Raw genomic sequence first — 144179 nt, forward strand, 5'->3', positions numbered from 1 at the left:
GCCATTTCGCCAACTGCAAATTGTTTCGCTATTTATGCCGGAAGCAGCGACTTCTCCGTCTTCGAAGTGAGTCAGCTGTGAAGCAGAAAAGTAGTTAATGGATACGGCTTAGTCTGTTATTGGTGACTGAGTTTGTTATTGGTTCTGGTCAAAGATGATAGATAGACCAGGTAGTTTGCTCTTTCACTGTGGTGGAAAAGAAAATTGTGAGAGGAACTTCGGCTGCCACGTCATTTCATGCATATTCGTACAATCATACAATCAGTCTTTCCTCAGATAGAAACGAAGTGTCATTGGCTGATTGTATTGAAGTGAAACTTCTTAGGCGTCCATGGACGAGCGAGAATAGATAGTAAAATTTCAAGGCCATGCAACGTTTTGGGTATTTTCGTTCTGCGAGAGAGAAAAAATATGTAACTTAGAGGAAAAGGAGAGAGAGAGCTATACCTGAGCTTATGCTTGTGGTTGCTAATTTCTAGTGAGAAATAACACCGCCTACTTTTTGGCACATGTTTGTTGGTGCAAACTTGAAGGAAATTTATTCTGATGCCTACTTTTTGGCGTTATGTTTCCTTGGTGCCTACTGTTTGGGGCGTATTTTGGTCTCAATTTTTTTGGCGTTTCTTTTTGGCGCCTATTTTTTGGCGCTTATTTCCGTTTCCTGGCTAGAGCTTGTGCGTACTATGACGTGCTATCCATTCTGACGTCGGATTTATTGGTATTGCCTTGCGGTAATTTTTGCCGTTGCTGCGGTCCTGGAATCGCTGCGTTTTCGCGGGTGATAAACGCTCGGAGTAGTGCACATTGTTGTCACGGCTTGTGTCCAGCGATTACCTACATCGGTCGACCCTTCTCCGTTTTTTGTAAATTTTGTCTATTTGTATTCTCTATAAATGTTGTGAATTTATTTAGATATATATTCTTTCTCTCCCTCTCTCTCTCTCATTCTCTCTCGGGTCTCTCCCGCTTTCTTTGTCTGCCTTGCAAGTTTCACTTCTGTTATGTGTACAACGCTAAACGCACTTTTTTTTTCGTATGTCGCTAACACAATCTCAGTTTTTTAGTAAACACACTTTAAGCAACGTCAGTCCATCAGCTGACTTTGTAAAATTCGCTCCGAATCGAACCATCTTACGATACTAGTACAATAGCGTCTACAATTCGACCAATAACAATTCTCACTGCTAGTAGCTGATTTTATCCAATTTCAGTTGGGCCATGTATACAAATTCTTGAGATAAAGTGCCATTTTTTTCAAACTCTGGGAGCGATCCACAAAGATTGTTTTAAGTTTTTGAAATTTTCGTTATTCCATTTATTTGGTCCACGCAATGAGAGATTAAAGTGTTATGGTAGGTGCCATGCCCACTTTTCTAATACCCACTACTTTTCACAAAAATACAGGTATTGGCAATTTATGTAATATAACTGTACGAAATTTCAGTGCCTTAGCATAAGCGGATAAGGCTTTATAATAAACAATATGAATACTTTTGTATAAATACTTTTGGCCTTGGGCGTATATATATGTTCCCGTAGTTTCTTGGTGGAACATAGGGCCTCAACAAACAGACAATTTTATTTATTTGAAGCTAGAAATTTTATTTCTCTCCACGAATAGCCTGTTTTCTCTTCTGCGTTCACCTGTCGCCTCCTGGTGATGGCTGGTCTTCCTCGACTGCTCCACTGGGGATGCCAAACCAACGCAACTCTTGTGATGCCATTCAGGGGCTTACGCACTGTATGGCCTATCCACTTCCTGCGACCTCGTACTTCGAGAGGGATGAGTATTTGTTTAGTAATAGCCCACGAGTCAGTGCTACTTATGGTTTTAGACCAGAATATCCACAGTACTTTGCGTATTGAAAAAGGTTTACAACGTTTGCTAGTCGCACATGTTCAGGTTCTACATCTCACACTCACATAGGGCCACCAATTTTACATTAGCGTCGAAAATCTTTTTATTACTTTAATTAGTCTGTAGTTCAGTTAGGGTAGGTTAGTCAGTTCAGTTAGGGTAGGTTAGTCAGGTTGCTTGTTTAACACAAGACACTCGGTGACCTTAAGGCCCATTTTATTAGCTGCATTAGATTTGCACTGTGCTTAAAGCACTTTTATCATTTTAAGAAGGCCCCTACAGTCCCTCCAGTGAGATATTTTGCACATTTCCCAGCTCTTCAAAGAAATAATCACCAAAATATTTGGTACGGCTGCTTTGAAGTGCAGGACATTCGCAGAGGAGGTGTTGCGCCGATTAAATTTCTTCTTCATCTCCACAGCTCCTGCAGAAGTCATTGTGAGGTACACCCATTTTACTGACTAGAGTGCCATTAGTGCAGTGACTCGTTATAACACCTGTGAGGGGGCCGATTGTTAATCTGTTGAATTCAAGCAAACATTCTGTCCTTTTAAGATTCAGTTTAGGCAAAGAGTAGTTAGGGACAGCAGTGTATAGCTCGTTTAGAGGAATACTTATGTCATCTACCATTCGCTGAAGGTCCAGCTCAGAGCCTATCCACTCTTTCGCTTCCCTCCACTCCAGAATGGCCGGAAACTTAACAAAGTGTGTTGTTGTGTGGTTGGAGGAGAGAGAGCGACCTCCTGCATTCTTTAACAGTCAGCTCAGTTGACAATAATAAATATTTCTTAGCCATTACCTTCGCCAAATTTTGTACGTTGGTCTGTAAGAGTGTAATATCATAGACTGAGTAAATAAATAAACTATGCAACTTATAAATTTTAAGAGTCATTCTCTCAACTATCGTCCAACGAAGTTCATGCTCCAATTTTTTGTATGGAAAAAAGCTTAGCGCCGTCAACAAAACAAATTCTCAAAAATCAACGGAATTTTGCAATCGCTTAAAAGCTGAATTTCGTTATACTAAAATTAAATGGGCTATAAAACTGCATACGCGAAAGAGGTTCTAGAGCTTCTGGTTAAAAAGTAGAAAGCTTTTAAAAAAATTATGTACCAATTTAAAACTTTACATTTTATGGTTTTCGTTGTAGAGTAAACTATGTTTTTTATAAAAAAATAGTGGTGTGTTTATAATTTTACGACGTGGTGTATATGAATCGAAGTCGTGGAGATACGAATTAATACAAGTTAGAGCGAGTACAAGGTGGCGCAAAATTAATCACCCCATTGGTTTTCGCATAACTTTCTTAAAAAATAAATAATTGGCGCGTACACTTCTGTTAGGTGTTTGGCCGAGGTGCTCCTCCTATTTGCGGCGTGCGTCTTAACGTTGCTCCACAAATGGAGCGATCCACAGTTTTAAGCTGAGTCCGAATGGCAAACGATTTTTTATGAGGAGCTTTTTAATGGCAGAGATACACTCGGAAGTTTGTCATTGTCTGCCGAGGGGCGAGCGCTAATAGACTTTTTTTTCTATTATTTGCACAGAGATTCGCACCTGCGCTCTCTCGAATAGTAGTCACGCACCCACTCATCCGGCTGCGGCAACCGCCAACTTTCTTACTAAATAAAAAATAAAATGACTTTGAATGATGGAAATTTAATTTGAGCTTTACGCTCTGCATTGCTCGCCTGTTTGTGTACTGCAGCTGTCTAATTCCCAAGTGTCAAATTTGATTGACGTACGAAGGACATTTGCAAAAATTAAAAAAAATCTTCCGATAGGGTGATTAATTTTGCGCCAACTTTACGGCTTTAAAAAAATTAGACTCTTTGTTTGAAGAATAGAAGAATTTGAAGAGGTCGAGCCAAGGAGCACCATGAGATTTGGTGGCTCCTAAAACACTCAGGCTAAAAAGCCCATTGTATTTAAAGCTCTGGAAAGGGGGTAGATAGTTAAGGAGGGAGGGAGAAAAGTATCAGAGAAAGAGATAGGAAAGAATAGAGACAGAGATAGAGATAGTTAGTCCTGTGAGAATTTTCCAGATTCTTTGGCGAATCTGTAAATATCCTCCAGTTTTAGAGAACGAATATTACTCATTCCCATGACATCGGAACCCAATACCCGTAGTCGCGCTCTAGCAAAGGCAGGACACTCACAGAGAAAGTGCTCAGTGCTATCCGCCTCCTCCAAGCAGGACAGGCATACCGGGTCCTCGATGATTCCAATGGTGGTCATATGCTGACCCCATGGGTTGTGTCCTGTAATGATGCCGACCATCAACCGAATGTCTTTCCTTCTAAGTTTTAGTAGAAAGTTTGACAGTTTTCTGTTCGGACTTGTCACAAAACACTTTGCAGTTCTGCAGCGTTCTAGACCGGACCATCGCTCTTTATGTAGATTGCCTACATAATCGTTGATCCAATTCTTGATTCCTGCGGGACTGATTCCGATTATTGGCTCTGGCCCCTGTGGGGGCACCGCTGATCCACGGTTGGCCAATTCGTCGGCAATTTCGTTTCCTTGAACACCGGAGTGTCCCGGAACCCATATAAGTACAAGCCTGTTTTGTCTTGCGACAGAATTAAGCTTCTTCTTACATTCTTGAACAATCTTCGAGGTTTGCTTCGCGTTCTCCAGGGCCTTCAATGCAGCCTGACTGTCACTGAAGACTCCAATCTGTTTCCCGCTCCATCTCCTCTCGATTATCCATTCGGCTACTTTTAGGATGGCAAAAACTTCTGTTTGAAAAACAGTTGCCATTCCCCCCATAGCATAGTGATACTTATTACTATCGTTTAAGTACCATCCGGCTCCAGACCCTATTTCAGTCTTGGACCCATCGGTAAAGAAAATATCCGTCAAACCTCCCTGCATGCATTCTGGATTGCTCCATTGCTCACGCAATGGAAATCTGACATCAAATTTCCTTCCGAACGAAACTGTGGGTATCAGGTCATCTTTAGGTGCCAAAAACAGTGGATACTGCTCCGACAGCAACTTAAAGATTTCTCTGTGTCCCGAAGTTCCATCTTCGTGCCAGAAACCATATTTATGGAGTCTACACATTGCTCTTATTGCTTCCTGTTGTATCTTAAGATCCAGGGGGAGCAAATTAAGCATAGCATTTAGGGCATCACCAGAGGTTGTACTCATGGCACCCGTGATGCATAAACATACACTTCTTTGCAGCCTGTATAGTTCCCGGATTGTGGACTTAACCATGCTCCGTCGCCACCAGACCACAGAAGCGTAAGTGATGATTGGTCTGATAAGTGCCGTGTATATCCATAGGACCACAGCAGGTTTCAGACCCCAAGTTTTGCCAAAGGCTCTACGGCATTGCTGAAAAATCTTCAATGCACGATTCACCTTCAGTGAAACGTGTGTCTCCCAGGTCAGCTTCTTATCCAAGATTACTCCTAGATATTTAACTTCGTTGGAAAGACCAAGTGTCACACCTTTCAGTGTTGGAAGACTGAGTCCATCCAATTTCCGTTTTCTCGTAAACAAGACTATGGTTGTTTTGTTCGGATTAACGGAAAGACCTTGTCTCATGCACCAATCATCGATTTTGTCAAGGATACTCTGCACTTTCGTGCAAAGCCTCCTTAAGGATTTATCCGATGTTAGCGCACAGACGTCGTCCGCATATGCTTGGACGTGAAAGCCGAGTTCCTGCATCTCCGCTAATAGGGAGTCTACGACGAAGCACCACAGCAGCGGAGAAAGAACACCCCCTTGGGGACATCCTTGCTTGGCCCTGACTGTGATTTGCTCGTCGTCGCTCCCACCAGCGGTTAACAGCCTCTCAGAGAGCATGGAGTATATCCATTTTATAATGGCTTGATTAACTCCGTGTCGTTCGGCAGAAGAACATATCGAGCCGAAAGTGGCATTATCAAAAGCCCCCTCAATGTCCACGAACACGCCCATTGTGTATTCGTCAGCTTCCAGCCCAGCTTCAATCTTGCTAACAAGATCGTGTAAGGCTGATTCACATGATTTTCCACTCTGGTAAGCGTGTTGATTTCTACTAAGTGGACTTCTCGGCAATACCCCCACTCGAATATGTTTCTCCACCACTCGTTCCAGACTTTTCAACATGAACGATGTCAAACTGATTGGTCTGAAACTTTTTGCTAGGGAATAGTCATCTTTTCCTGGTTTTGGAATAAATACTACTCTTACGCGTCGCCATTGGGATGGTATATAACCAAATGCAAGACAGGCTGTGAAGATCCTTTTCAGGGCCTCAATCAGCCTGTCTCCTCCTTTTTTAAGCATTACTGGATATATTCCGTCAGGTCCAGGGGACTTAAAGTTGTCAAAGGAAGATAAGGAAAACCTTATCGATTCCCTTGTCACTATCCGACTAGCAATATACCAGCTGTACCTAGAGGTTCCACCGTTGCCACCGTCATTGTTCATGCCACTCTCAGCTTCAGAGAGAGTTCTACTACCCGGAAAATGGGTTTCGAGTAGAGCATTAAACGTTTCCGATTTGGAAATGGTGTATGAACCATCAGGTTTTCGAATGGAATCCAGCCTTACTGAGCGGTCTAAATGAAGGACCTTACAAAGTCTCGCTGTTTCCCTCATTTCTTCGACGTTACTGCAGAAATTTCTATAGGATTCAAGTTTGGCTTGCCGTACTTTTTTCTTATATTCTCTCTGTGAAAGTCGATGATTGGCCCAGTCCTCTTCTGTTTTGGTCTTCAAGGCCTTATTAAGAAGTTTCCTGGACCGTACACGAAGCTTCGACAGTTCAGGGTACCACCAAGGAACCGCTTTCCCCTGTCTGCTTTGCCTGAGTGGACACAGTTCCTCAAAGCAGTTGATTAAAGTACCTTCTAATTTCTTAGTAGCATCTTCAATCATTTCTGCTGATTTGAGTTTTTTCAGGTTTGGTAATCGCTCTGTTACAAGCTCACCATACCTGTCCCAGTCCACATTTCGAGGATTCCTACCGGAAGGTATTGATATTGTGTCAATTCCCAGTCGGAATTCGATAAGACGATGATCAGAAAGAGAGTCCTCTTCCAAAACTCGCCATCGGTTGATTTGATTTCCAACTGACCTATTGGTAAGTGTTAAATCAATCACCTCTTGTCTCCTTCTGGTCACAAAAGTTGGTTTGTTTACTCAAAACTCCAAAACGGCAGCAGATTCTCAGTCACGAATTTCTTATTGTTTTAATTCGTTATAAGTTTTACATATTTTTATAGAATAAACTTCAGTTCGAAATAATAATTTTGTTCATTGTTTAAGCTGTAGCTTACATACCGTTAGTTTCCTACAAAAATAATAATATTCTACAACTCAAAGCATACATAAGTCAAATATTTTTATTGGATAATCGTGATTCGAGTTATAGGAGTTTGATTGTACTGGCAATCGCTAGTCACTAAAATTATTACCACTTTTCTTTTGCTTGTATGCACTTAATTTCATAGTTACTATCACAAAACCCCGGAATTTTCTTCTAGGCCGCATTTTCTCACGGAGCTGTTGGCGTAAAGTGAAATTCAGTCGACTTGCCGATTGGTCAGTGTAGCGATTAGCGATTAGATGTGACCGAATGCGTGACTATTGAAGCCCGGGGTTATCACTGCATTTGCGTATAACTTTCTAGTAGTTTTCAGTATCTAATCAAGCGCAATTCGAAATTTTTTAGCTTAAGCACGAAATCTGATTTCCTCACTTTGATATACATATCTTCATATACACACTTGTAAATAGCTACAATAACTACACATACAGCTGAAGAGTAATAATAGCACTTTTAAAAATGGGATCGTAAAGTTATCAGTAGCGTTGCTGCTGCTGCTGCTGATCTCTCACGCTTAGGTTAGCAAACAGTAGAAGCAGCAATCTTTACAAGCGCTTGCCGCCGTTGTGCGTGTAGCAAAAAATGAATATGAATCTGTATGAATTTATATATTAGGGAGGGTCGATTTGTAGGGAACGATTTTTTTCGACATCGTGCGACTATAAGCTCGTAAAAAATGTAAGTAATTTGGTGCCATCGATAACTCGGAATTTTCCTCCAATCGAGTGACTTCGTTAATTTGTTTGTAAAATGTTCTACAACTCGTATTAATTATTCCTATTGCTTGGTTTTGTAAAAGTGTGCTGTAACTCATAATATCCGTCTCACAACTCTTAGTCTTCGAGTCAATAATCGGTAGAATGGCGCTCCTCCTTCTATCTTATGTTTATCGATTTCCAAAAAGCATTCTATGTCAGTAGCATTCATCATCAGTCAATTTGGGATGCTTTGGCTTGTACAGGTGTCCCATCCTTACTGAGCTTCCAGCAGCATTGCTGTGCTGCCGCATTTTGCACAAAAAAGAACTGAGTGGACGTATAAAAGCCAGGACGGACGAAGGGCGAGGAGGGGTTGAGTATTTGTGGATTATGAACGGTGACTAATTTGCGGTAATGTTAGCCGCTTTAGGCTACTGTGCAGCAAAGAAGTGAGAACCAAGATGCTTAAATCTTAGTCCCGCGAGAGCTGGGTGACTAAAGAGAAGATGCTGAGATAATTTTACCTCATCCTCCAGACGGAACTCTAAGTAGTTTGAAGCCTCACGGCATGCACACTTTGTGGATAGTGCCCCGTGAGGCACCCACAAAGTTTGACAGCTGAAATTTTATCATCCTCAGAATATCCATCGAATGCCTTGGATCTACACAAGTGACCAGAAGGATTTCGCTATCTTCGAAGTTTGTGTACTTCTCCAGCCCTCGCTGAGTTGACGAGAAGCCCAGGTGGTCAAAGGGATCCCGATTCTCTCCTTTTGCGGGAAAACTACCTCACAGTTCCCTTGTCTGGCCAGCTCATCCGCTGCGCAGTTTCCCGCTATGTCTCTATGACCGGTTACTCAGACCGGTCTGATGCAATCGAAAGTGAAACCAGGCATTCCCTGACCAGTTTCCCTGACCAGTTACACCATGATTGCCGCGTGGCTATCGGAGTAAATATTTGACAGTTATTACGCAAGTGAGAAGGTAATTAGCTGCTTCTTTGATTGTAGATCTGCTTGGTGCATACTACAGTGATCCGGTAACCTGAATTTGAGTCTGAGTCCGTCCAACTTCGAGACATCCCTGAACAGGTTCACCAAGCCCAGCGTTCAAATGATGCGCCCAGTTCACTCTTCTCTTAATGGAATATGGCTAGAGAAAGTTTCGCTTGTACTAAGCAAGGATATACACTGATCTGTTGTCAGGCGCATGAACCCAACGTTTTTAAGGATACTTGAGTATTCGTAGGTGAGGTCGAGCCTGAAGCCCGAACCTCTCAGCCTGATTACGATACGTGCAGCGGCAGTTTTGCTCGCATTGTCTACGGGTACCACATTTAACATTACATTAAGTGTTAGAGTAGGAGTGGTGCGAAGCACCCCACTAACTCCAGACCTTTGGACACTCTCCATATTCTTAATTGATGTTGTCCTTTCCAGCGAGTTCCACCAGACAATGACTCCATATAACAAAATTGGCTTTTAAATGGAAGCATCACGAAAATGGCACTGGACTGGAACCCGCAAGGGAGCAGAAGTCGTGGTCGACCAAAAACAGTTGAAGAAGGTCGATGTTGCGCGTACTACCAGATACCGACATCTCATGGGACGTTGCAAAAACAACAGCACAGAACCGTGTACGATGGAAGAGTCTTGTCGAAGACCTATGCCCGCGAGACGAGTGAACAAGGAAAACAAATGGTAGTATTGAGCCAAAATACAACTCCAGGAGAGTGGTTCTATCTTTTCCCAATAGCGTCCTTGCATTCATACTTGGCTATAGTTGCCTTTCTTACTGCTCAATGTTGGGCTTCCACGTTAGCTTACTGCCAAGGATTAAGTGTTAGTAATTCACCTTGTCAGAAAGCACCCATGGAGTGCCCCCTAAAGAGGAGAGTTGAGCTCTGGGTATTTTATAGTTCCTCGTGAATAGGACGAGCTCCGTTTTAAGAGGATTCACCGACAAGCCGCAGCCCGTTGCTCATAGAAAACAAATCATATTACTCTTGGCGCAATCGATTGGAATTCGCAAGAACGCAGGAGAAGAAGCAGATCTGCGCAAACCAGCAGAATGAGCCTGGAATCAGACATGACTTGATCAGGCATAGCTGCGGCGAAATCAAGATGTTGGCGCTTGACAGAAACAAATGCGGGAAAATTGTTGTGGCCAAACTCCGCCCCCGCGCAACAATAGGAATATATACTCGTAAATTTAACTCTTAATTCCGAAAAAAAGAAAAAAAAGCTTTCCCGCCCTAGTATATATGTATATACATATGTTTGTTTGCTTACAAACGATAGTAATGAGGCCAAACAGAAGAATATTATAAAAAACTGTATATTAAATAAATATATATGTACATATATATATATAATATACAATATGTAAGCACTTACATATATACAGCAAAAAATATTTCATTACAAGGGCACTACTTGCACACAGAACAAAACTGAAACACTTAGTGCTTTACAAATTTTAATATTTACGGAAATGCAAATACATAAGTAGATACGTGCGTCTGTATGTATGCACGTATTCAAGTATGCAATCAAAGTGTGGAAAACGCTATAGATAAGTAAATATTAATGAGAAGACCCAATTACACATAAACTCCATCACGCCGCCACAACTCGTCAACAAACCGACGCTCCAATTGAAATGAAAGTAAAAGTGCTCGGCACATAAGTGGTGATGTTATTGGTGTTGTTAGCACAAAGGAAGTGGTATGTAGTAGTTGTTGATGCAGAGGGGAAGATGGATGTATTCACCATAGTTATTGTGATGCTCAGTGCTCCAACTTGAAATTGTAACTCTTAGAAGAGGAAACAGCCGGCATAACTGGTTACATTGAAACATGAAAGAGTTGCTATGCCACTCGCTTGCTATGCACGTACATATGTATGTATGTGTGTATATGTGTATATGTATATTGTAGTTGCTGATTACAGCCACAATAAGAAGAGCAACAATAGCAACAAACTTAAGCATGTAATAATAGCAACAGCAAAGTTTTTTGGGTGATGTAAAGTAAAGTGAAGTAAATGGCAAAAGCCATGGCGACCATGGAGCGGCGCACTAGAGCAGACGCCGCACTACAAATGAAGAATAAATGCAGGAGGAGGAAATGAAGAGACAAACTGAGCAAAATGAGCGTTCGTATTTAAGACAGCACAAACAATAGTAATCAACAGCAGCAACAACGAATAAACATTTTATAAGTACGTTGGGAATGCAAATAAAAAAAATAAAAAACGCTTGTAACGATAAAGTAAAGGAATGCAAAAATAGTGTTGCCAGTTTTTAATACTAACTGTGAACATATTTTTTAAATATGATAATTAAGTAATTAGGGGCGCACATTAGATCAATCTGGTCGCAGTGTATAAAGGCCTTAGCCTAACCCGTACAACCATTACCATTGCAAGTAATGAAAATGCAATCTCTCAACCGGTGATACATTTTTGTTGCCTTCTTGTAAACCTTAGTTGAAATTTCCGTCGGAGAAATATTATAAATCTCTAGGCAAAATTAAATATTTTACTTACAACCCTTGGTAGAAGGCGTCTTCTAGCTAGCCAAATTGAAGGCTTCAGTATCAATAGCGATGAAAATACTACATAACACTGAAGGATACGCATGTCGCAATACTGATTAGATTAGATTCTCTACGAGATTATCACAGTAGCTCATACAGACCCTGTTCCTTTATTAAACTCAAGTTAGAGCTGGGTTGGATTAAGCGTATGTGCCTTTATTCTGGGTGCAGTTGGCCAAGATGTCTCAACCTTCTCCGCGCTACAGTCAAGAAGAAAGTGCATTGGAGTCTCCTAGGATTGGCCTCAGAAACGACAAGAGTCCGTAGACCAAATCCCAATCATGTTCAGGTTACTAAGTAGTTTGCAGTGGTCTGTGCGAATGTCCGTGGGCATTCTTAGTTTATGCTTGGGGAGGTTATGAGTTTTTGGAATCTCATTTGGTTGTATCCACCCAATAAGGATTTCGCCTGGCGTAGTTTGGAGCAAACAAAACTTCCAAGCTCTTCACTCCTGAGCTTCTCCTCGTTGGTGTGTTATCCCAAAGCGAAAAATACTCTTATTAGTCGCGAGGCCACAGCCACTCTCGCCAATGCGGCCGCTATTTCGTACCCAGTTATACCTCTATGTCCTGGAAGCTAAATTAGACGGATGCGATTGTGCATTTCTATTAGATTCAGCTTCTCTATACGCTCAAGAACCAGTGAGAAACGGAAATTTCTGCTTACTGATATTCGGAACTTAATAAATTGGTCAGAATCTAGTATTGAAATATAAACTTTGTTATTTTTTTTTTTTTTTTGCGTAAGCGATTACTTTATTCCCTCCATGTTTTCATTAACCCAGTCTATAGTTTCATTGTTTGTTTATTAATTTACTAACACCTGCCACATAACGGTAATTTTTAAAACAACAAAAAATCCTGATATATTATATCTATTGTAAACGAAGTATAATTACTAAAATCTGCTACAAATTATAAACCCATGAAAATAAATACATCGCAAGTGGAATTTTGAGAATTGCGACCACCTTTATATAATTGTGTCTATAATTCAACAACAGCTTATCAAACTCACTCAAAAATCACCCCAATTTTTTATGTTAAGACTAATGCCCTCCGAAGCTCTGTTTAGTTTCTCTCTTGCCAACAAATGCTACTTTGGACTAAGTAGGAAATTCTCGGCGAACTAAACTAACACTCTACAAGGCTCTCCTCATGCCCATCCTAACGTATGATGCAGAAGCTTGGATGATGATAGCGCAACAAAGGCCTCCTGTGCGGTGGAAGGATAAGGCGGAGAAGACCTTAGCTTCCCTTGGTGTACCCAACTGACGCCGGTTAGCACGAAAAAGAAACGACTGCCGCGCTTTTTTAAACCCGGCCAAAATCGCGTAATCGGTTTTCACGTCAAGAAGAAGAAGAAGATATTAAAAGTCAGTCCATTCCTCTGATATTGGTAGAGGTGTGTTGTCTGAGCGACACAGCCCAGTTCCAATTAGCACAAGATATTCCATTTAGATGCACCGCTCGAAGAGCCACTGGTTTTCATTAGTCGAACCAGCTTTATTTGACTATGAATCTGCCCATCTTGTCTATTTTCTTCTCTGCAATTTCATTAGCCATCGAGAATTCCCTCAACGTTTTACGACGTAGCGCACCCACATTTGGGCACTCACACAGATAGTGAAAGACTGTTGCCTTAGAGTCTTCTCGATTGCAGCTTCTACATCTATCTATACATGACCAGCCCATTTTCCTGGGAAGGTCTGCTAAAGGTTAGTGGTCGGTTATTGTCGACGTGATTCGCTGATGTTGAAAGCTATAACTCTCATTACGTTTGAGTTTATTTGCTGTCAAAAATGAACAGCCAGCCAAATTAAATTTCTCTAAAATGTGCGCTGGTATATAAAGTTCGGCCCGTAACGAATTTAGCCTCTTGCCTACTTATTCTTTTAATATTATTTTTGTGAAAATTAATTGTTATGAAACGATGAATTCTTGAATTGAAGTCAAACCAAAAGATGAAGTTTCCACCATGGGATCTCTTTTTGGTATCGAAGAAGAAAAATTAACATTAGTGTTTCCTAAACTGGTATCAATAATCCGTACTAAATTTTCTAATTTTTAAATAGATTTTATGAATGCCAAGAAAATTTGAATAACTTTTTGGGTCAAACAAAAATGTTAGCTCCGGCAACACTAGACAAGAATGCAGAATACAAAGCGAAAGTGTGAAATAAATTAACAAAAAAACCATATTAAAATATAAATACATACCAGTTTTAGTTAAAAAGAAAAATAATGCATAAAAGGCAACACATAAAGATATTCACAAAAAATAATGTTTAACTGCAAACCAGAAGCAGCATCAGCAACTCTAACGAAGAGTAATGATGGCAAAGAAGAACGCAACGGCAATCAGCCTGTCATTTAGTCGTCAGTCAGTTAGACATGTATACATACATACATACATACATACATACACATATATATGTATATATGTAGTTGGTCAGATGAGCACTGGTATGCATGCAGTTGCGTCTGATGTCCACTGTTCATGGCAACTACCGACTAGAAGTGGCTAGAAATGATGACGATTCATAGATAAAAAATACTGGTTAGCAGAAAATACATAAAAGCAAACGAAGAATACATAGCTAGCAGATAATTGTAGTATAAAAAGTAAAAGTTCCTACACATATTTGTTGTCTTCAAACAAGTAGCATAAAAAACTAGTTTACAAAGAGACGTCTGAGTTATGTTCGATCTTTGTGCCAGGCGTAATTTAAATGTCATCGTTAAATGTTAAAGTTAGTATCAACTTCGGTTATATGCGGTTGTAGGGAAAATTTACTGAATATAAAACTCGAAGAACCAAACATTAAAATAATATCTAAAGTGAAAAATATTAATTTTTTTTGCAGCCAAACTTAGCTTAAGGATTTAATAAATAAAATAAAAAGAAATATTTCTTTAACTGTTAATATTTTTTTTTATCTAAAGTATACTTTTTATCTAAAGTACACGTTTTACCTAAAAAGCTTCGAGTTTGACTTTCAGCGAGTGGTAGAGGCCATAAGCATTCCTCTAAACGAACTATAGACTGCGATTCACTTGGGCGTAACCGCGGAAACCAATGGAAGGTGGTATCTGACTACTAACTGCAGGGTCTGCAAAGCGCTCGGGCCAAAACTGATAACTTGACGATGAAAAAATTGTCATGTGTGGACAACAGGCGGATACGGCTTTTAACTTCAAAGCAATGCTTAGGCAATTCAAGCGAGATTCTAGCGAATTTTTGTGCCGAGTTGTCACCGTTGATGAAACCTGCATTCATCATTACATACCAGAAACTAAGCAACAATCGAAAAAATGGATTTCTCCCGGTGCATCTGTTCCAAAGAAGACGAAGACAGTATTATCTGCTACTTCTTTTGCAATTTAATTTGCCTTTTACTTAATCGGTATACTACCAGAATGGCCCGGAGACCACACGACATGAACATTTGAGAATACAAACTTCGCGAGATCTTCACGGAAAACAGAGCGACACAGCGAATGCTAGAATAATTGCGTTTTAAGGGGTACCGGTGGACTAGAATTTTCAGAAAATCCATTTAATTTTTATTTTACATTTCGAAAGTACAGGCTTTTAAGCATATACTGTCAAATTTCCGGAAGGATATTCAAAGTATTTTCGATTTTACAGCCGTTTTAGCAGGTAGAGTCATATTTTTCATGTGTGCACTCTCAAACCTTTAAACTCAATTATCTCAAAACTACTTTTTTCGACCTCGTGTTGTTATATTAAAAAAACAACTTTTCAACCGAATCGTCTGAAATTAAATATGTTGTTCACAACATCAATGGCTATAGCTCGTACTAGAATCCTATTATTATTTAAATTATTTCGTTTTTTTTGATTAAAAAACTGAAAGCAAAACCCGATTTTTAGATCATATTTTTTTTTTAATAATTTTTTTGGTTTTTGTGTTTCATTGAAATGAAAGACCACAATGCACAACACCGTCCAGGTCCAATTCTTCAGGAGGTCAACATCAGCGACATTTTTTAAATTGGTAAAAATGGTTTCTCATTTTTGTATGTCAAAGAAGTTAAATAAAAAACATAAAAAATTTAAATATTATTATATATATAATTATATTTAAATATTTTTATTGTAAAAAAAAATCCTGAAGATACCCTAAATTTATGAGCTCTAGACTACCGGGACCCCTTAAGCACTTTCAGGCTGACCGAGAACCTAATAACTTTTTCCTCATACGTCTAATGAACAAAATTTTAAGTCTTTAACAATGCTCTCTTTAACAATGCGGTCTTTAACTCTCCAAAGGTGGAGGCTGTGCGGCATTCTATTTTAAAACCAAAACTTTCTTTTTTGCTCGGTTGCCAGCCTCTGCAGCCAACCGAGTTGGCCAAGACCAAAACATCAGCAGTAAAAACATCAAAGCCATCAACTAAACATTCATGTAATTTTGGTGCAAAGTCGGCTCTAATTTCAGCTGTGGTCACTTTGCTCTCAACGGGTAGGCGTGGCAATGCATAAGCTTTCCACAGCCACTAAAGGATCACCAATTTTGGTGTTGTTGAAAACGTATGAAATTTTTTTAAATACAAAGTTTGAACTGGATTTCGTGCCAGTATTATTGGCAGTTGTGTCATACATTTTAACGTTGAATTATTTCAGCTTCATGTCGTGTCAATTTGTAGACATTTTATTATTTTGCTCTTATTATTTTTACTTTGAATTTTTTTTTTATAAATAAATAAAAAGTTTTAATCGTGTTTCATCACTTTGCAGTTCCATGGAATTGTTTACAAGTCTGCTTTTTATTTCTTTCCCGCAATTTTAATCAGAATTGAATGACCGCACTTTGGGTAGAAAACATTTTTGCTTGCATATTCATTTGATTATGATTAAAACAGTATTTATGGTAATCGCAATCAATTTCAGAATTGAGATTCTCGGTTCAAGTGTAATTAATTAACTTACGGTAAACATATACGAGTAAAATATTTTCATATTTCAAGCAGATTAAAATGCTATTTTACAAAAAAGAAAAAATAGAGCTGTGAAAAAAAACACTTTAGTATCAGTAAATTGCATGCGGTTGTCAATATCGTATAGAAAAAATAAAAATCTTCATCGTGCCGAGAATAGCAGCAAAAATCTGTAGAAGGCGGCGTCCAGTAATGCAATATTTGCACAGTCAGAAGTCATTTTTAAAGATCTTTCTAATTTTTATTTTATTCAGAGTGGAGGAAATCCAAAAAAAGACACACAAAAACCAGCCAAGTTATTATAAAAACCGCCAACCTCAATTGGTTGCTTATTGATGTTGTTCCATAAATGGAGGGACTTACTGTTCTATGCCACCTCCGAACAACAGATGGCTTTTTGTGAGCGACTTTCTCGTTGTAGAAATACACAAATACACTCGGAGGTCTGCCATTGCCCATTGCCTGCCATTTCAGATAAAATCTTATTCTTCATTTTTCATGTTTGATGCACGAAGATTCGAATCTACATACTCCGAAAAGTAGTCACGCAGCAACCCATACGCCGACCGGGTTGGAAATAATAGATTGGGGAAAGGAAGTATATTATTTTTGCTTACAATTTTTGCACAAATGATTAAAAACTGTTTTATGATCGATCTTTAGCTGCTCGGCGATGCTACAGTAACTAAAATGCCGGTCAATTTCAGTTATTTATGAGTTGTTATCGACATTTTCGACATAGCCGACATTTTCTTTAACATCAAAAATGCCTGAACAGAATCAACGAAACCAAAATTGTGCGTAAACGAAGGTTTGTTAGTGCTTGCCGAGGAGTGGCAACTTTAGAAAAAATTTTACCATCATCTGGTATTTCATGCACATAGTGGGTCTCCAACCCGGGGCTTTAGAGAAATGTAAATTTGTAACGAAACTGTACACCTGCAACAGCCGGTGTTCAACAGTTCAACATTTTTTTTTCTTTCGGAACAGACTAGCAAATACATCATTCAAACAACATTAAGAGACTCGGATTCCCTTTTAATTTTCTTTAAGCCAATCTCCGAAGAAATCGAAGTAGATCTTGTGGTGCCAAGGAGCCAAAGGTAATCGCTTCTCAACACATCGTTGCTACAGACCTCAAGCCTGATTCGAGCGAAGACTGGGCATAAGCACAGAAAGTGGTCCGTCGTCTCATCCTCCTATTCATAAGCTGGGCAGGGTACATTGTCTGAGACGCCCACCCTTTCCATGTGCTTCGCCCCCACAGAAAGTGGCCCGTCATCAGTTCAACCAGCCGTCTGCACTCCCCTCTGCTTAATGACAGAGGGTTTGCGACAGTCGGTCGGTCGTGACAGTTAACATCAGTTTAGTCCATCTGCAGCCTCTTTCAGCCTGCCAAGCTCGTTTGGGGTCATTTGGGTAGTCACCCATTTGCTAACCGTGGCTTTGATGGCTGGAGAAGGGAAGACTGGCAGAACGGGCTTCGGGCCAAGAAAAGTGTTAGAGGTCTCGATACCCAGGACACCTACGTGTTCCGTGGAACCCATGTGAGCATCAGTCTATTATATTATGACAACCGACATAGTTCAGCATGACGTTACAGGATCGTTAGTTCAACATTAATCGTTATATTATTTTTCTGCCAAAGGAGCTGCTTCTTTTACCACAGTCAGACGTTGCTTGCCAAGCTAAAAACTTACTAAGGATTTTAAACTTCGTTTGGACATTTCCTCTACGACATTTCTTCAATCTGTAACATAAAAATTCACACTTGGAAGTTGAAAAAGTTTTGGCAGCCACATCGCACATAGGAACAGCGATGCCACTTAGATCACGAAATGGATCGGTTGTGAACGTTGAGAAAAGTCCCAATACTAATAATAGATCATTATCTATAATTCAGCAGTTAAAATTCCTAAAAATTTCACTCCAAGTGAATTGGTTGATTCAATCTTTTGCCATGTTGTTTTTTTTTTTTAATTTTTACCTGTAACTGTCTAAACTTTGTATAATTTAAGCCCTTTCTTTTAGAGCATTTAAAATTTTCAGCTATCGTTCCACTCAATAAATCAGAATTTTTCCTAAAAAGCGTTTTGACTTTCTGTTTGCCATTTCATCGCTTTCCCTATTGACAGTCAGACGTTTGCTACGCCTTTAAACAACACGCGAGATGGTATTCTAGTAAATCTTTGCATTTGCATTGATTATTTTGAAATTCGAATTTAGATTTTCAGCATTCAATCGAATCTTGTTTCCACGCACTTCTTTTCACTGTTCAACTTGACGACAAAACGTCTCAAATTCTATTGAAATTTTACATGAGTGTATTTAGCAAATGCAATATGCAAATATTTAGCAAAGCCGTGAAAGAAAATTCAATTTTGAATATGAAAAAAATTGACAAACGTAATTTCAGCTCGAGCAAAACTTAACGGCTGGCGAGCAAAAAAACAAAAAAACAAAGATATTGCAATACTTTCATGAGTAGGAACTTTAGAGTTGGTTGGTTCGTTGGTTTAAGTGGTGATTCGTCCAGAATCCAACTAGCGCTTCCGCACCATTTTGTTGCCACATCCTCGTTACTTTAGGGTTAGTGGAGGAAAAAAAACAATTTGTAAGAGGCGGTAAACTGCGCTTTTTCGAAGTTTTTACCTTTAAACTTAGGCAAATATTCACATCTCCTCTATATTTGCATGCACAAAAATGCATTTATTTCATTAGAAAATACAACGCATAAGCTTTCTCAAGCGGCGTCATTGATTGCTGAATGGTTCAGCTGTAAATTCACAGCAAATTCAGAGCTAACTAACCTATTGACTGCCCTACGAGCGCTGGATGCATTCCAAACAACATCAAGGAGTGTCTTACGTTGTCGCCAATCTCTAAATGAGATGGCCAAACAATATCGTATAATCTTATGCTGGGTTCCAGGCCACAGAGATATCCCAGGGAACTGTAGGGCAAACCAACTTGCAAGAGAAGGTACCTGTATGCCAGACATAAGTAATTTTATGGAGATACCTCTCGCAACTTGTAAGTTTCTTATTAAGGACGCACTAATCACTTCTACAAATCAAAGATGGATTAGCGCTAACACCTGTGAAGTCGCCAGGCAAACATGGCCAAGGCTAAACTTATGTATGTCCAAGAGTATTATAAAATTGAGTAGACTTCAAATCAGGGCTTTAGTAGGGGCCCTCACAGGACATTGTCTCATAGGAAATCATGCAAGGAGATTAGGTGTTTACACGCATGATTTCTGTCGTAGCTGCAGAAATGAGGAGGAGTTGGGAACAACTCAACACCTTTTTTGCACATGCCCAACTCTAGCCAGAAGCAGGAACCGATATTTAAAATTATACTTCTTAACGAATATATATAATCTATACACTTTGGGTATCAACAGCCTTTTACACTTTGTCAAAAGCTCAGGATGGTTCAATGTGAAGAGGGAACCCAGCCCCCACGGCTCACAACGGACGCATTTCGTGGTCTAAGTGGCATCGTTGTCTCTATGTGCGATGCGGCTGCCAAACCTAACCTAACCTAACCTAACCTATTGACTAACCCACAGTCATAAATCGTAGTTGCAAAAATCCGCTAACTCCAAAAAATCCCACAGTGTAGATAAATTGGAGAGCCAACATAAACAAAAAGAAGAGGAGAATAATTATTTCGAAATATATTTTTTATAGTTTAACAATAAATTTGTAATAAATTTTGTTAGATGAAAAGAAAACTTCGAATCCGAAATTCATTCGTTGCGGCTCGCTGAGCTCTTGCCCATGTGCACATACTTACATACATACATAGGTATTCCTGTCTGTATGTATGTACTTATATTTAATTTAATTGGTTTGGTTAAAAAATTACGCAAGTATTGAGCTCTGTGGCGTTGATTATTTCTACGTTTGCTTCTTTTGCTAACATTTTTCGTGGGTCGCTTGTTGGGTCAACACAAAGCTGCTTTTTTTCGTTAGAAACCCAAGCAAAGTTTGGTGGCTTACTGCAGAATTTGCACTTCAATTCGGTATACATATTTATGATATTTTCGCTATAAATAACACACCAACAAATTTTTGTTTGAATACATAATTTTTTTTTTTGCTTTCGCTATTAGTTTTTATATACATATTTTTAATTCTCCTTTCGCATTTGCTTTTTGCTCCATTTTTCGCACAAACTCAACTTAATCGAAAGTTATGATGCGAGGGACAGACATAAAGCGGCGCAGTGTTGCGACTCAAATTGATGTTAAAATGTGGTTACTTGTATTGGGTTACTTAATTTCTGGTTTCACGTAAATTCCACGATTTTAATGACGATAACTTTGTTGTTTAATACATACATACATACATGTGGGCACATATAACATGGAATATATAGAAAAATTTCCTGCGAAAAAAAGCTGATTCGTCAATTTCTATCTGCGTGTAACCTTGCAAGGGGGAGCATCATCCAGTCGCTGGTAAATACTTAAATGTTTAAGCTGACTTTCGCTGGTGTTGGGATAGGTAGTAAAGTGGGTAGGGTGGCCGGTGGTTTGTTAATACTGAATATACATATAATTAAATTCTTTTTAAAGCATATACCAGGTTTCTTATACACTTTGGTAACTGTAATACATACACAAACACAATTATTGGCACGCACTAGCACACGAAAAAAATTGGGCAGAAACGAAAACGACAGCGTTCAAGTGACGAAATGACGATACGACCAAATGACGATGCCGATGCAATCAGAGTAGACGGATACGAGAAATTTGCAAACTACTACGCTCGGTTTGGCGAATGATGGCTTACAAATGGATTTGCGTTGACTGTGGACCGCCACGAAATGTGCAACAAAAAAAAAAAAAATATAGAAACAAAAACTTTTCGTTACGTTAAAAGACGAAGTCACCAAAAATCCGACTGCTCTGCACCGATTAAGGTTTCAAATGGCGAAATAAACGCGCACTAAGTATTTAACTTTTACACACTTTTTTCCACAAATTACTTATTTTGCAAACACTTTTTTATTTTTTATTTTTAATTACTAGCAAATATTTGTAATTTTCGTAACTCTGTACGTAACGAATACCACCGAACACACCGAAGGCGAGGTTAGCGTGCGACTTGCGAATGCGTATGGACGACAACACGGACTACACGCGAAATCGTCAACAAACGAACCGTTCGTAAACACGCTCCAACTGAAACTGAACAGACCAACGAATGACTCCAATAACTTGGGTAGCGAGCGCTCCATCAACTATCAACTGCTCCAATAGCTACGATACGACGATACGGCACATTTTCACCAACACACAATCAACGATGCTCACGCGAATGGTTGCAGAGTGAGTGGTGAGTAGTAACAACGCGAGACGCCGAAGTCAAAGTCGGTAACAGCAATCAACGCAGCGCTAACGGCGCGACGACGAAGATTTGTGTATTAGCAAAGTCACGACGACCTCGCCGGCTCCAACGTTGTTGAAATGGTAGTGCACAAACACACCGACCGACACATCTGTGCAGCGACTAACATTCGTGACTTTGTCGGTAATGTTATGTGTGTGGCCGGTGTTGTACGAGATTTGTGAAGTAAAAAAGCAACAATGAGCAGCGAAATATGAAATACATACTATACAAGGCAGAGATGATGAGTGCACGACGATTGCTGTCGTACGCTATGCATGCATGCAGGCCGTTGGTTCTGCATATGCATATCGACATACATATGTATGTAAAAATGTAGGTGCTAATAAGTTTGGTTGAGATTTGAGTTGTAATATTGATGAGCCCAGCAAATATTGTGAGAGCTAGAAGACGTTAGTAATAGCTTTTCAGGCACAAAATTTGCAAAAAAATTCAAATTGAGATTTCATACTTCGTTTTGCATTGAAAGTAGCTTTGCAAGGCAATTTAAATTGAGATTTCATACTTCGCTTTGTATTGAAAATAGCTTTTCAGGCACAAAATTGCAAGGAAATTTAAATTGAGATTTCATACTTCGCTTTGCATTGGAAATTTCCAACTACCACAGAATATGCACATAATTGAATAAAAACACTAAAAAGAAGAAAACAAATTGTAAAATCACCAACAAATGACTCTCATCTCGCTGTTCCGCTGTCGCCGAATATAACAGTATTAAATATGCTATAGTTTGCATTAGTAAACAACAATTTCTTACAGTGATGACTGCTCTCACCAACCGAAAGCTAACAGTAACAATTTCGCTTTTAGTTACAATATAGTGAAAAATCGAGCCCTCGAATTTACCGCCGATGTATTGACGACATTTAACAGCATTCAACAGTGTTAACAGCAGAGTGTTTGAAGTTAAGTGCAAAACACACCTCTGTTATCACTACCACAGGTCTGCTAATGTACTCACTATTGACGTACACTGTTAAGCACCCGAGAAGTTTTAGCCGCTGTGTTCATGCACTTCACAAAATTATAGCAACATTTTAGCAATAACGGAGCGCATCTGCCTCCATAACTTAACTCTTAACTAACGTCTTCGTCGCGTTAGAGCCGAATTTTTAACAGCATTTCATTCGCATGCAAACTCGCTGTTAACCTGTAACACTCACACCATTTTTACTTCCGCTGTTACATTGCTGATGCTCACGCTGCAACAAATGTTGCTAAACACGTTTTGATGCCGGAAAGAAAAGTTAACACTTCCGGCTTTATGTTTTCATATATTGCAGCGGCTAACTTTTATGAACTATGGCACTAGGTTGTTGTTATTGTTGTGTGAATGTGATATCAATGTGAAACTGGAATAATTGGTAAACGAAATGTTCGCACTCTCGACTCTCTTTTGTTAAGCGAAGAGGAGGTGACTAAGCAATAGAGAGGTGCATGAAATAATTTTGAATTGAAAAAAAAAGTTTGTTGAATAGATGCAACAAGCATTTATGCTGCAGAAAAAACAACAACACTCTTTTTTCGCTGTACGTGATGGAAAATGTTAAGAAAGGTTAAGTAATTTGCCTTCAAAGAGATTGAGTCATTTGACGAGGTGAAATTGAATGGTGGAAAATATTTGTTTGAAAAAAAGTTATCGAGTTTTTGAAGTATAAATAAAATCGATTGTTTTATTTGAATATACCTATGTATGTTAGTATGAGTACATCCAAATGTATTCTGTTAATGAAACTTTGTTTTAATAAAACGAAGGTCGAGGGCCCTAGTAGTCAGCGCTTAACTTTAGTGGATTAATTATTTATAATTAAATAATAAAAAATAAAACGCAGGCCGATAGTCTTAGTAGCTAGTGCCTCTTTTTTGTAATATAGTTATTTATAATTATATTTCATCATTAATAAATAAATAAATAAAAAATGAAAAGAAAATATTTAAATATTTAAGAAAAGAGTCTCTAGCGTGGAAAACTAAGTAGTTTCAAGCTACAAATAAGCTGAGAGTTACTCGCCTTGTCATGTCGGTCTCCTTTCCGCGGGGATGAGGCTTAAGTGTTGATTTAACCCCACGCTATGGAGATTAACTTACCACGAACTAAGAGGACAGCTCCATATACGAATTAGGTATCCACCCATTCGAGGAACGGCGGTATTGGTGGCCACCCAAGTACTATGTGGAGAGTACCGTACCGACCACCTGGCAGGAGGTATAAAATGCATTTTTCTACAATGTGGAGGTCAACGATGGATGTTTTTGCACGAGTTAACCCAATTTCGGGAAATCCTCCCGTCGAGCAATCGACGGCTCGGGCATCGGATGTGCAGGCCCGAATCCCAGACCTCCCTATGACCGGAGGAAGCGAACAGCAGACATGAAAACATTTTTTATTTATTTTTCTAATAGCAGCCACTCCTGCGTACGCAGTAGTGTTTAGTACTGCTTAAAAAAAGCTGTCCATATATTTACAGTTAGAAAGAAAGTCACTCTTTAAAATCAAGGTATGTTCCAGTGGGCAGTAAATTTAAGCATAAAATTGAACTAACAAATAAATAACCGAAATAACTTGAAAAACGTGAAGAAGTTCAGATTAAAGTTAAAGATTTAATGAAGCATTTGTTTTTTCATTTCAGTACATTCTAACCCTCCACCTTCTATCTAAGTGGGCATTTTTGACCCTTTCTCAGAACAGTTATGGTGCAAGTTAAAAAAAAACACATTACAGATACCTATGAAATGAAACTTTCAGCTTTAGTCCATAGATGTCGCTAGGAGTACTTTTAAACCTTCCCAAATGTCTTGTTTTTTTCGTCTGCTATCTGTCAACAATATTCAGTTCATTGTTTGTTACGTTTCATACAACAATGCATTTTTGTCGCTCTTAAAAATGTCGAACTTCGTGCCTTCAAACTACGATTTGCCGACATCGTTGATTTTCTGTTATCAATTGAAGAAAAACGCTTCTCAAGCTCATCAAATGCTTATAGAACTTATGGTGGACATGCTTTGAGTAGAACACAGAGCTTCAGGTGGTTTGAAAAATTCCGAAGCCGTGATTTTAGTGTGGAGAACGAGGACCGTGGCCGGCCACCGAAAAAGTTTGAGGACGCCGAATTGCAAGCATTTTTGGATGAAGATGATGGGCAAACGACCATCCAAAAAAATGATGGCACAGCAGTTGGGAGTGACCCAAAAAACCATTTCCAAATGTTTGAAAGACATGGGCATGATTTTAAAGTTCTGAAGATAGGTGCCGCTTGAACTGACTGAAAGGCAGCAAGAGAACCGAAAAAACACTTGAGAAATGCTGCTCTCCCGGTTCAAAAGGAAGTCTTTTTTGCATCGAATTGGTACGGATGATGAAAAATGGGTGTATTTCTCCAATCCCAAGCGTAAACGATCGTATGGTCCGCCCGGCCACAAGCCAAAAACAATGGCCAAACCAAAACGCTTCGGCCGCAAGGCAATGCTGTGTGTTACGAGTTATTAAAACCAGTTGAAACAGTTTACGGTGCACGCTACCAACGACAATTGGCCGATTTGAACAGCGCTATACACCGAAACGCCCAGAATATGCCGATCGGCGTCACAAAGTAAGTTTTCTTGATGATTTTTTTGATGACAATACACCGCCACATCGAACAAGAGCGACCCGGGAATTGGTGGAGACGTACGATTGGGAACTGCTGGTGCATGCGGCTTATTCTCCAGACTTGGAGCCTTCCGATTATCATTTGTTTGCATCGATGGGTCACGCACTTTCCAAACAACGCTTCAATTCTAACGAAGAAGTCAAAACATGGCTCGATGATTGGTTTGCGGCTAAAGACGGCCAATTTTTTTGGCGTGGCTTCCACAAATTGCCTGAGAGATGGGAAAAATGTGTCGCTAGCGATGGCTACTATTTTGAAGATTAAACTAGTAACCATTTTTTGTTTATAGACGTTTGAAATTGAAAAAAACGTCTCATTTTATAGGTATCTGGTGCTGAGTAAAATTGTACTACATAGTGGCCACCGAAGGCGAAAAACGTAAAGTCTCTAAGCAAATATTTGCACATTGGGTATATTTACATAGATGCGGGAAAAAACACGTTTCTAAGTTTTAGTAGAAAGTTTGACAGTTTTCTGTTCGAGCTTGTCACAAAACACTTTGCATTTCTGCAGCGTTCTAGACGGGACCATCGCTCTTAGTGTAGATTGCATACATAATCGCTGATCCAATTCATGATTCCTGCGGAACTGATTTCGATTATTGGCTCTGACCCTTGTGGGAACACCACTGATCCACGGTTGGCCAATTCGTCGGCAATATCGTTTCCTTGAACACCGGAGTGTCCCGGAACCCATATGAGTACAAGCCTGTTTTATCTTGAGACATAATTAAGCTTCTTCTCACATTCTTGAACAATCTTTGGAGTTTGCTTTGCATTCTCCAGGGCCCTCAGTGTAGCCTGACTGTCACTGAAAGCTCCAATCTGTTTCCCGCTTCATCTCCTCTGGATTATCCATGCAGCTACTTTCAGAATGGCAAAAACTTCTGTTTGGAAAACAGTTGTCATTTCCCCCATAGCATTGTGACACTTATTACTATCGTTTAAGTACCATCTGGCTCCAGACCCTATTTCATTCTTGGACCTATCGGTAAAGAAAATATCCGTCAAACCTTCCTGCATGCATTCTGGATTGCTCCGTTACTCACGCAATGAAAATCTGACATCAAATTTCCTTCCAAATGAAACTGTGGGTATCAGGTCGTCTTTAGGTGCCAAATACAGTGGATACTGCTGCGTTTATAGAGTCTACACATTCCTTTTATTTCTTCCTGTTGTATCTTAAGATCATGTTTCATTACTTGATTGTGATAATAATTAATAATCATATAATTTGTTTATTTTTTTATAGTTTTCTTTTATAGTTTTTTTATTATCTTTAATAGATTCACAAAAAAGTTGAAAAAAATTTTTTTTTTGGTTATTTCCATAATTTTTCAATAACTAAATTATTATTTTTTAATATATTATGATAACGACTAATAATCATACCATTTATTAATTAATTTTTGATTTTTTTGGTTTTTGAGGATCTTTAATAATTTTATATACAAAAGTAGAAAAAAATAAATAAATAGCCAAAAAATTGGGACCAAAAACCGTCTCAAGTAGTAGACACCAAGGAAATATAACGCGAAAAAGTCGCCATCAAAAATATATTTCCTACAAGTTTAAACCAAAAAACAAGCGCCAAAGAGTAGGCAGTGTTATTTCTCACTAGAAATTAGCAACCACAAGGAAAAACACAGGAAAAATTGCCTAAAGTGTATCTAAGATATAAATAAGGTATAGTTCTCTCTCTCCTTTCCCTCTACGTTACATCTTTTTTCTCTCTCGCGGAACGAAAATGCCCAAAACGTTGCATGGCCTTCAAATTTTACTCTCCATTCTCGCTCGTCCATTAACGCCTAAGAAGTTTCACTTTAAAAAATAAATAATCGTTTGATTATTTACATAATAAATTTTTCAATAATTAAATTATTATTTTTTCATTATCTTTCATTAATATACTTTCTTACGATAATAATTACTAATCATATAGTTTATTTATGAGTTTTCGATTTTTTTATAGTTTTTGATTAAAATTGTAAAGTTTTTCATTTAAAATAAAATTGGACCGAATTTGAATTGAGAAGTAGCTATTCACTTTTTTAATTAAAAAAATAAGTACATTTATATGCATAATCATTGCGATTAATAAAATAATTTTATGAAATATTTACAGCTACAACAGCATCGGTTTGAATATTCTGCAAAGAAACGTAGTCAATAAATTTGTTTGCACTTAAAGGAAACATTGTTTTAAAGCTGTTAAGAAGTGGACGCAACATACCTTAAAGTCGAATTGCAAACTTTGCCCCCTTTTCATTTCAAAGCTCCTAAGTATAGCCACAACCTTGAATGAATTCACGGGGCTTTGAAATCTTTCAAATAAAGGGTGGTTAAATTTCAAGGGCCGATGTTGAATGTGAACCACACCTAAACGTCAACGATACCGTTGGACTTCTTTCTTTGGGGTTATTTGAAAGAAAAGGTGTACGTCGATAAGTCAGCAACAATTCAAGAGCTAAAGGATGAGATAATTCGGCACATTAACGGCATAGAAGCTCAATTATGCCTCAGCATCATCGAAAATTTGGATCATCGGATAGAGGTGTGCCGCTGAGGCCGCGGCGACCATTTGGCCGATATTTTGTTTCGTACATAATTGAGCCATACCAATATTATCATAATAAAGAGAAATAACAGTAATCTCCTAAAAAAATTATATTTTATTCAAAATCAACACCGGCCCTTAAAACTTAACCACCCTTTATTTCAGCTGCTGCATTCCATTTTACTAAATCTGATTTTAAATGCAAGCCTGTAGGAAAATTTGTGACTTCTGGATCACAACAAATAAATAAATTCTTATGCCAACTGCATTCCTAGCTCAGCGATGAGCCTTTTGAAAGGAAATTGATTTAGACCCAAGGCGAAGACAGCCAGTGCTTTATTGAGCCACCATTGCACACTGGGCCAGAAGACCCGAGTGAGTGGCCAAAACTCTTTTTTCTTAGGAAAAGGCCATAAAACCGATTAAAACCACGTTTATTATGGTTTTTTAACTCTATGAATGCGAATCTGAAGTCAAAATTAAAAAATTCAAAATGGCGGATCCAAAATGGCGGACATGAATTTTAAAAAATCCCTATTTTCGTTTCAAACTCAGAATCTAGGGGTTTAGAACAATGCACATTAAGAATATAATGAGAAATTCAAAATGGCGGATCCAAAATGGCGGACATAAAATTTAAAAAATCAGTATTTTTGTTTCAAACTCAGAATCTAGGGGTTTAGAACAAAGAAAATACGTCTAGAATTAGCTGTACTCATACACCCAGGATACACCGCGAGGAGGATTCTAGTACGATTTAGTATCCCAATTTTTTTTTTGTAATTTTTGTAATTTAAAATTTTTTTTTTTTTTGTAATTTTTGTAATTTTTAATTTTTTTTGTAATTTTTGCAATTTTTAATTTTTTGTTGTTGTAATATAATTTTAAATTTTTTTTTAATTTGACTTAATTTTTGAATCTGCATTTAAGCTCAATTTATTCAGAATCAGAAGTTTCTTCTTCTGATAGTTCAAGTTCATCTAGAAGTTTGTGAACGTCATTAGACGCAATCATTTCATGATCGCGTTCGGCCTCTGTTTCATCTTCCGATTCATATTCGTCTTCATTTGCACTGGCACTGCTTTGATCATTTTCCATATTTTGAGTATCTAACAAAAGTAACCGTTTAACTTCTGCTGAAAGTGGTAAACGTCTTCTGTTATTAGCTCTAGACAACCTGTTCATACTAGACAGTAATGGATCAGAAGTATCTAGTAATCGATTAAAGATATCCTCTAAGTTTGTTTTCCTATCACATTGTCTACTGTGCCTGAGTCTGAAGTTTCTGTAATCTTTGTTTCTCGATTCAGATGCCTCTTCTCCATATACACCAACTGGTAAAGTACAATGTCTTTTTATTTCTCCAGCATGAATCAAGATTTTATGAAGAGTTGCTGGCATTGGATACCAAGGATACAAGGTAACATACAAGCTTGCAGTGGTAAAGCAGAATTCTTAAAATTTTTCTGTGTTGATTGGTAGCTGACAAGAAAGGCAAACTAAAATAATTTTCAAATTATTTACGAACTGGCAATCAATCTTTAAGCATTCAGCAAAAATCTCTGCATTTTGAAATGCCTTACGTGCGGAATGTCCGTCGTTAGTTGTACCAGAACCACCTGCTTTTGGTATATCAACTAATAGTCCCAACTTTTCACGTAGAATTTTTTGAATTTCAGCTTTCCGATCTGCAACAAGTTTTTATCCTGAGGCGTACTTACCCTCCATTTCTTAATATTAATTCTGTAAGCTATATGCAAACAACATTCATAAAATCGAATCCACGCATGTAATGGGCTAATACCATATTGAAGTGCATTTTTATCTGGAAGGAATACGCTTGTTTTTTTACTAATATTTTTTAGATCATTGAATTGTTTTGGAGTTGCCTTACAGATTGGACAGCATTTTGATGATTTTGTTCCTGTTAAAATATTCAAAATCTTCCCATCAACTAAAGTCAAATGTAAAGAGAAGTGAACAGTAATTTTGTGACTCATATTAATAATGTTTAAGACCTGCAGGCTGTTAATCTGGCCATCCATTTCAGTTTTTTGTGACAAAACAATGTCTGCTGATTCTTTAACAAATTCCAATTTAATAGGTCGACGAAACCGTGAAAATTGTGAATCATGATTGTACCAAACAATGTGTCCATTTGAGATGTTAATTGTAAAGGGATGAGAGTAGTAGCAAAGATTCTTTCATCGTCAAAATTGTCGGCTTCTGAGCTATTTTCAAAAGATTGCTTGTATCTAGAGTGTCCTGTACTTCCGTCAAAGCCCCAAGAGCAAGTTAAGATTAATTCTATTTCTGTTAAAGAATTTGTATCCATGATTTTCAATAAAATTTGTACTGGACAGTTCTGGATCTTTCTGGGCAAAGTTCAATCTCTGTTTTTGGTCTACTGCGCATTTTATTTTAGTGACTATGAACTCCTGTGTAAAACTACGACGCAATTATTTTTCTACTATGACTCTGACTGTTGCGCAGTTAGAGTCATAGCTTGGAGTCCTAGTTTGACTTGTGCGCTATCAGCTCTACTCTGTAGCTGACAATGTTTAACTATATAGTTAGAGCAGAGCATTATTTGGGGTACTACTGCTGCTCTGAAGTAGTAAATGCAAACACTGAACTAAACTCGATTTTCCCTCGGTAATGGGTCAGAATTATTTGAGATTTCTCTCATACTAATATCGATATTTCAGACATGTTTATGAAAAGGCGCAAAAAGGTGCATATATACCTTATTTAATAATAGGTCTATTTATAAGTTCGTGCGGTTTTACAACAGATGGCGTAACTTGATTATTATTCCATCGATCCACATTTCCAAACATTCATTGGAGAGCTACTGTCGTAAGGCACAAACGTCAGTATAAGTTTTTTATTTGAAGCGTAAACAACAATATTTTTACCACACTTGAAAATGTCGAATTTCGTGCCAAATAATGTGTTTTTGCGGGGAATTCTTCTTCATTATTTTAATATGAAGAAAAAAGCAGCCGAAAGTCATCGTATCTTGGTGGAAGTTTATGGTGAGCATGCTCTATCTGAGCGAACGTGCCAGAAGTGGTTTGCACGCTTTAAAAGTGGTGATTTTGGCTTGGAAGACGAAGAACGCGAGGGTGCGCCGCCAAAGTTCATGGATACCGAATTGGAGGAATTGCTCGATCAAGATCCGGCTCAAACGCAAGAAGAGGTTGCAAAAACTTTGGGAGTTGATCAATCAACCATTTCCAAACGTTTAAAAGCCATGGGAATGATCCGAAAGGTAGGCCATTGGGTGCCGTATGAATTGAAGCCAAGAGACGTTGAACGCCGTTTTATGGCATGCGAACAACTGCTTCAACGGCACAAAAGAAAGGGTTTTTTGCATCGAATTGTGACTGGCGATGAAAAGTGGGTCCATTACGACAATCCAAAACGTCGGGCAACGTATGGATACCCTGGCCATGCTTCAACATCGACGTCGGCGCAGAATATTCATGGCCTGAAGGTTATGCTGTGTATCTGGTGGGACCAGCTGGGTGTTGTGTATTATGAGCTACTGAAACCGAATGAAACGATTACGGGGGATGTCTACCGACGACAATTGATGCGTTTGAGCCGAGCACTGCGAGAAAAACGGCCGCAATACGCCGATAGACACGACAAAGTTATTTTGCAACATGACAATGCTCGGCCACATGTTGCACAAGTGGTCAAAACATACTTAGAAACGCTCAAATGGGATGTCCTACCCCACCCGCTGTATAGTCCAGACCTTGCGCCATCCGATTACTATCTCTTCCGATCGATGCAACATGGCCTGGCTGACCAGCACTTCCGTAATTACGATGAAGTCAAAAAATGGATCGATTCGTGGATTGCGGCAAAACCGACCGAATTTTTCACAAAGGGAATCCGTGAATTGCCAGAAAGATGGGAAAAAGTAGTAGTAAGCGATGGACAATATTTTGAATATTAAATTTGTAACCATTTTACGTCAATAAAGTTTCAAATTTCGAAAAAAAACCGCACGAACTTATTCATAGTCCATTACTTCTTTACGAACAATTTGGCATACAATTTAACTCATGTGATAGGGGAACTTCGGGGAACTTTGTTTTCAAAGTAAGTCGTGTAAGAATAAACAACAGATTTTGTTGATTAAATGTTAAAAAAAAAAAACTTATTCAACATAAATACACATGGTTTCAATTATAAATTATTTTTTGATATCCATAAAGAAAAGTTATGGACGATAATAACATCTTGAGTAGTATTTTTCACAACAACTTATTGATAAACATTGTTTGAAAGTGTTAAAAATCGAACTAAAACTTTGACTTTGAACTGTTACATAAAAAAAACTAATTGATAAAAACGAATGAAACTTCATAATTTGGTGTAAAAAATTACTCAAAATAAGATGATGTTATAAATTTCCTGTTTAAATTAAGTCGAAAATTTTTATTTTTGGCCACTCACTCGGGTCTTCTGGTCCAGTGTACATTGCCAAGAAAGGTCAGCAAATTAGCCGAAATAACTAAAGACACCCAATAATAACATTTTGCATCGCATACCAAAACAAAATATTAGCTAATAGAAAACCCTTTCGATGAAATTTGTCTGAAACTCTACATAAATTATGCCCGCATTCTTTCACTCACACAAACGCGTACTTTTTTAGCACGCCTTTTTATTATTATTTTTCCTGAAACATTTATGAGCGCATGTATGTGTGTGTGAATATATATATTAATGCGTGTGTGTAACTAGTAGAAATATGCGCCTGCAGCACACCACACATACACATGCAAAAAAAAATAGTCCCAAATATTTCTCTAATGTCTCGACATAAATAAATGGCAGCAGTAAGTTTTCCTCTTTTGTGCATCGCTCAGTGGCTATTTTTCTTTTTCATAATTTTCTTCATTCCTGCCAAATGCTTATCAACAACCTTTTGATAGCTTTAAAAATTTAGAACAATTTGTGAAAGTGTGCAAAATTCCAAAAGCATCGAAAGCTCAAAAACCAACACACAAGCTGGCTATAAATACACGCACAGACACGCACATACATACGTATACATGTACATGTACACACACAAACACACACTTTCGTGTTTGCCTATGCGACAATGACCCAATTTATTGTAAAAAGCGTCAGTTGGCGACGCTCTAACAAATCCTTTGCGCTAATAGATTACAAACGCCCGGCTGTCACTGACGATGCTTCCTACCCTGCCGTACCCCGACTCCCGCCACAGAAAACTGTGCTTGTAGAAGTGCTAGCTGATGTTGCTATTCCGATTGGCGATGCTGCTTAGGCAGCTGTTGCAACATAGTGGTACATAAATGCAGCAAATGAAGGAGAATGAAAAATAGTGTATCGAAGGAGAAGAGGAGAGAAGGACCCGAAAGGAGAGAGGACTTGAAAGGAGGTTACGTTGTGCAAAAAAGCGGCGTTAAAAGTGTAAGTATTACAAGTATCTAATATGAGCTGCACTTATGTGTGTGTGTAAGAGTGTGTTTTCATGCATATCCGCATGTGTGCGTATGTGTAATTGCAAGTAGTTTTGCACAGCTGATGAATGCTTCAGCAACTCGCTAGCAATCAGCTCATAAATGATGTTATACACCGACTGGACGCAAACGCAAGAATGATGGGATGTGTGGCTGCTGCAGCGAGCAGGAAGATGTTCGATAATAACTATGTAAGTATGTGTGCATATGTGTACATTTTTATAAGTGCATGTTTGAGTGAGAAGTTGTTTTTGCTGATTTAATCCACGATTAGTGCTTGGGACGAGGAAGCAGCAGGAATGCACTGTAATCAATGTTAATAGGATTTGGTGAAATTTTTATTTTTGTGCATATGTATGTATGAATATATGTTTTTTTTCGGGATGACGCCCGTGCAGAGGAAACTCTCATGAGCACTGCTATACGGCATAGCAGTACGCCCGACTTGTAGCGTCACAGCTACACCTACGTACTAAACACCTCTCCACTATCTACCACTCTCTCCGCGCAACTGTCCAAGAAGGAATTACTTCACGGGGCTGGTTAGCTCAAAGGCTGCTAGTTATTTCGTCTACTAACGTCGTCTACTTCGTAGATCATTGTGGATATATTTTGCATACGCGCAGATTCGCTTTCAGTTATCGCTCGAGTTTAGCATAAAATCTATAATATTTTCTCCATTTAATGTACCACAAGTTTCGGGAGCATAGCGTGAGCATTAGAACCAGACGTGATCAGCGCCTTCTTCCCTGTCCGTGCAGATTGGGCAGTTTGGGGAACTGTCATGGCCGAATCTATGGAGGTATTTTCGAAATACTCCGTGCCCTGAAAGAAATTGGGTGAGATGTAAGTTTTTTCCGCCATAGTTCCTTTCTAACCACGTCGTAAGAATCGGTATTAGCCCACGCGTCCATCTATCTTTCGGTGATCTGTTCCACCGGTCTTGCCAGTGGGCGATCGAACGATGCCTTTCTTCTTCTGCAATAGCTTTACGACTTGTTCTACCGTCGTGTTCAAATAGCCTTATATACCCTCTCTGCATTTCTTTCGCTAAAATGTCTGCGGTTTCTAGTCCTGCTATAACGAAGGAAGCATCGTTCGAAATTGTACGGAAGTCACAGATAGTCCGCAAAGCGCTTAGCCGATAGACGGCTGTCAGTTTTTTTGTGAAGCTATTTAAGTTCAGTGCATCAGCCTAGATCGGTGCGGCATACAAAAGAGCCGAGCCCACTACGCTGCTGTATAGTGTTCTTTTGCTCTAGCTAAGTCCGCCATTGTTTGGCATTATTCGCGACAGACAGCACTGCACACTCGATGCCTTCTTCAAAGCTTATTCCAAGTGCGTTTTGAAGTTTAAACGACTGTCAACCTTCACTCCTAGGTATTTAATAGCGGGTCTTGAACTAATAGTTACAGTCCTAACATTTATATGTATATTTTTTACTATCTTTCTGCTACTTGTTAGGACCACATCGGTCGTATGCGCAGCTAATTCCAGCTTCATAGACCTTAGCCAAGTCTTGATCCTGCTTACTGATTCGCTGGCGATCCTCTCAATTTCGTGGATATGTTTTGCCACCATTAACACCGCGAATTCATCTGCGAGTCCAATAATTTTAGTTCTAGGGGGCATATTCAGTTTCAGAACTCCGTCATACATTAGGTTCCATAGCAGTGGGCCCAGAACTGATCCTTGAAGAACCTCTGCTGACACGATATACTCCTTAACGCCTTTGTCACTTCTAAACCTCAGTTTACGGTCCCTGAAATAGCTCTCAACTATTTTGATTATATAACTAGGCGACCCTATTTTTGCGAGGGTTTCTAGGATACGCTGCCAGTTAGCTGTGTTAAAAGCATTTGTAACGTCCAGAGTTACCACAGTGCAGTATTCTTTTTTGCCGCCGCGCCATCTCTTGCCTTCAATGGCTTCTGAACCACTAAGTTATACATCCAAAGTACGACACGTGGCTTGAGACCCCACTTTTTGCCGAACATACAATAGAATTCCAGGCGTAGACGGCCTTCTTTACTCGATTTTCTATGTGCAGCTTCCAGTGGAGCTTGGGGTCAAGATACTTGAATTCCGATGAGAGTGTAAGACACCGGTTGTTTAATCTTGCAAGCTTAAAAGGTAGAAGCTTGTATTTCCTTGTGAATAGCATCAACTCCGTTTTGTCAGAGTTGACTCTGAGACCGCAACTGAGCGATCTACTGAGTATAGCCAATGCACCTTCCAAAATTTCTGATTTCTGATGCGAAGGGTCCTGAAACGTTGGATGGTGTCGTAATACATTTTTAGTACTTGAACTTTTTGTGAACCACCCTAGCTGAGGTTCGGTTAAGTTAGTAGTCTAGGAAAGTGGACGGGTCAGCTAAGAAGAAGGTGCTGAGATCATTCCACCTCATCCTCCATATAGGGCTCTAAGTAATTTCAAGTCTCATAGGAAGTTTGAGAGTTGAGGTTTTGTCATCCTCAGAATCTCCCTCGAACGCCTCGAATCTACACGCGACCAGAAAGATTTCGCGACCTTACAAGTTTGTGTACTACCCCAGTGCTGAGTTTAGACGAGGCTTATTATTCCAAGATTAGAGCGCATGTTTTCAAGGGAATCCCTATCGTCTCCTTTCGTAGGGGAACTACCGAACAAGTCCTTTGTCTGGCCAGCTCGTCCGCTTCGCAGTTTCCTGCAATGTCGCTATGACCAGTTCCGCACAGGATGACAAATCTTTGAGTGTTTCCTCACTGTTTCTCAGAATGGCATTTCATTTATTCCGAATATTCCTGCCAAGTTAATCTCTGCTCCTTCAAACTCCTGGTTCTGTACTTAAACCATCTATGTACCAGTATAGGATACACTCCGGGAGTTTACTTTCAAATGCAGGTATACTCCAATTTACATTGACGTACAGTTCAATTCTGAAATTCTTTTCAAATTTGATGCCTTTAGTGATATCAGGTTACTGAGCAGCAGAGGTAACTGAACCTCTTTTTGCCTGCGTCGCTCAGTTTTTGAGTTGTTCGGCTGTATCTGTGCCGATGGTGTGCAGTTTTAGGGGTTTCAGCTATCGAGGTCACACTTAAGCTGTTTGCCTGATATATTTCTACCTCTGAGGTCCCGTCTTCGGGGTCTTGAGTGACTGCCCTTTGGCTCGCTCTACTTGAGGGCTGCTCCTCCTTCCTTAATTGAGGTACTCGGTCCTCTGATGGTGAGCTATTATGGCTGCTCTCGCCATTTTTGTTTTTGTTTTCATTGTGTTCATTTTGGTTCCAGGAAAAGGTTGGGCCAGTGCCCTGGTAGCGCAGTAAGGCACTTTTTGAAATGGAGCCTTGCCTGGGCGCTCATCCATCGGCATATGATGTTCCACCTTGGATTGGGGATTTGTGTAGAGTTTACACTTCCTAGATTTTTGTCACCTTTTAGGGCAGGCATACCTCATCTCGGGCAAATTCTAACCCCTGACCCGTTGGGGGGAAGGGTAGGCTGAAAACCTGCTAATCTTAAGCCCTAAACTGCTAATCTGTAACCGCAACAAATAAGTCGTGGACTGTGGCCCTTTGCTCGCACGCGGAACCATAGGAAATTATATGCAGCGCCGGAGCTAATGAAATACAGTCTCAGCCATTCAATTTGGGAGGAGAGTAGTATTCTTTCTAGTATCGTCACCCAAACAAAATTAGGTCACATATATACATAGGTTCCGTACCTTGATCCGTGGCAAATGGCAGTATGGCTTCCGAGACGCCAGATTAAAGAGATCATACGCTGCGAGCCCGAGCTGCTCCAACCGAATTCTCGGCTTCGGTGTGTGACTTGGTATTGTAAAGTGTTTCATTGAAAAGTAATGAGCCTTCCCGCGCGGAGCGTCTGCCAAGCGATCAACCGAATCGGCTGGTGGGGGAAAATGATCGTTGGACCTTCCCCTCCACTAGAAACCGGTCCCAGTTCGTTGGCAACAGCGGTGCAGTAACATCGCTCCGCGCGTGAAAGCTGTTTTAAAAGCAAAACCATGCTGATCATCTTTTTCAACTCTCGAGGCATCGTCCACAAGGAGTTTGTACCTCCAGGAAGCACTGTAAATGCGGAATTCTACAAAGAAGTGCTCCTTCGGCTGAAAAACCGCGTCGCCCGGGTTCGGCCCGACCTCGTCAACAATTGGACCATTCATCACGACAATGCGTCGGCGCACACCGCCTTCCTCTGCACCTCTACATTGGCCAAGATGGGGGTTCCGGTGCTTCCCCACCCTCCCTACAGCCCAGACCTGTCCCCTCCGGACTTCTTTTTGTTTCCGCGCCTGAAAAGAAAGCTGAAGGGGAGGCGTTTCGACTCCATCGAGGCGATCCAAAAAACTCTGACAGCCGAATTGAACGCGATTCCGGCGGATGAGTTTCAAAAATGTTTCCTGCAGTGAAAGGACCGCTACCAGCGGTGTATTGACGCTCAAGGGTCCTATTTTGAAGAATATTAGTTGCATAAGCCAAAAGGTTTAATAAAACTGCTTAAAAAAAATAAGGCTCATTACTTTTCAATCAAACCCTGTATACCACCCTCATATATATATACCACCCTCGTATGTGCACTTGATACGAAAGACATCACATGAATACTGCTTGCTTTGTTAACCACTGGATGCCGATTATGGCGGCTTCTGCCCCCCTTTTGTCGCAAAACAAATATTATGTGAAGGTTAAATTAAAACAGAAGATTTCTGATTTTCTCCTTATGTAGGGTCCATGCATGCAATGTGTCTAACTACAACAACATGAATGCATGTGCACTTACACACATACATACGGGCAGCCGTCGAAGGATGCGTTGGTAATAACAACCAGCCGTTAAATAACGAATGTTTACACACTTTTGAGCTTATAAAAAGAAAAGAGAGGAGAGAAAAGCAAAGAGTGTGTGAGTGGCAGCTAAAACTACTAAGACCAACGTCAACACCACGGCAAAGAAAAAACAAAAAACAAAAAAAAAACTGAGTAACAACTACACAAGCACCAACATATAGTGATAATAAGAGCAGGCCGAAGGTGCTGTGTAGTCTCGCCAATCCCAACAACAAGCCGAGTTGCAAGAGCAATGGCCAGTCGGAAGGTGGACACTGGCTCCATCCATCAACGCCAATGGCCAGCCAGCAACAGTAGAGCTGACGTTTGCACAAATACATGCATACATACATATATACTAAGTACATACATGTACAGAAGAATGACTGCAGGCGGCGTTGATGGCAGCCATCCTTGGGTGCAAGAGGGAGTAGCCGATGGACCCGTAGGTGTAATGGAAACAAACGGAATGGAAATTGAAGTGAGAAGTGCGAACTGGGAACTGAAATAGAAAAACATGCACGCACACACAAGTCAACGTGACTGGTATTAAGCGTAGAGACAGGGTGGTTCATATGAGGGTTTATTTATAAAAATGCAAAAAATTAACAAAAATCTATTTTTTTGTTTTTTTTTTATTTATTTTATTTTTGTTTTTGTTTTTTAAAGCGCAAACATTTCCATTATTTATTGAAGACTATTTCATCAATGTGGCTGCCTCGGCTAACTTCGCAGTGCGCAACCAGTTAGCCTAGTGTTCCAAGACCTTGACGAATGTGTCTGGTTCTATCTCACGATTGGCTCATGCGATAATCACCTTAAAGAAATGAATCGATAATGGCACGCCACAAAAAAGTCTGGCAGCATCAAATCGCACCTCGCAGGTGGGCAACTAATATCGGCCAGTTGGCTGAAAACATGATTACCCAAGTTGGCGCGTAAAGCATCGATTCTGGCATGTACTGCGTGGCATGGCGTGCCATCCTATTGAAACCAAGGATCTTTCCTTGTCGATGTCTTCAATTTCCGGCTACAAGAAACCGTTTGTCATGCCGCTGTAGCATTCACCGTTGACTGAAATAAAGTTACTGGTAGAATTTCCAAAGATAAAATGGGCCAAAGAAGCCACAGTTCGAAAATCTGTGTCAAACAGGAGCTCTTTGTGGATCACATGTGGGCTTTCTGATGCCCAGATGCGGCAGAGATTTTCTTAAAAATTAACAAAATTGCAAACGATATTGGACTTTTTGTAAACGAGGCCAAAACCAAATATCTGTTGAAATCGAGGCGGCCTGCACAGATGCCAAATTTCCATGTGGGAGCCTATACTTTTGAAGCAGTGCAACATTTTAAGTACCTCGGAGTTATGTTCGCATTTAGCGGTGATTCAACTTCCGCCGTCGAGGATCGCATCAACGCCGCAAACAAAGCGTATTACGCCCACCTTAACTTGTTCAAGACCCGACTTTTGTCTAAAGCTACAAAGTTCACTATGTACAAGACCCTTATTCGACCAATCCTAACACATGGTTGTGAGTTATGGACTCTTAAGGATGATGATTGTGCTCAGTTTGCTCGCATGGAAAGAAAAAATTTAAGAAAGTTCTTTGGCCCAATAGTACCCGATTGTACTCTGAACTGAACGATCTAACTCAGAACGAGACAGCTGTGCGTTTTGTTAAAGCGCAGCGCATAAGATGGCTAGGTCAAGTGATCCGTATGCCAGTTGACTGTACCGTGAAGAAAGCCTGGACAGAACAGCTAATGGGCGTGAAGGCGAAAGGCAGATCGAGGAACCGTTGGATAGACGCAGTGGAACACGATCTTAGAAGCTGGGAATACGTAACTACGAAGCAAAAGCTCCAGATAGACCGCTTTGGAGGAGCATTTTGAAAGAAGCTTTGACGCATCCCGCGTTGTAACGCTATGAAGGAAGAAGAAGAAGACGCAGCAGTTTTATTAACATACCCGACGCATCACAAAAATGTGATTTGTTACAAAAGATGATATTGAGATTTTTGCAATATTTGCTCTCTCTCTCTATGCCAAACTGCCTTTAGTTTCGAAATAAGTGTGCAATATTTCTCAACTCTGTAAAAAGCGACTTATTTCATTTCGCATGATACTAAATTTCTGTCATGATTTGCAGTGGAAAAGAGCTGTTGGTGTCAAAATAATATGTGATTAAAAAATGAGACACTACATGGACCACCCTGTACATGCATAAAATTGAAAAGTATACGTGTGATTATTGCATATGTATGCAAGAGCCAAAGCATAAAGAACTTCGCACTCGCACTTGCAAATCATCTGAAATTGGGTCAAATTTGCATCACTTTCGGTTTAAATCAAACTGCAGAATAGCTGCTAAACGGTAAATGTATGTGTATGTGGGTATGTGTGTTTACTCAATATCACTGCATTCGAAATTTCACCCACAAGCCAACAAAATCTAACTATGCTATAGTAAAAATTGACGGATCTTCTCAGCGCCAAGCAGAGAAGCACGAAAATAATGCAAAATAAAAATCAGCTGCAATATGACATATTGTTGAACGTTAGCAGGCTGATAGATATAGAAATACACACACACACACACATACATGCACACACACACAGCAGCACATTGTCGGCCACCTGCTGCAGCGAAAATTCACCACGCAACCAACATATGCCGCCATACCCAGCCATCACTCATACGACCTGTCGTTCCTCATTATTATTTTCGCTTGAAGTTGGTTGAACGCAAGCAGCCTGATAATGGCATTATGCACTTGTCTTCGGTTCATATGAAGCATAGCGGATAAAACTACGAACTTAACGCACTCGTGCATCAGACACAAATCCATTTTTTTGTTTTGTTTTTGTGCTTGCATTACCAGCAATTCAACCCATGCCAACTGAACATTTTCATGATCTCGAAAACTTACTCGATGATAAAAATGTGCTCACTTTTTTCATTACTCGGAATATTTACTTTAGTGCAGCGCTTTAATTTCCATTCTTGAGCTTTGCTGTGCTATGCTGATGCACAAAGTTGTGGAAGCTTTTATTTGCCCCCCCCCCCTCCAGCTCTTCATCACTGGCAAGTACACATTTCTGACGAGATTCGCCATTTGATATTCGGGTCAATGGTAATTCAGGAATTGGTGTATATGTGTGTATGTGTGCAAGTGTGTGTGTGTGCGTTACTTGGTCATAATTTAGTTACATCATTTATAAATATTCAGCTTGATGCAATTATGTGACCACAGCATGTCAAAGGCAGTTGCGCCTAATGATCGGTCACCGGCCGGTAGCTGAGAAGGGAAAGGCTTGTAAAAATGTTGATGGCAGCCGATTAAGCCTTCTGATATGTGTACAGTGAGTGTTTTTAATGCACCAGCTTCTTCAGAATTTCTCAAAAATGTAGTGTAACAGGATGACTGGGGTGATTGGACGTATTTTGGAGAGCCAGAATAACGATTATAGATCATCTGCCTCGAATTGAAGGAGACCTTCCTTCCGTATTGGAAGGAGTACTTTCCAAAGCGAATGTGAATATGAAGTAATGGCTACAAAACTGCAGAATTGGTCATTTTTATATGTGGATGACGCTGCCGTACTCACAATTGACCCCCAGCCCCATCTGGCTTCCCAAAAACTACAGCAGGGACTTACTGGTTGAAAGAGTGGCGCACTAAGACAAATGAGACAAAATCTTTAATATAATTACCGCCCAAATGAATGTCAAAAAATATCTCGGCATGCATTTTGATATCAAACTTACATGGAAGACCCATATTTTCACCCAACGAAAGGCTCTAGGAATACAACTCAGAAGCCTATATTGATTACTACATCGATATTCTCATTTTTCTCTCAAAAGTAAGCTCTCACTTTACTCAGCCATCTTCAAAGCTATATGGACATGGGTATTTACTCAACTCTGGGGCACTAACTCAAACATCGAAACACTTTGAAGATTCCAGTCGAAAACCCCCAGAATCATCTCAAATACCCCTTATTATATCACAAATGCGCAAATCCATCGTAATCTTAAAGTAACCACAAGAAATGAAGAAATACGATAATGTGCCGCGACTCACAACACACGACTCCAATCGCACTCAAACCCTCTTGTAACAGAAATAATTGCAATTCCCATAATCTTCACCAGAATCAAAAAAAATTATATTAGACTCGAGTCCAATTTTGTATACCAAAAAATGTTTCCTTTGAAAAACTGAATCTCCAGGTTAAGAACGTGGATTTCCTTTAGAGGAGAGTATAAAATATTTTGCTTGCCTCTGTCTTGAACTTTCCTTCAAGTATTGTAGGACTCCCGGGTTCTCCCAGCTGTGGCCAATTTCCTTTATATGAAATCTTGACAAGCAGGATGGTGTTCCTTGTTATCTGGGTATTGAGGACCGCGAAGCATTCCTCAACAGATTTAGGTATTATTGTGTGAATCTGGAGGGCACATAACGTGTCCTAGCTATCGCACAAAATACAGTTGCGCTGCGAAGTAGTACCTCTTCCTAGGCATTCTCTGCTGCAAATTTCTATACCCTGGACCACCGCCTGAAATACTGAGTCCTAACCGCCCATTGGTGTCTTCTTCTTCGCTTTGCTTATATCTCATTTCATTTATGGCCAGCTTTCCTGGTAAATCTGCTCCATATTCTTTGATCCTTTGTCTTATTTCATTCAGGCTTTCTATGGACGTCCCCATACCAGCGAAGACGACTTTGCTGTATTTTAAGACCTCGACGAATGAATTGATTAGGTACTCTGTCCAGCTATTCCTACCGTTTGAAGTTTGAAGATCCGATCTATGGTAAATTGGACATCCCGAGGATCCTAGGACCTTTAGCGCAGGGGTAATTGCATCACGCAATTGCAAAAGGCAGTCGAAGAAGGTTCTTGTTGCCTTGTGAGGATTCTGTCAAGCTCAACATCAAGATATCTGGTTTCCTTAGAAAAATTGGTCTTTGTATTCCTTAAAATCGGTTATATCACGGAAATTTTCTTCCTCTCAGAGGATAGGTATGAGACTTGTCTTTGGATTTATAGAAAGTCCTTAAATGTCGGACAACATCTGGTTGACGCACAGCCCGCGTTGTTTCAGATACGATATCGTTTCGTGAACGTAAAGGTATACGTTTAACTTACTAACTACTAACTCTTACTATACTTTTTCCCCTTATAAAGGGTGGTTAAATTTTAAGGGCTGATGTTGAATTTGAACCAGACGTAAACGTCAAGTTTTTTCTCCATTTTATTTCAAATCTTTCAATTTCAGATTAACTCAATTTGAACCATTATACACAAAGACTTTCATTTTCATACTTACAAGGTGCAATTGACGCAAGAACTAAAGCCTCTTGACCATTTCAAGCGTCATCAATGGTCAGAATGGTGGCAGGAAATGGCAATGGTGAATGACCAATTTTCGAAGAAAATCATCTTCAGTGGTGAGGCACATTTTCACCTCAGTGGATTCGTCAATAAGCAGAATTGCCGCATTTGGGCGAATGATAATTCAAGAGTGATTGCCGAAAAACCAATGCACCCACAAAGAGTGACTGTGCGGTTTATAGGCCGGCATCATTGGGCCGTATTTTTTCCAAAATGAGACCGGTCAGGCAGTTACTGTGAATAGTGTTCGCTATCGTGAGATGATACCGAACTTTTTATGGTCCGAAATGGAAGATATGGATGTGTACGATATGTGGTTTCAACAGGACGGTGCCACTTGTCACACAGCTAACGAAACAATGGCTCTTTTGCGCGAAAAATTTGATGGCCGAATAATCTCAGGTCGCGGCGATGTCAATTCGCCGCCAAGATCATGTGATTTGACACCGTTGGACTTCTTTCTTTGGGGTTATTTGAAAGAAAAGGTGTACGTCGGTAAGCCAGCAACAATTCAAGAGCTAAAGGATGAGATAATTCGGCACCTTAACGGCATAGAACCTCAATAATGCCTCAGCGTTTTCGAAAATTTGGACCATCGGATGGAGGTGTGCCGCCGAGGCCGCGGTGGCCATTTGCCGATATTTTATTTCGTGCGTAATTGAGCCATACCAATATTAACATAATAAAGAGAAATAACAATAATTTCCTAAAAAAAATTGTAGTTTATCCAAAATTAACACCGGGCCTTGAAACTTAACCACTCTTTGTATCTCCCCTCACTTCTCCATTCCAATCTACCAATCTACGCTCATGTTTTTTCCCCCCCAACAAGCGTAAAATCACAATTCAAGTGTCGCCCCATACTTTATTTGCATCATTTACTTTCGACTGTTCGCCCTATGGAGGTGTTAATAAGTGCAAACATACATACATACATACATACATTCATATGTGCATATATAAATTGGCAAATGTATGCGGCATCAAGTGCCATGACGAATTTCAACTAAAATTGCAAAATTTTACGCTACGCATATTTTATGTCTACCCACCCGCTACTCCTTATGCACATACATAAAGACATTCATTTACATAAACCTTTCCTTATTTGATTTACACCCAAGTACCCACATATCAGCTGTATCCTTGACAGCGAAAATGCATTGAGTATTTTCTGTTATTATTACATTTGCTTTTACTTTTAGTTCTCTTTATGTTCCCTTACCGCCCAACTGCTTCTACATTTTGCATGCGCCTCTGCATTTTCATTTGTTTGGTTTTGTTTTTGTGTTTTTTTTAATTTTTTTCATTCGCTTGATTTCATATTTTTCACCTCCTACGCAATTCATTGCTCGCTTCACTGATGGACTTTTAACACTCTGTTATGGGCTTGGCAAATCGGTTTGTTATGTTCTTAACAGTTACACGTAAAGTGGGTGTTGTGCATCACTGTTGATTCGCATATGACGCTGTTGGGCAATGTGTGGCGCTGTGTATCGGCGCATGCGTCGGAAATGTCAATTTTTTATGAGCAAGAGAGAGTGACCTTGCCTGAACCAGAGTGTAGATGTTACTCTTTACAGGAGCATATGAGGAGTTATTTGTATTTTCAATCTGCTGCCGGAGAGTTACAACTCTCCCTTTTGTGTGTTGAGAAACAGATTTTTGCACATTCATATTTATTCGCACTTATTTGGGAAGTCGATTAAAAATGTGTAAGAAAATGAGTTTTCTCTCTTTCATAAAGAATGGCCCGAATAATGAAGATATGTTTATGATGCAACATAGAAAAGCGAAATCCTTGGCAAATTTTTTGTGTTTGACTGCCTTCTCTTGCAGTTGCATCTGAATACTTCACTATCGCGCTTATATGGGCACCAGATCACAGGGGTGCATTGCAGTAAAATGTATGACTGATGAGCTATCCTAGCCAGGGAAGCCTTGCGGGCGATTTAACTGTGCAAAAATAATGTGGGAATTAGCTTGGCTACCTGTTGTCTGCTCTTGGTTGTGTGTGGACCTTGAGTTGGCGCAGCGAAGATAATAAAGGGATTTCTTTGTGGCTACTTGTGTTCCGCTGTTAGGAAGGGCTCACTTGAAAAAAAAACTCCATTTATGCACATTTTTTCCGCCGCTACAGAAGTGTGTTCCTTTATTGTAGAATTCAAGAATGAAATATCGATGACAACTTCAATTTCTAATGCGAGTCTATTTAAGGATAGAAACCGACTTAGATCGATCAAAAAGTCGATTTTCTTTTTATTGCATAAATCGTTAGTATAACTACTCAAGAATATGTGGTAAATATTTTGAAGCTAAATTCGCATTATTCCCGATTCTATGAGCTCTTAAGTGACTGCCCGTCGGTTCCGCACCGTAGCGCGCGTTAGTTCGAACGACGTTTTTCTCTAAACCACTTTTTTTCAACTGGTGGGCATTCTAGCTTAAAAAGTTATCGACCAATTGTTCTAAAATTTTTCGGTATTTTTTCTTTATTCAATTCTAATCTATATGCACTAGGCCGGGTCGACTTGTGGGGAGGCAAAAAAATCGCCCATTGCTCTGTGAAAATCATATTCTAGGGATCAAAATAAGAAACTTTGCCGAAGGAACCATACCTCTAAAACGAATTCTGATGCCCCCCAATTTGGGTCGAACTTTTTAGTTTCTTTTCTCATGTAAAGGCCAAAAATGGTGTAAAGGGTGTTCCAGGGGGTGTGCCAACGGCAAGGGTGGATCGGCCGTCCAAAGTTAGTGGGGGTCGGTCATACATTTGGACTCGATTGGGGCTATCTAAATGGGTCAAAGTGGGATTTTTCGTTCAACCCGAATTGGGGGACATCAGAATTCATTTTAGAGGTACGGTTCCTTCGGCAAAGTTTCTTATTTTGCTCCTTAGAATACGATTTTCACAGAGCAATGAGCGATTTTTAAATCGACCCACCCTAATATGCACCTAATTCTGGGATTATAATATTATTTAAAATATGTGTTTTAAGCAAAATAGATGAAAAAATATGGTATAAAAAACTACTTTGCGTTCAAACGCCTCAAAAGCATGCAATTTTCAATATTTTTGTACCACAATTAGGTTCAAATTCTTAGGAAATATGTTGTTAATAAAAAAAAAATCCTGTTGATTTCAGAGAAAAATTTCAACTTCAGGAATTCCCACCAGCAAGACACTCGGATGGCGTTCGTCCATGGACAGCACGCTCTCTCGCGGAAATAGCTTCAAAACAATTAAAAAGTGTACTTAAAAATATAAATAAAATATCCTCTAAATTTAAACAATTTCTGATTATTTTTTTTTTATTCGCAAAATTCTCGAAAACACCAAAATTTTGGCCTCCTAAACCGGTTTCCCCCCTTAAAATAGCTTGCAGTCAGTTTTGATGCAAGGCTGATAGAATAGAAGGTTGCGCCTTCCGAATTTGTTGTGGCGTCTGGCGTAATGAATGAAAAAACTAAAGGAAGGAGAATAAGTTGTTTGTGAAGAGGAAGAGTAGGCAGAAGCAATATAAACTACAAAACACGCAATGGATAAAGCATCAGACATGTCAAAATACTGCAATCAGGACAGCCACGGTAGACCTCCTGATGTCCCCAACCCCGATCATCACGCTTTGCGATGAAATCGTTCAGGGTCCTCGGTCTAGCAAACTCATCAGCCCAGCAGTTTCTTTCTATGGCGCTTTGAGCCTAATACTAAAGTATTCCGATGCAATCGAGGAAGAAGTCAGGCATTCCCCGCAAAGTTCGAACAAGCACTAACAACGATCCCAAAGCCCTAATTGCCGCTTGGCTATCTTCTTCTTCTACTTCTTCTTAATTGGCGCGATAAGCGCCTATCGATTTTGGCCGAGTTTAACAAAGCGCGACAGTCGTTTCGTTCTCATGCTAACCGGGGCCAATTGGATACACCAAGTGAAGTCAAGTCCTTCTCCACCTGATCTTTCCAACGCAAAGGAGGCCTTCCTCTTTCTCAGCTACCACCAACTGGTACCCCATAGAATACTTTCAAAGCCGGAGTGTTTGTATCCATTCGGACGACATGAACCAGCCAACGTAGCCGCTGGATCTTTACTCGCTGCGGTATATTTATGTCGTCGTAAAGTTCATACAGCTCATCGTTCCATCGCCTGCGATATTCGCCGTTGTCAACGTGCAACGGTCCAAAAATCTTACGCATAATCTTTCTCTCAAACACTTTCTCTCATCGTCCAAGCCGCTTGGCTATCAGGGTAGACATTCGCGTCCTTTACAGTTATTACAGAAGTAAGCAACCAATCCACTCCTTCTCTAATGGCGGCTATCTCTGCTTGGAAAACACTACATTGTTTCAGAAACCTAAATTTGAGCTTGATAGCGAGTTCTTCACAGAATACTCTCCCACCAACTCTTCCGTCCATCTGTGAGCTATTCGTAAACATGTTGGAAATCAACCCGTAAATCAGTACAATAAAATGCTCAGCAAGTAGTTTGTGCTTGATTGCTAGCGAAGGTTTCATCCCTGCAGACCCTTGCTAGAACCAAATCCGCCTCCCAGGCATGTTAAGAACAACAACTCTTTAACTATTCTGACGAAATTCAGGACAAAATGAGCTTACAACTACTGGACCGAAGAGTATACAGTCACACGTTAAATGGCATGCATCGGGAGACATTTACCACCTTCCTAAACTCCCGACCTCTAAGTGCCGACATCGGCGTTTAAACACGACCTGTTGCAGATGAAGAGCTTCAGCTATCCCGATAGGTCCGCGTAACTTTGGCCCAATTGCGTTCTGGGTACCCTAGCAGACTATACTTCTACATATTCAGAATCGACACCGACATACTCAACATATGACCATCGTGTGAAGGCACACGGCACGGTATTAACCACCTTCCATATGCCCCAACAAACCTACTCACCGAAAAACCCTCTCCCTTTGAACCTAACCTTGCCGAAGCAGCACATTTTCAGGGCTAACCGTTAGATGAGTTAGACGAGCGCGACTGGTTACTACATCGCACTGACAGGGTTTAGTAAGTTACTACAACAACAATAACAACAACAGTAACCAAAGGCAAGACATTATACACACACACACACAGATTCTTGTCTCGGCGCCTTCCGCATAAGAACGAAAAAAAACTGGATTTGGAGGCTTTGTATGCATTTATGCTTTCACAATTTAACACAAGGCGCTTCGTTTTCATTAGTTTGTTTAGTTTAAGTCTCATAAATCACAATATTTCCAAGTCACTCACTAAACATGTAATTTCTGTTCCTTTTGTTTTTTTTGTATTCAAAATGAGACTGACGTCAGCGTTGTCAAAATCGCGAAAAATAAAGTAACTCATTTGGGAAAACGCCACCTTCAGTATTCAATTCGACTTGGTCTACATATAGGTAATAATACAGCGTAGGTATAGTAGGTAACCAGTAGTGAATCTATTCTGCACCGGAACAAATACACTCCCAACATATGAAGGTGTATGACTGAAATCCTATCAATTTTCATTACCACTTCCTAGCCACTAACCAATCTTCCCTCCAAATCAAACTACGGAGTAATCATTGGAGCACCTAACAAAGGCAAACGCGCACCACTGCCATATTATACGCTTCTACAATTTGCCTCCCTTCCCTACATTTCCCCCTACACACTCGCCGCCTACTTCCCTATTTGTCTCTATTGCACATTACCCCATAGTTCCACATCTAATTTGCATATACGCACAACAGTAATTGGATTATAAAAGATATCGATGACGATAACAATATTGTGTGTTATTGCCTTGCTCTTCCCAATTTACAACACTTCTGCTGTTGTTGTTGCGGCGTCATTGATACCTTTGAGTATGATGTGGGTTGACGGTATGATTGTTTTTGTTGTGGATTTAAAGATGAAGGCGTTAAAGATATCTTTGTATGCATGTACGAGTACTTATATGAATGCACCCTGCAGGAAAATCCACTAGTACAGAACTGGTTCATTTCTGATGAAATTAGTGTCAAGACAGTGAAGTATTGTTTTTCCCCCTGTTGTTGTTGTAATAGTGTTAAGTGAGAGATGCGGCCGTATGTGCATAGGTACGGATCGTTTCAGCATCGCATAACCGACTTTCGCGGTAGTTATAAAGGGCGGACTCCGAACTGGTACTAAATTGAATGGATGATCTGCACGACTTTTTATATCTTTTCTTTCCAACCATTGTTGAACTCGGATTCAGATTTATATAGGTACGTGGAAAAACAGCTATTATTTGGCAAAGAAAATTACCTTCCAGCCCGACTCCAAATGAAAAACAACTAAATATATCAGCGACAACTACAGGGTTGCCAATATTCGACGGACCCATTTGGCCACCCTGTATCTTTTGACAGAGACGTCAGATCGCTTAATGACATACCGCGTTGGAAGCGTCAGCCCAAGCAGATTTTTACCATGGAACAATACACGCCACGCGAGCACTCTCAAATTGTTGAAATTTACATTCAACAAAAGAAGTCAATTGTGAAAACTCAACGTGCGCATTAAAAATTAAATAATGTGAAAAGTACGCCTTCTAAGAACATCATTAAACGTTTGTACGAAAGGTTTTCGACTGGTGATGCTCTTTCAAACCAAAGAGGCCAAATCAAAACCGACCAAGGCGTCGCCAAGGACATCCCAAAATCGCCGTTCTCAGCAGTTGGGCATTGCTCGTACCATTTTACAACGAATTATCCGCATTGATTTTCATTTATTCTCGTATAAGTTTCAATTGACGCAAAGATGGTTGTCTGCGGACAAGCCTCGTCGATTGAAAGGGGCCCAAAGAGTCATCGAAATCCGTCGGGTCCGTCGAATATGGGCAACCCTGAATGTATCCCACGACAGTCGATTCTACTTTATAGCATCCGAATTTATAACCGGCCAAGGAATGTCACTTCAGCAGCATTCCCCGTACGAGCTATCCTCAAAATAAACACATTTCTAAAAAATCGCCCTATAAGCTTCCATAGGTAGGAAAAGAGCCAAAAAAGGTGTGAAAGGAGATTTGGATTAGAGGATGAGAACCAGCAGTGGCTTATTGCGTTCGTATTAACCGCTTCCAGCTACAGATGAATTTCATGTAAGGATACCTGCCAAATAAACGTTGTCAAAAAAGTCTTGCGGTATTTTTATTGAATTTTCAATTGTTCATAAAATTGGTTATAATAATGCGATTTAAGTCAAATATGCGCCGTTTTGTTCGATGACGAGTTCCCAACGAGATGCCAACTTCATAATGCCCCTCTTATAGAAGCTCGCTTCTCTATTGTCAAAAAACTCGGAGAGCCAATTTTCACAGGACTCTCTTGTGGTCAACTTCCGACTACCAAGCTCGTTCGCCATGGACAGAAATAGGTGGTAATCACTTGGTGCGAGATCCGGACTATACGGTGGATGCAAAAGAACCTCCCATCCGAGCTCCCGGAGCTTCTGGCGCGTCACCAAAGATGTGTGTGGCCTGGCGTTGTCCTGATGGAAGACAATTCGGCATCTGTTGATCAAAGATGACCTCTTCTGCATGAGTGCTGCATTCAAGCGGTCCAGTTGTTGGCAGTACTGGTCCGAATTGAGCATTTGGCCATAGGGGAGCAGCTCATAGTGGATGATTCCCTGCCAATCCCGCCAAACACACAGAAGAACCTTTTTTTGCGTCAAGTCGTGTGGCACCCATACATAGAGCTTCTTTTTGAATCCAAGCTTCTTCAAATGGTTTATAACGGTTTGATGACTCATGCCCAGCTCTTGGCCGATGCTACGGCTGCTACTATGCCGGTCTCTTTCGATCAATTCAGCGATTTTATCGCAATTTTCGACGACAGGCCTTCCGAACCGTGGCGCATCTTCGATCACCTCTGCACCAGAACGAAAACCTTGAAACCATCGTTGTGCGGTGGAAATGGAAACTGTATCGGGTCCATAAACTGCACAAATTTTATTGGCAGCATGAGATGCATTTTTGCCTTTATCGTAGTAGTACTGTAAAATATGCCGTATTTTCTCTTTATTTTGCTCCATGTTTGCGACGCTATAACTCACGAACGACTAAAAGCAAACAACAATTAATCAAACACGTGTGAGCACGTGAAAAGAGCTTTCCAAAAAGCTCTAGCGTGAACCGATGCGACGAATACAACAAGAACTACGCGCTTGCAAAGACAATGAGAGATGCGGCTTTGTTAGCCTTAGACGTTCCGGGTGTGTTCGAATGCACCCGATCTACCCGTGGCCAAAAGAATGTCGCGACTTTTCACGTTTGCGCAGAGCCTTACGCTCGTTGAGTTGACGCTAGGCCCAAGAGTAGACTACAGGTTTTCAAGGGAATCTAAGTCCTCCCGTTTTGCGATGAAAACGTCTCCAAGGTCCCTGCTCGAGCCAGCTCATCGGCCCAGCAATAGCTTTCTATGCCGCTTTGAACCTAATATTGAAGTATTCGGATGCAATCGAGAGAGAAGTCAGGCATTCCCCGACAAAGTTGGAACAAGCACTAACAACGAGCCCAAGGTCGTAGTAGCCGCTTGGCTGTCAGAGTAGATATTTACATGCTTTACGGTTATTACAGAAGTAAGCAACGAATCCACTGCTTCCCTAATTGCGGCTACCTGTGCTTGGAAAACGCTATAGTGTTTCGGAAACCTAAATTTGAGCCTGATAGGGAGCTTTTCACAGAATACTCTCCCACCAATGCTTCCGTTCAACTTCGAGCTATTCGTAAACATGTTGGCAGTCCCCCTTTTCCAAATGTTGCACACCGCCCACTCCTCCCATGAAGGAATATGAATGGAAAAAGTACTGCTCGGACACAGCGAGAATGCACAATGATCCAGCGCAATGGGGATGAATTCAAAGTTTTTAAGAATACTAGCGTGTCTAATAAGTCTAGCTTATTGCTGGAACACCGCAATCTGATTGAGGCGCATGCAGCGACAGTTTTCCTTTCGTTGTCCACGGGTACCACATTCAGCATAGCGTTAAGCGCTAAAGTAGGAGTGGTACGAAACTCTTCACTGTCCCTAATGAGGGCAGATCATTGGACGCTATCCAGCTTCTTAACTGCTGTCGTCCTTTCCAGCGAGTTCCACAAGGCAAGGACTTCGTACAACAAAATTTTCTTTATAATTCTGATATGCAGCCAAAAAGTAACTAAGTAACTTTAGACGGGAGGCCCCAACTTTTGCCCATAGTGACCCTACATCCATATAAGGTGACTGTTGCCTTCCGACTTCTCTCCTCAATGTTGGGCTTTCACGTTAGCTCTCTGCCAGGGATGAATCCCAGGTACTTCACCCTGTCAGAGAGCACCAACGGAGTGCTCACTATTGAAGGGCGAATGACTCTAGGCATTTCTTATTTCCTCGTGAATAAGACCAGCTCCGTCTTCAGAGGATTTATTTATATTTTATACGTATGTATGTAAAACCAGAAGTAAACTCCGCAAAAAAACCTATTAAATGGCGAATTGCCCTAAATGCAACGAAACGAAATAGCTCGACCTCCGCAGACACTTACTCTCCTGAGTTGCTTTTTGCTCCTTTTGTTATTGTTACCATTGATCTGCACGGCACATAAGCCATGCCTCTATTGACAGAATTGAACGAGTACACAAAATTTTTCTGACAATGCCGACAAATGCGCCAGATTCGTACTAGCCCTGACTAGAAGGAAAGCAGAGGTCACAATTTCATAGCGGCACACGCATACAAGATGGGAATTGCAAACAGTGATAGCAGCAGATTTTGCAATGAACCAAAAGAGAGGGAAACTCTTGAAGACCTTCTATGTTTCGGCCCTGGATTAGCTAGAACTCAAATGAAATGCTTAGGAGCTCTAGAATATGAGAGGTTAGCATGTCTTTCGGGGTTAGAGCATGAGAGCTAATTTAGATTCGCAAAAGATGCAGACTTATTACACGAAGCCTACTACAAGGAAACGTGAGGGTCAAGCTTCATTTTGTATCACTAAGGTCCAATAGGTCAATGTGATGGCTTTCAGCCCGCCAGGTCAACCTAACCTAATCGAACACAATTTTCCTTAAGTGTGCTCTCTCTCTTTCCTGAATTTCTCTGATCCTCTCGCTTACTTTCAATTAATTTTAAGCAACTAGAAAGTCGAAGATTGACTTATCATGGGTGAAATTGACTGTTCGCCTCTTTTAGGAAGGACTAAATTAAGATTTTTCTGTCTCTACCAGGTCTTTATGTAACAAAAAATCCATTCGGTTTGAATGGGTTCGGAACAAATTATGCTTGCAAAACTCCTATTGCTCGCTCTCTTCATGAATTCAATGAGATCTCGCAATTTATTGAATTTGATTTCACATTGTCCAGCATAGCTTTCTGCTCAATTAAGCTGTTTGCTGTAATTTTACTAAACTTTTTGACGATATTTATGTAGTAGCTCATTTTTTTTGCACTTGGCATTCTTACAGTGCCACGCTCCTAAGCTACAGATGCCACTGTCCGGGACAAAGGTGGCGACCTGGTTAACGTCGATCACCTGACAGTCGGTTCTACGGAATGAGCACTTCCCGTACATGTATGGGGAATTTTTTTGCTGTTAAAACAACAACAACGTGGTTAACATCTGATGATCGGCGTAATGCAGATGGGGGCTACGGCGGCCGCCACGCCATGGAAAAATTGGAAGTAGAGAAACTGATTTCTGATAAAGAACGAGAATGGGTTGGTGCGTGACTACCGTTCGGAATTCACAGAGAGAACGTCGGTTCGAATCTCGGCGAAACACCAAGATTAAGAAAAACATGTTTCTAATAGCGGTCGCCCCTCGGCAGGCAATGGCAAACCTCCGAGTGTATTTCTGCCATGAAAAAGCTCCTAATAAAAAATATCTTCCTTTCGGAGACAGAGGAGGTTCCTCCATTTGTGGAGCAACATCAAGACGCACACCACAAATGGGAGGAGGAGCTCGGCCAAACACCCCAAAAAGGGTGTACGCGCCAATTATATGTATATATAATTTTTCCTAAAGGGTTCATACTCGTACTGTGAATAGGAAAATATGCAGGTAACTGTGTGCCGAATGCGTGAAAGCAGGAAGAAGTAGGGCAGCAGATTTAAAATTTATTGCAACAAAGTATCAAACTGAGTAGACAAAATGGAAATAAAATAAATAAACATACCATGTAACTCCTGCATTGTTCTGTGAAAGAAAAGCAGGGCTCAAATCATACACATACACACACATACAGCCATACATACGCAACAACACTTGAATTATGATTAAGCGTGTCGGCTGGTGCAAGCCCAAGTATTAATATCGGGCGCAAGTGTTACCTTTTCAAAAGAAATTTAAATAGGCTCCCGAGGCAGTGAGGAACGAAAGTTAGTTGGGTTCAAAAAAAATTGCACTTAGACATTTGATATTTTATTGTATTGAAGAAAACAAAGTCAAGGCAGGCATTGAGTTACACTCAAGTGCAGAAATTATGTAACTCAAAAATATATTTCCTGAAATATTCAGTGTCAGTGTATTAAGAAAGATACACTGAAGCTCAGGGCAGCCTTTTTAGGGTGATATATGTATGTATAGTAGGGCGGGTCGATTTAAAAATCGCTCATTACTCTGTGAAAATCGTATTCTAGGGATCAAAATAAGAAACATTGCCGAAGGAGCCATACCTCTAAATCGAATTCTGATGTCCCCCTATTTGGGTCAAACGAAAAATCCCACTTTGACCCATTTAGAGTGCTCCAATCGAGTTCAAATGTATTACCGACCTCCACTAACTTTGGACGGCCGATCCACTCATGCCAGTGCCACACCCCCTGGAACTCCCCTGGGGGGTTCCTCATACAATCATTTCAAAATATCACCATTTTTGGCCTTTACATGAGAAAAGAAACTAAAAAGTTCCCCACAAATCGACCCGGCTTAATGTATAGCCTTATATTTCCTCATCAGACGCTGAGAGATAAAAAATGATGCTCATTAGAACTCTACGCTCAGATAAGGTGAGGCAGGCATTCGAGGCATTGCTTTCTTTCTTCACTTTTCTTCATCCAACACCTATTCTCTTAGGAAATGGAAGAAGGTAGCGAGTTCAGTTGGATGTGTGTGTATGTATATTTCTTTCAACCATATCAGACCTAGAAGTTTTCTTCTTCTCAAGATGGTTTCGCATTCGAGCAGCAGAAGCATTGGTGTCTCTGGAGATGAGGCGCAGATGTAACCAGAGTCGTTAGATCATATCCCGCGTTTGACAGCTTCGCAGCCTGCAGTTAAAAAGAGCGCAAGTCCTACTAATCTGCTGTCTCTTCGGCCAGTTTATTTGCTGCCTCGTTCGATTGATGAATGAATGAATAAGTGAATGAATGAATTAATGAATGATTGAATGTATGAATGGCATTGAGATTTGCACTTCAACTTCACGGCCTTTAGTGCCCTCTAGTCATAGCCGTTGCTCATCCCAGCCCATTTATTTTAAGAAAGAGCCCAGCTAAGAAAGAGCTGCGTGTGGCTGATCATATGTGCCTTTCTTCCGGTTGTATAAGGCAAAGAGATATCTTAAACTTCTTAGTGCTATAGCATCGCATTCGAAAAGACAGAGGCTCGGAATCCATTCTGCTACTCCCTTCCACAGCCATCAAATCCAAGGTTAGCAAATAGGTTACACAAGCGAGCTTGGCAGGCTGAGAGAGGCTGCAGATGGACTAAACTGATGTTACCTGTCATGTCGGACCAACTGTCGCATGTCCTCCTGTCATTACGCAGAACGAATTGCAGGCCGCTGATTGAACTGATGACGGGCCACTTTCTGTGGGGGCGAAGCACATGGAAAAGGTAGCCATCTCAGACAGAGTACTCTACTCAGCTTGTGAAGAGGAGGATGAGACGACGGACCACTTTCTCTGCGTCTGCCCCGCCTTCGCTCGAATCAGGCTTGAGGTCTTTGGCACTGATGTGTTGAGAAGCGACCAACTTGACTCCTTGGCACCACAAGATCTACTCAGATTTCTTCGGAGGTCGGGTGGATTTAAAGAAAATTAAAAGGGAATCCGAGTGCAGTACGGTGTACTTAATGTTTTATGAGTGATGTACTTGCTAGTTGTTCCGACAAAAAAAAAAATGCAATCTGTATTGACCAGTGGAAATGCCCGGGAGCATTTTCAGTTTTCCCTTAGTGGGGTTTATGAGTTACCTGAATCTATTTTGATTATTTCGAAGGTGTCTGTCTAAGTTAATCTCTGCTCATAGACGGATGGCAGACACTTCCGCTTGAAAGATGCTGAGAAAACGGCTCATTGGCACAGAATGCTTCATTTTGGGACATATATTCCAGCGCATATACCTTCAGGTATTCTCCAACTGTATCTGTAAACTACTCTATCATCTATCATCTATATCAACTAGTCACCATCTATCTGTAAACAGTCTCTTATCATTCAATTCGATCCCGTATTTCTTCTCAAATTTAATAGCCTTAGTGATACCATCCCTAGATAGCCGGGCAAGTGAGAGTTGCAGTTTCAGTCTATATTCTGGGCTGGGATCACTTTTCTTTACGAAGACTTTCTTTAGTTATATTCAACAGGGTGCGCTTGGCTGTTTGCCAATAACTATGTGAAGCGGTGCTAGCTCGAGCATCAGCTCCATAGTAGCTATAGGACTCGTGCGTATTCCTCTCTCTCAGCTAGCGCTGCCGCTGCGTTGATACGACCTTCCATTCCCCCTGCGACCATCCCTTACTTGCTTGAAGCTGGATCGTACTGTGCAACACTGAGGTTTCAGCTATTCTTACCTTTACTAGGCAATCCATCTTTTTTCACTTAGGTATTTGCGCCTTTTCTCTAGTCGACCTACTTTCGGGTAAAAAATTTTGTCGAAAGCTATCTCGATGTCGAGGAAGGCACAGAGTACTGTTTCCGCGCAGTCAAAAACAAGAAGACAACTGATGCATCGCAGTGTTCGTAAACCTTCCTGCTTTGCATGCATTTTGATTCGGATGGAGAGATGCTGCTCGCAGAGTGGACAGTTTGGACTGTTTCCGTGGTCAATAGTCTTCTCCAACGCCTTCCACACCAAGGAAGTAAGAAGGTATGAAGGACGTGGCTAGTGAGTAGTCTTTTTTCCAATTTTTGGTATGAACACCACTTGCGCTCTCCTCCACACTGCTGCGATGTGGGCCAATGCAAGGCTATCTATAATGTCACACCGCCCTAGCAGGCACTTGCTAAAGACTTGATATCCTCCTAGTTACATCAGTAGCCATTTGGTTAATCCAAGAGGCGAAAGTATTGCTGTTATGGCCTTGTCATATTTTTGTCATATTTCTGTCATGTCATTCTTGCGACTTGCTCGATTGAGTCCTCCTCTGCTCTAGCCTTATTTTTTCGTTGACAATCGAAATGTCAAATTGCAAAAACAAAATACAAATATACCGGCAGACAATCGGCGATTTGCAGGGATTGTCAATTAAAAAACTCTCGCCAAAAGAATGCAATTATCGGGTACCTGCCGTCGGTTATTGATATACAAGGGAATTCCCTTGCAATAACCAATTGCTCTTACTCGACAATTACAAAGAAAGTTCCCTCTGAGTAACACGAAATACTACACAGTGGACAAAATCAGAAAACTGAGGGTGAAAATTTTCTACTGATTTAATTTTTTCTTTTTTAATTAACAGTTCATAAATTATCTTAAGCACCTCCGAAAGAAATTGGCAAATTTGTTCATTAGCTTAGAAATTTAAAAATTCCTTAATATTAAAATTTTCTTTCTTCTTCTTTTTGACAAAGTTGTTATTTGCTATGTGCGTCCTAATATTATTCTGGCGCCTCCGAATGGCAAATGTTTTTTTATGAGGGACTTTTTCTTTGCCTGCCGAGGGGCGACCGGTGATATTTCATGCTCGGAGATTCGAACCTGGGCAAATCACGCATCAACCCATTCGGCTGCGGCAGATCCTAAATATTGTAGCATCAATAAAAAATAGAGACTACGCCCATTTTTACTGCCGAAAAGAGTGTCTCCATAAATTAATTTGGGCTGACTGACTGAATTATGGCCTAAAGAGTTGAGTTACGAGAGAGAGAGTTAGCGGTTAACCCAACTATAAGTAGTTATCGTTCGATCTTTTCTATAGCTCTCAAATAGGGGTACATTCTTGCTTTCCAGTCTCTCTTCCTTTTGTCCTCTCAATGGGTGAACAATTGACGAAATTTGGATTTCTCGACGAAATAAACCTTCGCATAGGCAACCATTTAACTGGGCCTATAAAACTGAACCCTTTTATTTAGGTTAATAATGTTTTAAATTTTTTTTTTTTAAATTGGCGACCGCCGTAGCCGAATGGGTTGATGCGTGACTACCATTCGGAATTCAGAGAGAGAACGTAGGTCGCCCCTCGGCAGGCAATGTCAAACCTCCGAGTGTTTTTCTGTGTTTTTCTGCCATGATGAAGCTTCCCATAAAAATATCTGACATTCGGAGTCGGCTTGCAACTGTAGGTCCCTCCGTTTGTGGAACAACATCAAGACGCACACCACAAATAGGAGGAGGAGCTCGGCCAAACACCCAAAAAGGGTGTACACGCCAATTATTATATACATATATAATGTTTTTAAATTAAAAAAATTATGTAAATTTTTTCCTAAGTTTTTTTACATTTTTTTTAATTTCTCTGCGAACTCTTCCAGCTGCCGCTTTTCCCACCCTTTATTTCGCGCTTAGTCGCCTAGTGTTTATCAGCATATGTGTGTATGTATGTATAGGCCGCCCATTGTTAGCCTCTCGTCGTCCGAGTATTGCAGGTATTCGTTGAAATTCGAGCCATTTAAGTGGTACAGACTACTTTAGTTTATATCCGGATTATTTGTTATACCAGTGCAACAATCAGCATTTAAATAAATTGTACACAAATACATACACACATGCATATATATGTCTTTGAATGTAACTTTTTTGCTGTATTTGTGTTTAAATATTTGAAGAGGCGTTGTTTTGTTGTAGTGGATTGAATTTAGGATTATCCTTACTTATGTCTCGGCAGGCGTTTCAATTTCAAGTTTTAAAGCCGGTTACTGAGCAACAAATCAATTTGGGGTTCATGGAATTAAGCGCCATCGATTTGACGAGGTTGATACAAAGTGATTGGAGGGCACTGACAAAACTCCGAGTTGTAGTACAATTTCGCTTTAATACAGTTAGAGGAAAACGAGCTGTGTTGTGTAATACGCGCACGAGTAGAGTATGAAAGACTTGTCTTAGAGAAAAAGCTTCGTATGCTAAGAAGTAAAGATTGCTACATATACAGAAAGGGTAAGAATATGTCGCAACACTTAAATGATATTGATGGTCAAGTAGCTGCATTAATCTTTACATATAAACGTAATGAATACAATATTTAAGTGCCTGCCTCTGATTTAGAAATAGGCGGCTTTTTTTGGTTTTTTATGTGCTTATAGTTTTTCGGCCGCATGGCAAGACTGCTGTTATAGATGGTATACCCTGCTGAGCTATACAAAAATGAAATCGCCTTCTACGCGGAAATTCTATCTCCCATTATAATAGGCTTCTGGGAACAAGATTATTTTACGTGGGAATGGAAAGAGGGAATTATGGTAAAGCTAGCAAAGAAAGGCGACTTTAAAAACTGCAACATTTGGAGGCGCATTTGCGTGCTCCCCGCAGTAGCTAAACTTATTGCGCGTACAATTCTCAACCGGCTAAAACACTACCTGGAAGCAACTATTAGCTCCTGCCAAACCCGTTTTCGCAGTGGCTCCTCCTATGATACCCTCAGAGTTGTCATCGAGTAACGTGGTGAATTTAAGTCTAACCTACATCTACTGTTTATTGACTATGAAAAAGACTTCAACAGTGTCGAGCGGGATACCACCTGGGCTACGCTAAGGAGAACAGGTATCAATTTCAAAGGTTTATTAACAAAAATGGTTACAAATTTAATCTTCAAAATAATAGCCATTGCTAGCGACACATTTTTTCCATCTCTCAGGGAATTTGTGGATGCGGTGCCAAAAAAATTGACCATCTCGTAAAGTGCGTGGCCCATCGATGCAAACAAATGATAATCGGAAGGCGCCAAGTCTGGTGAATAAGCCGCATGCACCAGCGGTTCCCAATCGTACGTCTCCACCAATTCCCGGGTCGCTCTTGTTCGATGTGGCGGTGCATTGTCATCAAGAAAAATTACTTTGTGACGCCGATCGGCATATTCTGTGCGTTCTCGGTGTATAGCGCTGTTCAAATCGGCCAATTGTCGTTGGTAGCGTGCAACGTCAACTGTTTCACCTGGTTTTAATAGCTCGTACCAAATCATATCACGCTGATCCCAGAAAACACACAGCAATGCCTTGCGGCCGAAGCGATTGTGTTTGGCCATTGTTTTTGGCTTGTGGCCGGGCGGACCATACGATCGTTTACGCTTGGGATTGAAGAAATACACCCATTTTTCATCACCCGTAACGATTCGATGCAAAAAAGACTTCCTTTTGAACCGGGAGAGCAGCATTTCACAAGTTGTTTTTCGGTTCTTTTGCTGCCCATCTTCCGACCTTTAAAATCATGCCCATGTCTTTCAAAAGTTTGGAAATGGTTTTTTGAGTCACTCCCAACTGCTCTGCCGTCATTTCTTGCGTTTGACCATCATCTTCATCCAGCAATGCTTGCAATTCGGCGTCCTCAAACTTTTTCGGTGGCCGGCCACGGTCCTCGTTCTCCACACTAAAATCACGACTTCGGAATTTTTCAAACCACCTGAAGCACTGTGCTATACTTAGAGCATGTCCACCATGAGCTTTTTTAAGCATTTGATGAGCTTGAGAATAATTTTTCTTCAATTGATAACAGAAAATCAATGATGTCCGCAAATCGTAGTTTGAAGATATGAACGAAATTCGACATTTTTAAGAGTGACAAAAATGCATTGTTGTATGAAACGTCACAATGAACTGAATATTGTTGACAGATGACAGACAAAAAATAAGACATTTCGGGAAATACTCCTAGCGATATCTATGGACTAATAGCTGAAAGTCTCATTTCATAGGTATCTGGCGTGGACAAATTCTAAATTAAAAATTTGTATAAAATTTGCCATTGACCTACAATATCTCCTAATCATTTCACAAAATCTGAGTATCCAGAAAGTATACGAGGTGTGTTCAAAAAAAAAGGTGAATTTTCAAGTTTCGCAGGCTAAGTACATTCGATTTCCATTATTAGTTTTTTTTAAGTTGGTACACTTGTCTCGAAGATTTTTAGTATGTTTGTGAGAGGCATAAATAAGGCAAGATGTTTGCATGTTCGGCGATTTTCTGCTATCGAAAAAAAGGATCAAAGAAGTTGCATCAAATTTTATGTAAAAACTGGAATTAAGTGCTCAAAAAAACTTGAAATATTGGCAGTGGCATACGATGGGAGTACTCTGAGTCAAAAAAATGTTTACAAGTGGTACACGATTTTCACAGAAGGTCGAGAAGATGTCAATAAGGACGCTCGCTCTGGACGCCACAGCACATCAACAACCGATGAAAATGGGGAGAAAGTGAAGAAAATTATTATGGAGAATCGTCGAATCACTATTAGAGAAGTTGCTGAGGGTGTCAGTATGTCTGTGTATCGGTTGGCTTAGATCATGCAATCTTTCGGAAATGTTGTGCATGAAGCATGTGGCAGCGAAGTTCGTGCTGAACTTTGACCAAAAATAACGTCCCACGAGCAATGCTCAGGGGAATTGAATGACGCCAACCATGATCCAGATTTGCTTAAAAGGGTCAAAACTGGTGACGAATCATGGGAATTTGGTTATGACATCGAGACCAAAGGCCAATAGGCCCAATAGAAGAGTCCAAGAGAGCCAAGACCAGAAAAAACACTCCAAGTTCGATAAAATTTCATAGTTTTTCTCCCTGTTTTCATCGATTACCATGGCGTAGTGCATCAGCAGTGCTTACCTCAAAGTCATACGGTGAATAAGAAGAATACTCCTTGAAGTTTTTACGCGTTAAATGCTCGGAATTGTGGAAAAATTCATGAATTTTGCATCATGATAATGCACCTGCTCTCTCATCTTTACTTGTGAGAGATTATTTGGCCAAAAACAGCGCCGTTCTCATGCCTCAGCCACGGTATTCACCAGATTTGGCCCCTTGCAACTTTTCCTGTTCCCAAGATTGAAGAGACCCATGAAAGGACGGCATTTCGCGACGATTGAGGAGATAAAAACCGAATCGCTGAGAGAGCTCAAGGACATACCAAAAAGTGCATATCAGTATTGCTTCGGGGGTTAGAAAAAACGCTGACACAAGTGTATTACTGCTGATGGGGCTACTTTGAAGGAAATAAAATAGAAATTGATGAATAAATAAATATTTTTTGAGAAAAATGAAAATTCACCTTATTTTTTGAATACACCTCGTAGATAGTCACATGGCCATCCGCCCACTACCAAAAGACACTTCCATGATGGAAAGAATAATGAGATGACGCCTATCATGGTACCGTTACTTTGCTCTCAGCGAATTTGACAATGAGTGACGTCATATTAGCACAATTGGTTACCATTATGGTCAGATTACCATTTTCGTAACTGCATTTAGAATTTTTTTGTTCGTTATTTAGTCTCGAAGTTTTTGTACTTTCTTCATGGCATTTTTCTAGCTTGTTCTCATTAAAATGAACGTTTATAATTAATAAATATAAACTATACATTTTTCAAAAATTAGTTCAAAAATTCACACCGTTTTATTTAGCTTTACGTTTTTTAACATCTGGTCACATTGCCCGCGATTGCAGTTGTTGTTTGTGTTCTTCTCCTTCCAGCAGTCAAATCTCTCTCTCGTTACTGCAGTGCTGCCTAGCTTTGGATATAAAAACGCACTAAAATACCCACTCAAAGAAAGTAAAATACCAAATTTTTATTGAATTTCTTGAAGAACTTTGTATGCGCGACAAATTGTCTTTAAAATTTGCGTTTTTTTAAGAAATTTGTTATGGTTATGTGCAATGTAATTTATGAGTTTTTTGTTAAGAGAAACTCTTTTGTTAAGAGAACTACTTCTTTGCTTTATTTGAGGTTATGTAACAAGATAAGGTACTCGTTTTGTAAAAATGTCGTTATAGGTTCATCAGTATTCTCTGATATTTTTTATTTAGCTGGCTAGCTCATCAGCTTTACAGTTTCCCTCAATATCTCTGTGTCCCGGAACCCAAATAAGGCTGACCTTGAATACGACGCTAATTTCATTTAGGGCTACTCGGCATTCCTCTGCTACCTTTGATCTTAGTATAGCCGCATTTATTGGTTTAATAGTCGCTTGGCTCTCCGAGAATATGTTTATAGTCGTTTTTGTTACGGCATGCAAATTTAGGTATGTAGCCACTTCTTTTATAGCTAGAACCTCTGCCTGATAGACGCTGCAGTAGTCTGGTAGTCGAACGGATAGTTCCAGTCCTAATTCTTTCGAAAAAACTCCATAGCCAACTTTATCGTCTAGCTTGGAGTCATCTGTATAAAAATTGAATTCCGCCCTTCTCCATGGCCTTGGTATTTGCCACTCCCTTCTTGACGGTATACTTCTCTTGAAGAGCTTGTCGAAGGTAAGTCTAAGAGTAGAATAATCTATTTCTTGTTTGTGACTGGTCAGAGTGCGCAAAATACAGGCGTGGCCAAACCGCCGTTTTTTCCATAGCGCCATACTTTTGAGTCTAAGCGGCGAGGCGGCGGCCACGTTGTTCCCTACGAGATTTAGTGCAGGCAAATTGATTAGCACTTCTAGCGCTTTGTTTGGGGTAGTCCTTAAAGCACCAGAGATGCATAAAAGAGCTGTTCTTTGGACCTTACTCATGATTTTAGCGTAACTCGCCTTTAGAGTAGATGGCCACCGTACAAGTATTCCATATACAGGGTGGCTGATGAATTTTGCTAATACATTAAGAAACTCAAATAACTTTTTTTTAGTGTATGGAATTCATTTATTTTTTTTTCAAGTGCTCGTTGACACAAGTGCGGCATCTTAGTAAAAAGTTGTTCATTGCTGCTTTGAGAGTTGCGACAGGAATAGCCGCAATTGTTGCCCGAATGGATTGTTTTAGTTCATCCAAATTTGTTGGCATTGTTTTATAAACTTCTTGTTTACATAAACCCCACAAGAAAAAGTCAGGTGCAGTAAGGTCAGGCGACCTGGGCGGCCAACGAAATTCGGAGTTTCTTGAAATCAGTTTATTGGGAAATTTTCGTCGCAACTCTGTCATAACAGTCTGGGCTATGTGAGACGTTGCCCCATCTTGTTGAAACCACACAGAGTTGAAAGGAATTCTCTTTCGGCGTAGTTCTGGATAGAAAAATTCTTTCAGCATTTTCAAATAACGGTCTCCAGTAACCGTAACGGTGTGACCATTTTCTTCAAAAAAATAAGGCCCGACAATACAGCGTGAAGAAACCGCACACCACACTGTCACGCGAAGAGGATGCAATTCCGTCTCGTGGAGTATCTGTGGGTTAGAAGTACTCCATATTCGACAATTTTGTTTGTTCACATTGCCGTTTAAATCGAAATGGGCCTCATCAGACATGAAAAGGCAGTTTAACATGTTTTGGTCTTCTTCCACCATTTGCAGGATCTTCTGGCTAAATTCCAAGCGAATCGGCAAGTCTGCTGCATTCAGTCTGTTAACCATTTGAATTTTGTAGGGAAATAAGTCTAAATCTTTGTGCATTATTGTTGCAAAGACTGTCGGCTGACACCAAGTTGAGCAGATAAGCTTCTTGTTGAAACCCTTGGATTGCTTTGTATAGCTGCAGCTACAGCAGCGATCGTTTCCTCCGTCCGAACTGGTGGGTTTCGATGATAAGGCCTTCTTGCGACTGTTCCTTGCTCAGCAAAATTATTCACCAGTCTCATTATGGTCCATCTGCTCGGGGGATCGCCGCCAAACATCCGCCTGTACTCTCTCTGTACCAAAACTACGGACTCCATTGCGTGATAGCGGCGGACTATCCAAATTCTTGTTTGCGTGTCCCAGTTATCCATTTTAATAAATTTTAAAGATCAATCTGCAAATTAAAACAAAAATGGAACAGATAACTTAAAAAGAAAAAAAGTTATTCAATTTTTTTTTGGTAGCGGCTTTCATCAGCCACCCTGTATTACGATTGGTCTAACTAACGAAGTATATAGCCAATGAGTAACGCGAGGTGTTAACCCCCATTTAATACCGACCGCTCTGTTGCAAGTATATAATGCACCGTTGGCCTTTTTTACTCTTTCCTCAATATTAGGTTTCCATGTGAGTTTCCTATCTAATATGAGTCCTAAGTACTTGACATTCTCTCTTAAAGGAATCTCCACACCCTTGAAGACCAGCGGGGAGATTAGAGGAAGCCTATGTTTCGTTGTGGAGAGAATTATTTCAGTTTTCGCGGTATTTATAGCGAGTCCCCTACTCTCAGTCCAGCTCCTATGCGTGGCCATGTTAGAGTGCAGAATGTCCATGAGGGTGTTAGGATATCTGCCTTTAACAGCAATTGCTAGATCATCTGCGTATGCAGTGGCGTGGAACCTCCTCTCTCCAGGGTCAGCAATAGCGAGTTTACCGCCAAAATCCCTTACTAACGATGTTTTTTTTAATGGCATTATCTGAACCAATCTCTTTCTCTTTGTTACATAACAACAACAACTATTTGCATTTTGACACTCACTATTAGCTTTTAAGCTCATAGTTGTTAACTTAGTTGACAGAATTGCCTAACCTTGGAAATCATTGATAGAGCTACCTTCGAAAAGAACGGATTATTATTATATGGCAAATATTTCATTAAACCAGGTCTTTAAAGAAGCCTACTCGCGAATTCTACACTTGGAATTACGCTTTCCAGCTTCGTTACATAAATTTAAAGGAGTCCAAAAACCGCACTGTCTACCTGATACGCACCAGCCATGACCTGTGCATGCGTTTGTGGTGCTCAGAAAAAAATCTTCTCTTTTTTTTGTTTTTTTGCATGTCCTTTTGTGTGGGTGCATAAACGGCACACAAGTCATGCGGCAATATTTGGCCAAAAGCCAAATGTGTAAACCACAAGAACAAGTGCAAAAACAAACGAAACGAAGCGAAACGTGAGTTTAAGTCAATAAGTCGTAATTTTCCTGCAATGCGAGTTTTTATAAGGTGCACATACACGCGCACATATCAACATATTCATGGAGTTTTTTTGGTTTGTTTGTTTGTTTGTTGATTTCTTTGCTATTCTCGGACGCATGAACGTAAACAGAGCCGAGTGTAAATAGCATGAAATATGCATGGCCATGGAGGTCAGCTGGGTCTCTTGTCGCCGCCACACTAGAGGGTTAAATACACATTCTCAGCTTTTCTCAAACGGCAGCAAAAGAAAAAATAAAAATAAAAGTAAGTAAACAAGCAGCAGAGGATGCACAAAACGCAGAAAATGCGTTAATTCCAGTTGCACTGTCAGCTGTTGTTGTGTGCAATTGTCGCCGCCAAACAGACGGCCGGCCACACGGACCACTTAGCGAATATCCAACATGTGGTGAGTATTGCCAAAAATACATTATAATGTGCACACGCCCTCAAGTGCACCTACACACATACACATACACACACATAGATAGACCTGTGTACGTTTATACATGCCAGAAACGTGACTTACCGGCAATCGCTTTGGCGCTACCAATTTGGCATGTCCGTTTACGTCAGCAGCAATAAGGAAACCTGTTTGACTGAAACGGCTACGGTGACGGCGACGGCTACATTTGAAAATATATAAATATATTTGCATATTGAATATACACACATACGTGCATTTACATTTTACTTATAACAGTTAAAAATATATCTGCTGGCTGAGAGCACTTAACGAATTTTGGGCAAAATGGAAATTTTTTGCAGTGGCTTCACTGCCGAACTTTTTGCTTTTATTTTCTTTTATTCAATTTAATGCTTTTCAGTTTGATCGAATTGAAGACCAGATATTTTTATGATTTCAATTTGCATTTATTTATGAAGCCAGGTTTTTTTATGACTTGAAGGAAATGCTTATAATTTAAACCGAGTCAGCAGTTAAGCGGTTTCACTTTCGTTTTCATTAACATTTCAAACCACTTCTAAATCGCACTTTTATGCGTATGTTTGTTTGTCCACCCATATTTAGCTGCTTGTACGATATTCGCCCATTTGATGAGGAACAAACAAAGAAATTAGAAATAGCCGAAAATATTGGCCAAAAAGTGCTTAGAGTATTGAAAATCAGTGAACAAACCAGTTTGTCTGCGTTAAGCAGGAAGCCTAGTAGCCGCGCAACGCAAGCACAGTGGAACAAATTATAAATATATACAAATATAATATATATTTTTTTGGGTTTTGCAAATATTGGGTAGTCGAAAAAGTCTTTTCGTATTTTGTCAATAGATGTCGTTGGAGTCATCAATCTCCAGTGCTACCAATCACATTGTATCATTTCATATGGTGTTAGAAAGGTGACATTTTAAGCTTCATTTAACCAAAAAAACAATTAAATTCGGAGAAGTTGAAAAAAAGTTAGAGCTGTTCAAAAATGAGTGAAAATAATGAAGAAATTCGCTATATTTTGAAATTTTTGTATAAAAAAGGGAAGAATGCCACGCAAGCCACCAATGAAATTTGTGAAGTTTACGGAGACGATGCTGTATCAGTTCGTGTAGCACAACAAAGGTTCGTTCGCTTCCGTTCTGGAAATTTCGATGTGGAAGATGCACCTCGCTCCGGTCGACCTATCGTTGAAAAAGTCGATGAAATTATGGAAAAGATTGACCAGGACCGTCACATAAGCTGCCATGACATCGCCAAGGCACTAAACATTCATCATCAAACGGTTTTGAACCATTTAAAAAAGGCTGGTTACAAAAAGAAGCTCGGTGTTTGGGTACCACATGAATTGTCTGTGAAAAATTTAATGGACCGAATTAACATCTGTGATTCTTTGCTGAAACGAAATGAAATCGAACCATTTCTGAAGCGAATTGCAACAGGAGATGAAAAGTGGATCAAATACGACAATAATGTGCGAAAAAGATCATAGTGCAAGGGTGGTGAAGCTCAAACAATGGTCGCAAAGCCAGGATTGACGCCTCGAAAGGTTATGCTGTGTGTTTGGTGGGATTGGAAAGGAATCAACCACTATGAGCTGCTCCAGCCTGCTCGAACGATTGATTCTACACTTTACTGTCAACAACTGATGCGATTGAAGCAAGCAATCGAAAAAAACGGCCAGAACTGATCAGCAGAAAGGGTGTCGTCTTCCATCAGGACAGCGCTAGGCCACACACATCTTTGATGACTTGGCAAAAACTGGGAGAGCTTGGCTGGGAAGTTTTGATGCATCCACCATATAGCCCTGACCTTGCACCATCGGACTACCATTTGTTTCGGTCAATGCAGAACTCCCTTAATGGAGTAAAGTTGGATTCAAGAGAAGCCTGTGAAAATTACTTGACGCAGTTTTTCGCCGAGAAATCACAAAAGTTTTACACTGATGGAATAATGTCTCTAAAAGAAAAATGGCAAAAGGTGGTCGACCAAAATGGTACATATTTGGTTTAATAAAGTTCATTATAGATATAAAAAAAGTGAGTTGAAGTTTGATTAGAAATACGAAAAAACTTTTGCGACTACCAATATATGGAATTTATGGGAATATAATAAATGAAAAAAAAACTGAACCACAGTGAAACAAATTAAAAAAAATATATATTATGAAAAATTATACAATATATCAAATATATAATAAAGGGTTTTCCAATAGGAGGTGTTATTTCGATATTCAAAGAAAAATGCTATTTTTTAATATAAATGATCGGATTTGTTTTTTATTATAAAGAGAAGGAAGATATGCCATTATAGTGGAAAATAGCATCAAGCAAATGACCACCACGACCACGCTTACAGGACAATATCCTTTTCATGAAATTTTCCATAACCAAATTGCAAAGTGGCTGCCCTATGTCCTCGATAGCCTCACGAATTCCATCTTTGAGGTCTTGAATCGACCCTGGGCTGTTGGCGTAGACCTTCTCTTTCGCGTGGCCTCAAAGAAAAAAGTCAAAAGGTGTTAAATCACAAGATCTCGGTGGCCAATTATGATCACCTCTTCGAGAGGTCCATGTAAGTCAGGAAACTTTTCCCGTAAAAGATCAATGGTTTCGTTGCTTGTGTGGCACGTAGCGCCGTCTTGTTGAAAATAAACGTTGTCCAGATCTAAGAGATGATTCCACCTCGTCCTCCAGACAGCTTCTGCAGAACGGACTTGAGGCAATCCCACGTCTCACGGCATGAACACCTAACGGACAATGTCCGGTAAGGATACCCACCAAATTTGAGAGTTGGGGCTTTGCGTAGGAGTTCCCTCGAGCGTACCCGATCGACCCGTGGCCAGAAGGATCTTGCGACCTTGCACGTGTGCACACTAGCCCAGCGCTCGCTGAGTTACTCGAGGCTCATCTTTCCAGGAGTAGAACACAGATTCTTAAGGGAACCCCAATTCCCTTATTTTGCGACGAAACCATCTCCAACGTTCCCTGTCTAGCCAGCTCATCAGCCCAGCAATTGCCCTCTAAGCCGCTGTGACCGGGAACCCAAATGAGCCTGATGTCGAAGTATTCGGATGCAATCGAGAGAGAAGCCAGACATTCTCCGACCAATCTCGAACGCACGAACAACGAGCCCTAGGCCCTAATTGCTGCTTGGCTATTGGAGTAAATAGTTACTTCCTTAAGGGTAATTACCGAGGTAACCAATCAGTCCACCGCTTCCTTAATTGCGGATACCTCCGCTTGGAAAACACTACAGTGGTCCGGAAAGCTTAATTTAAGTTTGATGGGAGGTTCCTTACAGAATACTCCCCCACCAACCCTTCCGCCCAATTTCGAGCCATACGTGAACATGTTTGCCATGCCTTGCCGGCCAAATGTTACACCCAGACCACTCATGCCTTGAGGGAATATGAGTAGAAAACGGTCCGCTCGTACCTAACGTGGGTGTACAGTGATCCAGCACCATGGCGATGAACTCAAAATTTGTAAGGATGCTAGAGTGTCCGTAACTTAAGTCTAGCCTATGGCCCAAACGCCCTAGTCTGATTGCGGCGCGTGCAGTGGTTGTTTTTCCTACGATGTCCACGGGTGCCACATTCAGCATAGCGTTAAGCGCTAGAGTAGGAATGGTACGGAGCGCCCCACTGATTCCAATGAGGACAGACCTTTGTACCCTCTCCAACTTTTTAGCTAATACCATTCTTTCTAGCGAGTTCCACCAGACAACGACTCCGTATAGCAAGATTGGTTTTATAATCGTTTTATAAAGCCAAAAAGTAACTTAAGGCGAGATGGCCCATCTTTTGCCGATAGCACCCCTGCAACCATACAAGGCGACTGTTGCCGTCCTAATTCTCTCCTTAATGTTTGGCTTCCACGTAAGACCTCTGTCAAGGATGAGTCCCAGGTACTTCGCTTTGTCAGAGAGCACCAATGGAGCGTGCGCTATTGAGGGGAGAAACACTCTAGGTATTTTGTATTTCCTCGTAAATAAGACGAGCTCCGTCTTCAGAGGATTTATCGATAGGCCGCAATTTGCGGTTCAATTCATAACTAGATTCAAATATCCCTGCATCAGTTCCATTAGAGTATCTAGAAGCTTGCCTCTGACAATAAGTGCCATGTCATCTGCGTAGGATGACCTTTTGCCCTTTCTAGAATCATATTATTATTTCTATTATTTAGTTTTTTTTTATTAAAAAAACTGAAAAAACGCCTACTTTTAGAGTGTCAAATTCGAAACCGCGCCTTTTTGTCAATTTTTTTTCTGTTTATTCTGGAACGGGTCATAGCTACAGTTATACTGATTAATAATATTTTTGACTTGTGTGTTTCAAATAAATAGAAGAGCCAAAATGTGTTATCCATTCAAGGTTAAATTTTTCGGGAGGTCCAACTTCAGCGCCATTTTTTAATTATTCAAATCAACAATTTTTTTTTTTTCATTTTTGTATGTAAAAGAAGTAAATAAAAACCGTAAAAAATTTAAATATCATTTTTCATTTTTTTATTGTAAAAAAAATGCCTGAAAATACCGTAAAATTAACAAATTAATTAAAAACTTGAAAAAAAAATTATTTTATTAAATATATTTGCACCATTTTTCAAAATTTCCAACCTTAATCATATGCCCAGGTGTGAATAAATTTTAAAGCACACGAATTCCATCCGCGCACACTGTACAGCAAATGTTGCAGATTGCTTGCGCTTATGAATAGCGGGAAACGTTATTAATGGTTGTTGACTTTGCATTGATTTTTTGTTTATGACGCTTCGCAATCAAACCAAATAGCGAAAAGGTAAGAAGAACTGCACAAATCACTTTTCATAATTACTTTCTAAATGGCTTTTAAAAATTCGCTCGCTCATCTAAATAACTTTTACGTATAAGATTTTATAGGAACAACACACAACTTTTCCAAGCTTTGGCCGTCAATAATTCACGAAAGAACTTCCACTTTTACACAACCGAATTAGGAATTTACGTTGCCATCAGCACTTGGGCTTAATACCAGTAATTATTTCACTAAAACTAACTTCCTTCACTTTTATTTACACAAAATAGAAAGGCAACGCCGCTTCACTCAGCTGTTTGCTCGATTTAACTGTCAAATCACGTTTTTGACACTTTGCTTGGCAGTGCTTTTTGACATTACATTTTGGACCTGCAAAGCCGCCGCTTCTCCAAAATGGTAAGTCAACTGAACCGTCTTCTCTATAAAATCAATGTTCTCTGGTAGTAGTGCCCACATCAGACATGCGCAGTGAAGCGAAACCAGTTTGTAATGTAAATTAAGCAAGAGAAAACAAAAACCATAGTAAACCACTGTAAACAAACAAAAAATTCCGAAAGTTACAGTGGGTTCGTGAGCATATCAGGCAAATGTTATCAGCTATACGCTAGTGAGCAACGTAAAGAGCTTGCACGCAATGCAATTAGTCTCCGCTGCAATAGCGCTCTCTTTTGCTTTGTTGAGCGTTGCTCTTTGTGACTCCACTTTCCTATAAAATCTCATGCAACATTGCAGCTAAAGCAACACTTTTTAAATGTTGCGCAACATTTCTGTCTCTCTCTCTCTCTCGTTATGAGCAACATGTTTAGCAGTTGAACAGTTTTTTCGTTGGTGTTTATTCCGCTGTAACCGCGTGCTGCTGCTGTTAATAGTTCTGTAACTGTTCATACTATACTTCTGTTGGTGTAATTTCATAAACAGCGTACGATTTAATGCATGTTAAGAGCATCTTAGCGCAAATTTGGGTGAAATTTATTTCTTTGATATTGTAAAGTATTATAATCAATTTATTGAAAATGAATCGAGTTATTCCCTGCATGACTTTGCTTGATTCTAAGCAGTTTGATAAAATGCAATTTAGTAGTACAGCATTTTTTTTTTTTTAATTTACTAAGCTTCTGCTCCCTCGATAGCTGATGCATGAAATGAGTAGGAAGTGATTCACTTGCTAACTTTTGAGTTTCTAGATAATTAATTAGCAGGCAGCTTTACTCTATTTTGAATTTAATAATTAATGAATTGGTCACTTGACAAGGGGCCAAACTGCTATTTGCATGCGATAGGAAAAATATAAATAAACTTCGTTTTTATTTATGTATGCACGCACATCTACATACACAAAAATGATTGATTGTTTAGCATTTTTAATTAAGTATTTAAATTGAAAGTAGAAGACAATTTCTGTAGGTCAAACGCTTGTGTACTAAATTTTGGATGAATAATGACTCCAGATACTTGTCCGTGGGGATGCGGATGAAGCATTTTTAAATAAATAAATTGTAAAAAAATTGTAAAAAAACATAGGACGCTGCAAATTTATTCCTGCTAAACACTTAATTTTTTAATATTTTTGGCATAACGGGATTTATTTTTTATAAAATGAATTTAATGCAGGTTTTGTTTCCATTTTAAAGCTGTTAAGCTTAAATTGTCAAACATGCGTGAAACAGGAAGTGAAAAATGCGTAGAATTTTAGCTTAAATTTTTTTAAGAGCAAAAAAAACTCAAAGGTAGGATTTAAAGGCGATCCAAAGCAATGCAGAGCAAAAGAAAAAAAATTGTAGCACGGTTTATCAAAATGTGTTTACCAAAGTGTGATTGAATTTGGCGGTGCTCACGTAAAAAAATATACTCGAATGGAATTGGGTCTATGAAAAATAAAACCGTTCCAAAACAACTTTTAATTTACAAGTTGCATAACTTCTCTAAGCTAAAGCTAAATTTTGCAAAACACAAAACGATTGACGTAGAATCCAAAGCTCGCCTCAAAAAATTTTTTTTACCATACCCAACGAGCAAACCTGGTATCTATCATCATTGGGTTTATAAGCACACAGACTCTGTGAATTTCAAAGACGAGGCAATGTCGGAAAAATTTAGTATATTTTAAGGAGTGAGGCAGGATTGCTTGATGTCGCGATTACTCCTTTCGATTTATCTGAATGATTTACATGACAGTTTGGCGGGTTGTACCTGGATTGAGGATGTGAATGTTAGACCGTTTCTGTACGATTTACAATATAATCTTGAAAGTTACTGTAGCCTGTGGACTACGCAAGTAAATTTAGCAAAGCTAACAATAATGGTTTTGGAAGGTTAGCAAAAATAGAGAAAAGTAGAAGTTCAAAGCAGAAATCGGCCCCAAAGTTAAGCTTTAAAAAACTAAAGAATAGAAGCAGCGTAGTAAAAAATAGTATCAACGCTACATAGCGAACTTTTCTGGTTAAGGTAAGAAGGCAGGTGAGATGGTTGAAGTAGCACTCTGCCACTCTCCATGAAGTACTGAAGCGCCGTTTTGATACCATTGAGATCTCCAACAGTCAGATATCTACAGCCCGCCAGAACTCTTGATGTAATGAGGAATATTGATGGGATTTGGGTTGGCGTACTGCCCCAAGCTGTAGAAAAAAGGAGCACTGATAGCCTTAAAGGGTTACATACGTCCAGAATTTTCAAAAAATCGATTTTTTGTTTTTTCGATATTTCGAAAGTATAGTATTTTAAGAATACAGTGTGTAATTTGCATGCGGAAATTCCCAATATTAAAACTTCTACAGCCAATTAACTAAGTACAGAGCGGCCCGCGCGCTTCTATACCTCAAACTTTAAACTGTTTTTTCTCGAAACTACTTTTTCCGGTCCATGATAACTCATACAGTGTTTAATATTTTTTGATCCGGTTTTTTTTACATATTCGAAAATGTTTTCTCTATAGATTTGAGTTTTGATATTTGTATTAAAAAATTTTATAAACATAATTAAAGTGTGACATTTATGACATATTGCATATTTCGAAATTCAAAAATCCGGCTCGGCGACTTTATTTTACAAGAAGTTTTTTACCTTTTCCAGATCCATCAACATTTCAGAAGAAACCAACTTTTTTCATTGTACTTTGGGTCACGTGATTTTTTATATACTAAATTTTGTAAAGAAAAATTTGAAATAAACTTTTTTATATTTATTTCGATTGTTTCCCTTCTAAAAACAGTTGTTCTTTTAGCGCATTTTTGACGCTGCTCGAAGTATGTAACCCGTTCAACGTCTAGCTGCCTAACCCGGACATTTACATTGAAATTGCTCACCCATCTCCTTCTCTGAAGGTTGCCACAGCTTCTGCAATGGGGATTAAATGGCAACCTTAGCTTTTCCGCGTGTGTTCCGTTCGTCCGACGACAGCTAAGCACAGCTACGAACTTGAAAATTGAATGGCGTGGAGTCCCCACAACTTTCTGAGTTCGCCATCTTTTGTACTGGGGCCACAGGGTTTTCGGAATAGTTCATGAAGAAATGGATCTCCATATTCTCTGCGGTTTCCTGAGAAATAAGTTGCGCAGTTCCGCTTTAGCAACAGTCAGGAGGATGCTGATGACAGGAGAGGAGGTCCTGAGCAATTCAGTATCCTTTCTGGCAAGCTCCTCAGTAATTTCATTTCCCTCTATGCTCCTATGTCCTGGAACCCAGATCAGGGAAATGTTACCTGCACACCCAGAGATTTGATCTCCTCCAGGCGGAAGGCACAGTAACAAGAGCAGTTCAAAGTTACGCCGCTCAAGTTTGAGGTTTTGTCATGTTTGATGAAGTAGATAAGACTCAGTTGTATATTTCAAAAAAGAATTGTGCAATTGCCTGCAAAAACACCATTTTATTGTGCCTTTTTATAAACTGGTTTTCCAAATTGCATATTTTCATACATTGCAACTTCACTAAGCCACATTCATAAGACCTTATTTTTATCATGACGCTAATAGACTGTCACTCAGATTTTCAAAAATTATGCTACAAAGACAAATCTTCGGAGCAAAAGCAGTTCAGGACTTATAAAGAAAATTAAATCTAAATCTGAGTTACGACATATCCAATAGGAGCCAGGGAATACCAACATAGGTGCACTTCTTTCAACTGTGAGCTCGATGCACAAGCAAGGATTGTGGGAAAGAGCTGTGAAAAGTATCCGGATATACAAGAATGATCCAGGTTCTATTGACAAAAGCTGCGAAACGAAAAATTATAAAGTCTCTTGGATTTTGACGGCCAGATGCGACCATACAAGTATGTACTTCGGGGGCCACAACAATTTGAGCTGCTCTCTTTATAATTTAAACGAATAAGAAAACATAGCACACTTCCTAGAAAGATTCCCTATTTTGAAACAATCAGATATAGGTACTTCGGGCTATTCTACTTAGACCAAGATGATGTTGATAATAAGATTGAATAGAATTGGTTCAGACGGATGGAATAATCTAGTTTGGGTTGTCACTGGTGTTTTAAAATATAGACAGGTAATTGTATACGAATATTGCCGTATATTATTTTTTATTAAAATAAATAGTTTTTAAAATATTTATGTATTATTTATATTATTTCCATAATAAATAATTTCATCTAATCTAATCTAATCTAATCTAATCTACTCTAATCTAATCTAATCTAATCTAATCTAATCTACTCTAATCTAATCTAATCTAATCTAATCTATTCTCTCCCATCTGATGCTGAGTGGGAAGTACGCGAAGCGTTTCGAGGCGGTACTTTTTTGCACGCATTCGAGAGGGCCGAAATTATCGAACGCTGCGGCTGCAAAAGTGATTAAAAAACAAAAAAGTTTGTTGTGATAAGGAATCAGCGGTATAAAGAGCACAAAAATGTTGATGACTCTTCCGAGCGGGCCTTAAAGTCAGTGACGACAAAAAAATAAAGTGATAAAGTGATCGTACAACTTTTTAAGCGGGACCCTTCTTTGCGACTACGCCCACTTCACGCACAATTCTTGCTAAAAAGGGAATAGGTGTGAGTATCAACACCATCGAATGGCGACTGAGGAGGCGAACATATCCGGCCGTCTAATATTGTCTCCAAATAAAGATGGCGTATAAGAGATGTACACAAGAGATGTATCTGTAAAAGTTTTAGAGTATATGGATCACCAAAGTCCAACCAAAACATTGAATAAAAGCAAGGACTACGACTTTCTGATGGTGTAATTTAAATATCTTTGAAAAGAGAAGTGGATTTAAGAGAACAAGTTTTAGAATAAGAGACATACAAATATTTAAATCAACTTTATTTCTTTTACACACAAGCAACGATAGCGTAAAGATTTATATAGTCCGCTGTACCTGCGATCACCGAGTATATCTTCAAATCTTCAGAGTATGTACAAACGAAAATGCCTAAGTAGAAATGCCATTAACGAAAATTATAAAAACTCGGGACCCAGCATACTGCCCTGGGGTACACCAGAGGACGCATGATCCTCTCCAACTTCAGGTTCAAGAAGTCACACGATAGCGAGTCACCCTGTCTGAAACCTCGTTTGGTATCAAACGGCTCGGAGAGGTCCTTCCCAATTCTCACGGCGCTATTGGTCTTGAGCAACGTCATCTTGCATAGCCGTATTAGTTTTGTGGGGATACCAAATTCAGACATCGCGGCATACAAGTAACTCCTTTTCGTACTGTCGAATGCAGCTTTGAAGAGGACGTAAGGATGGTGTGTATCGATTCCTTCTTTCATGGGTATTTTCCAAGATTTGGCGGATTCTAGGTCTAAAGCCACACTGATAAAGTCCAATCAGTTGGTTGACGGTGGGCTTCAGCCTTTCATACAATACGCTCGCTAGAACCTTATAGGCGATATTTAGAATACTAACCGCGCGATAATTGGCACAGATTTCAGGATCGCCCTTCTTATGGATTGGGTAGAGCACACTTAAATTAATTTAGGATTGCTCTGGATGACAGTCACCAGATCACGGTCTTTATGCGTACAGGAAAACGAATCGGTCTTAAAACGTCCTGTTAGGCGCCGAACCTTCTGGTAGAATTTTTGGCGTTGTTCCTCACTCACGTATTTTGGCCTCTCGTTTCTTCTTTCGGATAATACGTCTCTCTTCTTTTCTTAGCTCACCCTTTTTCAGTTATTACTAACCTTAAAAAGACAGCTGCTAAGATTTCATGATATTCTCTTCATTTGTTCGTGAGTTATTGTGCTAAGACTGACGCTACTTCTGTTATTTTCAAAGCAATGCATCTCAACTTCAGAATCTTTAACAAAAAACTAGGATGTCATTACAGGTTATTATAATTTCTGTAAGCTATGTTCTCTTCTAATTTTATTTAACAACCCAGTACAAACATTTTTGTATAAATAACATTTTTCCAGAGAAATAAAAAAACTCTACTCTACTTCGCTCAACAGCTATGGCTAGGCAAATGTGTTTGAAAAAGAGAGAGTATTGCATTCGAAGCCGCTCGCGGATGTTGACGCAGACAGATCTCCTCTATAACAACGGTAGTATTGCTATTTCATAGCAGCACTGCTTATTTAAAGTTGTTGTTGTTGTAGCAGCACAAACACTCTCCATACGTATAAGGGGAATGCTGCTGAAGGGACAGTCCTTGGCCGGATATAAGTCCGGGTCGCTTCGATTACGTAGAATGGATTGTCGTGGGAACGAATGTTATTGGCATAATTTACGGCGGCTTACATTGACTTCATTTTCCAATTTTTCTTTATAGAAGCGAACTATGTATTTGAACGGTCTCTTCTTAATTCTTTCATATGCACCGCAGCTAGAGCTATGTTGCGGAAAAAACCGATATTTTTTCTCTTCAATAGGCGGAATTTTATACTTTTTCATTTCTGTGTCCAAAAAAAATAGGCAATGAAGCATTAAAAATAAACGAGTGCATCAAATGCGACTTATGTTTGAAAAAATAGGTGGTAATCAGTGCTTCAGGCAGGAAAATCAACGTCATGCGCTTCTTGCTGTCATATACAAGAGAACATTTTCGATAACAATGGCCATTTGCAACAGTGAATGAGTGCCTTTAATAGCTTTGCCCATTAAAATTTTGTAAATTTTTTTTTAGAATTTATAAATCGCTCTACGTATACAAATCACTCACAATGAAGTACTAGTTTTTTATAATTTTTTGACAATATTTCAATATCTAATAGTTTTTACACTTTAAATTTTTTATAAAAATCGTTCACAATAAAGCACTGCCTTTTTATACATTTTTCCCAATATTTTTTTACCAAGAAAATGTGTGTCTTAAAAGTAAAAAGTACGCTTTTATTGTATCTCCTAAAAAAATAGTCTAATATATGCAACTTCAGACACGAAGGAGAGTACCAAAGCACCGCCTCCTGTTAAATATGAAAATAAAAAGATTTTCAGAGTAAATAGAACCACCAACAAAAGAAAAACAAAATGTGTTTATGTAAATTGTAATCGAAAACATATAAGAAACTGCAAAAACAACAAACCCGAACAAATTTTAGCAACAGCAAAAAAAAAAAACAAAAAAGCAAATGCAAAATGCATTTCCACTTGCAGGGGAAAAATAGACAAAATGGCACACAAACAGCAACAGACATTGAGAAAATATGCAAACACTTTGCCCAATGTGAGTGCATATGTGCGTAGGTATGTGTAAGAGTAGATGATCTGCCAACTCAGACGTCGTGTCATACGTGATCCATTTATGTCACCACCATTACATTCACCTGACAACCAAAAACCTACAGAAATGTGCATTCATACACACACACACACCGCCTCTCCACGAAACGCACACTCGTGTGTGTTTGTGTAATGCTCCGAGTTGTGTTCTCTTTATCGTGTAAATTCACCAAAAACTATTCAAGTGCATATCTATTACACGTACCCATTGCATTCGGTTATTTACGGCGGAGTAGTTAGTTTGGGCAAAAAATGTTAGATTCCTCTGCGGAAGTGACAAAATAAGCGAATTGTGAAGGTAAAATAAATAGGAAAATAGTAAAAACAATACGGATTAGAATATGTGGAGGGCTAGATGAATTCGAGGAAGCTATTTCATGGGTAGCACTTGCACAAATTTGCATTTAGATGGAAATTCGTGTGACCGCGCCTACACCCCTTCCCGCGGCAACTGTGCGCAACACATACATACATAGGTGCGCTAGCAACAACAAGACTGCCAACCAAAAAATGTGTGACAATAGCGCAAATAGTTACAAGTCGAACGGTGGCCAAAATGTGGTGCGTTGCGTTGTGGTGGCGCCAACATGCCGCTGGGTGGGCTTGAGGGCGTAGATTCTGTTATTTCTGTTGTATCTGTTGCTCTAATGCTGGCGTTGATGTTAGTGTTGGCGTTGATGCCGCTGCTGTCATTGCCACTATTACTAAAACTATTTTTGTTGTTGCTGCTGTCGCATAGTCTCAAAGGCGTTGCGCGAGTGTTTTGCACTTCCAGCTGATTGTGTGAAATGCACGAAATGACATTTCAGGTGCAATGTGATAGGTGTCTATCGACGCACGTAGAAGAAATAGCAACAGCGCGCATATTAGATGGCATTAAAATTACACTTTTTTGCTTTTAAAATTTGACTATAGATTTTGTGTGCTTTATGTGTGCGCATTGATTTTTAGATGGTTTGAGGATAGCGGATGCTGAGTGCTGACTAAATTTTCAAGAGATCTGGCGGTGGCGCTATATAAATTATATAAATCTATTGATATAAAGCCGAGTATTACCTCATATAACACATATACATAGCTCATTTAAATTCCCAATATCCCATTTTTTATTTAATTTTTATTATATCAGCGTTTGTAAAATCTCTTTCAGAATGAAGTTCAGCCTAGGTTAGGTTAGGTTAGGTTGAAGCGGTTGTCCTGTGGGACACACTCAGGCTCATAGCCCATTGTGATGCCGCGTGGGGAGCTTGTCCCTATCTCTCCTAAAACCAGTGTGTGTTTTTCAAAAATTTTAAAATATCTCTGATTTCTATAGTACTGAGGTCTTCTAGCTCATTAAAAAATTGTCTACCCAGAATAGTAAACCTCCGCCTAGATAGAGCAGGGCAGTGGCATAGTAGGTGCGAGATTGTCTCTTCCTCGTCCTCATCTTGACAACTTCTACAGAAGTCATGTGTTTGCACACCCATCCTTTGGGCGTGTCTGCCTATTAGGCAGTGCCCCGTTATGACTGAGATCAATGTGCTAAGACTGTGTTTATTTTGGCTTAGCAGAGATTCTGTGCGTTTAGCATTTAGAGTTGGCCAAAGTTGACGGGCGATTTTGCAGGTTGCTTCATTTCAGCCTAACAGCAAATGTTATGTTAACAGTGGTAGCCCTATTAAATTTTAAGTATTGCTGAAAAGAGGCTTTCAGGCGCAGTCTGGGCGCATGCATACATGTTGGGTGTTCCCTTTCACGTACGAAAAATGTCGAGCATTCATTATATGGGCAAAATGGCATTCATTACAGCAAAAACAAAATTCAAAAAAGGGCGTGATTTTTGCGTCACCTCAAACGTGCAATCGAAGGTCAATGGTCTATAATACTTTAGTTTTTCCATGATTCTGATTAGGAATTTTGAAATTTTTTATGAAAATTTGTTGTACTTTTTTTAACTGAACGCAAATCGAAAATTTAATCTATGTGATTTATAAAGCAAAATGAACTGCAAAACAAAACAAAAAAATATAACAAAAAAAATTAAAAAATATAATAAAATAATAAAAAATTTAATCAATTTAAAAATAATGATTAAAAAATATAATAAAATAATAAAAAATAGTAATAAAATAATGAAAATAATAATAAAAAAATATAAAAAACATAATAATTAAAAAATATAGTGAAATAATAATTGAAAAATATAATAAAATAGCAAAAACAAAAATTAAAAACTGTAACAAAATAATAAAATAAAAATAAAAATTTTTGTATGTAATAAGAAGTAAATAAGGTGTCAATAAGTCCCTGGGCTATGTTATTTAGCTATTAAAGATATAGGTTCGTTGGTCATGTAAGTAGCTCACCACTCATAACTCATCACTCATCACTCATGACTCATCACTCATCACTCATCAGCCATCGGTCATGTGAGCTGATACAGTTCCTCCTATTTCTTTGTCACATGTCCAATAGGGAGTGAGACATTATTTGATTATTTTGTGTTGCATTGCATATTATTTTGACACTCTAAACTATTTCTCGCTCAAAGAAGTGGCAAACACTCCATACCATATCCCCGATTTAAGAAATGGTTAGACTTATGCTTCTACGGTAAGATATAATGAAAACATTTTAAAATCCAAAAAAATGGACTGGATCATTGTTGCTTGGACAATTTGATATAATTTTAAATGAATTTAAATTTTTTTTCTTCATTTTTTTATGGCACAAAAACATCACCCGGATTTTTAAAATTTTTCTGAATTGGATGTGACCCATGTAGTTCAATAGCGAAGCTTCGAGTGAATTCAATAAGTAGTTGAACTTATTGCAGGTTGTTGATACCTTCTTACTATTCATAAAATATTCCAAGCACTAAAGTCATTTTTTCCATATTTAAGTACATAGGTTGCCTAGAAATTAGCAACGAACTCCTATATATCAACTCATTGTGAAAAACCCTTTTTTTCAATTTATTTTTTTTGTTATTTTTTTGCTTGCTTATGAAGAGGAAGCATCAAATGCATGTACCCCATCAGTGTGGAACTTCAACCCGAACCAAACCTCCTACCGTTAATGTACCGATCCCCTTCCGGTACTACCGTTAAATAAATCATTAGGAAGCGGTTGAACCCCAGACTCTACGACAGTTGCTATTCTCATGCAGTCCACCAAAAGGTGCATGTGCCATATGTCTTTTGAAAATCCGGTTAAATCACGACCCTCCTTCTCTTTGATTGGCACGATAACCGCATACACCAGTTTGGCCGAGCTTAACAAAGCGCGCCAGTCGGTTCTTTCTCGCGCTAACCGGCGTTAGTTGGGCAGGTCCTTCCTCTGCCTGTACTAACACCAGTTGTTGGTATCAATTACAAGTAAAAATCGTCAAAAGTGTTCAGAACTGAAAATGTGTAAGAGTTAATTTCGCTAGTTTGTGTGAAAAAAAAAATTAATATATTAAGTTGCCGTACACATTTTCTATTTTGACTTATTTCTGGAACTCACGTTCAATTTTGAGAGTATTAAGAGACTTACGCAGAACTTGACGACAAATATTTTTGTAGTAAATCTTAACCCACAATGTCTCCGTGTCTCCTCATGTTTGCAAGGGTATACTTATATCGTTGTCTATGTACTCATCAGTCAATTTGTTATCGATTTTTGCAAGTTCATCAGCCCTGCAGTTCTCCTCAATGTCGCAATGGCCAGGAACCCATGCTATCATTAGGCGAAATGACTCAGCCATCTCGTTAAGAGATGTGCTGCATTTCATGGCTTCCTTGGAGGTTATCGACTGTTTTGTGAGGGATTTTCATCTTCTTAGCGCAGTTAAAAAGCTAGCTGTCCTAGCCTATTTGTCAGAAGCTATCTGAGCAATCGAGTTTTGGAATATGACACATCAGATGGAAGAAAGAAGTACGACATTTTAGTGTTCAAATTTCCTATTCAAATAGCTTTTTCGTACTCTTCTTAGAGAGTAGAATAGTAGGGAGAGAGTAGAAAAAATCTGAACTCAAGTAGTCATTTGCAAATTGGGTAGACTTAAAACATATTTTTATATAGACTAAGTACATTTATAGGCTGTTGCTCAAGCTGTTTATGCAGCTTCGCCAAAATATAATACTCTATAGAAGTGATAATTCTGTTTGGATGGGAAAGCCAGCGCTGCATTGGCATCTCAACTTTGTGCAAACTAGTACGCGGCTACAATCGCCTAGGCAGTCACAACACCAATCAAGAAGAAAAATATGTTCACTAATCCATTTACCTTTCAGCCAACCCTCTTATAACCTAACACACACACACACTCACCATCGCACCTATTTGTACTAAGAATGGCAATATTAGCGGTAAGTAAGTAGTCCCGATATTTCGGTATATTTTTTAAGTAATCTCGATATTTCGGGACTCGTCGCGGGATTCACTTTGACCATCATTTTTCTTATTAATTTGAGTAAATATTCAATGACTGAAGGCATTTAAACACACAATAGCACGCCCAGTCTTGGTAAATACCCATTTCAACGCTGCATTCGACAGTACGAAAGGGAGTTGCCTGTATGCGGCTAATACGGCTATATAAAATGACGTTGCTCAATACCAGCAGCGCCGTCAGAATTGGGAAGGACCTCTTCGGGCCGTTTGATACCAAACGAGGTTTCAGACAGGGTCACACGCTGTCGTATGACTTCTTTAACCTGATGCTGAAAAAGATTGTCCGAGGCGCAGAAATTAATCACTCAGTCACTGCCTGCTGCCCTGGTGGCAGCAGAGGAAGGCCTCTACTGCGTTAGAAAGATCAGGTGGGACTTGGTTTCACTTGGTGTGTCCGGTTCATACGAGAAAGAAACAACTGCCAAAATCGCGTAGGCGGTTATCGCGCCAATCAAGAAGTAAAAGTTAATGTATTTGTAAATATTATTTCGGATTGTCTGATTTGATTCAAATATGCATCATTGTTGTTATCATTTTAAACGTGGCTTTATAATTCCACTCTCATAGAAGTCTTGGTCCATATTGGCGAGAAACTTTAGATATCGATTTTCACAATCTTTTCTTGATACCAATTCCTTATCACTCAGGAAGTCTTGCAATGGGAGAAAAAGGTGGTAGTCGCTTGGTGTGAGATCCAGACCAAATGGTGTATGCATTAAAACTTTCCAACCCTGCTCCCGGAGCTTTTAGCTAGTCACTACAGACGTGTGTGGCCTTGCGTTGTCCTGATGGAACACAACACCTCGCCTGTTGGCCAATTCTGACCATTTCTGCGCAATCGCTAGCTTCAAATGTTGTACAGTTGTTGATATTTGTTGAGATTTGAATTTAATAAATGATTCCTTTCTCGTTACACCAAGTACACAGTGGTATCTTCCTCAAAGTTAGTCCTGGTTTGACTATCGCTTGAGCTGCTTCATAACCCTTTGACCCTGATCATTTTCGCACAATATTGACGTAGGTGATGAATTTCTCATTGCAATCACCAACCGCTTAAAAACTGGTTCGCATGAGGCTTCGCAGATGGAAATTCGATCCATCATATTTTTTGGGTTCAATTGGTCTGGCACCCAACCGGCGAGCTTCTTTTTGAATTCAGTTTCGCGCAAACGATTTAAAACTGTTTAGTGATCGATTATAGCTCCAGAGCGATGCTACGGAAACTAAATTGTCCGACAACTTCGATTATTTTTGCGATTTTATCGACATTACCGACATTTTCTTTAACATCAAAAGTACCAGATCGGAATCGACGAAAACAAAATTGCGCGCAATTACTGTTATTACGGTATCGGCACCATGGTTTGGTTAGGTTTTTTGAGGCTGTCGGCTTAGAGTTGCCAACTCACTTAGACCATGGAGGTCCGTTGTGCTACCACTGTGTAGCATGGGAACTTTACCGTGCATTTATTTTCATGCAACCAGATAGACTCTCTTATGAAGCATAGGATAGGTTTTTTCCCAACACCAGGTAGTTCCGTAAGAGAGTCAAAATGGTATTTTTCTAACAGCCTTGCTCTGCTCCTGGCTAAGGCTTGACAATTACAGTGGAAATATTCGACTGTTTCTTCTTCTTCCTCGTCTCTACAATTTCTGCAGTATTCATGCGAAAATATTCGTGGCCTAGAAGAGTGCCTACCTAACTTTCAAATGAACGGTGACATAAGACACGACCTTCGCGAGATGTTCTCTCATGAGAGGTTAAGTAATTCTCCTGATCTTTTCTTATCTATTTGCGTCCAAATTAGCCTGGTTGTGAGACAATTATTTTCTTCTCTCCATGACCTATTGGCCTCCTGAAGAATCTTATTTTTCATCGTTAATTTGCAAGTTGCTATAGGAATTCCATTATTGACTCTGTTTTCAAGCAGTGGAAGATTAGTACCCTTTCTGGTTAGCTCATCGGCCTTCCAATTTCCTTCAATATCTCTTTGTCCCGAAACCCATAAAGGCCTGACCGTGAAGACAGTGCTAATATCATTTAGAGCAGCCGGACACTCCTCGGCAACCTTTGATCTTAGTATAGCTGCCTCTATTGATTTGATGGCGCCTGGCTGTCCGAAACCACAAACACCATTTACAATTTCAGCGGTCTGGCTTGAATATTCGCCTTTTCGCCTTTACCAAAGAAAAACCGTAAGACTTATTGAAATTTCCCTTTGTTGACTTCCATTGTTAACACCCCGTAACTCACAACCAAGTCGCATTCATTAAAGGCGGTGCCACTAGACCAATAACAATGTTTTGTACCTTTGATTGTCAAAGCAAAGTATGGGCAAAGAAGAAACCAAATAATGAATTCGCCTTGTTTCATTCTGAGCTGACAACCACATGGACACGGCGAAAGAAAAAGAGCAAATCAGCTGATTTACTGATACTACCTTTAATAGATTCGACTTGCTGACAACTGAATGGAAAAAACAATAAGCATCAAAAGAATTTTTTATTGTGAAATGTGACTTTATAACGAGCATAAGCTTTAAACTATTTGATCGATTACTTTACGAGATATCGATCACTACAGCCATCTACCGAGAAAATAATGGATTTCTGTTTTCCCTCTTTAATATTAATGATGCAATTTTCAATGCAAATTAATTTTCTACAAATAAATTTCCCGCAAAATTAAGAGCTTGTTGTGTATTGTACGTTTTTTTTTAATTTATTTTTTTTTTTTTTTTTAATTTTTATTATTTTTTTGTGTTACATTTTTTTAAATTTTGTAATGAACAAGTTTTTCCCATTTTCAATTTTTTATTTAAAAAATTTCGGGATGCCGAAATCAATACGGGGTAATTTTGGAATTTCTGTGACCTTAAGGGGGGATTCTACTGTTAAAATCAAATTTTCATGGATTTTGTTTTCATACTTGTATTAATTTAATTAGTAAAAAAAAGTTTAGGGTTACATTATCACAGGTCTTGAGTGTACAAAAAAATTTTTTAAATTTATTTTCATTTCAAAATGGCAGCTGTACAGCCGCTCCCCCGAGACGCCTTTTGAAATCTGCCCACACTGTCGCGCATTTAAAAAAAATCTGAAATGAAAAAAACCAATTTTTTTTTATTATATATCATTATTTTTAGTTGTTAAGCCTATTACTTGCAAAAAAAAAATTTTTTTGTAAAATTTTTGAAGTTTTTTAAAAAATCGACATTTTTTTGTTGTCATTTTGTTATTAAAAAAGGGGTTATAAATAATAAATTTTTTCCCACCATAGCTTTAAAAACTAGTAAATATTGTTAAAAATATACTATCAAAGTTTGAGCTTGATATGTTAATTTTTCACGGAGCTGTGATGTGGGCAATTTTGAAAACGTGGTTTCGAGAAAAACACGCTTAAACAATTTTTCATACTTTTCGTTGCAAAAATATATACCTGTTGAGTAGCTGTTCTAGCTCCCCTCTCTTAATGCTTTATTCTTTTATCCGAAATAATATCCAATGAGCATTTTCAAGGTCAAAAGAATCTATAGATATTCTGACATGGGTAACCAAGTAGAAGGTTGGAGTAGGGAACGTCTTGACTCTTGATCAAGCGCATATGACCGTAAACCGCTCGAGCGCTCAGTTTATACCTGCTTTGCTAAAACTTTTATAACTTGAAAACTATTCAAGATTTCTTTTTAAAATTTTCATGGAACATTCTGGAGTTGTTTCTGAGTATGTTTCAACAAAAAGTAAAAAATCGATTTTTTTTAAGTTTTACAGTAGAGGCCCCCCTTAAGAATACCGCTATCACGGGAATGGCATCTCTAATCTGTGCGTACCTCACTATTTTGCGCACTTTATCATCGCTCTAAATTGCAGCTGTCTTTTGGTTTGTAAGTGAAATATAGAAATTTCACACATAAATGTGGAAAAAAGTATGGCTGGGGCTTATGTTTATGACTAAAAATAAAAACCTTTTCGGTCGTTTCACCTTTTCGCACCACCTTCATATTTTCTCGCAATAACCAAACAGGCGAACGGTATTTACCGCCGCCAGACAGTTAGCACTGCACATCGCCCCACCACAGCCACATCTACAGAATATCCAATATTTACTTTTGTTCGACAAAGCACTGGCATAAACTAAAATATATTGAGGTGCAGAAACATACGCACACACAATACATAACACGCATACATACTTACACATACACTCTTCCATATTAGTGGAGTGGCAATCGAGCTTTCCGTTGCTTGTTGCAAGCAAATTTGATATCCTTTGGGAAATTTCATACCTACTTGTACTTCGCACGGAAATAGGAAATTTTATTTTCATTCATGCATTTTTCCTGTTCCTTTTTGGCTTTCGGGTTCGGCTTTCGACATTGATATGGCATTTCCTTACTAAAGCGTAGACATTGTGGCTACAACGCTTGCCGCTACTTCAAGTGTTTGTATGTAGTGATGGCGTAGCTGGTTGCTGCGGTTGGCTCTTTAGCTGTTGCTGTTCATAGAAATTTTTTTCCTTACACCTTTTTCCTTTTTATTATAACCAATAAATCATATTTTCATATTGTATTATGCACAATTATGATTATGATAATACTACAAAATGTACAGCCGCACCGGCCGCACAGGCCGCACATGAGAGCAGCTCCCGAAAGGGGGCGGAAGGGGTAGAGTATGGAGCTCTAAGGTTTAATAGACGTGTGGCGATGGCAGAGATTCCCTAGTTGGCTTCTGCTTGGCGCAAAGTGAACGGCGGCGCTTTTTACACTTGTAGTGTGCTTTTAGGGGCTCTTACTTACATAGTACGCTGAGAGCAAAATTTTCGTTGTTGTAATATTTTCCATTTTCTGCCCATATTTCTCTGACAATATTGTTGTTGCTGCAACGCATTAACGGCCTGGGACGCTTTAAACCCCCGAAGAATCGTCGGATCGTTTACAGCATTTCGGGCAAACCAGTAAAGTACTGGCTGTCGCTGTAAACGCGACTGTCACACAAATTCGCATGCCATATAAACGGCGGCTATAAACATAAAAGCGGTCATACATTCACACTTTACTTGCAGGGTTGAAAAAAAATAAGGCATATTACGGCCATGAAGCACACAAAAGGAACTGTTTCTGCCACTTACACAGCCTCGGACGCGCCACATTTCTTTTGCTATTCCTTCTCGTTTACAACTCCCACAATAGCTGCGGTTCGCAATCGTTCGCCGGCTGGGACCTTTAGCGACTAGGCCAGCAAATGAGTACTCAGAGCAATGCGGCCATGGCAGGCTGTGTAAATTTATGATACTTTAAAGGCCACTAAAGTAACGCCACGGGCAAAAAGGACACTCGTCGACGACTGCATATAAACAAACCATCAGTGGCATGAAAGTGCTGCGTTATATAAGAGTAAAAGTAAAATGCAATGAAATGAAAAGGGAAAGAATACTAAAATGATAGAAGAGGCCAGGAAAGCAGGAGAAAAGCTAAGAGCGAATGTGAGTGTAGTAGCACAGAAAAGGGCAAGGACAAGGCAGTGTTTGCATATTTGCAAGACAACAATTACGGGTTTTCGGTTTGGAGATGTGTCGTCGACGACGGTGTTTTGGCTATGAAAAATGCGTGCATCTGCCTTTGTATGCGTGTGTGTAATAACTCCTCATACATACAAGCAAACATTTTGTATACCTTTGCGGCAGTTATGCCAGGTCGAGCGCTTGAACCCTGTCCAAAGCAAGCAGCAGCAATGAGTACCCATCAAGGTCAGCACTCAACCCGGCCGGCGGCACGTGCCAGCCTCCATCTGCATGTATGTATGTGTAAATGCACAACAGCAATGTAATAAAAGAAAATATAAATACAGCATTCAAGGCATAGGTGATGCGTGGCCTCACTGCTGGCAAATAATTCAATGCTCGGTTTGTTTGATTTTGATTTAGTATTCATTGCTTTTTTTTATCAAAAAATTATGATCGATTGAGTGGTACTCAATTTGTGTGCGTTTTCTATTATTAAGTGTTTTATTTGCACTAAAATTTTATGCGCATCAATTTTTATTGGCTGGCGAGTCTGAGCGCCTGAGAGGGGTTAACTAAAGCTTATGAGGGAGCTCGTGTGATTATTTATTATACGCAATGGGTGCATTTATAGAAGGGTCATTGGAAATGGATCGCAAACGGTACAGTTGAATTACCTGGAAAACTTAAAGGGCAATAGCATTCCACCTTTAAATAACTGTGCTTTTATGATAAATACCAGGACGTTCAATAATGTGTGTGACTGACACATAGATGGCTGCACTAGTACTGCATCAATATTTTTTTCGAAAGTTGGCAACCTTTTTAGGCTTGCTGTCAAAATCATATGTTAATCCGACCATTTGTTCACAATTTACAGTGTTTTAAGTGACGCTACTTTTGAGTTAAAAAAAAAAAAATTTATTCAAAGCAATTCCGTGTGCTGATTTATCATTGTTTTTTAATGAAAAAAAAATGCTGTTCAATGCCAGGAGTGGCTTGAAAAACATTATTCGGACTCTGCTCCATCAAAAAGAACCCTTGTTATTGGTATGCCGAATTCAAACGTGGTCGTACAGACACCGATGACATTCCATCTACTGGAAGGCCAAATGACGCTGTTATTCCGGAAAACGTTGAAAAAACACTTAAAATCATTATGTCCGACCGTAAAGTGAAAGTGAAGGAGATTGCTGACATTCTAAAGATATCAGCAGGCAGTGTACACACCATAATACACGAACATTTGGGTATGAAAAAGGTGTTTTCCAAATGGGTGCCGCGTTTGCTCACACCGGAGCAAAAGCAACAACGAATCGATGATTCAAAGAGCTGTTTGGGCATGTTTGCGCGCAATAAGTCGGAGTTTTTGCGTCGGTACATCACAATTGATGGCACATGGATCCACCATTTCACTCCAGAGTCAAATCGGCAGTCTGCTGAGTGGCATGCAGCCGGTGAAAGCATGGAATAATATTAATATAATATGCATCGACTATCTCCAGAAGGGGCAGACCATCAACAGTGACTATTAGGTAGCGTTATTGGAGCGTTTGAAAGACGAAATCGCAAAGAAACGGCCTCAGTGTTGTGTTGTTCCACCAAGACAATGCACCGTGTCACAAATCAATGAAAACGATGGCAAAATTGAACGAACTGGGCCTCGAATTGCTTCCCCATCCACCGTATTCTCCAGATTTGGCTCTCAGCGACTACTGGCTCTTCGCAAACCTCAAAAAGATGCTCCGTGGTAAGAGATTTGGCTCAAATAATGAAGTAATCGCCGAAACTGAGGCCTATTTTGAAGGCAAAGAAAAATCGTTTTACAAAGGCGGTATCGAAAGATTGGAAAAGCGAATTTTGGCAAAAAAATGTGTTTTAATTAATTAGTCACACACATTATTGAACGAAGTTAGAACCCGAAACTATCAACAGCAGATGCGATTGATAGTGACCGACAACACTATGCAGCAGCCAAAAAAATACAGATGGCGTTCAATAAGGAAACGGAGTATGGAGCGAAAAATTTTAATGCAATATTTCTTTCATTTCATTTCAGCTGGAACAACTGGAACAACAGTCTATGATTTAACAAAACTAGATTGCAGAATTTATTTATTACTTATGTAATTCTAGAAAGGACATTATTTCTTACAGTCAACTCTGACAAAACGGAGCTGGTCCTATTTACCAGAAAATATAAACTTCCACTCTTTTGACTTCCCAAATTAAACAACCACGTTCTCCCGCTCTCATCGGAAGTTAGGTATCTTGGAGTGATACTTGACTCCAAGCTTCATTGGAAGCTACACATTGAAACTTGAGTAAAGAAGGCCAGTATAGCGTTCTACTCCTACAAATTAGTGTTCGGCAAAAATGGGGACTCGTGCTGTGGATGTACAAAGCAGTGGTTTTGCCAATTTTAACGTATGAATGCCTGGTTTAGTGGGAAGCTCGTTGAAAGGGCTATAATATCACTAAACTGGGAAGGGTGCGAAGAACTACATGCATTGGCATCACTGGAGCATGTAAAACTTGCCCAATTGCTGCCCTGAATGTCCTTTTGCACTTACTTCCCATCGAATTTTTTTGTCATTTCCATCGCAGCTCAAAGTTCAATCAGGTTAAAGGAGATTGGCCTCTGGAGGCAATCTCTCAAGGGACATGGTATTATTTTCGGGCAGTTAACACCGTATTTCTCCGAACTTCGAACAGATCTCTTTATCCGCAAACTAAAGATTGAGGGTCGTGCTAGGGCAATCTTTCCAAACAGGCAGAATTGGATCGAACCGCAAAATCTGCACCAAAGCTTGCACCACTGTGGAGAGGGGAGGAGAGGATCGGGATCCCCTTGACAACCTGCGCTCTACTCTTGGAAGAATGGGCTTTGCACCAACTCAGCGAGCGCTGGGCAAGTACACGAACGTGTAAGGTCGCGAAGTCCTTCTGGCCACGTTTGGATAGGAGGCGCTCGAGGGATATTCTGAGGATGACAAACTCTCATCTCTCAAATTTCGTGGGCATCCTCACGCGGCACTGTCCGCGGGGTATACATGCCGTGAGATTCGGAATTACTTCGAGTTCGTTTTGCTTCAGCTGTATGGAGGATGAGGAGGAATCATCTCAGCACCTGCTCCTTAGCTGCCCAGCCCTCGCGGGACTATGATTCAAGCATCTTGGCTCTCACTTCTTTTCTGCGCCTGCTGACATAGCAGGTATTGAAAACAAAAATCTGATGAACTTCATCAGCAACATAAAGAGGTTAACATAACCGCAGACTAGTCACCGTTCGTAGTCCACAAACACTCAACCTTCCTCATCCCTTTCCCTTTCGTCCTCTTTTTTCCTTCACCTCTTTTCCCCCTCTTGCAATGGTATCACAAAGGATGAACCAAACTTCTTCGTCCAAGTGGGCCCACTCTCTGGGCAATCAACACTACCTAACCTAACCTAATCTTGCACCTCTGTCTTAACCGACGGTTAATCGGGAGTCGGAGCAAGGGTTTTCTGTAAATCAGCCAATTTATCTATTTCCTTAGAATTGCCGAATACTGCTACTGTTTTTCATGCAGAAGTCTTTGCGATCCTGCAAGAAAAAAAATGCTTAGAAAAGGGGAACTGTACAAATTGTTTATCAGGAAAGCGCAGAAAAGATGGAGCTCCATTTCTTCATGTGCTATTCCGAAAACCCTGTGACCCCAGTACAGTATACGAAGGACTCAGAAAGTCCTTTGGACTCCTCGCCAGTCAATTTCCAACTCGTAGACCCCCAGACTGTAGAAGAAAGGAGCGCCGTAGTCTTTGCGATCCGGCAAGAAAAAAAATGCTTAGGAAAGGGGAACTGTACAAATTGTTTATCAGGAAAGCGCAGAAAAGATGGAGCTCCATTTTTTCATGAGAAATAATTTATGCAGTTCCCATGTAACAACTCTCAGAGGGATACCGATGACCGGGTAGGAGGTATCTGAGACCAATTCAGTCCCCTTCCTGGCAAGATCAGGAGTTTTCTAATTTCGTTCTGCACCATGGCGTCTTCAGAGCCTTTATCGCGGCTTGACTATCCCGCTTCCCGCGAAAATGAGTTCTTGTATAAAATTGTCAGGCTTAGGACCAGTCCCCTCTAGGAGAGCTTGAGCCACCCACTTCTTTTGTTTCCATTCCTTCCCCTAGAGTTTCTCACTTTGTGTGGGACACAGTCTCTGGCTGGGGTTAACAGGAGATTGGCTGGTAAGAGGTGTACCAAGATCAGTATTCAAATTGAGCGTTATTGCCCTTTATGAAACCAACTCCCATCGTCCAGAAACTCTTAATACACCAAATATTGGAAGGAGCCTGAGAAAAAAGTATTGATTTTTACAGTCACATAGACAGAACGCAGTGAATGAAGCATTTCCGTTGCGCAAAATATGTCAGACTAATGGATGCGAAGACCCCAGCTTCAAAAGTATTCTATGTAATACCTGGTGATGGTGGAGAGGAAGAGCCACGTTTTTGTTCAGCTTCTTCCTGGCTTCCTCGACATCTCACGCTGATTTGATCGCCGCTTTATCATACGCGTATTCCACAAGATATGTGTTTTCTGGCATTTTTATGATCAGGGTCTCGTTGTAGATCAGAGATCGTTTCAGTTTGGTCTTCGCGTCAACTCAGTAAGCGCTGCGCAAATACACCAACTTGAACCTTTTGGCTACGCTTGCCTCAGAGTGCTCACGGGATTTTTTAAGGTTAAAAAATACTAAGCTCTAGAATAGATATGCATTACTTCAAGTCCTTTCACGGTAGTTATCTGGAGCATGAGTTAGAGTCATCCTAGTAGCTTCTTCTTAGTCCGGTATTTACGCAGGGAAACATTTTGCTCGTGGGAGAAGTTTGATCGGGAAAGAGAGAGTAGTAGCGGCGGCACACTTTTTGCTTCTTATTCGTGTTGTCAAACTTAAAGAAGTAAACGTCAAATGCAACGAATATTGCCGAAAACAATTTCGCCGTGCGCATGAAACATCAAAAGAGAATTCCCAGTACTTCCCTTCCAGGTGACTCTGTGCGTAAATCGGAATTTAGCAGTTCTGCTCTCGTGGGACTAATATGGAGTTATTTGGGCTCTCATTTCCTTGCCAAGGCTGAAGCGGTGAACGCAACCGTTATTTGTTATCTTTCAGTCTTCTTGTTAGTTGTTTTCCATAACCCTAAAACTCTATTCCCTATCTCTCTTTCCTTTTCTTTCTCCCAAGAATTTAATTTCTCGTCTAAGTGAGTTCTCTTACGGGAAACTACTTAACCTAACTTAACTTTAACTGCAGTTAATGTTTTTAATTTACGCAAATAAGAAGAAGAAGCAACGACTGGACTAATTGGACCAAAACAGAGCCTATCCCAAAAAAGAAATATAATATATTTTAATACTTATATTCACTCCGATACGGAGTAGATTTTTGCGCAACTATCCTTTGACGCGTCCTTGTTTTGAAGCTCTTTGTCGATATAAAACCACAAATGAAAGATAAATTTTTTTTTTAATTACGAGCGGCCTTCATCAAGCAATGGCTAACATTCGGATGCACTAATGCGATGGAAATATTGTATTTTTCTTAAACAGGTCCCGCTTTTTACCTGATTTAGTATTTCTTAGTAGGTCCTTAAAAACAATATATATTTTCTTTACAAAATATAAAGAATGGCTCATTTAAGGGTTGATGGCTCCATATGAGATGGGAAATGTTCGAAGTGTTATAATCTTTTTGGTTATGGATTGAGCAAAACAGCTTAAGCAAAGTTTTAAGTACTTCAGATTGATGACACAAAATGATATCTACTTTTTCTTTTTGATGCGTGAGGTAAATGCCTTCGCACTTACAGCAACCGTCATCTACTCCATCGAGTGGTGTGACCACTACTAAAACAATCCCTCCTCTTCTTCTGGAGAGACTCCCTTCCCGGGACCACTTTCGACATTAGTTCGGGAGGACCCAGAATGACAATGAACTCCATGACTATTCACCCACGTCTGGGTTTGGCTCGTCTTCTTATGTCTCTGTCTGTGAGGCTTCGCTTTGTTGCACAAAAACTGCTGCGCCTGTGTGAGACTGTGTGGCAGGCTGAAGAAACCCTGAATACCGCTGTTCGCTCTCCAGCCTCTAGTGCCTTGCGCTACGTTTTGCGCAGTCTAGCACATCTCCCCATATTTGGTTGCTGTACAGGAGTATTGCGTTTATGGTGGCCATGATGAACCTTCTTTTACTCTGGGTTAGTCCAACAATGTTTGCTCTACTCTGCTCAGCATTCCTGCGATCTTCGCTACTTTGGTAGTCTCGTGCCATTTCGGGGCCCAGAACGTAAGCCTGCAATCAAGTTAAATGCCTAGATAATTCACCGCTTTTAGAGTCACTAGAGATGTGTCTTCTTTTCATGCTGACCTCGAGTAGCATGTGACCGCGTGTCATCAGAAGTACATCGGTCTTATGCTTAGCGAGCTCGAAGCCTTGGTCCTGGAGCCAAAATTGGGTCCTTAACATGACGTGGTTCAGCTTCCTTCAAGCATCCTCGGAGCTCGATTTTATCGTTGCTTATCATCCGTGTATCCCACGAGGTATGTGTCTTCTGGCATTTCTATACTCAGAATCTCGACGTAGCTCAGATTTCACATGTCGGGGCCGAGAATAGTTCCTTGGGATGTGCCAGATGTTAACGCTTTAGTTTACTGACCATCTGGTGTAACGTGCAGAAGTTCACGCTCGCACAGGTCGCTCTGGTGGATCCTTAGCAGGTATGCCAGTATTCACACCCTTTCTTGCAGTATTTTTATTCTGTCTGCCCATCATAAACTGTGAAAGACCTTTCGTGCAACAAGGATTACCAGGATGATATTGCGCCTCGGGTACGCTGCTTACCACCTCCTCTTTTGAGCCAAAGGTCGATCTTCCACCTCAAAAGGATATCTTAGGAGGTTTAAACTCTGGGTAACTCACCCAACTAAGTAAAAATGAGTTCGGACCCAAAAAGGACATAAGAACAAAATATGAAACCCCTCAAGGCAAGAATAATGGCATTTTTTTTAATTTTAAATAACAAATAACCAAGTTATAATAAAAAAAAGTCACTTCAACGGTTTTTAGAAAAATCCAAAAAAAAAATTTTTTGGTACCAAAATCCTCTCAAAATTTGCGTTAAATGCAGATATGGTCCTTTACAACTTTTTGCTTTCTGTATGGCGACTGCACCCGGCCTACTACACTTGAGTGAGTGTATAACCTTGGATTTCCGCGATGAGAAATTTCTCACCTATACTTTTAAAGTAGATAATTTAATCCTATACATTTTCAAATTCAACGCTCATCCGCACCATAATCCGCTTAAACCACACTTTCTTGTTTGTTTTCAATTTGCGTATAAACGGTGCCGAAATTCAGTCAAAGCAAAACGCAAGACGCAGTTTTTCTACAGCGAATCGTTGCGCGCACAGAAATTTATCAATTTCCCTTTTCAAAAGCCGTCACATCCTAGTCAACTATTGCCACCAATGCGAACACATCAACGTTCATCCTCTCACTTGAGTTGCTAAGTTGTGTCCTTCGAGACATTCTTCGCCTGCTAACAAGTAGCGCTTGCCGGAGGGCGGCTTGCGGCATGGGGTGTGCGCTGGGCGTCAGCTTAAGCCACAACAAAAGGTGTAACAGTTATATGCTGTCAGGTGGATGTCCACCGTTAGTGGTTGTGTTAAATGCTTTTCGCTTTTTATCGTGCATATTTCCCGTCCGCAACGCCCCTTGTTTGCATTTTGGTTGTATATTGTATGAAAGGGCCCGTTGCTGGTAAAAAGTCCTTTGTGGTATGCAAAATCATTATGCTTTTAAAATGTTTACTCTTTGAGCGACCACGCCTCCCGAACCCCTCAACAGGCAAGTACTTTTTTTCTTTGAATGCTGATTTACAATGACAGCAAAATTAATGTTCTTCGTGGCAAGTGAGAATAGTGGGGCTCAAAATAAGTACTCCAGCGGCAGCATAGGGGTGTTGGAGGTACAAATGAATGTATGTATGTATGTATGTGCAGGAAAGCATAATAACAGGCATTCCTACGGTTTCTGCACACGCCTCCTGCCACACACAAAGTAGTCTCTACTTACATGCCAAACGCGCCAGCTACGCCACGGCTTTGCTTCAGTTCAAATATCAGCCTCACCTCCACGTTTCCCCACTTAAGGGCGGGTGTATTAGTGTGCGTTAGTGCTTTTGTCCTGACAGCTCTGCTTCCTCCCATTTATCTCCAAACCAAATCATTCTTTACTCCCCGCCCACCTTCCGCCCATCCCCCCTCTGGCCGCTGGTTTGGTGTTATCATGAGCGCTAAGAGTAACTCGATGGCGCTGATGAAATAAGATTATTTATTACTAAATTCTCTCATACCTCGGTCCACGAACGCATATCCCTTAGGCTCGTAGCCGCTGTTGTGGTTCGCTTATTCAGCTTGCCGTTGCCTTTCGGCCATCATAAATTGTTATTGGAGGCATTGTTGTCGCAAATAACGTAAATAACAATTTATCATACTGTAAAATTCCTATATAATATTACATATCGTAACAAGAGCACCAACATATTATTGATAAGTTTTAATACGCGACATAAAAAATTGCATAAAAATCTGAAGTCCGGACACGTGCTCGAACGCTACGGAGAGCTTAAGGAGTGAGCGTAGAGGCTTACGCTTTTGTTGTGTTTGAATTAATGATTGTTGATTTTCGATATCACGTAATTTGACAAAACTGCCTTGTTTATGATGATTTTGTAATTGCCTGCCGCTGAGTTTCTTTACTTGAAGGGATGAGCAAGACATGTGAGCGGTTCCTTTTTAAGAGATCCAAGGATTTAGGACATTGTTGGCGCTTTTTCGGAAAATTGGTTTACTTGTCGGCTTGAACATAATTCGAAGTAAACTGCACAATTTTTCAAAATAATTCAATAATTTTGAGATCTATGAACGTTGAAAATTTTGATATAGTACTTTAGTGAGAAATATTTCGATTCACTTTGTCATTTAAATTTTTGTTATACATTTTTTTAGCGAAAATATACTTTTAAGAGAAAATTTTGTTTATTGAAAACAATTTTTTTTGTTAAAAAATTTTGGAAAAAATTATTTTTTTTTATAATTTTTGGAAAACATCCATATTAGATGTGCCTTTAATTCAATAACTTTAAGATAGTTCAAAGCCGAAAATTTTATAGTACTTTAGTGAGAAATACTTCAGTTCACTTTGCCCTTTAAATTTTTGTTATAAATTTTTTAGCGAAAATATACAATACTTCAAAAAAAAAAATTGTTTTTTGGAAACATTTTTGCAGTGAAAATTCTTAGGCGTCGATGGAGGAGCGGGAATAGAAATTACAATTACAAGGCCATGCAACGTTTTGGGCATTTTCGTTCTGCGAGAGAGAAACAGATATAACGTATAGGAAAAGGAGAGAGAGAGAGCTATAACTTATATATATCTTAGATACACTTTAGGCTATTTTTCTTGAGTTTTTCCTTGTGGTTGCTAATTTCTAGTGAGAAAAAGCACTGCCTACTTTTTGGCGCTTGTTAGTTGGTGCAAACTTGTAAGAACCATATTTTTGGTGCCTACTTTTTGGCGTTATATTTCCTTGGTGCTTGCTTGGTACTGTTTGGGGCGTTTTTTGGTCCCAATTTTTTGGCGTTTTTTTTAAGCCTACTTTTTCGCGCTTATTTCCGTTTCCTAGCTAGTGCTTGTGCGTACTATAAAGTGCTATCCATTCCGGCGTCGGATTTATTGGTATTGCCTTGCGGTAATTTGTGCCGTTGCTGCGGTACTGAAACCGCTGCGTTTGTGCGGGTGATAAACGCTCGGAGTAGTACGCGTTGTGCCACGGTTTGTGTCTGGCGTTTACCTACACCGGTCGATCCTTCTCCATTTTGTCTATTTGTATTCTCTGCAAATGTTGTGAATTTATTTAGATATATATTCTTTCTCTCTCTCTCATTCTCTCTCGGGTCTCTCCCTCTGCCTTGAAAGTTTTACCTCTGTTATGTGTACTACGGTACGCACACTTTTTTTCCCCTTCTCCACACTGGATAAAGAAGCAAAGCGAATGAGTCCAGTAATCAACGAGGACAAAACGAACTACTTCCTTCCATCAAACAAACAGTCGGTGCACTCGCGTATCGGCACCCACGTCACTGTTGACAGTTTTAATTTCGAGGTTGTAAAGGACTTTGTTTATTTAGGAACCAGCATTAATACTGAAATCAATGTCAACCTTTAAATCCAACGTAGAATCTCTCTTGCCAGCAAGTGCTACTTTGGACTAAGTAGGTAACCGAGTAGTAAAGTCCTCTCTCGAAGAACAAAACTAACACTCTACAAGGCTCTCATCATGCCCGTCCTAACGTATGGCGTAGAAGCTTGGACGATGACAAGCGACGCCTGGAATGTTTGAGAGAAAGATTCTGCGTAATATTTTTGGACCTTTGCACGTTAGCAACGGCGAATATCGCAGACGATGGATCGATGAGCTGTATGAGCTTTACACCGACATAGACATAACGCAGCGAATAAAGATCCAGCGGCTACGTTGGCTGGGTCATGGCGTCCGAATGGATACAAACGCTCCGGCTTTGAAAGTATTCGATGCGGTACCAGCTGGTGGTAGTAGAGGAAGGCCTCCTCTGCGTTGGAAAATCAGGTGGAGAAGGATTTGACTTCACTTGGTGTGTCCAATTGGCGCCGGTTAGCACGAGAAAGAAACGACTGGCGCGTTTTGTTGAACTCGGCCAAAATCCCGTAAGCGGTTATCGCGCCAATTAAGAAGAAGAAGAGAATTCTAAAAATCTATTCATGGCACGTTTTTTATCTACCATATTGATGACTAATTCAGAAAATCTATTATGGTGCGAAAAAGATTTAATACGAAAATAACAAAGTAAATCTCTGGCTTAGTCATAATTATATGCATTCCATTTTCGCTATGGAAATTGCTGCATTATCTTCATTTGTCATAAATGCAGTGCTATAAAAAACGCGGTTTGCATTGTTTATCATAAAATGTATTAATTCATAAATTTTCCAATTCAAGCGATTGCGATGCTATCGAGATGTGCATTAACGTCAATAGCGCAAGCAAACACTCATACATGCGTAAATATGTACACACAAGCACACTTACATGCATACGTATTTGCAAATATTTGCTTAAGTTATCAGACAATACAAATGTGAATCTACGTCTGTATGTATTTTTCACATTTATTTCATTGTAGTGGGAGCAACGCTTTTGACAACAGCCATTCGGTTTTCATTTACTACAGTTATTCACAACAACTATCCGGTTTCATCACTTTAACCGAAATGCGAACTGACAACGCAAGGGGAGCTGCACTCTAATAAAATGTAGTTTTTATGCAGCGATAAGAATTTATTCATTTTTTCCCAAACAATGACAAATGCGGGCTTTTTATGAACTTTATAATAAATAAATAAGCATACACACATATACATCTATACATATACATATATACACATACATATACACTACCATATACTACATATTCTACTGTACAATACATGTGCATGTATGGGTGAATATGCAAATAAACAATTCATAGAGTCGCTGCTGAATGGCAAATGGATTGGCACATTTATCGTTGGCAATTCCTATAAAAGGTTATAAGTGATATGCATCTAGTTTTGTACACTGGGAAAATTTTTGAATGCGGCTAGCATAACATTAGAGCTGATAAGTAGGATGTACATGAAAGCTAAAATTATCTTTCTATTCGTATGACTTCATAATGGAACTGCGAATTCTGTTTGAGTCCTATGTATGCTGTCCTTAGGACCCTTCTCATCAGTAGTGGCTGAAATTTTGGAAGGTGCATTGGCTACACTCAGTAGTTGGGCTGCCAGTTGCGGTCTCAGAGTCAACTCTGACAAAACGGAGTTGATGCAATTCACCAGGAAATACAAGCATCCACCTTTTAAGCTTCCAAGACTAAACAACCAGTGTCTTACACTCTCATCAGAAGTCAAGCTCCAGTGGAAGCTGCACATAGAAAATCGAGCTAAGAAGGCCAGTATAGCCTTATACGCCTGGAATACTATACTCTGCGAAAAATCGGGTCTCAAGCCACGTGTCGTACTTTGGATGTACAACTTAGTGGTTCTGCCAATTTTGACATACGGTTGCCTAGTTTGGTGGGTAGCTCTTCAGAAGGGCTACAACACCACTAAACTAGAGAGAGTGCAGAGAACTGCATGTGTGGGTATCACTGGTGCTTGTAGAACATGTCCCACTGCTGTCCTCAACGGCATTCTGCATTTACTTCCTGTGGATCTGCAGGTTGAATCCATTGCTACTCAGGGCGCTATTAGGTTGAAGGAGATTGGCCTCTGGAGGCAATTTCCTGTAGGACATGGTATGATCTTGAAGCAGATCTCTCCTTCATTCTCTGTACTTCGCACTGATCTTTTCATCCGCAAACTTGGTTTTGAGAGTTGTGCTAGGGCTATCTTTCCGAGCAGGCTAGATTGGAAGGAGGGGAGAGTCGGCAAGGATATGTTTTTCCTCGTTCCCTTTCTTTGTACCTCTATTTCCACTGACTGATCCATGATGGAATCTGAAGTGGGAGTTTTCTCTAAATCAGCCAATTTATCTCCTTTAAGCTTCCGAATACTGTTAATGTTTTTCAAGTAGAGGTATTCGCGATCCTGCATGCATGCAAAATGCTTAGGGATCGCTGTTGGAGGGAGACATGAATATTTTTTTCGATAGTTAAGCTGCGATCAAGGCCTTGTCGTCGTCGTATTGCAGCTCTCTTCTGGTAAACTCCTGTAAGGAGGAACGCAAACGTCTCGAACGTGCAGGAAACATTTCTCTGATCTGGGTTCCAGAACATAGGAACATAGAGGGAAATGAAATTGGTGATGAGCTTGCCAGGAAGGGGACTGAATTGGCCTCAGATACCTCCTACCCGGTCAACGGCATACCCCTGACAGTTGTTAAAGGGGAGCTGCACAAATTATTTCTAAGGAAAGCGCAGAAAAGATGGAGCTCCAATTCTGCGTGTGCTATTTCGAAAACCCCGTGGCCCTAGTACAATAGACGGAGCACCTAGAAAGGCCTGGGGACTCCACGCCATTCAATTTCCAAACTCATAGGTGTGTTTACCGGTCACTGGACGATCAGCACACACGCGGAAAAGCTAACGTTACAATTTAACCCCCTATTGCAGAAGCTGTGGGGACCTTTCAGAGAAGAAGACTGTAGAGCATTTTCTCTGTAAATGTCCGGGCTTGGCAGCTACATGACTAGGGTCACTGGGCGCTCCAATCTTCTCCATTATATCTACAGCTCTGGCTGGATGTTGATATCTGCCTGTTGGAGGTCTCATAATGGTATCAAAACGGCGATTCATTGCTACTTGAGGAGTACCAGACTGGCACTTTAACCATTTCACCTACCTATGTATGCTGAGTAGTGCCGGCAAATATGAGCTCCTATCAAGGCCGAGTTTCTCCGTTGGTCCAAAGTAATACACCTTAGGGAAAGAAATATTTATATCCATTTATCCTAGTTGTTGTTGTAGCAATTCACTAGGCGCTGCCAGTGCGGTGTAGTCACCAATCATCATCGTCTAATTCATCTAACGATAGACCGAGGAAACGTGCTGTTTCGACAGGTTGGGCCAAAGGAAGAGAGGTGTTAGGTGAGTGGGTTGAAGAGGGCATGTGAATGGGTGGTTCGTATCATACTGTGTATCTTCACATTTCGGCATATACTGAGTATGTCGAAGTCGATTCTGGATAAGTAGTAGTTACACCAAACCGCAATTGAGCAAAGCTACGCGCATCTCACGTGGCAGCTGAAGCCTCGGACTCCGATAACGGTATTCAGCCGATTGCTTTAAATATCGCCAGCAATATTCCTTTGTCTTGGCTCCAAATGCTGCCGGCTAGCGATTTGCGGTCCTTATTGCGGTGCGGTTGTATGCGCCGAGAAGGAAAGCAAACTGTCGAAGGTGACACCCAAAATTTTGAGGTTGTTAAAAGTGACTAATTACCATACGATGGATAGACATTATAAAGGCACTACGATAAAGGTTTCGAATACCTGAAATCCTGCTAAGGATTCTCCAGAGCTACCTGAGCGAGCGGCAACTGCTCTACGACACACCAGATGTTCAGAAAAAAAAGTAATAACGTCTGGCCCTGCTCAAGGATCTATTCTCGGCCCCGATCTCTGGAATCTGAGCTACGATTAGATATTAAGCATAGAAATTCCAGAAGATACATATCTAGGGGGATACGCGGACGATAAAACGGCGGTCATACCAGCTCGAGACTCTGAGGACGCTGGAAGGCGTATGGCTTGAAGACCATGGCCAGGAACTCGCCAAACATAAAACCGGAGTCATGCTTATGATTCGAGGTCACATATCACTTGAAGTCAGAACGCAAATAGGCGCCACGTCCTTAGTGACCCAAAAAGTAATGAAATACCTAGGTATTCAACTTGACTGCAGGCTTACTTTCTGAGCCCAGATACGGCATTCGGCTATCAAAGCCGCAAAGGTCAGGGGTATGCTAAATAGATTAATAACAAACATCGGTGGGCCAACACGTAGCAAAAGAAAGCTAATCATGGCAGCCACAAGCTCAATTCTCCTGTCCGGCAGTGAAGTATGGGGGATTGTGCTAAATGGCAAAGCCAAGCTGGAGGCTGTGCAACGAACAGCGGTACTCAGAGTTGCCTCAGCCTACCGCACTCTCTCGAGAGCGTACAACGAAAAAAAAGATTGACTTCGACTCAGTGCAACTAGGCGAAGCGAAGCCAACAGATGGAGATACAAGAAGATGAACCTATAGCATGAAAGCTGGCTACAAATATGGTGGACCCAGACGGATATGGATATGGATACCATTCTGGGCCCTCCGAAAGTAATATAGAAAATAGTTCCCGGAAGGGTGTCTCCCCAGAAGGGAGGAGGGATCGTTTTAGTGGCCACACCACACGATACAGTGGACGACGGTTGCTGTAAGTGCGAAAGCATTTTGAACCCTACCTCAGTGAGCATATGGGATTTCACTCTTACGACTTCTTTCGCAGCTGCAGGATTGCTCAGGAAGGAAGATATTTAACACTTTGTACGACACTGAGCCGCTCTAGCCAGAATATGACAACATTTTATAAACTCTTACTTCTTTGGATCCCTGATAGACTTAGAATCTGCAGTTCTCTACAATATTTAATTGTTTATTAGAGGTGAAGTAGTTTCACCACAATGCACGTTCAAGTTAAAGTGGTCTTTCCATATCGCCATGAAGAATGCCAACCATTCCCATCTGAACTGACTTTTATGTAAACAAAAAAACCTCCCATTCGAACAGTTGGAGTGCGGCTTTGACGACTTGTGCAACATGGGGTCTGACGTTGTTGTGAAGGAGTATGATTTGACCATGTATATCAGGTCTTTTCAGTCGAATAACCTCATTCACGCGGTGTAGCTGGGCAATGTAGAGCTCCTTATTGATCGTGGCATGCTTTTCGAGCATTTTCCCGTACACCATGCCCTTCCAGTTCCACCAAACACATATCCAGATCTTTTTAAGATGAAGATCCATCGTGACCGCGTGTTACTCGATGGCGAGCGAGATGCTGAGAATTAATTTGAAGGCATTTTTCTTTGTTTTTTTTGTGCATTGAGCTCGCGAGCCAGACTCCTAATTTTTCGGTAAATCTCATCGAATGAAGGTGATTGAGAATAGTTTTATGATCGTAGTTTACTTTTCACTGCCTCAAAAGTGAGTTGAGACGTTCTTCATCGAGATCAGAAGGCCTTCCGCTGCGAGGCATCAGAAATTAACAAAATTCAAAAGTAAAATAAGGGCCATTCAAAAGTAGAGACACCTTCATGTCAGTAGTGAATAATTCCTTTGTGGTACCTTTTTTATGTCGTTTCTCACATTTGTCAAGCTTGATGGAATAGCGCGTTAAAAATAATTAATTAAAAAAAAATTGCAACCTGAAAATGGTCGAGCTTTAAGAACAAAATATTGCAGGATTCGTGATTTTTTGGTGGAAATATTCATGCGAATGAGTCGAACATACAAAGGTTGGTAGAAAATTTCCTAAACTGGTTCTTCCGGGGATAGAAACAGGCAGTTGCACTGACAGGCACAAAAATTGAGGTTCTGTTGAGAATATTGCCATTGTAGCGCAAAATGTTGCTGAACAACCTTCAAACTCGATATCTCTGCGTGCTCCAGAGTTAGATATTCAAGAGCAGACTTTGTGGTGGATTTTCCCTGTAGACGTAGATGGGCATTTAAATGATGCCATTTTTCACATATAATTGTAAATTTTGTGTTTCGTATTGTTTTTTGCAATTTGAATGTATTTTGAATATTTTTTTAGTATTTTGAATATTGTTTTGTTTTTGTATTTCGAATATTTTTTTTTTTTGTATTTTGAATATTGTTGTTTTGCATTCTGAATATTTTTTTCTTGTACTTTGAATTATTTTGTTTTTTGTATTCTGAATATTTTTTTTTCTTGTATTTTGAATATTTTTTTGTATTTTAAATTTGTTTTTTTTTTTTGGATTTTGAATTTTTTTTTAGTATTTGGAATATTTTTTTTTTTTGTATTTTGAATATTGTTTTTTGTGTATTTTGAGTACTTTTTTTTGTCATATTTTGAATACTTTTTTTGTATTTTGAATATTTTTTTGTTTTTGTATTTCGAATATTTTTTTTTTGTATTTTGAATATTTTTTTAGTATTTTGAATATTTTTTTGTTTTTGTATTTCGAATATTTTTTTTGTATTTTGAATATTTTTTTTGTATTCTGAATATTTTTTTTCTTGTATTTTGAATATTTTTTTAGTATTTTTAATATTTTTTTTTTTTTGTATTTTGAATATTTTTTGTATTTTGAATATTTTTTTGTTTTTGTATTTCGAATATTTTTGTGAATATTGTTGTTTTGTATTCTGAATGTTTTTTTTCTTGTATTTTGAAATATTTTTTATTTGGACTCTGAATATTATTTTTTTTGGATTTCGAATATTTTTGTTTTTGTATTTTGAATATTTTTGTTTTTGTATTTTGAATATTTTTTTTGTATTCTGAATATTTTTTTTCTTGTATTTTGAATATTTTTTTTTGTATTCTGAATATTTTTTTTTGTATTTGGAATCTTTGTTTAGTATTTTGTATTTTGAATATTTTTTCTTTTGTATTTCGAAATTTTTGTTTTGTATTTTGAATATTTTGGTTTGTATTACGAATGTTTTTTTTTTGTATTTTGAATATTTTTTTAGTATATTGTATTTTGAATATTTTTTTTTGTATATTGAATATTTTTTTTTTGTATTTTGAATATTGTTTTTTGTATTTTGAAATTTTTTTTTGCTATTCAGAATATTTTTTTTCTTGTATTTTGAAACTTTTTTTGTATTTAAAATTTTTTTTTTTTTTGTAAATATTTTGAATATTTTTTTGTATTTTGAATATTTTTTTGTTTTTGTATTTCGAATATTTTTGTGAATATTGTTGTTTTGTATTCTGAATGTTTTTTTTTCTTGTATTTTGAAATATTTTTTATTTGGATTCTGAATATTATTTTTTTTGGATTTCGAATATTTTTGTTTTTGTATTTTGAATATTTTTTTTGTATTTTGAATATTTTTTCTTTTGTATTTCGAAATTTTTGTTTTGTATTTTGAATATTTTGGTTTGTATTTCGAATGGTTTTTTTTGTATTTTGAATATTTTTTTTTGTATATTGAATATTTTTTTTTTGTATTTTGAATATTGTTTTTGTATTTTGAAATTTTTTTTTGCTATTTTGAATATTTTTTTTGTATTTTGTATTTCGAATTTTTTTTTTTTGCATTTTCAATATTTTTTTTTGTATTTTGAATATTTTTTTAGGATTTTGTATTTTGAATATTTTTTTTGTATTTTGAATATTTTTTTATTTGAAATATTGTTTTTTGTATTTTGAATATTTATTTTTGTATTTTGAATATTTTTTCTTTTGAATTTCCAAATTTTTTTTTGTATTTTGAATATTTTTTTTGTATTTTGTATTTTGAATATTTTTTTAGTATTTTGAATATTTTGTTTTTTTTTTTGTATTTTGAATATTTTTTCTTTTGAATTTTGAAATTTTTTTTGTATTCTGAATATTTTGTTTTGTTTTGTATGTATTTTGAATATGGGTTTTTATATTCTGAATGGTGTTTTTTTTTGTTTTGGAATACAAATAGTGAAACCTGAAAGAATTTATATTTTTACATGCTTTGCTTTAAAGCAATATCTAGGACGTCTTTTGAAATACCCTTTATTCTTGAGTTTTGTTAAATTTCCGATGCCTTCCACTTTACTAGAGACCAGTTCTGATTAATATAAGACCAGTGTTAGGCACTAACTAAATCCGCCATATAATCTCTCAGCAACACCCCCAGCTTAATGGTAATAAAAAACTCTCCCAGCTATTTCAAATCAGAGAAACACAGAACAGCAATATCCTTCAAGGTATGCGTCACAACATTTCCCGTTCAAAATCATTCGACTATTTTCCACAGTGTTTCATGAAATTTCATTAATTCGAAATTGTTTGCCTTAAGCAACGTTACTAATTACTAGTTGAGCGCCTAGCTGTCATTTAGTGTCTACCCTTAGGTGCATCAACACATTTAACTTACAAAACTTGCTACTCTACATTGGAAATGTTTGAAGTCAAACGACAGGCGAAACCTTTTTTGCAAAGTTTTAAATCAATTTTTTATGCCTGTAAACTACTAGGTGTCTATCCGTATGATTTTCAGAAATTCTACTATCAAGGAGTATTGCAAGGTTCCAGAGCGGGCAGCTGTGTGGTCATAGCGGTAATGTGTATAGTTTTTGTGCTCTTCAACGTAGTGCTGTTTACATTTACCGACAGCGAAGCCATTGCGAAGATTAGTAAGTGAAACGTGGAAAAATAAAAGAATAAGCAGCATTTTTTCCATAGTCCGCTCCACTTCCAGATCACCTCAACCTCATCATCGGCATTGTGCTCACTTATATTGCACCCGCCACTATGCTGATCGATCAGATCGCCGCTGTGCGTAATCAAAGAGCGCTTCCCGCGCTCTTCGAACGCATCGTTCATGTGGATGAAGGACTTCGCCAGCTGGGCATTTCGGTGGATAATACATGTGTACAGCGTAGCATATGGCTGATGATCGTTTTGACGGTAATATGTGAGTTCTATATATTCTGGGCTTCTTTATTTTTGCTCGCCGATGTATTGGAATGGCGGATTGCGCTTTGGGTCTTCACCTCTTTACCAACTTTATTCAATACGCTGGATAAGATTTGGTTTGTGGGTATACAATTGGGCCTGAGAGATCGTTTTGAAGCCATCAATGGAGCATTCGATGTAATAGCAGAAGATCAAGCGAAAGGGCCAGCGCATTTGCAGAAGCGGCAGCAGCACGTGACACGCAATGAAATAGTGTTGCGCGCATCACTGCAATTTGGCGTTGAAGAGCCAGGCGGTATGTATGGAGTGTGGTGTGGCGTGGGAGTGTAAAAGGTTTTAAAAGGAAACCTGCATTGTTTGCAATTTTCTGCTTTCGCTTAGATATCAAATTGGAGTATCCTGCGCAAAATGCTTGCGGTGATTCGCTCCATGACCAAACACCATACAAAAGATCTAACCTAAGCGTAAACTATTGCGGCGGTCAAAGAGATTTCGATGTCTTGCAAGAGCGTTTCATAAGCCTCTGTCAGCTGCACGATAGCACTTGTAGGATTGCCAAGCTGCTTAATGAGCTCTGGTGTTATCCCATTCTTTTACTGATGGCTTTTAGCTTTCTAGTTTTCACATCACAGCTTTACTTTGTTTACTGCGCCAAAATGGGTCAGGTATGTATGTATGCATGTATTTGTGAATAGAACCTTTTTTATCATGCCTCAATAATCATATTTACATATTTTCCCGCTTGCACAGTCAATTCCGTTGATTTTTCGCACTGCCAAGGAACCCGTCATCTCGGTGGTGTTATTAATCTACCTTAGCGGCAAATGTGTATCGTTGAATTTTTTCAGCTGGAAAACTTCACAGGCCTCGCGTCACACCGGCATTTGTCTGCACAGGTGTGGTGTGGCCGCCGACACCAATGAGGTCTATGAAATTGTCAGTACGACCGTTTTTTCTTCTACTTTCTTCACTTACGTTTTCCTTTTTCGCCTGCATTAAATTGGGCTTAATATTTTTTATCGCAACATTCATACAATTTCAGGTCAATCATTTGTCATTGAAGCTATTGAATCACACCGTAAATTTCTCCGCATTCGGATTTTTTACGCTGGACATGAGCACTTTAAATGCGGTGCGTGCCTCCCAGCGGCATTTTTTATTTACTTCCCTCTTTTCTAGGCTTCATATTGCCACTACCAATATGTGTGTGTTTGTGTATGTGCAATAATTTCGTTTTTATGCGTATTTTTTATAGGTTTGTGGCGCCATAACCAGTTATCTGATTATCCTCATACAGTTCAATATGGCTGGGCAACAAGTGAAGATTTCCAGAGAGCTGGCTGCTACAAATGAAACCGCGACGACAATGCTGGATGGAGAAAATTACACCGCTACGCCATTCGAGTCAACGACAGAGGGATAGGAAAAATGCGGAAACGTACCTACTGAATGTTTGAATGAGGGATAAAGTCAAATTTGAATAAAATGTTTGAATTATTTAGAATTTATTAAAATTTAAATTTAACTGATTTGGCTTGTACGACTGCGAAAGTACATATTTGCGGTCGCCGTAGCCCAATGGCTTGTACGTGACTAGCATTTGGATTAGATAGCGGGGGTCTCGAAAACGCGTTGGACGTGCAACACCGTATTATAAAAAAAACTTGTTTCAAAGCGCCTCTCGGCAATCAATGGCAAACTTCTGAGTGCATTTTCGCATTAAAAAAATAGTATCTAATATTCGGTGGCGATTTATAATTATAGAAGCCGTCGTTTGTGGAACAACATCACCAGGCACAGCAAAAATTGGAGTGGAAGCTTAAATGGGCCACAAACACGCAACAAATCATAACAATCGGTTGAAATTCGTTGCGTCACACACTGTGGACCGATTGACCATTTTTGTTTCACGTTCTTCGCTGCCGCTGGATGGCGGAAAGAAGAGAGGAGCGCGCTTCGATAAGAGATTTTCTCTTGTTATGTTGGAACGTATTTGAAGTTTCATTCGGCTCTGTCAATTTAATCTTTGTTTAAAAGCCATTTAGTGTTGACGTATGGAAAAAATCAAGTATCGTTCAATGATTGAATTTTTATTTTTGACAGGTTTAAAAGCAAAGGCAATTTATGAACGAATGTTCAAAGTGTATACGGACTTTTCGCCACCAATTATTGACTTTTCGTCAATTATAAAGGGTGGTTAAGTTTCAAAGGCCGGTGTTGATTTTGAATAAAATATAATTTTTCTTTTTTAAATTATTATCAATTCTCTTTATTATGATAATACTCGTATGGCTCAATTACGTATGGAACAAAATATCAGCCAAATGGGCGCCGTGGCCTCGGCGGCACACCTCCAAAGACCACCAAATGCAATAGTTGGCACTAGTTGGCGGCCTCGGCGGCACACCTCCATCCGATGGTCGAAATTTTCGAAGACGCTGAGGCATAATTGAGGTTCTATGCCGTTAATGTGCCGAATTATCTCATCCTTTAGCTCTTGAATTGTTGCTGGCTTATTGACGTACACCTTTTCTTTCAAATAACTCCAAAGAAAGAAGTCCAACGGTGTCAAATCACATGATCTTGGCGGCCAATTGACATCGCCGCGACGTGAGATTATTCGGCCATCAAATTTTTCGCGCAAAAGCGCCATTGTTTCGTTAGCTGTGTGACAAGTGGCACCGTCCTGTTGAAACCACATATCGTCCACATCATCCATATCTTCCAAATCGGGCCATAACTAGTTCTTTATCATCTAACGATAGCGAACACTATTCACAGTAACTGCCTGACCGGCCTCATTTTGCAAGAAATACGGCCCAATGATGCCGCCGTCCCATAAACCGCACCAAACAGTCACTATTTGTGGGTGCATTGGTTTTTCGGCAATCACTCTTGGATTATCATTCGCCCAAATGCGGCAATTCTGCTTATTGACGAACCCACTGAGGTGAAAATGTGCCTCACCACTGAAAATGATTTTCTTCGAAAATTGGTCATTCACTGTTGCCAGATCCTGCCACCATTCTGACCATTGACGACGCTTGAAATGGTCAAGAGGCTTTAGTTCTTGAGTCAATTGCACCTTGTAAGCGTGTAAATGCAAGTCTTTATGCATAGTGTTCATCAACGACGAGCGTGAGAGGTGCAATATTTGCGCACGACGACAAGTTGAGGTGGACGGCTCTTCAACTACACTATCGCGAACAGCAGCAATATTTTCTGCAGTACGAGCTGTACGAGCATGCACTGGTGTTTCCACATCTCCTACAGACCCGGTTTCCTCAAACATTTGGACGATTAAATTGACAGAAAAATCACGAAGTGCGCGATATCTTTTTTGATTTGAACGCCCGTTTTCATAATAAGCCTGAATAGCTTTAACGCGTTGCTCGATTGTGTATCTTTCCATGGTTGAAATTGAATTAGTCTGGAATTGAAAAGTGTCAAATGAAATGCAGAAAAAACCTGACACTTAGATGTGGTTCACATGCAACATTGAAATTTAACCACCCATTATTGTGTATCGCGGAATTTTTAAATAATGTTTTTGTATGAAGTGCGTTTCTGAAATAGGACTATGAATAAGTTCGTGCGGTTTTACAACAGATGGCGTAACTTGATTATTATTCCATCGATCCACATTTCCAAACATTCATTGGAGAGCTACTGTCGTAAGGCACAAACGTCAGTATAAGTTTTTTATTTGAAGCGTAAACAACAATATTTTTACCACACTTGAAAATGTCGAATTTCGTGCCAAATAATGTGTTTTTGCGGGGAATTCTTCTTCATTATTTTAATATGAAGAAAAAAGCAGCCGAAAGTCATCGTATCTTGGTGGAAGTTTATGGTGAGCATGCTCTATCTGAGCGAACGTGCCAGAAGTGGTTTGCACGCTTTAAAAGTGGTGATTTTGGCTTGGAAGACGAAGAACGCGAGGGTGCGCCGCCAAAGTTCATGGATACCGAATTGGAGGAATTGCTCGATCAAGATCCGGCTCAAACGCAAGAAGAGGTTGCAAAAACTTTGGGAGTTGATCAATCAACCATTTCCAAACGTTTAAAAGCCATGGGAATGATCCGAAAGGTAGGCCATTGGGTGCCGTATGAATTGAAGCCAAGAGACGTTGAACGCCGTTTTATGGCATGCGAACAACTGCTTCAACGGCACAAAAGAAAGGGTTTTTTGCATCGAATTGTGACTGGCGATGAAAAGTGGGTCCATTACGACAATCCAAAACGTCGGGCAACGTATGGATACCCTGGCCATGCTTCAACATCGACGTCGGCGCAGAATATTCATGGCCTGAAGGTTATGCTGTGTATCTGGTGGGACCAGCTGGGTGTTGTATATTATGAGCTACTGAAACCGAATGAAACGATTACGGGGGATGTCTACCGACGACAATTGATGCGTTTGAGCCGAGCACTGCGAGAAAAACGGCCGCAATACGCCGATAGACACGACAAAGTTATTTTGCAACATGACAATGCTCGGCCACATGTTGCACAAGTGGTCAAAACATACTTAGAAACGCTCAAATGGGATGTCCTACCCCACCCGCCGTATAGTCCAGACCTTGCGCCATCCGATTACTATCTCTTCCGATCGATGCAACATGGCCTGGCTGACCAGCACTTCCGTAATTACGATGAAGTCAAAAAATGGATCGATTCGTGGATTGCGGCAAAACCGACCGAATTTTTCACAAAGGGAATCCGTGAATTGCCAGAAAGATGGGAAAAAGTAGTAGTAAGCGATGGACAATATTTTGAATATTAAATTTGTAACCATTTTACGTCAATAAAGTTTCAAATTTCGAAAAAAAACCGCACGAACTTATTCATAGTCCTATTATAAGTGCTATGTCTGTAAAGTTGTCGCTAAGTAGTAAATGAGAAAGAAATAAATTGTCAAAAATGTTCAATAATCTCTAAAGCAGCCCTTGAGCAGGCAAGTAAAGTATTGTGGAAATTTTCAAAAATGGATAAATGGATCACACAGGCAACTAATAGCCATGCTAGATAGCTGCTTGGGCGTAGTTAAGAACGTTAAGAACTTAGAGCCCAGTGTATGAAAGCATCTCGCGGAATCAGGAGAGAGTTGATGAATAATATGCTGATATATTTGTACCTTATAACGCTACAAACAGCTTCCGCAGAAGGAGTTTGCAACTAAATTAGTTATCACCACATTGAATTTCTTGTGTCTGACTAAGATCCTCACTACTAACTAACTTTGTCACTTTATTACCCTGAAATGCCTCCACGACTACTTGTTATTTAGCCGTGTACCAAAAGGCTAATTTAAATTTACAACTAAAAATTGATTACTTTTGAACCATGAATTTACAAAATTTTCGCTCTACGCTCGCTAAGCTGATTCGACGCCTACCTGTCTACGAATTCACTAAAGGTATCCAAAGAAACCACCACGTACAAATCCCTCCAAAAATTCATCTATTTATCCATCTACAGGGTGAACGATATGAAGTGTTCCCTATTCAAAACACCATAACTTTTTTGTATGAAATCAGGTTTTATTGATTTCAAGGACAAAATTGTTCAAAAATGATTACAATTTTAAAATATATTCACTTTAGCTCGATATGACCACCTTTTGCCTTGATGACCTATATCCTTCAAACGGTCAAAAAATGAGTTGCATGCTGCACGAATGTAATCTTGAGTTATTTTGGCTCATTCTTGTATAATCGCTTTTTCAGCGCATCCTTACTGGCATATTTTTTAGTCCTCCCCTTGCTCTCCAAAATGGACCAGATGGAATAGTCCCTCGGATTTGCGTTTGGCGAATTTGAAAGCCATTGTGTGGACGAAATGAAGTGTGGAGCATGATTTTTTAACCATTCTTGGTTCACACGAGCTTTATGAGACGGTGCCGAGTCCTCTAAAGCAGCTTCTAAAACATTTTCCCGATAATAAATCGCATTCACTTTGACACCAGGCTCGACAAAAACGATTGGAGAGCGTCCATCAGCGGTCACTGCGGCCCAAATTATTACTTGCGATGGGAAATTGCTTCGAGTGGCCATACGTAGGCTCAAATTCTCGTATGAGCATTCGGTCAAGTAAACACGATCGTTTTGAGTGTTTATGAATTCTCAATTGGGAAATTTTTTTCATCAGAAAACACAATGTTAGGAAATTCGCCACGTTCGTGCAAGCGCATCAACTCCTTTGCTCTTTCGCACCGAACTTTTTTTTGCTGGGGTGAAAGATCGTGTGCTTTTTGGAACTTGTAAGCGTTGACCTTGAGCTCCTTTTTCAATATGCGTCGAGTGCTGTCTTGCGATATTTTCAGTTCTTTGGCCGTTTTTCTTCCACTTCGACGAGGATTTGGTTCAAGTCGAGCCTTCACTTTCCGAACCATTTCTGGTGTAGTGACTGAGCTCACGAACAATGGCTGGTTGTGATTTTCCAGCCAAATATAACGCAATCACACTGTTACGTTTGAGTTCCATCACAGAAAAAAAAAATGTAATAAAACTGAGACGCAAATGCTTTTGATGGCTTGTAAACAATATATTGAACTGTCATTAGAACAATTTTGACGTTGATGTCATGAGCTGTTTTAGAGATACAAGCAGTGTGAAGTTGGTGACACTTCATATCGTTCACCCCGGTATATATCTATCAATCTAGCCTTCTTCTCAGCCATAGAGTTTCCTTCATAGCGAAATCGTCGCATGTTCCGGAAAGAGCAGTCTAGTGATGCCGAACTGATTTCAAACCGACCATCAGTGAGCATACGACCTTGATTGCCACTTTTGGCTATCGCAATGCATGCTGACCTCCTTCGAAGGTTTTGTATAACACTAGTCAGTATGCAATCATTCGCATTTTTCTTTGAAAATTCGAAAAAGCAAATTCTCTTTCAATCAGCTTGTGGCATGAGCTCAGGAATTCAATCGAGTTGAATTACATAGATTGAGTCAATTTGCATATAAACAGGAAAATCTTATTATTATCCATACATAAATTTATGCTAATTTCGGCAATAGGTAACCGCACCACTTATGAAATTATTGCGGTACATTCAAATGTTAATCTTCCGAACGAAATGAATTTCCAGTGCATAAATTTGTATTTACATCAACTCATTAGTGGTTGACGTACATACCTATGTCATATTTGCCACCAAAATAAGCGACAACCAGCTTTTGCACACCTCCAAAGCCCTGCAGGGAAAATTTATGCCAGTGAAACGAATTTCTGGTGAAGAGCTTATACGACTTCAGCAACTGCGAACCACTTCAGAGTTTCGTTTGATGATCACGGCCGCTGGTGCAATAAGTTGCTGCCACGTGACGGACTATAGTTTTTAAGAAAGAAGTGTCGAACAAGACCCAATTTCATTGACGCAGCTATCTTAAAAATAAAATATTCGCAACTATTGATGGTAAAACCCATATTCCATGTTTCGAGCTCTACGTTGGACAACGTTGGAATTGCGACTAGAGATCTCAAAATAGTCAAAGTTTGTGCTCAAAAAGAAGCAGAATAATTTTAACCCAATGGATCTCCCTACAGGAATTTGCATCCCAACAAATTCATTCGCCCAAACTAGGGATATCAGTTCTGCTGGTAATTGTTGATACCGAGGCTGCGGGATAAAATAAATAAATAAATAATTGGCGCGTTCACTTCTGTTAGGTGTTTGGCCGAGCTCCTGCGCCTCCTATTTGTGGCGTGCCTCCTGATGTTGTACAAATGGGGGAAACTACAGTTTCAAGTGAACTCCGAAAGGCAAATGGATTTTTATGAGGAGCTTTTTCATAGCAGAAATGCAAAAATTAAAACTAAGCGTCAAGATGACTAAATTATAACTTCGTGCTAGAAGGGTAGTCAGGAGTAGGTTCTGAGATGATTCCATCCCACTCTACAGCAATCTTCACGGTGTTAATTAGCTTACTCAGAACTAAGACTAGACCCCTTATGACTCGAAATAAGCACAATACTTCAATACCAGAGCGATTCCATGTCGCGAGATTCAAGTATTTTTGACATTGTCGGAAATTTTCTTAAAAACAGGTTTATTTGTAGGGTTGAGTACATTTTTTGTTGCGGATGAGACGGTAGAAAGTGCAGAATGAATCATCAAAACTGTCGTCGAAGCAATGATATGTCCGGAGACTAAAAACCTCCCCCGCGTTTGGAGCCTCCGCCAAGCCTGTAACGGCTTTCGTATCACTTCAGAGTGTCGTTCCTCTTCCTCATTACAAGTTCTATGCTTATGTGCCTGCGTCCAGGTCCCGTTTTTTCATCCGGAGAATTTTTTTCGCGAAACCCGTGATGAGTATAACTGGAGAAATGAAAAAAAAAATTTTAAATTTTTACATTTACTAAGTGTTGAAAATTTTGGGGTAAAGGGTTTTTCAACATTTAAAAAGTATTTCGTTCTTAATTTCTAGGATAAGAAATAACTAAAAGAAACTGTTTGATGAAAAATATATGAATTGGTTTTTCAAAAAATTAAAAAAAAACTTTCCCTAAAATTAAAAGCAAAAAAAATTTAAAAAATTGTTTATAAAACTTAAAAAATTAAAAAAAAAGAATTTTATAAAAATTGAAATCCTCCTATTGTTTTTTATAAAAATTAAAAATTTTTCTATAAAAATTGAAAATTTTTTTATAACCCATAAATATATTTCACTTTAAAAACTCTACATAAAAAAACAACTTTTCATAATATTAAAAAAAAAAATTAGAAAGATTGTTAATAAAAACTAAAACATTAAATTTTTTTTATAAAATTAAACGTTATTATAATTTTTTTTTATAAAAATTCTAAATTTTTTTTTTTTATTGTAATTCAAAATCTTATTATAAAAATTCAAAATTTGCTTATGTAAATTTAAAACTAAAAAAAAAAATTTAAGACTTTTTTATAAAAATTAAAAAAAAAATGTGTTTAATGTAAAATGCATGCTTGTGCCTGATCGAGCTTTTTTTCAAAATTAACAATATGAAAAAACCGGCTATTAATTGCTTAAAAAAATCCAAATTTTGAAAAAAAGTCCTTCGATCTGGCATGAGTTTTTTATGTTTTTAAAAGCATTCTACATTTTATTCAAATCAAATTTATATCAAATTCATATCAAGCGGTTTTCAAGTTACAGTGATCACCAGTTCAAAAATCATAGTTTTGAGAAAATCGCATTAGAGGCTTCAAAAAATCGACTTTTTCGTGGATTTTTTGGGAAGGAAAAAAATATTCCATTGAAACGAAACTTTCTGGTTTTATTGTTATAGTATATTTCAACAGTCTTCATAAATTTTTTCATTCAAATATTATGTCATATTATGCCTGGTACAAGCATTTTGCCGAGGCACCTCGGGTGTGCTTGTGTCGTGAGGCGGGAAAGATGCAGGTCGCAATTTTCAACTGAAACCAAAAACCCAAAAAGTGTTTATTTCGGTATAGTATAGCTTCTAGTTAAACCAAGAAAATTAAACAAAAAGTGAAAAATTCAACAATTTTTCGCTAATTAAAAAAAACAATTAATTTTTTTGGAAAAACAAATTCACTTTAGATTGTTTAAAAATTTGGTTAATCATAACTTTCTTAAGGTTTTTTAGGTTCAACTGGAAGAGAATTTAATTCCGAATACAATCAATGTTATCTCGTTGCGATAGGACGTTTAACTTTTTCCCTATCTTTCCCGCCAATTAGGAAAAATCGTAAAAATAAAAAAACGAGAAATCGCACTTCGAGCGATCCGGCCGCTCGTATACCTGCTCGACGCTTGCTCACAATTTCTTCTGTAACTCCGAAAATATTTTGAATTTGCTTCTGAAATTTTGAGGACACATTCTTGGATGGTTTGGGAAGACATTTATTAAAAAAATAATCGATTTTTTGAAGCCTCTAAAGCAGGCTCCCCCCTCAAAGTTTTGCTATCGTCCGCCTTTTGTTAATTGTTGCATAACTCGAAAAGTATTTGTCGGATTCACTTCAAATTTTCACACAATATTTTTAAGTTATTCTGCTTTAAGAAAATGCAAAAAAAAAAACAAATACAATTTTTTGAAAATTCTGACTACCCGTCTTGTTCCCATAACCTAAGCTATTTCCACGTAAAACCTGCCGAGGGAAAAAATCATTTACCATAAAAAATATTTCGTATGTTCACAGCAGTAGGGGCAAATATTTTAATTTGAGTTCAAGCGAATTATCTTTTAAAAAGATTTGGACTTTACAAAATTGAACCGAAATCCACATCAACTTCACATCACAACGGATTTTGGTGATAAAATGGCACAGATTACAGAGCTCCGGTACTCGCATCCCTAGTGTAGACACAAATAGCGCTTTGTATACGCACGCCACTGTATATTCACACATATATACACACACTCGCATACAACGAATTCCAAACTCCATCACGCAACGACTGGCAGGCATATAAACAATCAAATATCTGAGTATGTGTGCGTGTGCATACTTGTTCGCGATCAAACTCAACTCCCGAATTGCATGCAACGCGGTCACATTACCACCACACCTATTCCCACCACATATACATATATGCATAGGCATAACGCCCGTGGCGCAACAAGCCGAGCCTGCCTTTCGAGGTTAGGCCACAAACAGGAGCTGTTGGCGCTGGCACAAAGCTACGGCAACACCATTTCACTATGATTACACGCTTATTTGGCTGTTTGACTGCTTGACTGCTTGGCTGTTTGACTGATTTCTAAGTGTGTAATTAATTAAATTTTCGCATTGCACAAATGTAAATGCAAATGCAAATGGATATTAATTAAAATGCCAATTAAAAATGTTTACCAAATATATTCTCAAAAGCCTTCATTTCTATGGTTGCACATTAACAAAAACCTATCGAGCACATAGTTATGAAAATGAGCGAAAAAATTTCAAATATTACCACTATTCAGTGCAACTTGCTGCTGTAGCGCCTAAGTGTATGCAAGTCTCGTGTTCGAGCAAGGCGATCAACAACAAAAAAATGCTAATTACACAAGCAATCATCATCACGAAACGTCGCGATTGCTGCCAACATCATTAGCCCGGCAATGTTCCTAGCGTTGGGGGCATGAGAAGGTGCAGCGGCAGTCGCAACGGGAAGTGCGCGGGTAGAAGGCGTCATTGTGCCAGGCAGTCAGCTAGCAGTCAGTAGCAAACGCAAGTCGCCGTGAAATATTGTTTGGCTTTGGCATTGATGGCATAGCCTGCGGGTGATGCTTGCACAGCTGCTGTTGGTGCTGTTGCAACTGACTGCCACCCCGACTCGCTTCGCTTCGGTTGCATGTAACTGTGCAGCCATTCGCAGGAATGATGTAAAAATGGCAAATGCAATTTTTTTCCAACTTCGCTCATTTGAATGCTTCTGTTTTATTTTGTATCGTTTTTTTGTATGCCCCGCAGTTGTGCAAAAGCATATTTTTTTATATAAAAAAACACACACAATGGGTAAATGCAAATGCCTAAAAATAGGCTGTAAAAAAATCAATGCCGCTGTGAAAAGCACAAAATAGTCTAAGCGCCGGTGTTGAAATGAAAAAAGGTGGTCGGCGGCGAATTGCTTTGGCGGCGTAAGTTGAAAAATTCTACATATATAACAAAAACAAACAAAATCTTACAAAAACAAAAAAAAAAACAAATCTTACAAAAACAAAAGAAAAATCTCGCAAAAAGCAATATAATAAACCAGTTTGGTCAGCTCGAGCTGCACTCAAATTTGTGGGCTGGGGCTAACTGTTGTGTTGCATTTGCACGCAAAGATCCTAGGCAATGCTTAGCAGAGAATTTGTGCGCATAATATTGTTGTAAATGGAAAAACGCATTTAATTTTTTTTTATTATACAACAAAGTTTTTTTCGCCTTCCGTCCCACCTGTGGCCAAAAGGACTTTGCCACTTTATATGTCAATGCCCGCGCCCAGCGTTCTCTGAGCTGACTTGTGAGACACCTGCTCAAGAGCAGACTACAGGTACTGTGAGCGTCAAAATAAAGTGTACAAAGCATTGTTATAATATGTTATAATATGGATTTTATTTCAGTCTTTTATAACAAAACAATATATTTTAATTTCATGTTTTTTAAATTAGTATTAGATTCTCTACTAATTACTAGAAAACAACAAAAAAATAAATTACAACAACAAAAGTTGTAAGACAAAAACAAAATTTAGTGCATATTTTACGCGTCAAAATAAAGTGTAAGGAGATATATTTTACAAAAATGATATCGATTTAGTATTTTGTTGATTTCCCTTTTGCTTTGATAACGGAAGACAGTCTTCGGGGCATCGACTCAACTAGTTTTTTGTCACGTCAGATGAAATTTTATCCCACTTTTCCTTTATAGCGAGTTTCAGCATATCCATATTGGTGATTGTCCTTTTCCGGATTTGGTGGTCTAAATGCTCCCACAAATGTTCAATAGGGCTTAAGTCCGATGACTGTGGAGGATGATCCAATGTCTTAGGAGTACGATAAAGCAGCAATTCTTTTACTATTTTTGCTGTGTGATTGGGATCATTATCTTGTTGAAAGATTCAAGACCCCTGCAAGTCTAATTTCTGCACACTGGTTAGTAAATTATTTTGTAAAATATTCAGATAATCTGTTTTGTTCTTGGTACTTTCAATAAAAATCAAATTGCCAACTCCGCTTGCCGCCATACATCCCCACACCATCACCAAACCCTTACCGTGCTTAACTGTGGTTATCAAATTTTGGTCGGCATACTCTTTATTTCTGGTTCTCCAGACTTTAACCGGTTTTTTCTGCCCAAATACCTTGAACTTACTTTCATCGTTAAACAGGACATTATTCCAGAAAGAAACATCCCGATTTTCGTATTTTTTTGCATAATCAAGATGTTTTTTTTTATTAACTGTCGATATTAGCGGCTTTTTTCGTGGGAGCCGACCATGTTACCCATTTGCGTGCAACGCTCGACGTATTGTACTGGCACTTACGCTAGTATCTGATGCAGTTGAAACTTCTTCTGATATTTTGGCCGCACTTTTCAAGGGATTTTTCTTCACATCACGCACTATAGACCTTACTTCAGTTTCATTTAAAATTTTTGGACGGCCTGCACCTGGGCGATTTTCTACTTTGACGAACTTTTTGTATTTGTTAACTATTTTTTTCACAGCATTATGGCTTCTGTTGAGAATAGAGCCAATTTCACGAAAGGTTTTACCTCCATTGCGAAGCTTTAGTACCAGTTCTCTAACGTCAGTCGAAATATGTTTATCCATTATTGAAAAAAATAAATAATAGAATTTAATTTACTGTAGACAAAAACTTTTCACTCTGCCGATCGCAACCAATTAAAATACAATATGAAAAAAGTTTCAATGCATCGAAAAAGGAAGTAAACAATCAAATATAACGGTATTTTTTACCGTACAACATCGCTAAAATGCTACTGATGTACGCTGTACACTTTATTTTGACGCGTAAAATATGCACTAAATTGTGTTTTTGTCTTACAACTTTTGTTGTTGTAATTTATTTTTTTGTTGTTTTCTAGTAATTAGTAGGGAATCAAATACTAATTTAAAAAAGAGGTTGGCTGTAAAGTCGGTTTACTGACGATAGTTTAACGTCACAACGTCATAAGAAAATACTGATGGAATGGTTGCATTTTTCAAAAGAAAATTTTAATTTTATTTGTTTGATAGATATTTTGTATGGATATAGAGAAGGAGGTAAATGGAATTGCAATGGAATTGATCAAGTTACATTTACACAAACGTGAAAAATTACGAAACATTTATCAAATTCATGAAAGATATGTTCAATTTCGATTGAGCATGAAACTTTAATAAGTCAACAACACTGAGAGGCAACATCATCGACTTGCCTTTTTCAAGACACATTACACTCGAAACACTCTCTTTCATTTTCTACTTTTTCTATCATCTCCTATTCTCAACAGAGAAATGGTTCATTACCATGCACACAGGAAAAAGGTATATGCAAATGCAAGTATGTGAATTTATATACATATATATGCTCACTCAAGTAGGATAGGGCCAGATGTCGAACGTTGCCGAATGCGGGGGCCGATTGTGCTCTTTGTCGTTCATTCCGTGCTTTCGCTTGCAGTTCAAGCAAGGTAACGGCGATTGAGCAAGGTAACGGCGATTGAGCAAGGTAACGACGATTGAGCAAGATAACGACACATTTTTTCGTGCGTGCAGCCGGCTAAATCGAATTATAAGACGTTATCACGTCAAAAATATGAAAATAAAATATATTGTTTTGTTATAAAAGACTGAAATAAAATCCATATTATAACAAAATGCTTTGTACACTTCATTCTGACGCTCACAGTATTTACAAAGGCATTACCACACTACCTCAGCACGAAGTAACTACATTAAGACGTTAAGAGTGTTAAGCCGGCTTTTCAGTCTAAACAGCTTCCTGCAAAGTTTTCTCCTACCCGCATAAATTTAATAGCGAAATAATCAGACGCGACCAAAAGTGAAGTCATGAAGTCATAAATAAGTCTGTTTACCACGCGAGTTTGACGCTTTACACTTGGGCCCGAGTTTCGCCGAGCTAAATGGGTCATGCAAACTGTCATTGCGAAAATCATCAAATCGCCTCTGACTGGCACCTGTATTACAACTGATGGGGTAGCACTTAACTTAACTGCCTTTAACTTAAGGGGATGCTCTGAGGGAGCAGATTGACGACATCGGCAACATAATCAGCAAAATGCTCGAACGCGAAGACAACTGGAACGCGGCAAAGAAATACATCAAGAACGTACTACGGAAAAAAAGGATCGACCTCGACACAGTGCAACAAAGTGAAGCTGCATAGATAGAGGCACAAGAAGACGAGCCTATAGCATGAAAGCTGGCTAAAAATATGGTGGACCGAGACGTGGGTGCATAGAATTGGTCCTTCATGGATGCCGTTCTGGGCCCTCCCGAAGTAATATAGAAAGCAGTTCCGGGAAGGGTGTCTCCCCAGAAGGAGAGGAGAGATCGTTTTAGTGGCCACACCAGACGACGCAGTAGACGACGGTCGCTGTAAGTGCGAAGGCATTTTGAACCCTACCTCATTCACCAAAAAAAAATTGATTTATTTAATTTTTTTTTCTTAAAGATCATTTACTTAAGAATACACATGAAAATTGAACATCGTTCCGGTGAATATTTTTGAAGTTACACGCAACTTTGAAAAGGCGTTTCAGAGGGCTTGAAAGTACTCTTCAAACTTAAAACGTGTTTTTCTCAAAATGGTGTTGTCAAAGTCGGTGATCAACATTACTCGAAAAAGGCTATACCGATTAGTCTCAAATTTTAACACGAGCTTCTTGAATATATTTTTTTGTAATTTTGGAGATTTTTTCTCACTGATAAATATTTTTTATAAACAATTTCCAGCCGAAATTTTGGTCAAAAATCGATTTTTTTGGTTTTTGTTTTGAGAAACCGCCACTTTGTCAAAAAAATTGATTAAGCTTATTCCTTCGATTAACTACTAGATTTAACATTTTTTTAACGAAATCTATTTGGTTTTCTAATTTCAGATGATCCAGTTCAGAGATATAAAGGTTACCGCAAAACGTCGTTCTTGAGAGGAGCTCCCGTAGATCAGGTGTAGCTCCTTTCCAAATAAATGTTTTTACTAATACTAAGTCTTAAAATACTGTTAAAAGATTAATAAACTTAGAAGTTTTCTCAGAAAAAACTATGGAAATTTCGTTTTTGTTCCGACCGTCTAACTGTATATAACCCTTTAATTTATGTAATTTTGACTTAAGAAAATTTACGTCCTATATTTATTTTTTACAATCCACTGTAGGGCGATGCCATGTCAACTGCTCCAGGTATTTAAGAAATTTTCGTAAATTCTTCTAAAAACTGATTCATATGTAGAATGGAGTGTAATTAGAAGTAAACTAAAAAAAATTTGGGCAAAATTTTTTAATTTTGAGATTTATGCAGTGTTGAAAATTTTAGTATAAATTGTTTAATGGTGAAATAGCTTTAGTTCTTCTTACAGTTTTAGAATTGTTTTTATTTTCAGGTATGAAATTTATAAAAAAAAAATTGTTTTTGGTTTTGAAAGAGAAATTATATTTTTCTGTTAAGCATTTTTTAAAACTGTTTTTTATTATTGAAAAGCATTTTTGAGGAATGTTTTTTCAGCTAGACTGGAATCTTCAGGGTCAACGGAATCGGGGCAGACATAGAGGCACATGGCACCTTTGCATCGAAAGTGAAATAAAAGCTGTGAACAAGAACCTAGTGTGTCAGAAAGTAGAAGCAAAAGCAGGTAACAGAACGGTGTGAAAAAATTTTACTTTGGCCTTATGCTCCACAACGAAGATCGAAAAACTATGGTGCTGTTCTTTCCTTCAGAGCCTTTTTTGTATTAATAGCCGAATCGCGACGCTACGATCTATTGGCGTACGGGCGTAATATACGACCGGCGCTAGATCACTATTTTGTATTTATTTTATATGCGTAATTGAATATAATGCGCCGGCTCTGAAAGTATTCGATACGGTGCCAGCGGAATGACTCCTCTGCCTTGGAAAGATCAGGCGCAGAAGAACTAAGCTTCACTTGTCATATGTCCAACTGGTGCCAGTTAGCACGAGAAAGAAACGACTGGCGCGCTTTGGTAAACTCGGCCAAAATCGCACAAGTGGAAGAAGAAGAGGTAGTGTCACATTCTGTGATAGAAACTGAATCTAAGTTACCTGCACTCTAGAACTTCTAGAAACTTTACGTTTGGCCCAAGTGGAACCATCTGCATTCGCATCACCTGCTGTGAGAAACGGACAGGGCAGAGCAGCTAGAGACAGGTCTTAGCAATTCTGCTCATAGATGCCTCGAGGTAGAGCGGAAAGGCCAAATCGCGTGAGCGGTTAGAAGAAGAAGAACGTAAATTTAAAATAACTTGATAAAGTTTTATATTATATTTTTTAATTTTTCAAAATATATTTTATCCTAGAAAAACTTAAAAGAAGAAATTATAAAACTTTAAAAAGAACAGAACTTATTTCACTTCGAAAAACTCTATACCAAACTTTCTTTTTCCAGATTAGATCGACAACCGCTTACGCGTTTTTGGCCAAGTTCAACAAAGCGCACCAGTCGTTTCTTTCTCGTGCTGACCGGCACCAGTTGAACACACCAAGTGAAGCCAAGTTCTTCTCTCCCCGTCTTTACAACTCAGAGGAAGCCTTCCTCCAGTATCTTTCCTTGGTATCCATTCGAACGACACGACCTAGCCAGTGGGGCCGCTGGATCTTTATTCACTGCACTACGTCGTAATGTAGTCGTAAAGCTCATACATCTATGGTAATTGTGCCTTAGTCTAAAATATTCGCCGTCACCAACGTGCAAAATCGGTCCAAAAATCTTACGCAGAATCTTTCTCTCAAACACTCCAAGCGTCGCTTCATCGAAAGTTGTCATTATCCAAGCTTTTGCTCCATACATTCGGACGGGCATGATGAAAGCCTTGTAAAGTGTTAGTTTTGTTCGTTGAGAGAGGACTTTACTGCTCAGTTGCCTACTTAGTCCAAAGTAGCACTTGTTGGCAAGAGAGATTCTACGTTGGATTTCAAGGCTGACATTGTTATCGGTGCTGATGGTTCCTAAATAAACGAAGTCTTTTAAGCCTCGAAATTATAATTGTTACAGTGATGTGGGTCCCGATATACGAGTGCGCCGACTGTTTGTTTGATGACCGGAGGTACTTCGTTTTCTCCTCGTTCACCACCAGACCCATTCGCTTTGCTTCCTTATCCAGTTTGGAGAAGGCAGAACTAACAGCCAAGCTGCTAAGGGCGATGATGTCAATATCATCGGCATACGCCAACAATTGTACGCTCTTATAAAATATTGTGCCTGAGCGATTAAGTTCTGCGGCTCGTACGATGCTCTCCAACATCAGGTTAAAGAAGTCACACGACAGGGAGTCACCCTGTCTGAAACCTCGTTTGGTATCAAACGACTCGGAGAGGTCCTTCCCAATTCTGACGGCGCTGCTGGTGTTGAGCAACGTCATCTTGCATAGCCGTATAAGTTTTGCGGGGATACCAAATTCAGACATCGCGACATACAGGAAACTCCTTTTCGTACTGTCGAATGCAGCTTTGAAATCGACGAAAAGATGAAGTGTGTCGATTCTCCTTTCATGGGTCTTTCCCAAGATTTGGCGTATTGTAAATATTTGGTCGATGGTAGACTTTCCAGGTCTAAAGCCACACTGATAAGGTCCAATCAGTTGGATGACGGTGGGCTTCAGTCTTTCACACAATACGCTCGCTAGAACCTTAAAGGCGATATTTAGAAGACTGGATTGGGCAGAATGCACTTAAATTTCAATCGACTGGCATGCTTTCATCCGTCTGTCGGCTTCCACGACTTTGTTGTTCTTCAGTCAGTTCATCGCTTTTCTCACTTCGTCGTGATCGGGTATGAGGATCTTCACATTCTCTATGACATGCGCAGTTGTCACTATTTAATGAGATTAGGGAAGTGTTCCCTCCATGATTCAAACACGTTTTGCTTACCAGATCACCGTCTTTGTTCTTACAGAAAAACGGCGGAAAACTAATTTATTTAGTCCACGATATCGACAATCTTTCAAGCTAGTGAATTACTAAATGTAAGTGCATGTAATTAATTGCGAATTTGTTTAGAGAAAAATATATCGACCACTTCGGGAACTACTTCTACCGTTACTGGGTACTCAATTCTTTCCAAGTCTCATGGCTTTCTTCTACACTCACTTTTTTTTCTTGCTTTTTTTCTGCATACAAATATTCTGATGCCACTTTAAGGCTTACTCTCTTTTAAGAGAGTCACTTCCACTATACCTTTACAGTATAATTCAATAATATGGCTATGAAGATAGAAATGCTACCAGTTTTATTAACCTCCCTCATATAATAATAAACTGCAAGAAAGAATTTATATTCCAATAAAATTCAACTCCCTCGTATATACAGGCAAGAATACCCATTTCAACCCCACAGAGAAAATTTGAAATGAATGAATATCACACGATCTTGGTGACCAATTCACTGGTCGGAGACGCGAGATAAATAGCTCACCGAAACGTCGACGCAACAAATCCATTGCTTTATAGGCTGTATCGCCAATAGCGCCGCCTTGTTGGCACCAAATTTTGTGGAGAGACGGGCCTCGATTTCCGACATCAAAAGGCTATAAGTTGTTGGTTCGAGTCGTGCCTGAAGATGATGTGCTTCTTACCGATTGGATTTAGATCAACCACAAGTTTTAAACTAACCAAAAAAGGGATGCAGAACGTATTAGTTAGTACTAGATTCCATGTAAAAAATTTAGTACTGAGTTTAGCTGATCTCAACTATCGAACTTAGTGCTAATTCTAACCTAATGAAAGCGGTGCGTGCCAGACTAGATATCTTATACTGAATGTAATACGAGATTATATGTGTCCATCTTAGTATTAATTCTGAAACATCGAAGAAAAAGGGCAGACACTAGATATCATCTATAGTACTAATTTCGTACCAACGAAAAAGGAATGCTGGACGTATTAGATCTTATCTACCGAATTTAGCAACAGTTGTCATTTCTCGAGTTTCCGAGTTCCGAAGAGCTTGTTAGATCCTATATGCTCAATTTACGAGGCAGCAGCTTGGATGATGACTATATCCGATGAGGCGTCCTTTGGAGTGGTTGAGAGAAAAATTCTGCGGATGATTTTTGGATCTTTCATGTTGGCAACAGCGATTATCGCAGACGATGGAACGATGAGCTGTATAAGTTTTACGACGACATAGACATAGCCCACCGAATAAAGATCCAGCGGCTACGCTGATTGGTTCATGTCGTCCGAATGGGTACAAACGCTCCGGCTCTGAAAGTATTCGATGCGGTACCAGCTGGTGGTAGCAGAGGAAGAGAAAGGCCTCCTCTGCTGTGGAAGAACCAGACGGAGAAGAACTTAGCTTGACTTGGTGTACCCAACTGGCGCCGGTTAGTACGAGAAAGAAACGACTGGCGTTCTTTGTTAAACTCGGCCAAAATCGCATAAGCGGTTATCGCGCTAATTCAAAAGAAGACGCAGTTATGCTAGCGTCTGATCCAGCTGCCGAAATATTTCTGGAACTCAATTTTCGGTATAGCAATCAGAGCCGTATTCGATTGATCCATTATTTTCTTTCAGCTACTAAAACGAGTTCCTCGAGGTAGTTTTTTGACTCGATCAAACAAAAAAATTGCGGGGAGTCACATCAAGTGAACTCGATGGCTGTTGGATGAAATTTGTTTCGTTCTTGTTGAAAATCCATGAAATATTTTCCCACAAACCCTTTCTTTCGTAGTGTACAATACCTCTCCAACCCACAATCTTTACTTGACACGACGAGGTTTTTCTTGGTTTTGATTCATTTGACGGTCTTCTCTCTGTCGCTTGTTGTCATAAACCCACATCTCGTATCCAGCAATGATGCGTGAATGGAAATCATGACTTTGGCGATATCGACGCGACCCCTTTTTTGCATGAAATTCGGCTCCTTTGAGACTAACTTTGCAGCAACACGGCGTAAACCCAAATCATTGACTACAATGTCCTAAATGCTTTCAAGAGCAATGTTCAAGTTCTTTACCAGCTCTCTTATAGTTAATTTGCGGTTATTGATCAATTTTGTTTCACTCTATTGATGTTTTCACCAGTTTTCGATGTTGACGGTCTGCACTGCGTTCATCATCCTCGATGGACTTACGATCCTTTCTGAAGCGTTCCTGCCACTCGTAAATGGCTGTTTTTTTAGAGTGTCATTACCGAAACAGTTCTCCAAAGTTGAGAGCGATTTTGACAAGTCTGACGTCAGCTCACTTCGCAATACAAATCAAACGAACCAAATAAACAAAAGGAACAGAAATTAAATTTTTGAGAAAATTCAGTAAATGGCTTGGCAATATTTGGATTTGTGAGATTTTGACTAAAGGAGCTAATGAAAACGAAGTACCTTATGTTAAATTGTGAAAGCATAAATGAGTACAGAGCCTCCAAGTGCAGTTTTTTTGCATTTTTATGCGGAAGACGCCATGGCTAGGAAGTGTGGGTGACGGCCAATAATTGCTTGTGTTTGGTTATTTCTATTGCTCTCGCCTATTCTTCCTCATCATTTTGTTCGTTTATTCATGGGCTCTGACGACACAGCGAATCCGGCAGACGCAACCTTGTATTCTATCAGCCTTGAGCCAGATAACTTAAAGCCTCATCTGGCGGTTGTTCGGGGAACTTTTTGTACCAGCTCCCAACTATCTAATTTAATACCAGTTTAGAAGATAAGTGGGGGAGAAGAATTAGAATTTCTAGCATATTTCTTTTTCCAGCTCTGGGAAAATCTGGAAACTAAATAGAAACTAATTAATCCTGTTTCCCAGGCATTGCAATGATAAGGCAGGCAAACAAACAAATGCGACCAGTCATTGTTCGAAACTCACCACGAGCGATCAGTCCGCTAGTAGTGAATTTTCCTACAGGGAAACTTTACAGCAACACACAAACATATTTAGCGGTTTTTGGACGCTGCGGCTTTTAAACATTTGCCATCATTTATTTTCGCAGTAAACCATTCTGATTTCATTCAGTTGCATTTGCAGTGGCAAACTGTGGTTCATCTCTTTGTTGTTACTGCTGCTGAAGCTGCCTTTTTTGCAGCCGATGTTATTGCCTTGTTACGCGTATTTGCCATTTTAAGCATTCGGCTGTGGAAGTGACAGTGGCAGTGGCAGTGGCAATTGCAGTGGAAGTGGAAGTGGAAGTGTCAAAGGCAGAACGAAGCACGAAATGCGTCGCTGACAATGGCAGTGACAGTGTTGTAAAAGTCTTTAACGAGCCAGCACTTAATTTTTTTGACCTCCTGCTCCGGCATATGCGCCTTTTATTGCATCTTCTCACTCGTTTACAATTTTATCAGGACCACTGAAGCGCACCACACACACACACACCTACATGTATGCATACATATACACAGCCATACTCTCTGGTTCCACACATTCGTTTCATTCGGCGCATTCTTTTAAAATTTGGTTATATAGTTTTTTTATGTGCCTTTGACTTAAAAATTATTGCATGGCTTTAATGTGCTGAGATTTTACGATGGAAAAATACTGTAATTAAAGAAAATATAGTAGTGAGAGTAAATTATAGTGGGAAAGAGTAGTGGGAGACTTACATGAAAATGGTAATGAAAACTTAGTCGACTGGATGTCTTCTGGCTTGTCTTTCAGAGAGTTAATGTTGCCTTTTATGAGCTCACAGAAAAAGAATGAAGATAAAAGTGTGCGTTTTTGTTTTTAATTTTATTGCTTGTGGGAAACTGGCATCAGCTACTCTATTTGTCATGAAATTTGCTTTGATTTCGAAAAAGAGTTCAAATAATAGACTAAGCCAGGCTAATCACCTACCCTGCCAGTAAGCAAAATAGATTAACGAAAGCAACGCAAGACAAGTCTTGTCGAGGCCCTCGAGCTCCCGAGAGGAGTGAACAAGGGAAAAAATAAGCTCATAAGTATTGCTCAGGCTAGGAGATAGATTCGTGATCGTAAATTCGTAGATCAATTTCGTGCACTTTTTTCGAAGTAAAAACCAAGAAAAGTGCCGCGACAAATGATGGCATACCAACATTTTTAATCAGTTTTTATTTTTTTGTAATTTTTTTGAATGTTAATTTTTTATAAAAGCGTAGCTCATTGTCTAATAAAAGCCATATAAATCCAAGTTTCGAGCTTTACAGAATTTAGAAAAATTGCACAAACTTTGCATCACAATTCTGCAATTCTTAATAATAATTACTAGAAAAATACTTTATATGCTGTTTTATAGCTTATTAAATTGTGAAATAAAAAAGTGCTGATAGTATTGGTATTTTTGTTTTTTTTTTGTATAAAAAAGTTTTTGTGCATTTCGAAAAAATGTAATATAACAAAGTTCAGTTTTGATAGTGCAGAAAATTCCCGATGAATTTCAAAAATTTGTTTGCTGACATTCTTTCTATTTTCTCCTTTAAGGGGTTATACGCAGTTATGAAGCAAATAAAAGACGGGTTGTCAAGGATTTATCCTGAAGAAACTTCAGAATATTTTAATTTGAAAATTTTTGGCGGTTATAAAAGCATCCTTCAAGAACGTAACAAAATTTTTTATTTATGAAAATGTTGATTATAGAACGCGCTGCAGGCGATTTCTGGAACCTCCTTTAAAAAAAGACGATTTACGGTGTACATCGTAACTCAGGATTGGATTATCTGAAATCAAAAAACCAAACAAATTTTGTTAGTATATTAGATTATCTAGTAATTAATCGTTCGGCTAATCAAAATAGTGAATTTTCACAAAACGGCAGCTTTTAAAAGAAATGATTTCGATTTTTACGTTAAAATTTGGCCGTAAATTGATTATAAAATGGAAAATAAGTATCAGATTTACAAAAGGAACGATTAATTACTAGAAAATGTATCTTTAAAGATTGACCGATCAAACAAGCCGTTTTCGAGATATCGTGTACACCGACTTAAAAAATGCCGTTTTGAAAAAAAACACGTTTAAAGTTTTAATACCGGTTGAACGTGCCTTAAAACGTGCCGAGGCATCTCTACATATTTAGGTATAACTCCGAAAGTATTGCTTAGATCTACTTCAAATTTCGTGCGTATACTTTTGAATATATGTACATTACAAAAATGCAATAAAAAAAATCGATTTTTTTGAAAGTCATAACTGCGTATAACCCCTTAAAGGCATTCAAGCGATGTATACAAAAATCTTTAAAAATTCTGAGGTAGAATTTCGAAGTTTTGCTGAAAACCTTGAAGAAAAAGAAATTAATTTTCCCGGTAAATGATCTCGCTGTAGTCATCGATATCTCATAAAGTATCGATCAAAAAATTCTAATTTTATACTTTTTGCCAAGGCCACATCTCAAACTGAAAATATCCTTTTACAGCTTTTTGTTTGTTCCATTTAGTTGTGAGTTACAGGGTGTTAGCAATGGAAATCAACGAGCAGAAAATTCGATACATTTTTCAGGTTTTTTTTTGATAAAGACGAAAATGCAAGGTGTGAAATTGGGAATAGTGTTTATGGTGCCGATACTCGAACAGCTAACTACGTATAATTTTGGTATTGTAGATTCCGCTCAAGCTTTTTTGATATTAAAAAGAATTTCGAAAATGTCCGAATGTCATCCAGAAGCTAATGATCGATCACAAAACAGTTTTAAGCCCAAAAATTTTGAGTAAAAATAATGGATGCCACACCTTACTGTACAAAAATCTGAACCACTTTGCCAGTCTCAGCTGTTTAAACATAGTTAGCGATATCGTTAGCTCTTATGGAGCTAAAAAACACCCGATACACGGGTTGAAGTTTTTCGTTTTCCGGTTTTTGTTATTATATTACAAAAAAAATATTTTTAAAAAATGTAGAAACAATTAATAAAAAAATGTATAAGTATTAGTCAAAACTTCGCAATATGTCGGGCTGCTTTTATTGCGAGCCCAGGCGTACTTATACATACAGGGTCCGAAACTCGAAGTGTAACCAACTTCAGACCGCTAGTCCGCGGATCAGCTGCCTGTTACTTGGGTAAATGACAGTCCAGAGTATTGTTTACAAGCACGCGGAACCATTTCAACGAAAGTAAACGCGAGAAACGAAAATCAATAATGGATTTCAAACGTAATTGTGTGATTGCATTATATTTGACTGGAAAATCAAAACCATTTGTTCGTGAGCTCGAGCACCTTAAATTAAATAAAGTTTTTGGTTATCGCACCCGTACTCGTTACAATGATACTGGACTGCAAAGTCTCGTGAAATGGTTCAAAAAGTGAAGAAGCGACTTGAGCGAAATCCCCGACAAAGTATCCACCAAATGGCGAAAGGCCTGAAAATATCTGACCGTAGCATCCACCGAATACTCAAAAATGATCGCAAACTCAAGCTTTACAAGATCCAAAAGCCGCATGATCTCCCACTAAAGCGGCAACAGGTCACACTTGAGAGAGCGAACGGGTTTCTTCGCTTGGCCGAAAGCAGTCAATTTCCGATTATTGAAGCAATTCGTAAACTCCCAAAACGACAGGATTTATTTGACCAACCGTTCATACGATAATTTTAGTTATCGATTGGCCGCCAGGAGGCAGCACCCGCCACAGGTAATAGTCTGGGCCGCTGTAACCGCGGATGCGAGCTCTTCAATCGATTTTATTGAGCCTGGCGTCAAGGTAAATGCGAAATATTATCAGGAAAGCATTCTGGAGGTTGCTTTGAAGCCGTGAGCAGACAAACATTTCGGTGGCTGACCATGGATGTTTCAACAGGTCTCGGCAACGTCTTACAAAGCTCGAGTGAACCAAAAATGGCTAAAAAACAACGTACCGAACTTCATAACGTCCACACAATGGCTCTCAAATTCCCCAGAGACAAATCCGATGGATTATTCTCTTTGTTTGAAAGTTCAAATTAAAAGATTCACCAGTCTCGAGGCACTGAAAAAAGCCATTATCCACCAGTAGACCAAAATACCTGCCTGTCACATTTGGGGAGCTAGCGATTCGTTTCTGGACTGTCTCAAGGCCATATTCAAAGCAAAAGGTGATCATGTCGAGCAAAAGTAAATTGATTCTTAATTTTGTATTATTTTCAAACATTTTTTACTTTGAATAGAATAAAAGTAATGCTCCAAACTAAATTTATGCACTTTTTAATTGGTTACATTCGAGTGCCGGACCTTGTACATGAGGGCATAAGCTGTTTGGTTTTGATTTTAAAATTTGATTAAAATTTCAAGTATTCTTCTTGATATTGTCTTGCAAATCACTGGAACTTACCGTATACCGACCCTGAACGGCAGATGATTTTATGAGAAGCTTTTCGAAATTAGAAATACACTCAGAGGCAACTAGAGTGATCGAACTCGGATCCACAGAAAGGTATATTAGTAATGCACAAATTCCCTCCATATCCATTTTCTATCGGTGATCAGATAAAAAAAAATTCAATCAGACATGGAACTTTATCATTTCGTTATAAACGAGCTTGGGTTGAGTGGCTGTCACCCGACAAATTTAGGTTAGGATAGTCCCATTGTAAAGGGCGTTTTTTTTAGAGGTTAGGTTTTCAAGTTGGCACTACTTTTTTCGTAGATGGTCTTTTTGACAGCTGTCACTTGATTTATGCTCAGTTTGGTTTGCCATTTCATAATGAATAGACTTACACCTGATCAAGCGCGTCGCACGTTCGGTGAATGGGCCCAAAACGAGATGGCCACCGATGCCGATTTTCACAAGAAAATTTTGTTCAGCGATGAAGCTCACTTTTGGTTGAATGGGTATGTCAATAAGCAAAATTGTCGCATTTGGAGTGAACATATATTAATCCACAGAGACGCCGTTACATCCTCAAAAAGTCACTGTTTGGTGTGCTCTATGGGCAGAGGGAATCATTGGTCCATATTTCTTTAAAAATGAAGCCGGCCATAATGTTACAGTCAATGGAGAGCGCTATAGAGCCATGATTAATGACTTTTTCGTGCCTGAATTGGACGATGTTGATGTGGACGACCTTTGGTTCCAACAAGACGGCGCTACATGCCATACAGCCAACGCAACAATCGATTTATTGAAGGAAACTTTTGGTGAGCGCATTATCTCGCGCCGTGGACCTGTGGCGTCGCCTCCAAGATCGTGCGATATAACACCGCTGGACTATTTCTTGTGGGGCTATGTGAAGTCGCTTGTCTACGCAGATAAGCCCGAGACTAACCTCTAAAAAAAACACCCTTTATTATCACTGAAGCTCGTACTTTGCACTATTGAGTCTTCTCTCAACCATCCTGTGGATTTACCGAATTTTGTTAATTTCAGCAACCCTATTTGTGAGACCTCTTCAATGGTATCAAGAAAAGCGAATCCGAACATGGAAGGCCTTTTTCTGTATAGAGCAAGGCGTGTATACAGGAAGTGTTCCACGGTTTCCTCTTCTTCAATATCCTAAAAGCCTCAACAGAAGTCATTATATGGTACCCCCAGTCTATTTGCCTGTCTTGCATTTAGCCAATGCACGGTACGACCTCTATTGTATTTCTCCTATACTGTCTCCTAAGATTTGTAGCGACTTTGAGCGGCCGTGGTATTAGGGTGCATATTTCGTGTTGTACTTTCCCTTAAAAAGTCGTCTGCTTTGCTATTTCCTTCTATGCTTCTGTAACCTGGCACCCAGACCTGGTATATTTTAAATTATTCCGTATATACGGGCAAAAAAAATGTCCCAAAGTTACAGTTTTTCACTATTTCTCTTTCAAATTCTAATGGACACAATATAGCAACCTGACTTTTAAGGTCCTGGAGTTTCCATTACATCAAATACCCAAGGGAAAAGGATGTCTGATATCTGACTCCTAAACCTAATAAACCGTCAGTATGTTTTTTAGCTTACCAACCAAATTGAAGACGACCGATAAGCCATCGGCAGGCAGTGAAATATTTCCTGAGAACCAGGAAAATATCTGTACGATTTTACTCAAGTTGAAGCTTTTCTCACACTAACACACACTAAGTTGTATTTCGCTTTTAATTTGGAAGCGAAATTGTAGGGCGTGGTTACACAATTTTTGCGTTGCTATAGTCTTTAGTGATGGCTCAAAGCCTTTTTTTTTACAGAGGAGGCTAAAATCGAAAATGTTAGAAACATCATCAAAGGGACCGTCGCACCAGTAGTATGTAGGGCATGCTCCCACTAACCCTATAACATTCCTCCCCTCTCGGCTGATTCCTTCCTGGGACTGCTGAAAGCAATTTCATAAAGGTAGAGCCGTATTTATGCCACACTGGGCAGGTCGAATTATCTGCTAGTTTAAAATGGTGGAGGTACGCAAGAAAACCACCATGTCCGCTGAGGATTTGCGTAAGATAGTAATCCATTTTGCCGTCCTTTCTGCTTATTCATTCATCTAGTTTGGGGATTAACTTATACGTCCATCGTCCTTTAGAGGAGTGATCCCATCTATTTTTCCACTTTGCTATCGTACGTTCGCGCTCGGTTATTTTATCTTCAGATATTGGTTTGTGCCCACGTGAGTGATACAGTCGCTTAAGCTCTTCTGCTCGTAAATCGATTGGAACTTTACTCGCTGTAACGCAGATGGCATCACTAGATACTGTTCTGTATGCACATGCTACTCTGAGCGCGCTAAGTCTGTTAGCTTGCAGCACCTCCTTTGAAAGTATCGTTCGTCCTCTTGACCAAACTGGGGCGCCGTATAGGAGAATAGAGTCAGTAACCATTGAAAGAATCTTTCTTCTGGTACTGGTTATTTTCAGATGCTCCTTGAATGTTAGCTTCTCATGGACGTGTACTCCAAGATACTTTACCCATGCTTGGGATGCAATATCATGTCCTCCAACCGATATAGAGAGGCTCTTTCGCTCCGCCTACATTTACTGATAAAGACCAGCTCAGTTTTTTTGCGCCGCCAGCTCTAGGTTAGCGTTGCTCAACCACCTTTGGATTCTCGCAACGGCATAATTTCACACATGCTTCAAGTATTCGTCACATTTATGGCTCGAAACTTGACGATAAAGTTAGCTTTGGTGTCTACTGTATGAAACCAAAAGTAAGTGTTAGACTCATCTTTCTAATCACTGTAGTGTATTTGAGCGTGAAATTCTCACCATTAATGAGGCAGCTGTCTGGTTAGGCAAAAATATGACTACCTTTAGAGAAATCTAGATTTATTCTCCTAGCCAAGTGACAATTAAATCTCTTGATGATATTGTCACTAATTCCATAACTGTTCGCAAATGTCGGATGCCTCTCAACCAAATATTTCGGCATGCAATTGATATAGTTGCCAAGTTATAATGACATACTACTGTGGGCAAAACGTAAGGTGAATTTATTTGTCAAAGTTCGCGGGATTAAAATTTCGCTCTAGTTTTTTTTCATGAGTTGGCAACACTGTTAATCACATCTGGGCCAACTTTCATGTGAATGTCGTTATCAGTAATATATTTACGCTTGTGTTTACCAAACGACCAAGAGTGCATTTTTCGATTTTTACAATGTCTGATTTGATTCAGCAGAGAAGTGCTATCAAATTTTTTTTTGCGGAATGAAATTTCGGCTGCGGAAACATTTAGCATGTTGCAGAAGGCATTTGGTGATTCGACCATGTCGCAGCAAAATGTTTATAAGTGGTACAAAGACTTCAAAGAGGGTCGAGAACGTGTTGATGACTTGAAGCGCTCCGGACGACCATCGACGTCAACAGATGACCAACACGTCAATAAAGTGAAGGAGTTAGTGCTCAAAAATCGTCGGGTGACTGTTAGAGACCTTACTGATATGTTCGGAATATCAGAGGGATCTGTGAAAACCATTTTGAAAGACCATTTGGGCCTACGAAAAGTCAAATCTCGTTTGGTACCGAAAACTTTCAATTTCTTGAAAAAAAGTCGTCGCGTTGATGTGTGTGAAACAATACTTTCAGACTATCAGGAAAAGCTCAAATGCATCATTACGGGAGATCAGATTTGGATTTATGCTTACGACCCTGAAACAATCGACCAATCAATCGTGCTAAAGGCGAGGCCAGACCGAAAAGAGCACGTCAAAGTCGTTCAAAAATAAAGGTCATGATGACAGTTTTTTTCGATTTTCGTGGTGTGGTGCACTATGAAGTCCTTCGACCTAGCCAAACTGTTAATAAGGAATATTATTTGAGCGTTATGCGTCGTTTACGTGAAGCAATTCGTCTAAAAAGACCAGAATTATGGGCCAACAACTCTTGGTTTTTGCATCACGATAATGCATTTCGCCAAAAATTCCACGCATATCGTTCCGCAACCACCGTATTCGCCTGATTTGGCTTCGTGTGACTTCTGGCTATTCCCAAAACTCAAGAGACCATTCCGGGGAACGCGTTTCGAGTCGATTGAGGAGATAAAAGCTGAATCGAAGAAGGTGCTGATGGCTATACCGGAAACGGACTATTTGGCATGTTTCGGGGATTGGATAAATCGTTGGCATAAGTGTATTTCATCGAGAGGGGATTATTTTGAAGGGGATGAAATTGATTTACAAGATTAAATAAAGATTTTTCATTTTTCAACCAAATTCACCTTACTTTTTGCCCACATTAGTATCTCTATTCCATTTATTCCCAGGGTGGGTATATTTATAATCCTTTTCGTGGTAAATGGGATAATAGTGATTTTACTTATTAGCGTATATAAGTATTAGATTCGGATTGAGAATTTCGAAAACAGCATACAGTTTACTCGTTTTTTGAATTAGACCTGTCGAAAATTCAGTGAGCCTTCTGCTACAGTAGACCGATTTTTATTGTACCATCATTTCTCTGATACATAAAAGAATATCCGCACATATGATTTGAGTTTGAATTGAGCTTTATTTTGAATCTAACAAAAATTCATGTACACAAGCATTTTTACGAAAGTACTTATGTGCATATGTATGTGTGGCCGCTCACTTCTGAACGCACAGTCAAACGCGTGCTAATAATGAAAATGTTATTTACGTACGTTTTCATGCGTTTTTCAGCTTCAAAGTTGCATTTTCATTTAAAAAACAAAAAAAAAAATGAAACTGAAACAAACACTTCAACTTACTTTGAGCTGGAAATACTCAAACGCTGCTGCACTAACGCGTGCCGCCACTACTAACTTGATTTGCTTGGCAACATATTTATGCCTTTGGTCTGCTACAAAAACTGCATGCACGCATACACACATACAAACAAAATGTGTTTTACTTGGCTTAACCCCTCTACATTCGTGTAAGCCACTTAAGAGCAAGGGCACACACACACTGGTACGCACTTGCACGATAAGCACCGAAAAATTCGTTGAATTTTTAAGAGTTGTTGCACACTATAGTATTTTGTTGTTGTTATTTTTATATTTGATTCCGTTTGGCTTTATTTTCTACAATTGCATGGTTCCTATGAATTCTTTTATGTTTTTCATTGCTTTTTTTTCATTGCTTTGGCTTTGCGTAAAACCACTTCTGGATGCTTTCAATTCCATGACGGCAGCAGCATCAGCAACCAGCCTCTGCAAGGGAAAATACTATAGTACATATGGATTGAAGGCAGTGTGAGAACAAAGACAAGGTCACCTACCATTGCCTAGCGGGCTGCCATGCCACTGCACTCCAGAACTCACTCAGCCATGCACATTCACTGGCTCACTGGCTCACTCTTCACTCATTCAGCTGCTCACTCATGCGAATGTCGAGAATGCATCAAGTCACTGCGGCATTATTTTGCAATGAGTTGGGTGCACGTTTTTCTGTTTTTTCTACAAATGTTGTTGTTGTATTGCTGCTGCATCGCAAATATTTACTACTCGAGGCAAGCGACCCCAAAATTTGTTTGTAATACTGTTGTAGAACTGCTGTAGACTGCCTTACGCATAAGTGCGTTCAACCTTCTGGGAGTAAGTCCCATACACACATGCATACATACATACACGTGCATATGGCACACACTATATGTTCGTATTGCAGCTCTTAGCCAGTTTTTTGAAAGGTGCTCCATTCAGCATGCTTAGCTCTGCTCACTACAGTTGAGGAAGTTGTTAAAAAAAAAACAAATATTTAAAATAAAAAAAATCGCAATGAAGTAGCAAAATCGCTCATTTTCATGGCAACTGGCAGGGTGCTGCAGTTTGCCTTGAAAGTGATTTTCTTTTAATTTGCTCGTTTTAATGTTGGTTCATTCGGATATGATTTAAATTTATTTTCTGAAAGAGTTTCTTCAGGCGGTAGCTGTTTCTTCACTCATCTGGAACTTTACTTTGAATTCGCTACGGTGAAAAAGACAATGGATAGGGTGCTGAGTTGGCGCCTATATCGATGTTAAAGCAATACGACTATAGGTAGGTGGAAGTGGCAGTCGGCCTTTAAACCAACTCACTTAGACCATTACCGATCCATTGTGAGGTCACAGTTGAAGTTTACTTACTACTTCTAGTGAAACCATTTTGTTTGAAGTGTAAACTCATAGATCTGGCTCACACTCACTATAGCCCTAAGGTCATCGGTATCATTCAAGAACGATGAGCCAAAGCATCTAAAACTAGCGGCATGCCGCGCAGGGTAGTGACAAAAAAGATGTCTGACGACTCTTCCTCCTCCTCATTCTTACAGCTTCTGCAATAGTCGAAATGAGGTACGTTGAATCTTTGATCGACCTAGGGGACAGTGGCCTGTGATCAAAGCAAATAACACAGAGACTTTTCCTTGACCAATTGAGTAGCGTCTGTGAGCGCCTGACGCTCCAGTCGAGCTAAATTCTATCTGCAGCGGTTTAATGCAGATTATCAACCCAACTCGTATTGGATGAGGTGACAATGCTACTTTTAGCTCACAGTTTGTGGTTTGAGAGGGGTATACCTACAATTTTCATATCATATCAATTTCTTGTATTACTGTGGGCAAAAAGTAAGGTGAATTTAGTTGTAAAATGAAAAATCTTTATTTATTCTTGTAAATCAATTTCATCGCCTTCAAAATAATCTCCTCTCGATGAAATACACTTACGCCAACGGTTTTTCCAATCCCCGAAACATGCCAAATAGTCCATTTCCGGTATAGCCATCAGCACCTTCTTCGATTCAGCTTTTATCTCCTCAATCGACTCGAAACGCGTTCCCCGGAGTGGTCTCTTGAGTTTTGGGAATAGCCAGAAGTCACACGGAGCCAAATCAGGCGAATACGAAGAATCGAAATGGTCACGAAGAACGAGTGCAGTGTGAGACGGTGCATTATCGTGATGCAAAAACCAAGAGTTGTTGGCCCATAATTCTGGGTTTTCTAGACGAATTGCTTCACGTAAACGACGCATAACGCTCAAATAATATTCCTTATTGACAGTTTGGCCAGGTGGAAGGAATTCATAGGGCACCACACCACGAAAATCGAAAAAAACTGTCATCATGACTTTTATTTTTGAACGACTTTGACGTGCTCTTTTCGGTCTGGCCTCGCCTTTAGCACGATATTCGCTTGATTGGTCGGTTGTTTCAGAGTCGTAAGCATAAATCCAAGTCTCATCTCCCGTAATGATGCATTTGAGCTTGTCCTGATAGTCTGAAAGCATTGTTTCACACACATCAACGCGACGACTTTTTTCCAAGAAACTGAGAGTTTTCGGTACCAAACGAGATTTGACTTTTCGCAGGCCCAAATGGTCTTTCAAAATGGTTTTCACAGATCCCTCTGATATTCCGATCATATCAGTAAGATCTTTAACAGTCAACCAACGATTTTTGAGCACTAACTCCTTCACTTTATTGACGTGTTGGTCATCTGTTGACGTCGATGGTCGTCCGGAGCGCTTCAAGTCATCAACACGTTCTCGACCCTCTTTGAAGTCTTTGTACCACTTATAAACATTTTGCTGCGACATGGTCGAATCACCAAATGCCTTCTGCAACATGCTAAATGTTTCCGCAGCCGAAATTTCATTCCGCAAACAAAATTTGATGGCACTTCTCTGCTCAATCAAATCAGACATTGTAAAAATCGAAAAATGCACTCTTGGTCGTTTGGTAAACACAAGCGTAAATATATTACTGATAACGACATTCACATGAAAGTTGGCCCAGATGTGATTAACAGTGCTCCCAGCTCATGAAAAAAAAACTAGAGCGAAATTTTAATCCTGCGAAGTTTGCCCACAGTAGTAAAACGCCTCCGGAGCCGAATGGTTGGTGCATGACTACCATTCGGGAGTGGCTAGAAAATGATAGAAAAAGAGCAGGGAAGAAGACCATTAAGAGCAGTTGGCCCTCGACAGGCAATAGCAACCCTCTGAGTGTATTTCTGTCAGGTAAAAACTCATCATAAGGGAACCTCTGCCATTCGGAGTCTGCTTAAAACTCTTTTTTTTTGGTTTTTGTTCAGGTGGAACAAGCATTGAAAGCCGGAGAGTGTGAGACTTGCTTTTCAGCTCATCTGCTAAAAACCCACCCCAGCTCCCATTTCCTCCCATCACGAGACAACCGTTAAGTATCACTTCGCGGGAGGAGGAGCGCACTATTGCCGATTCATGCAGATTTTGGCTATTATTCAGCGCGATATCAACCGTAAAGTATAACTTCACGGGAGGGGGAGCGGCGTATTGAAAATTCATAAAGATTTGGGCTGTTGTTCAGAGCAACATCGACCGGACGTCAGACACCGGACCAGTTTTCTGGCGAGTCAAGAATGATATCCGCTAGGTTAAGAACTGTAATAGGTTTTCTTACACTAATACTTAATATACCTTCTCCCTTTCGAAATCAAATCGAAGACAGACAAACAAAACATGTTCAGCGTTCAGTACAGTTTGTAGTTAAAAAATAAAAAAAGCGAAGCCTTTCTGTTTTTACAGAAAACGACGTGGTTTTTTGTTCATGGTTCATTTGGAGCTCTCCAATCACTTGCTTGATGTCTGGATTGCGTGTCGTAGTCATATAGCCTGGTCTCGTTTCCAGTAATGATGCGGTTTGAGGAATGTTGGGTCGAATTCAGCCTTGGAAATCACGTCTTTGCATGAAAGGCAGTTCCATTGGGATGAACTTTGCAGCAACACGGCGTACACCCAAATCTCGAACTACAATTTCCTAAATGGATCTATAAGCAATGTTCAACCTTGGTAGGTAGGTCAAATGGTTGAAGTGCCGGTCTGGCACTTCACAAGTAGCACTAAAGCGCCGTTTTGATACCATTATGAGACCTCCAACAGGCAGATATCTACAGCCAGCCAGAGGTGTTGATGTAATGGAGGAGATTGATTGGATTTAGGTTGGCGCACTGCCCCAGGCTGTCGAAAAAAGGAGCGCCCAATGACTTTAGTCGTCTAGCTGCCAAACCCGAACATTTACAGAGAAAATGCTCTACAGTCTCCGTCTCTGAATGGTCCTCACAGCTTCTGCAATGAGGGTTAAATGGTAGCCCTAGCTTTTCCGTGTGTGTGCCGATCGTTCAATGGCCGGTAAACACAACTACGAGATTGGAAATTGAATGGCGAGGAGTCCAAACGACT

At 39.4% G+C, this 144179-nt stretch overlaps 1 protein-coding gene across 1 annotated transcript; it reads left to right on the plus strand.

Moving 5' to 3' along the window:
• Positions 1-108608: 108608 nt before the first annotated feature.
• LOC128857486 (gustatory receptor for bitter taste 66a-like) lies at positions 108609-110539 on the plus strand. Its single transcript, XM_054093240.1, has 6 exons — positions 108609-108800; positions 108866-109378; positions 109465-109748; positions 109834-110019; positions 110126-110215; positions 110339-110539. Exons 1-6 carry the CDS (start codon positions 108728-108730, stop codon positions 110504-110506), a joined length of 1314 nt encoding a protein of 437 aa, XP_053949215.1. The 5' UTR covers positions 108609-108727; the 3' UTR covers positions 110507-110539.
• Positions 110540-144179: the final 33640 nt, after the last annotated feature.

The sequence above is a fragment of the Anastrepha ludens genome, chromosome 3 (genome assembly GCF_028408465.1).
Source record: "Anastrepha ludens isolate Willacy chromosome 3, idAnaLude1.1, whole genome shotgun sequence".
In the NCBI taxonomy this organism is placed as follows: Eukaryota; Metazoa; Arthropoda; class Insecta; order Diptera; family Tephritidae; genus Anastrepha; species Anastrepha ludens.

Coding starts and splice junctions, on each gene's coding strand:
- LOC128857486 (XM_054093240.1), top strand. CDS start 108,728: ATGTGTATAGTTTTTGTGCTCTTCAACGTAGTGCTGTTTACATTTACC. Junction 109,379..109,464: donor TGGCGTTGAAGAGCCAGGCG/GTATGTATGGAG, acceptor GCTTTCGCTTAG/ATATCAAATTGGAGTATCCT. Junction 110,216..110,338: donor ACATGAGCACTTTAAATGCG/GTGCGTGCCTCC, acceptor TATTTTTTATAG/GTTTGTGGCGCCATAACCAG.